Raw genomic sequence first — 144,179 nt, 5'->3', positions numbered from 1 at the left:
TCAATTTCCAAAACTTCAAGCTTGTAGAGCATTTATTAGCTTTCCAAAAAGTTCTAGATCATCCAAATCGAAGTTCGGAGCCAAGAGTTATAGGTGGATACATGCTTCTTCCCTACATGCTTCTTCCCTACATCACAAGAGTTAGTCACATGTTGCAATTGAATCACTTGACTCAAGCATTCATTCATCCAAGTGGTATCTAGCACATCAAATGGTGATTCCACAAATTGAAAGGTCCTTGTTTGGTTTTGGTAATTGAATGACAACCTTAGGTGAACTAATATGTGTTTGAGTGAGATACACATGTGATTAATCCACAAGTACATCATGTGTGAGAAACCTATGCCATGGAGGTGAAATGGTTTGGATATGTTGCAAGGCTCACACATATGATGAAGGAGCTCATTATTGCATATGGGAAATGACATGGAGTCATGTTACTAAGGTGGAAAAGATCAAGGACAAGACTTGGCTTGAAGGACTAGGTTGCAAGCGTGAAGGGCAAGTTGGAGGCTTTGGAGTGATGGACCACGTGGTGGTGAAGCTTGAGCAAGACTTGGCACCGATGGATGAAGGCAACGGTGAAAAGCAAGTGAGGTCAAGATTAATGAACCAGCAAGGTCACGTGATGAAATGAAGTGTATCATATTATTTGTGATATGATTAGTGCATGTGTTGCATCAACTTCGGAGGAGATGAAATTGAATGCGCAAGGCAAAGGTATAACCTATAGGGCATTTCATTTCACCAAGTCATAGGTGTGTAGAGAAGTTTATGACCGGGTTTAGGATAGATGGCCGTACTATCAAGAGGGACAAACTTGTTTGCATATCGGTCATCTAGTGCCACTCGAGTAATCTAACTTTGCATCATTGCTAGGATCGAGTGGTGTGGTGATTTGAGTGACTAATCCTTTAGAAAACATTTGTAAAAAGCTAACACACATGCACAAGATGGTGAACACATGGTGGTGTTCGCACATTTGCAAAGGAGAAGTTGTTGAAGTTGATTTGGATCAAGTTGGAGAGGAAAAGGAGAAGAAAAGACTAAGTTTGGGTTGTCTGAGGGTCAGAAAATGAAACCAAACTTGTACCCAACGTGCAACCCTTCCTGGGGGGTGGCACCACCCTTTTTGGTGTGCACCGGACAGCCTAGGGTGGTGGCACGCTACCCTAGGCAAGGTGTACCGCCACCGTCTGTAGCGTGCCCAAATCAGCACAACCACCCTTTCGTATTTTGGGCATAACTCTTAGCTTCGAACTCATATTTGGATGATCTAGGACTTTTTGGAAAGCTAATGAAATTCTCTACAAGTTTGAAGTGGTTAAAATTGATTTGGATAAAGTTTTGGTCACTGGACTGTCCGGTGACCATGGCAGTGTGGCACAACCACTTTTTTCCAGAGAGGGGGGGGGGGACTTCATCGGAGGGCACTGTCATCCCTAGGGCGGTGCACCGCCCCCCCTATGTCCGGTGCTAGGGTCCCAATGGCTAGTTTAAAATAGCCACTGCAATTCAACCATTGGGCACCACCACCCTATGTCTAGTGCCCGCACGTTGCTGTTCGGTGACCGCGTAGAATTGTGCTACTTGGCTCCAATGGCTCTATTTGGCTTGGGGGTTATAAGTAGAGGTGGAGCTCAGGCTTGGCTGAGGTTGAGCACCTTAGGGATGTGTTGCCCTTGTGTGTTCTTGGTTTGAGAAGCCTCTAACTCACTTGTGCTTGTGAGAAGTACGAATCCATTGCGAGTGAGTGATTCGAGTGCATTGCATTGTGAGATTGCATTGAGTGGCACTAGGTGATTGAGTTGCAAGCTAGTGGCATTTGTTACTCTTGGAGGTTACCACCTCCTAGATGGCTTGGTGGTGGTCTCCATCGAAGCACGCAAAGAAGATTGTGTGGTGCTCCGAGAAGTGATTGTGAGGGGGATTGTGCTCACCGCGCGGGAGCTACGAAGAGCAACTCTAGTAGAGCAAGACTGCGAAGGGCGACAAGTGGTCTGACCGGGTCAAGTGCTAGAGCCTGTGGTAAGCACTCCACTGTTGGAGAGTGTGACTTGTTGAAAGGTCCTAATGGCTAGAGGGGGGTGAATAGCCTATTAAAATTTCTACAACAACACTTAGCAAACCGGTTAGAGAAATATGAGGCGAAGCGAGTGTTGCGCTAGCCTACTAAAAATGCAAGCCACCTACCACAATTCTAGTTTTCTATAGTCTCTATCCACACAATGGCTATGTGACTAGACTATGTTAGTATGCTCTCAAATGCTAACTAAAGAGCCAAACTAACCAAACTAACAAGCTCTCACGACTAGCTACACTAAAGAGATTGACAACTAGTTTGCGGTATTGTAAAGAGAGAGAGCAAGATGGTTATACTGCTGAAGTCAAGGAACAAACCAATCAATCACAAGAATGAATACTAATGAAGACCAATCACCTCAGAATCAAATGATAACACAATGATTTTTTACCGAGGTTCACTTGCTTGCCGGCAAGCTAGTCCTCGTTGTGGCAATTCACTCACTTGGAAGTTCACGCGCTAATTGGCATCACACGCCAAACCCTCAATAGGGTGCCACACAATCAACACAAGATGAGGATCACACAAGCCATGAGCAATTTACTAGAGTACCTTTTGGCTCTCCATCGGAAAAAGGTCAAGAACCCCTCACAATCACCACGATCAGAGCCAGAGACAATCACCAACCTCCGCTCAATGATCCTCACTGCTCCAAGCCATTCTAGGTGGGGGCAACCACCAAGAGTAACAAGTGAATCCCACAGCGAAACACGAACACCAAGTGCCTCTAGATGCACACACTGAAGCAATGCACTTGGATTCACTCCTAATCTCACAAAGATGATGAATCAATAATGGAGATGAGTGGGAGGGCTTTGACTAAGCTCACAAGGTTGCTATGTCAATGCAAATGGCCAAGAGTATGAGCTAGAGCTGGCAATGGGGCTTAAATAGAGAGCCCCCACGAATAGAGCCATTGGCTCTATAGTCCATTGAAAAACAAGGTGACCTGGATGCACCAGTCAGATCGATCCGAACGCAGGACCCAAGCGTCCAGTCAGCGCGATGCACGCCACGTGTTCCCTTGCTTTAAATGTTGATCGCCCAATCTCAACGGTCATTAGTACATTTAAGTTGTGACCTAGACTGCACCATAGTGTAGGACCAGACATAGGACTCCAACGTCCGGTCATTTCTAGTAAGCTTCTATACGTGATCGGATGTGTCAGTTTGATCACTGATCGGACACCGGACCCTAGCGTCCGGTCACTTCCAGTAAGGTTCTAGAGGTGGAAATCTGTGACCGGACGCAGTCCCATCGGTCACGATCGGACGCAACACCAACTGTTCGGTCCTTTCTCTTCTTTCTCTGTGCTGCCACGTTAGTGGGACCGAGCACACCCATCACGCGTCGGGTCAAGAAGTGACCCAGCGTCCGGTTGAAGACCAACGCCAGCGTCTTCACGGCTTCCACTGACTGGACATGCCGATCCAATTGAGGCCAGCGTCTGGTCCACTCTGTGAAACCCTATCTTTTCTGTATAGGGCGTCGGTGGCACCAGCGGACTATCCACACTTTATGGGTGGACACTCTGCCGGTGAAGTTTCGAAACCCTTGCTCCCAAGTGCTAAACATAATGTGTATCACTTTTATGCATGTGTGTTAGCATATTTTCACAAACATTTCCAAGGGCGTTAGTACTCCACTAGATCCTAAATGCATATGCAATGAGTTAGAGCATCTAGTGGCACTTTGCTAACCGTATTTCGATATGAGTTTCACCCCTCTTAATAGTATAGCTATCGAACCTAAATGTGATCACACTCGCTAAGTGTCTTGATCACCGAAACGAAATGGCTCCTGCCACTTATACCTTTGCCTTGAGCCTTTTGTTTTTCTCTTTCTTCTTTTCAAGTTCAAGCACTTGATCATCACCATGGCATCACCATCATCATGTCATGATCTTCATTTGCTCCACCACTTGGAATGTGCCACCTATCTCATAATCATTTTGATAAACTAGGTAGCACTTAGGGTTTCATCAATTCACCAAAACCAAACTAGAGCTTTCACTTGTGGGTCACCACTAGCAAGAGGACCGGAAGCAACCTTAGAGCTTGTCTCAACTGAGGACTAGCAGTGTTGGCAAGCATGTGAATCTTGGGATAAAAATCACTATGTCATCCTTGTCTTTCTGTTGGTTTGCATCCTCATTACACAAGCTTGTATTTACTTCATTTACATTGTGCTTCTATTGTTGCTCTTGTAATTAGTTAGCTTGAGTAGCTTGCTAGTTACCTTCTTGTTTGTGTAGCATAGAAGTAACTCCCTTGCGTGACTAATTAGGTTTGAGTAACCTTGTTAGTCACATTGCTTAGTTTGTATAGCTAAGTAATTTGTGGTCTCTAATTTGAAATTAGTTGCCTTGTTATTGAGCATTGCTAGTGAGCTTAGGCTTTGTGCTTTTGCATACTAGTTGTGTAGGAGCTCCCCCGTGCTTGAAGTACTAGTTGCATAGGTTTGTGTGACCTTGCTCTAGAATTCATTAGGTGAGCTCTAGCTAGCCCAACACCTTTGTTGCCTAAACTAGGATCTTTATAAGGTGCTTGTGAACTTAAATAGAGGGGCGTAGTCTTTGCTAGATCGATAGTTATAATTCCACTTTTGTTTCGGTTAACCGGCACGATTAATTTTAGAAAGGACTATTCACCACCCTCTAGTCCGCCATCTTGACCCTACACAAATAGAATTTTGGGACTTTAAACAATTTCAAATAAAAAAGTCATCAACTACAAGGTTGTAGATCTCAACTTTGATATAAAGTTTGCTTTCATTCAACTTTGTTTGAAAAAGTTATGAATTTTATTGTGCTGCAGCATAAATCATCACCGCCGGTTCATATTATGAACCGTTAGTAAAAAGATTTTCACCACCAGTTGGTACCACAAACCAGCAGGTACAAATGGGTCCACCATCACTATCGCTTGGTAACACAAACCAGCTATAATGATAGGTTTATCACCGCCAGTTCGTAGTTACCAGCCGGCGGTGATAACCGCCCAAATTTTCACCAACGGTTCATAACACGAACCGGCGTTGATGAGTATCACCGCCGGTTTTTAGCAAACCGGCAATGAAAGTGGCGGCGGTGATTACCCATTATGTAGTAGTGTCCTCTCGTATCCAGAGCAAACAGGTGTAGCTCAAGCTTAGCCTACTGACATCCATGTGGACATGGTGAGCGACCATCGGAGGTCATGGCGAGGCTTCATGGCAGGGTTCTCATGACGGCCATTGCATGTGGAACAGGAGACCACACGTGTGACGAGCCTGCACGAGATCTCACAGCAAAACATTAGCTGATGCGGAGGCTTGCTGCATCTCCCGATGGATAGAACCCTACACTTTTTCTGATTCGACGATGATGGATGACCTTGCATGTTGCACAGGACACTACTATTTGTGACTGAGGGAGAGTGAAGGTGAATAGATGAGGCCGAAGGAGAATTTAAAGGGAGGTGATTGGAAGGAGAAGCGATGACGATTGGTTGGTTGCAAGCAGCAGTGGTGATTCAAACCAAGAGGCATATGCAATTAGAGCACGAGTAATCATCGGTTATAGGAGATATTGTAGAGGATTGAATAGGTGTGTGTGCGGAGGTCATGCTGGTTGTTTGTTTCCCTTTCTCTTTGGATGTGGGCTTGCTTGTTGGGGCATGGGTCTAGGCTAGATGAATGGATGGATTAACTAATTGTGCAAATCAGATGGCTTATATTAATTGATGATGTGGGTCACTATGGGATTAGATAGAATTGCTAGTGGTGTTTATCTTTGTAAGAGTGATTCAGACAAGAGGCATATGCAATTTGAGCATGAGTAATCATCGGTTACATGAGATATTGGAGAGGATTGAAATGGCATGTGTGCAGAGGTCATGCGGCTTTTTGTTTCTCTTTCTATTCGGATGTGGGCATGGGTCACATGGTGGTTTGGCTAGATGAATAGATGGACTAACTGATGATGCAAATCAGATGGCTTATATTAGTTGATGATGTGGATCGCTGTGGGATTAGATAGAATTACTAGAGGGGTTTATCTTTATAAGAGATGTAGATAGATACAAATGGCTAGTCTAGGTCGCAACATGTTAAAAAGAGGCCCAATGCCGTACGTAGGATAGGCCTAAGCCCAGTTTCTTTGTGATGGACCATGAATGCCAGAGACAACTAACACATGTGCATTTTGGGTGTTTTTAGGTTGCCTGATAGCCTGGATGGTGTTTGGATACATGGCATGACTTGATTGGTTGGCTTCTAAAATATGCCAAGCTAAAGATTTGGCAAGCCATTATTTTGCCACGCTTCCTACTCTGTAGACGCCTGAAGTCGCCGTCCACTTCAAGCGATGCCCACGACACTCGTAACACCCACACCTGCGCTCGACCAGTGCTTGCGCCCACAGCTAGGGTGCCTACGAGACCTCGTTGGAGTCGGAGACGACGACCTCACCGGTATCGGGTAAGTCTAGTTTGATACTAGCTGTCACAGAACCGACCAATTTATAAGAGCACAAGTACAAAAACAATTGCCGAAACGATCAAATTCTCGAACTTGAGCCCATATAAACCCGGTAGTCAACCGAAATCTCGAAGGATTTCAAACCAACTTGCATACAACCAAGATCACAGTAATTCAACATAACATATCAGTACGTTACACATTTCGCATACGTTCGCAAATAGGTTACATCATCACAGAGTCATTGTTATTACAAAACAAGTCTTGTAAACATGCAGAAGCAAATAGTTTACTCACACCCCGAGTTCAAATACACATACTGGTTTGCTGATTATGGCCTACAAAAGCATTCAGATAAGAGAACGGAGATCATGCCCATGATCTAGTCTTCATCACCCGCCTAGGTGGAGACAATACTTGTAGAATCCCTGATATAGAAGGTCATCTACAACAAGAGGGAATAAACCCTGAGTACGGGAATAGTACTCAGCTAGACTTACCCATCGAAAACCAAACAAATGACACCAAGGATTATGCATAGCTTAATGTAGTGGAGCTGGCTGACACTTTCTTTTTGCAGAAAAGCATAAGTAGTATGATCAACTCTTATCCTGACTAGCAGTGACTTTTTAACCATTAACCTGTTAACTACATTAGCACCTATACTAAGCAATCATTTTATTAGGGTGCAAACATTAATAACCATATTAGGTATTCATTGTGGCAACCTTATCATCATCATCCATTTAACCATATCGTTAAATTAATTGAATCTATGTTGCCGCTGCTCAGTCAAGTTCTCACTATTCGGGAGAGATGGCGATTCGAATCGATTCCTATCTAGCTGGAGGGGTGTTCCTAAACACAAACCCTGCTTCCCCCAGTCAGGGTCGCAACAAGTCACCTTTGGTACAATTCAGGAGTCATGGGTCCGAACTAGATCTGGCATTCTCAGAGAACCTACTCCTGCCAAGGTTGTTCGGGACTCTAACCCACCTTGGACTTATGCCAATGGCTCTCCTGCACATCCTTACTACCTCCAGAATGTCGCCACTGCTCACGTCCCCTGGCCTGAGTCGAGCTACTAGGCTTCATGGTTGGAACTGACTTATCCGGCCAGCTAAGTGTTAGGCTGCGTTCAACATGACATGAGGACGTACAGCGTATCGGTCCTTAAATGACTCAGACGGAGTCACTATGTTCAAACCTACACAAGACCCCACCCGGTCTTAATTCATTATTCACATGGTTCTTTTCCATGATAACAAATATAGCCAACTGTGATCCACCTCATCCTAAAGCTCGCAGGTGACAGGAAATCACCTGACTTCTACCACACTAAGCATGGCTAAGCATTTAAACCATTCCTGAACTTAAATAGGATTCTAGTGCAATATCTGGACAAGGAAGGATATATAATGCAGCAATTAGGTCCAACCAATTCCTATACTTAATGCATCATCAACAATAAAAGATACTCAATGTATTTGTAAAAACATGGGAGGCTTAATATGCTTCGGGGCTTGCCTTTCAGAAACGAGGAAGGCTGGTGGTTAGGGCACTCGGGCAATTCCTCTACGGCGACTGCTTCGTTGGCTTCCTGCACCTCGGGCTCCTCCTCCTGGTTGGCTCCCTCGAACTCCAGCAACGTCACTCCCTCCGGCACACCTATTGCATGAATGCGCAAGATAAATATCATGGATGCACATGAATAAATGTCAGGGATGCTCGGGGAATGCGCATATTCGCTGTAGTTGGCATATTCCAATTTAAGCCCTATTCAAATCACTTTTCTTACCAAGTTTATACAACCTAATGTATAATTGCTCATCTTTAGTTAATGACCTAGCACCTGCACCTAAGCATATTCTCAAGTTAGGCTAACCCCTAAACAATCAACGAGAACCTTGCAACCACATACACTCAAGCATTTGTATTTCAGCAAAATGAATACTATGTAGTGGTGTAGTAAACTAGCCATAACTGGAGATTTATAATTCCAAATGACATGCAACAAGACAATCTGGAAAGCTTATGAAATTGTCTACAATTCATTTTCAGATCTCAAAGCATGATTCAACACTTTACCAAGTCGAATTCATAAATCAACAGAACTCTATCCTTACAAGGCAGAGAGTAAGCAAAACTGGAACCTAACTTTAAACAGCTGTAGTTTCTAAACTACTGGGCCAAATGCCCTCAAATTTTTACAGGAGCTAGATACATAAATTATCTACAACTCTTGTATTCATTACAATCACAGAAAACCAAAATATCATGGGGAGCTTTCTAAAGTCCCCAGATCTGTCCAGAGTGACATAATGCAAACGAAATAATTAGTAACTCATGATGTAAACATATAATTGGACAAAAATAAATCTACTCACATGTAACACATATTACAAGAACACCAGAAAGTAGGGTGTTCATTCCCAAAACATTTCCTCTAATACCTTTCTTAATTTATTTAATTAATTAGAGGAAATAGTAAACATATATGAAAACTACACCATTAAATCTACAAACATTACAGTAGCCACTACATGCCCTAGGTAGACTACCATAAAAATTTCACACCATTTTAGTAAGTACAACAGCCTACACAAAAATGGTAAGGCTGAATGGCTCAAAATGGCATAATTAGGAAACCTTAGTGAAAAGTGTCAAGCAATAGATTTCATATTTTTCCTAGCATCCTTAAGGTACTAAGATACTATCTACCAAGTTTCATGGCCATAGGATTCATAGATAATTTACAAAAATTCACACAAGTATCTACCCATGATAAAAGGAAAATCTATAGCTCAAAAACTACACATGCAATGTCTCTCAAATTTTAACCAGAGCTCCTACTAAGCAATACTAGCTTACCCACAAAATTTCACAATTTTTGGATCACAAAAACTCTAGATATGATTTAAACAAGTTTGCATGCATTCAAAAACACTTTTCAAGTTCCTATTTAATTCATCCAAAATTTCTACATAAAGTGCTCAAGACATATTTTTCTTAAATACTAGACCTAACTGTGAGTCTAACAAAATTATAAGTACTCAATTTGGATCTACCAATTTGGAGTTACAAAAATCACAAATCAGCATTCAAAATTGCATTTTTGAACTAGCCCTAGGAATGCACAGCCACTGCCGTGTGGGTCCCGGTGTCAGCCGACCCCACCCGTCAGCGAGACAAAAACAGAGGACACGGCTGTGACGGCGCGGAAGACGGCGTAGCTCACCGGCGGCGGCTCTACAGGCGACGCGGAGGGTACCTCCATGCTCGCCATGACCTACCGCGTCCAATGACCTACTAACCCTAAGCTCTAGCGGACTCTAGGTACCCCGGCCTCAGAGCGCGGCAGCTCGGCCATGGCGCACGGCGACGCGTGGCGAAGTCCAGCCATGTAGGGCGTGGCCAAGCACGGTATGAGCTTCAAGGGGTCGCGAGGAAGCTAAGGGGAGGAAGGAAGGAACATGAGAAGGCTCCGGGGATGGTCGGCCACGTAGAGCTCCACTCCGACGAGCCTCGGTCATGGTGGGCGACGGCGGAGGGGATGCGATAGGTCCTCACCTAAGCTCAATTGACGCCATGAATGGGTGGAGATGGTGAAGCTAAGCAGGGTGGAGCTTCAGGTGAGCTGGCTCAGAAACTAGTGGGGCTGTACGGTGGCGCACGAGCTCAGCGACTGGCAGGTGCGCTCGGCAGCAAGGCTGGAGGCGCTTGCGCTCGGCTTCAGACGAAATGGCGAGGTGCACAGAGGCATGGATGGAGTAAATAAGCGAGCAACCGGGTGCATAGGCGTCTTCGTGGCAGCAACAGCCTGTACCCACGGGGGGCAACGCCGGCTGTACGGCCACCACTTGGCCAGTCGTGGCCTGACTGATGTCGGCCAGCTGGCTCGCCGGAACATTACGTTTCAGAGCCCAACTGAAAGCCGACTGACAGAGCAAAAACATCGATCCATATCATCTAAACTGTGCTGATTTAGTTCATGTCATAGTTGACAAAGTTGGAGTACTAAGTGAGATCTTTAACTTTGTCAATTGGAGCTCGAGCTACTATGGCTTTGTTTGGGATCTACAAGGTGAACAAGTTGGGTACACGAAACTGAAATCCAGCCCTTATACTTAGAAAATTTCTAAGTGTCAAATACAACCCCAAAACTGACTTGTGGGTCCTTTTTGAACATGTTGTGCACATTTTCATGACTCGGCTTCTAAACAAAGTTTGTTCCTTATAAAATTTTCCACAACTTTGTTTTAGGTTGCTCAGACATGCAAACATCCTAAGCCACACTTTTTAAATAGTCAAACAAAAGGGTTCAGGGGTCAAATTTGGTCAAACCATGACTTGGGAACCTAATTAGTCAAAGTGACCAACATGAACAATATTCCAAATGACATTCTATGTGTAACTAAGTCCCTTACAAGAGTTTTTAGCCACACCATACATTGGTCATACAAGAGTCAAGCAAGGTATGTACTGAAACAATGAAAAAACACATGAAATGTTACAACTGTTTCATAGTCATGTTTCACTTGTTTCCTAATCTTGTTGCATAGTAATAACTAACTTTGTTTCACTAAGTGAGTGGCACATGTTGCACTTAAGTGTTGCACACTTTACATTTCATAAAAGAAACAACACACATGAAATATACATGTTGCAATGTTTCGAAATCATGTTTCATGTGATATAAGTTCGCGAATGGATGCATAATGCTCATGTTCATGAAATGCAGTGCAAATGTGGAAGCTAAACACCTGGGGTGTTACAGCGCTCCCCCCTTATAAAAATCTCGTCCTGAGATTTGAAAAGCGTACCATTGTTGATAGAATTCCTTATAACCATCCCTCAAATAATCTTCCCTTTCCCACGTTGCATCGCGTTCACTACCCTAATTGCTCCACATGACTTTGTAGAACTTGACTACCTGACTCCGAGTCACTCGCTCCCGAGTGTCAATCACTCGAACCGGCCTTTCTTCAAAGGTCAAATCAGATTTTAACTCGATATCCCCCAATGGAACTCTCTCTTCAGGGTTGTATTTGACACTTAGAAATTTTCTAAGTATAAGGACTGGATTGCAGTTTCATGTACCCAATTATTCACCTTGTAGCTCCCAAATCAAGCCGATTTAGCTCGTACTCCAATTGGCAAACTTGTAGTACTCACTTGGATCTCAAACTTTGTCAATTACACCTTGAGCTATATCACCACGGTTTAGGAGTAAATCAGTGTGAAACTTCGCCTGTCAGTCGGAATCGATGAACTCTGAAACTGCGAGCTTCAGACTGGTCATGGCCGACCGGAGATCAGGTGATGGCCGCCGCAGTGGCTGCCACGCGCCCGGCTCATCCTAACCGCGCCTGCGCGCTGGCCGGCTTGAAGTGGCGAACTGCCCTGCTGCCCTCCGCACGCGCTCTGCCTCATCCTTCACTTCTTCTGCTCGCCAGAAGCACCGAAAGCGGAGCCACCGCCCGCCATTGTCCCGCCGAGCAGCTCCGCCGATGTGGAGAGCGCTCGCCATCGCCTTCTACCTCGCTCCAGCTTGCCGGAAGCTTCGCATTGCTTCGCTCCATCATCTCCACCGACTTATAGCAGTCAAATCGACCTTAGGTGAGGTCCCTTGGACCTATTTCCGACACCGTAGCCATGGCCGGACCTCGCCGGTGTTGCGATTCATCGTGGCTAGAGCATCACCGCACCACTCCTTCTTCCCTCACCTTCGTTTCGTCTTCCCTAGCACTGCGTAGTTGCTCTAGCGTTGATGTTACCGGTGAAGCCAGTCCGGCCTGAGCCGAAACACGGCCGCGCACCGTCGCGCCATGGTCGTCGCCTGGTGACCTCCCAGTTGCCACGCTCGAGCACTTCACCTCAGCCTATAGCGGTAGCATATATAGGTCCACCGTGATCCCTGGAGGCCTACTGAGCATCTTAACCGGGCATTAGGCGTCCAGTACTTCGCCGGAGCTCCACCATGCACCATGGCCGAGCCACCGTGCGCCATGGCCGACATACCTAGGGTTCGGTAGGGGTTGCGTGTAGGACATGGCTAGATGCGGTTCATCGAGGCAAGCACACCGGTGCCATCGCTTTCACCGGAGGAGCCACCAGTCGACTGAGCAAGACCACCGTCGCTGCCATCAAACACCACCTCCTCTGTTTTGTCTCGCAGACCGGTGGGTTCGGCTGACAACCGGGTCCCCCACGTCAGTGACTGAGTTTGAGAAGATAGTTCAAAAATTCCAGTTTTTAGTGCTGTTTTAGTAAATTTTGTAACTCCAAATTGGTAGATCCAAATTGAGTACTTCCAATTTTGTTAGACTCACAGTTAGGTCTAGTATTTAAGAAAAATATGTCTTGAGCACTTTATGTAGAAATTTTGGATGAATTAAATAGGAACTTGAAAAGTGTTTTTGAATGCATGCAAACTTGTTTAAATCATATCTTGAGTTTCTGTGATCCAAAAATTGTGAAATTTTGTGGGCTAAGCTAGTATTGCTTAGTAGAAGCTCTGGTTAAAATTTGAGAGACATTGCATGTGTAGTTTTTGAGCTATAGATTTTCCTTTTATCATTAGGTAGATACTTGTGTGAATTTTTAGTAAATTATCTATGAATCCTATGGCCATGAAAACTTGGTAGGTAGTATCTTAGTACCTTAAGGATGCTAGGAAAAATATGAAATCTGTTGCTTGACACTTTTCACTAAGGTTTCCTAATTATGCCATTTCTGAGCCATTCTGCCTTACCATTTTTGTGTAGGCTGTTGTACTTACTAAAATGGTGTGAAATTTTTATGGATAGTCTACTTAGGGCATGTAGTGTCTACTGTAATTTTTGTAGATTTAATGGTGTAGTTTTCATATATGTTTACTATTTCCTCTAATTAATTAAATAAATTAAGAAAGGTATTAGAGGAAATGTTTTGGGAATGAACACCCTACTTTCTGGTGTTCTTGTAATATGTGTGACATGTGAGTAGATTTAGTTTTGTCCAATTATATGTTTACATCATGAGTTACTAATTATTTCGTTTGCATTATGTCCCTCTGGACAGATCTGGGGACTTTAGAAAGCTCCCCATGATATTTTGGTTTTCTGTGATTGTAATGAATACAAGAGTTGTAGATAATTTATGTATCTAGCTCCTAGTCAAAATTTTAGGGCATTTAGGCCTAGTAGTTTAGAAACTATAGCTGTTTAAAGTTAGGTTTCAGTTTTTGCTTATTCTCTGCCTTGTGAGGGTAGAACTCTGTTGATTGATGAATTCGATCTAGTAAAGGTTTGAATCATGCTCTAAGGTCTGAAAATGAATTGTAGACAATTTATAAGGCTTTCCAGATTGTCTTATTGCATGTCAATTGGATTTATAAATCTCCAGTTATGGCTAGTTTACTGTACCGCTACATAGTCTCCATTTTGTTGAAATACAAATGCTTGAGTGTATGCTTGTGCAATGTTCTCGTTGATTGTTTAGGGGTTAGCCTAACTTGAGAATATGCTTAGGTGCTAGGTGCTAGGTCATTAACTGAAGATGAGCAATTATACATTAGGTTGTATAAACTTGGTAAGTAAAGTGATTTGAATAGGGCTTAAGTTGGAATATGCAACTACAGCGAACATGTGTATTCCCTGAGCATCCCTGACATTCGTTCATGTGCATCCATGATATTTATCTTGCACAATCATGCAATAGGTGTGCCGGAGGGAGTGACGTTGCTGGAGTTCGAGGGAGCCAACCAGGAGGAGGAGCCCGAGGTGCAGGAAGCCGACGAAGCAGTCGCCGCGGAGGAATTGCCCGAGTGCCCTGACCACCAGCCTTCCTCGTTCCTGAAAGGCAAGCCCCGGAGCATATTAAGCCTCCTATGTTTTTACAAATACATTGAGTATCTTTTATTGTTGATGATGCATTAAGTATAGGAATTGGTTGGAACCAATTGCTGCATTATATATTCTTCCTTGTCCAGATATCTCACTGGAATCCTATTTAAGTGCAGGACGGGTTAAATGCTTAGCCATGCTTAGTACGGTAGAAGTCAGGTCATTTCCTATCACCTGCGAGTTTTAGGATGAGGTGGATCACGGTTGGCTATATTTGCTATCGTGGAAAAGAACCATGTGAATAATGAATTAAGACCGGACGGGGTCTTGTGTAGGTTTGAACATAGTGACTCCGTCTGAGTCGTTAAGGACCGATACGCTGTACGTCCTCATGTCATGTTGAACGCAGCCTAACACTTAGCTGGCCGGATAAGTCATTCTGACCGTGAAGCCTAGTAGCTTGACTCAGGCTAGGGGACGCGAGCAGTGGCGACATTCTGGAGGTAGTAAGGATGTGCGGAGAGCCATTGGCATAAGTCCAAGGCGGGTTAGAGTCCCGAACAACCTTGGCAGAGTGGTTCTCTGAGAATGTCGATCTATTCGGACTCGCGACTCTTGAATCATACCAAAGGTGACTTGTTTGTGACCCTGACGGGGGAAGTAGGGTTTGTGTTTAGGAATACCCCTCCAGCTGGATAGGAATCGATTCGAATCGCCGTCTCTCCCGGATAGTGAGAACTTGACTAAGCAGCGGCAACGTAGATTCAATTAATTTAATGATATGGTTAAATGGATGATGATGATAAGGTTGCCACAATGAATACCTAATATGGTTATTAATGTTTGCACCCTAATAAAATGATTGCTTAGTATAGGTGCTAATATAGATGACAGGATAATGGCTAAAAAGTCACTGCTAGTCAGAATAAGAGTTGATCATACTACTTATGCTTTTCTGCAAAAAGAAAGTGTCAGCCAGCTCCACTACATTAAGCTATGCATAATCCTTGGTGTCATTTGTTTGGTTTTCGATGGGTAAGTCTAGCTGAGTACATTCCCATACTCAGGGTTTATTCCCTCTTGTTGCAGATGACCTCCTATATCAGGGATTCTACAAGTATTGTCTCCACTCGGCGGGTGATGAGGACTAGATCATGGGCATGATCTCCTTTCTCTTATCTGAATGCTTTTGCGGGCCGTGATCAGCAAACCAGTATGTGTATTTGAACTCGGTGTGTGAGTTAAACTATTTGCTTCCGCATGTTTTACAAGACTTGTTTTGTAATAACGATGACTCTGTGATGATGTAATCTAATTGCGAACGTCTGCAAAATGTTGTAACGTACGATATGTTATGTTGAATTACTGTGATCTTGGTTGTATGCAAGTTGGTTTGAAATCCTTCGAGATTTCGGTTGACTACCGGGTTTATATGGGCTCAAGTTCGAGAATTTGATCAGTTTCGCTGATTGTTTTTATACTTGTGCTCTTATAAATTGGTCGGTTCTATGACAGCTGACATCAGAGCTAGATTCAACATTAAACATGTCTTACGGACTATTTAAAATAAAAGCTTTTGTTGTTAAAATGGTTTTCAAACTTATAGTTATATATAATTGTTCAAAAATCAAAATTTTTATGGTATACTGGTGATCACATCCCTTATAGCCCACTTAAGGACTTCTAGGTGGCTTATATATAATTAATTACTAACTTGGGGGAATTGATTGTTTCTATTTCATCGTCCATGCGGCGTGATATTGCATGGGTGCCATTCAGTTAGAATGGTAATGTATGGATCAATTGCCTCTACGCTAAGGTAAGTGTGAGTTGCGAGAGCATGACCGTCCAACCGTCGGTCTAGGGGAGAGCTAGTTGTGGTTACTGGAGTATTTTCATGTTGCATACATGTATATATGAAGGTACTTAATTGTGGGTACATTTGTCGGGTAGTTTGGATACCGAAGTATATATATCGGGGGATGTATATATGGAGAGTATCTTAGTACTACTTGTGTAATTAGCATTATATCTTGTTAGGTTGGGCTACAATGAAGTTTTTCTGCAGGTACGCTAACAACGCACCGTGTAGATCGACTAGTTACCGCTAATTGAGAGAACATATGTATGCCACCGTATATTTCGCTAAAGCTTAAATTTCTTAGGTTTGTGAGGACGTACGGAACGAGCATGCATCATATTCACTCATGACATTCATATTGCATTACTCCCTCCCTTATAATTGCTTATCCCAAGTATAAAGTGCAATCTCTCAGCATGAAGTTGAGGAGATTCGTGGTATTGCAAATTATCGTCTACAACAGTGGGGTCAAACCGCACGCGAGAGAGACGAGCTTCATAACCAACTGATGAACCTCACTATTGAGAGCGATGAGGCTGCACAAGAATTGGATCGTGTGACCCATCACAGAGATGCTTCTTTAGAGTTAGAAGAAGAGGAATACTCAGAAGAAGTCCTAGGTGTCTCCGATGTGGACAGTGATCACTTCGACGAGTAGTTCGTTAGCAAGTCTCACTAGTTAAGCTTTTGAAGTCATACTTGTAATGTACTTTAATTCGCTCCCTTCGGGATGCGTATCGTATTGGTGAAGTTTAAAACTTGTCATGTTGGAATGCACTGCGTATGGCGCTAGTAATCTACTTGATGATGTGGTGATTGGAGAATGAATTATTGCCTCTGTTTATTGTATGAAGTTTTCATTCTCGTTAGTAAATACAGTTTGGCACGATTATATTGTTCCTCTCCAATGTGCTGAACATCATCAATGATTACTGGTTGCGCATTGTGCAGATGCCTCGTACTCGTTCCACCGGTGTGAGTGATGATGATGATCTTCCGCCACCACCACCCACACCAATGGAACTAATAGTAATGCTTGCGGAAGGACAGCGCACTATGGCCGAGGCCCTCGTACTGATTGCGAATTGTGATGGCCGTGGTCCACGCCAAGGACCGGATCCAAATCAATACAGTGATTTCAAGGATTTCCTTGACACGAAACCCCCAATCTTCAAGGAGGCTGAGGAGCCTCTACAAGCTGATGAGTGGTTGAATACTCTTGAGCAGAAGTTCCGTCTGCTCCGCTTAGACTGAGGTGCTAAAAACTGGGTACGCATTGCACACCAACTACATGGGCCTGCTGGCATCTGGTGGAGTCATCATCAGGTCCACTATGCTTGCTAATGCCCAAATCACTTGGGATCAGTTCAAGTCTACTTTTAGGGGAAATTACATTCCTCCTGGTCTCATGGCGATCAAGCATACAGAGTTCATGAAGCTGACTCAGGGGAACAAGAGCCTGAATGAATACCTGCAAGCTTTCAACAACCTAGCAAGGTATGCTACCGAGTTTGTGGATACCGATGCCAAGAAGATTGCAAGCTTCAAGTGGGGACTTAGCCCCAAACTGATGAAGACCATGGGAAATTGCAAGTGCGCTCATTTTAATGAGTTTGTGAGTGATGCTTTATCGCAAGAGAACAACAATGCTGTGTATGCTGCTTCAAAAAGTCGTAAGAGGGCCTATGAGGCGAGCGCCTCACAATCTAAGGCTCCCATCGCACAAAGGGCTTCCATTCCGTCCTCCAGCGTCAGCCGCCAAGTTTCGCCCCCTGCTAGAAGAAGAATCCCGCCAAGACTAGGGTTTCACAAGGCATTTACAGTTGCTCTTCCCAAGGGCACTGACCAGTCAGGGCAGTTCCTAGGGCTCCACCAAGCAACATGCCATGCTGGAACTGCAATAAGACAGGCCACTGGGCAAGGGAGTGCCCTTACCCTAAGAAGAATAATTACCAAGGTGGCCGTCAGGGACAAGTGAACCACACTAATATTACTGAGATTCCTTCAGGAGAGGTAGTGACTGCCGGTAAGTTCCTGATTGACCAATACCCCGCATAGTTGTACTATTTGATTTCAGGTGCTTCGCATTCCTTCATTAGTCCATCATTTGCATCCAAGTTTATGCAGAAAACATATACTGTTGAGGGTGAGGGTTATTGTATTAGGGCTGCCTAGTGGTATTATCCCAACTAAGCTGGTAGTTGGGGATGTACAATTTGTGATAGAGGGGCGAAGTTATTAGGTTGATCTGGTAGTTTTACCGGGGCTAGGTATCGATGTGATATTGGGAATGAATTGGATGAGCCATCATGGAGTGCTTATTGATACATCGACTAGGGTAGTTATGCTCAGAGATCCTAGCAATTAGGAGGGTTTTCTAGTATAGTTACCCTAGGGACATTAATCTTTCTTGCACAACCAATGCGGTGCAAGCAAAGTCTCTGGCAGATATCCCCATCGTGTGTGACTTTCTGGATGTTTTCCCTGATGATTTACCTGGATTGCCCCCAGATCGAGAAGTAGAATTCAAGATAGAGTTGCTTCCTAGGTACAGCTTCCCATCTCTAGAAGGCCATATAGGATGCCTCCTAATGAACTAGCCGAACTTAAGACCCAGTTGAATGAACTGCTAAAGAAAGGCCTTATCCAGCCCTAGATCATCTTCGTGGGGGTACCCAGCCATCTTTGTGAAGAAGAAGGATCAATCTCTACGCATGTGTGTAGATTATAGACCCTTGAATGCAGTTACAATCAAGAATAAGTACCCTCTGCCATGCATCGATATCTTGTTTGATTAGTTGTCTAAAGCAAAAGTCTTTTCCAAGATTGATTTGAGATCTGGGTATCATCAAATCAAAATTCGGCCTGAGGATGTCCCAAAAACCACATTCTCAACAAGACATGGTCTATATGAGTACCTAGTTATGTCTTTTGGATTGACCAATGCCCCCGCACATTTTATATATCTGATGAATTCGGTGTTTATGCCCGAGTTGGACAAATTTGTGGTGGTATTTATAGATGATATCCTAGTCTATTCTGAGAATGAAGAAGATCATGTTGAACATTTATAGGGTGGTTCTCACTAGATTGTGGGAACACCAGCTGTATGCAAAGTTCAGCAAATGTAAATTCTGGCTTCATGAGGTACCTTTTCTTGGACACGTGTTGTCCGATGGTGGAATTATGGTTGATCCCACCAAGGTGCAAGAAGTATTGAACTAGAAGGCTCCTATCTCGGTGCATGAGGTTCGGAGTTTTCTGGGGTTGGCTAGCTATTATCGTCGCTTCATCTCGGATTTCTCTAAAATAGCCAAGCCTATGACTCGATTACTGCAAAAAGACATGAAGTTTGTCTGGACTCCTGAGTGTGATGCGGCTTTCCATACCCTGCGAACTCTTCTAACATCGGCTCCAGTTTTGGCACAACCGGATATCGAGAAACCTTTTGATGTGTTCTATGATGCATCAGGTATTGGGTTAGGAGGTGTTCTTATGCAAGAGGGTAGAGTCATTGCTTATACCTCTCACCAACTTTGGAAGCATGAGGTGAATTATCCCACGTATGACTTGGAACTCGCTGCAATTGTTCATGCTTTGAAGGCCTAGAGACATTATCTACTGGGCAATGTGTGCAACATCTACACTGATCATAAAAGTATCAAGTACATCTTCACTCAACCTGAGTTGAATATGCGTCAGAGGAGATGGCTCGAGTTGATCAAGGATTATAACCTCTAAGTGCACTATCACCCAGGAAAGGCAAATGTCGTAGCGGATGCCTTAAGCAGGAAGTCTCATTGCCACTCTTTGATTGAGAGTGATGTCCATTTATCGAAGCTCCTTCATCTTGCAGTCCTTCACAACATCACTGTCAGTTGTACTCTACAGAGTCGAATTATCGAGCTACAGAAGACAGATGCAGGTGTGTTTCACATCAAGCGCAAGATGAAAGAGCAAGAAACCAAACATTTTCGAGTAGATGAGGAATGCGTGTTATGGTTCAAGGATAGGTTGGTAGTTCCAAAGGATAGAGAGCTTAGAAATCAAATCATATCCGAAGCTCATTCCTCTAAATTATCTATTCATCCTGTTAGTAGTAAAATGTATCATGATTTGAAGCCTCGATTTTGGTGGACCAAAATGAAGAAAGAGATAGCCGCTTATGTGGCTAGGTGTGACACTTGTTGTCGGGTCAAGGCTGTACACATGAAAGCTGGATTTCTTCAGCCACTCTCTATTCCAGGTTGGAAATGGGAAGAGATCAGTATGGATTTTATAGTTGGACTCCCTACTACTCAGAGGAATTTTAACTCCATTTGGGTGATTGTGGACCGACTGACCAAGTCGGCACACTTCATTCCTATCCGCATAGACTTTCGTCCAACCGACTATGTGGAGTTGTACTTCAGCCAGATAGTCCGACTACATAGGATCCCTCGTACTATTGTCTCGGATAGAGGACCACAGTTCACTGCTCACTTTTGGGAGCACTTGCATGGATTATTAGGAACTAAGCTAGTAAGAAGTTCTGCCTATCATCCGCAAACCAATAGGCAAACTGAACGAGTGAATCAAATCTTAGAAGATATATTGAGAGCATGTGTCATCTCGGCTAAGGGCTCATGGGAAAAATGGTTACCCCTAGCTGAATTCTCGTACAATAATAGTTATCAAGAGAGCATAAAGATGGCACTGTTTGAAGCTTTGTATGGCCGGAAGTGTAGAACCCTGTTGAACTAGGTAGAAGCCGGTGAAAGGAGATATTATGGAATTGATTTTGTTCAAGAAGCCGAAGAACAAGTCCATACTATCCAAACCCACATGGCCGCAGCTCAAGCTAGGCAGAAAAGTTATGCTGATCGACATAGAAAACATATTGAGTTTGAAGTTGGAGACTTCGTTTATCTGAAAGTCTCACCTATGAAGAGTGTCCAACGCTTTGGTGTGAAGCGAAAGCTTGCGCCGAGATATGTTGGTCCATTTGAAATCATTGGACAAAGTGGTAAGGTGGCATACAAGATTCAATTATCTCCTGAGATGAGTGCTATCTTCAATGTCTTTCATGTATCCCAATTGAAGAAATGTCTCCGCGTCCCTGAAGAGAGAGTTCCATTGGGGGATATCGAGTTAAAATGTGATTTGACCTTTGAAGAAAAGCCGGTTCGAGTGATTGACACTCGGGAGCGAGTGACTCGGAGTCGGGTAGTCAAGTTCTACAAAGTCATGTGGAGCAATCAGGGTAGTGAACGCGATGCAACGTGGGAAAGGGAAGATTATTTAAGGGATGGTTATAAGGAATTCTATCAACAATGGTACGCTTTTCAAATCTCGGGATGAGATTTTTATAAGGGGAGAGGGCTGTAACACCCCAGGTGTTTAGCTTCCACATTTGCACTACATTTCATGAACATGAGCATCATGCATCCATTCGTGAACTTATATCACATGAAACATGATTTCGAAACATTGCAACATGTTGTATATTTCATGTGTGTTGTTTCTTTTATGAAATGTAAAGTGTGCAACACTTAAGTGTAACATGTGCCACTCACTTTAGTGAACCAAAGTTAGTTAATACTATGCAACAAGATCATGAAACGTGTGAAACATGACTATGAAACATTTGCACCATTTCTTGTGTTTTTCATTGTTTCAGTACATACCTTGCTTCATTCTTGTGTGACCAATGCATGGTGTGGCTAAAAATGCTTGTAAGTAACTTAGTTACACCTAAGATGTCATTTGGAACATTGTTCATGTTGATCATTTTGCCTAATTAGGTTTCCAAGTCATGGTTTGACCAATTTGGACCCCTAGAGCTCCTGTGTTTGACTATTTAAAAAGTGTAGCTTAGGATGTTTGCATGTCTGAGCAACCTAAAACAAAGTTGTAGCAAATTATATAAGGAACAAAAGTTGTTTTATGGCCATCTCATGAAAATGTGCACAACATGTTCAAAAAGGACCCACAAGTAAGTTTTGGGGTTGTATTTGACACTTAGAAATTTTCTAAGTATAAGGACTGGATTGCAGTTTCATGTACCCAACTTATTCACCTTGTAGCTCCCAAATCAAGCCGATTTAGCTTGTACTCCAATTGGCAAACTTGTAGTACTCACTTGGATCTCGAACTTTGTCAATTACACCTTGAGCTATATCACCACGGTTTAGGATTAAATCAGTGTTAAACTTCGCCTGTCAGTCAGAATCGATGAACTCTGAAACGCGAGCTTCAGACCGGTCATGGGCGACCGAGATCAGGTGATGGCCGCCGCGTGGCTGCCACACGCCCGGCTCATCCTGACCGCGCCGCACGTTGGCCGGCTTGAAGTGGCGAACGCCCTGCTGCCCTCCGCACGCGCTCTACCTCCTCCTTCACTTCTTCTGCTCGCTAGAAGTGCCGAAATGGAGCCACCACCCGCCATTGTCCCGCCGAGCAGCTCCACCGACGCGGAGAGCGCTCGCCATCGCCTTCTACCTCGCTCCAGCTTGCCAGAAGCTTCACATTGCTTCGCTCCATCATCTCCACTGACTTGTAGCGTCAAATCGACCTTAGGTGAGGTCCCTTGGCCTATTTCCGACACCGTAGCCATGGCCGGACCTCGCCGGTGTTGCGATTCATCGTGGCCAGAGCATCACCGCACCACTCCTTCTTCCCTCGCCTTCGTTCTGTCTTCCCTAGCATGCGTAGTTGCTCTAGCGTTGATGTTACCGATGAAGCCAGTCCGGACGAGCCGGAACACGGCCGCGCACCATCGCGCCATGGTCGCCGCCGGTGACCTCCCGTGGCCACGCTCGAGCACTTCACCTCAACCTATAGCGGTAGCATAGATAGGTCCACCGTGATCCCTGGAGGCCTACGAGCATCTTAACCGGGCATTGGGCGCCGTACTTCACCGGAGCTCCACCATGCGCCATGGCCGACATACCTAGGGTTCGGTAGGGGTTGCGTGTAGGACATGGCTAGATGCGGTTCGTCGAGGCAAGCACATCGGTGCCGTCACTTTCACCGGAGGAGCCGCCGTCGGTGAGCAAGACCACCGCCGCGCCATCAAACACCACCTCCTCTATTTCATCTCGCTGACCGGTGGGTCCGGCTGACAACCGGGTCCCCCACGTCAGTGACTGAGTTTGAGAAGATAGTTCAAAAATTCCAGTTTTTAGTGCTATTTTGTAAATTTTGTAACTCCAAATTGGTAGATCCAAATTGAGTACTTCCAATTTTGTTAGACTCACAGTTAGGTCTAACATTTAAGAAAAATATGTCTTGAGCACTTTATGTAGAAATTTTGGATGAATTAAATAGGAACTTGAAAAGTGTTTTTGAATGCATGCAAACTTGTTTAAATCATATCTTGAGTTTCTGTGATCCAAAAATTGTGAAATTTTGTGGGTAAGCTAGTATTGCTTAGTAGAAGCTCTAGTTAAAATTTGAGAGACATTGCATGTGTAGTTTTTGAGCTATAGATTTTCCTTTTATCATTAGTAGATACTTGTGTGAATTTTTGTAAATTATCTATGAATCCTATGGCCATGAAACTTGGTAGGTAGTATCTTAGTACCTTAAGGATGCTAGGAAAAAATATGAAATCTGTTTCTTGATATTTTTCACTAAGGTTTCCTAATTATGCCATTTTGAGCCATTCTGCCTTACCATTTTTGTGTAGGCTGTTGTACTTACTAAAATGGTGTGAAATTTTTATGGTAGTCTACTTAGGGCATGTAGTGTCTACTGTAATTTTTGTAGATTTAATGGTGTAGTTTTCATGTATGTTTACTATTTCCTCTAATTAATTAAATAAATTAAGAAAGGTATTAGAGGAAATGTTTTGGGAATGAACACCCTACTTTCTGGTGTTCTTGTAATATGTGTGACATGTGAGTAGATTTAGTTTTGTCCAATTATATGTTTACATCATGAGTTACTAATTATTTCGTTTGCATTATGTCCCTCTGGACAGATCTGGGGACTTTAGAAAGCTCCCCATGATATTTTGGTTTTCTATGATTGTAATGAATACAAGAGTTGTAGATAATTTATGTATCTAGCTCCTGTAAAAATTTGAGGGCATTTGGCCCAGTAGTTTAGGAACTACAGCTGTTTAAAGTTAGGTTTCAGTTTTGCTTACTCTCTGTCTTGTAAGGACAGAGTTCTGTTGATTTATGAATTCGACTTAGTAAAGTGTTGAATCATGCTTTGAGATCTAAAAATGAATTGTAGACAATTTTATAAGCTTTCTAGATTGTCTTATTGCATGTCAATTGGATTTATAAATCTCTAGTTATGGCTAGTTTACTGTACCGCTACATAGTCTCCATTTTATTGAAATACAAATGCTTGAGTGTATGCATGTGCAATGTTCTCGTTGATTGTTTAGGGGTTAGCCTAACTTGAGAATATGCTTAGGTGTAGGTGCTAGGTCATTAACTGAAGATGAGCAATTATACATTAGGTTGTATAAACTTGGTAAGTAAAGTGATTTGAATAGGGCTTAAGTTGGAATATGCAACTACAGCGAACATGTGCATTCCCCGAGCATCCCTAACATTCGTTCATGTGCATCCATGATATTTATCTTGCACAATCATGCAATAGGTGTGCCGGAGGGAGTGACGTTGCTGGAGTTCGAGGGAGCCAACCAGGAGGAGGAGCCCGAGGTGCAGGAAGCCGACGAAGCAGTCGTCGCGGAGGAATTGCCCGAGTGCCCTGACCACCAGCCTTCCTCGTTCCTGAAAGGCAAGCCCTGGAGCATATTAAGCCTCCCATGTTTTTACAAATACATTGAGTATCTTTTATTGTTGATGATGCATTAAGTATAGGAATTGGTTGGAACCAATTGCTGCATTATATATTCTTCCTTGTCCAGATATCGCACTGGAATCCTATTTAAGTGCAGGACGGGTTAAATGCTTAGCCATGCTTAGTGCGGTAGAAGTCAGGTGATTTCCTGTCATCTTCGAGTTTTAGGATGAGGTGGATCACGGTTGGCTATATTTGCTATCGTGGAAAAGAACCATGTGAATAATGAATTAAGACCGGACGGGGTCTTGTGTAGGTTTGAACATAGTGACTCTGTCTGAGTCGTTTAAGGACCGATACGTTGTACGTCCTCATGTCATGTTGAACACAGCCTAACACTTAGCTGGCCGAATAAGTCGTTCTGACCGCGAAGCCTAGTAGCTCGACTTAGGCCGGGGACGCGAGCAGTGGCGACATTCTGGAGGTAGTAAGGATGTGCGGAGAGCCATTGGTATAAGTCTAAGGCGGGTTAGAGTCCTGAACAACCTTGGCAGAGTGGTTCTCTGAGAATGTCGATCTATTTGGACTCACGACTCCTGAATCGTACCAAAGGTGACTTGTTTGCGACCCTGACGGGAGAAGCAGGGTTTGTGTTTAGGAATACCCCTCCAGCTGGATAGGAATCGATTCAAATCGCCGTCTCTCCCGGATAGTGAGAACTTGACTGAGCAACGACAACGTAGATTCAATTAATTTAACGATATGGTTAAATGGATGATGATGATAAGGTTGCCACAATGAATACCTAATATGGTTATTAATGTTTGCACCCTAATAAAATGATTGCTTAGTACAGGTGCTAATATAGATGACAGGATAATGGCTAAAAAGTCACTGCTAGTCAGAATAAGAGTTGATCATACTACTTATGCTTTTCTGCAAAAAGAAAGTGTCAGCCAGCTCCACTACATTAAGCTATGCATAATCCTTGGTGTCATTTGTTTGGTTTTTGACGAGTAAGTCTAGCTGAGTACATTCCCGTACTCAGGATTTATTCCCTGTTGTTGTAGATGACCTCCTATATCTGGGATTCTACAAGTATTGTCTCCACCCGGCGGGTGATGAGGACTAGATCATGGGCATAATCTCCTTTCTCTTATCTGAATGCTTTTGCGGGTCGTGATTAGCAAACCAGTATGTGTATTTGAACTCGGTGTGTGAGTTAAACTATTTGCTTCCGCATGTTTTACGAGACTTGTTTTGTAATAACGATGACTCTGTGATGATGTAATCTAATTGTGAACGTCTGCAAAATGTTGTAACGTACGATATGTTATGTTGAATTACTGTGATCTTGGTTGTATGCAAGTTGGTTTGAAATCCTTCGAGATTTTGGTTGACTACCGGGTTTATATGGGCTTAAGTTCGAGAATTTGATTGTTTCGGCGATTGTTTTTGTACTTGTGCTCTTATAAATTGGTCGGTTCTGTGACAGACCCTCCTCCTCCTCTACCACCTCCTCCTCCTTCTAGATCTATGCCCACCGGAGATGAAGACGACGGCAACGGTGGTTAGGGTTCCAACGAGCCTCTCCCCCTATTTCTTCTCCAACTCGGACGCTATAGAAGGGGCTGGCCTGAGGGAGATAGGGAGGCCAGGCAGTGGGATGGTGACCGGACGGTTTAGGGGCCTTGACGCTAGGAACAACGGCCGGGGCTAGATCGGAGCGGGGGGAGAGGGGGGGAGTCTCGTCGGAGTTAGAGAAGATGGCGGCGGTGGGGGAAAGGCGGGTGAGGGAAAGAGAGAGGGCGCCGCTGGGGCGTTAGGGTCTCGCCGGAGCTCTGCCCCGGTGAGATCTACCATGCCATGGCAGGGAGGTGGGCGACGACGGGGGCGAGTGCTACAGCCTCGAGCGCTGGAAGAAGCGAAAAGCTGAAGGTGGAAGATGAAAAGTGACTGCCTGAGATCCGTCGCATGCTAATCGAACGGTTGAAAATCGTCGTATGAAAGAAGGCTGATTCTCATGCGCCTGAAGATTAGCTGTTTTCTTATTTTGGACTATTATTTAATTTGTTATCAAAACTTAGCAACTTGATAAATTTTTTCACCTAACTTTGGGCCTTGTTTAGATTGTAAATTTTTGCAATCTGGACACTGTAGTACGTTTCGTTTGTATTTGACAAACTTTGTCCGATCATGGACTAACTAGGCTCAAAAGATTCGTCTCGTGATTTATAATCAAACTGTGCAATTAGTTATTTTTTTATTTATATTTAATGCTCCATGTATACGTCCAAAAATTGATGCGATGGAGAGAGAGTGAAAAGGTAATCTAAACAAGGCCTTGCCAAGCATGCTCCTGAAATATTGCGCCTGTTTGGTCCAAGTTGCCCAACTAAAACCACGGTAACCAAAGCCTGCCGGCTCGGTCTTCAGGGAGTAGGGACCGACCTTCCCCCGTGCGCGAGGAGGAGGCGGCGGCCGCCGTCAATCTTAGCGGAGCGCCGGTCACCGGCCGCCGGCCGTCCTTCTGCTGCTGACCTCGCGGGTTCGTTTCTAGTCCCTGTCTGCTTCTCCATCCACCAAACAATGAGACAATCAATTGCTTGCCATGTAGATTGCTCGCTGGATTTGCGCGTGGTTGCAGTAGAATATCGACTTGTCCCCAACTCCCTATCCTGAGCTAAATGACCATCCGGTGCTTTGCTTGTGCGCTCCGACTTAGGCTTCTTATATAACGCAGAGATCGGTAACTAACTGCAGCTGTGATTTCCAGTTCCAGTTTCAGCAGTCCACTACAGCGCCGGCAATATTCCTCTCCTGCAATCATGGATGCCAGGTCGCAGCATCTGCTTGGTGCTGCAGGCCCATGGATTCGTGGGTGGGTGGGGTGGGAGGGGGGGGGGGGGGGGGGGGGGGGGGGGGGTGTAAGAATCACTCGCCGCCTGCTGCTTCTCTCCTAACTTCCTGATTATTTATATTTTCCCTTTTTCTTTCATTTAACAGGCTGGGAGGTGGCGCGGGACTTCACAGTCGAGGACGCCAACACAGTCTGCGAGCTTGTGCATCGAAATGAATCCTTGGTCGTTGAGAAACGGAGGTTTGTTTTTTATAGCCCGTGATGCCGACTCTTAGAATTGTACTAGTATATTCTTTTTGCAGTCCTGATTTACAGCTGATCATTGAATTTGGCGTTGCAGATATCTGCTGTCAATGCTTCAAGGACAAGATGGACGCGTCAAGGTGTGAAGAGACCTGAGTTCATGGAACAATTGTGAGTCTACTCTCCTGCATGCGTGATGAAAATTGATATGGAACTAGCAATTATACACGGGGCTGGTCCTGATTCCTGAGACTTATGGGGCCTGGAGCAAAACTTAAACCGAGGCCCTTAAAATAAACATAATTATTTGGATATATATATAATGCTATCAACAAACACTTAAAATGCATCAAAAAGCAATACTTATATAAAATAATTTAATGATATTTTCTTGCTGCTTTCTGTCATTCCTATATGCAAAGTCACCGATATCAATACCAATCTCATCGATTAATTTATTCTCAATGAATAAGGTTACCCAAACAATTACAAATGGATTCTCCATGTGATTCAATAAACTCATTTTCTCCCATTTTTCCCCATTGTCACTGTTGGATGCATACCTTTTAGATGACATGACAATGTTGAAATTTAAAGAAACAATCAACAACAACAACAACAACAAAGCCTTTAAGTCCCAAACAAGTTGGGGTAGGCTAGAGTTGAAACCCATAAGAAGCAATCAAGGTTCAGGCACGTGAATAGTTGTCTTCCAAGCACTCCTATCTAAGGCTAAGTCTTTGGGTATATTCCATCCTTTCAAGTCTCCTTTTATTGCCTCTACCCAAGTCAACTTCGGTCTTCCTCTGCCTCTCTTCACGTTACTATCCTGACTTAGGATTCCGCTACGCACCGGTGCATCTGGAGGTCTCCGTTGCACATGTCCAAACTATCTCAACCGGTGTTGGACAAGCTTTTCTTCAATTGGCGCTACCCCTAATCTCTCACGTATATCATCGTTCCGAACTCGATCCCTTCTTGTATGACCGCAAATCCAACGCAACATACGCATTTCCACGACACTTAGCTGTTGAACATGTCGTCTTTTCGTAGGCCAACATTCTGCACCATACAACATAGCAGGTCTAATCGCCGTCCTATAAAACTTGCCTTTTAGCTTCTGTGGTACCTTTTTGTCACATAGGACACCAGACGCTTGCCGCCACTTCATCCACCCTGCTTTGATTCTATGGCTAACATCTTCATCAATATCCCCGTCCCTCTGTAGCATTGATCCTAAATATCGAAAGGTATCCTTCCTAGGCACTACTTGACCTTCCAAACTAACATCTTCCTCCTCCCGAGTAGCAGTGCCGAAGTCACATCTCATATACTCAGTTTTAGTTCTACTAAGTCTAAAACTTTTGGACTCCAAAGTCTCCCGCCATAACTCCAGTTTCTGGTTCACTCCTCTCCGGCTTTCATCAACTAGCACTACATCGTCCGTGAAAAGCATACACCAAGGGATGTCCCCTTGTATGTCCCTTGTGACCTCATCCATCACTAAAGCAAACAAATAAGGGATCAAAGCTGACCCTTGATGTAGTCCTATCCTAATCGGGAAGTCATCCGTGTCTTCATCACTTGTTCGAACTCTAGTCACAACATTGTTGTACATGTCCTTAATGAGCCCGACGTACTTCGTTGGGACTTTATGTTTGTCCAAAGCCCACCACATAACATTCCTTGGTATTTTATCATAAGCCTTCTCCAAGTTAATAAAAACCATGTGTAGGTCCTTCTTCTTCTCCCTATATCGCTCCATAACTTGTCTTACTAAGAAAATGGCTTCCATGGTTGACCTTCCGGGCATGAAACCAAATTGGTTCATAGAGACCCGCGTTATTGCTCTCAAGCGATGCTCGATAACTCTCTCCCATAGCTTCATAGTATGGCTCATCAACTTAATTCCCCGGTAATTCGTACAACTTTGAATATCCCCTTTATTCTTGTAGATCGGTACCAATATACTTCTCTTCCACTCATCAGGCATCTTGTTCGATCGAAAAATATGGTTGAACAGCTTGGTTAGCCATACTATAGCTATGTCCCCGAGGCATCTCCACACCTCGATTGGGATACCATCCGGTCCCATCGCCTTACCTCCTTTCATCCTTTTCAACGCCTCACTGACCTCAGATTCTTGGATTCTCCGTACAAAGCGCCTATTGGTGTCATCAAAAGAGTCATCCAACTGAAAGGTTGTGTCCATATTCTCACCATTGAATAATTTGTCAAAATACTCTTGCCATCGATGTCGGATCTCATCCTCCTTCACCAAGAGATGCTCCCTTTCATCCTTAATGCACTTAACTTGATTGAAGTCCCGTGTCTTTCTCTCACGAACCCTAGCCATCCTATAAATATCCTTCTCTTCTTCCTTCGTACTCAAATGTTGGTAAAGATCCTCGTACGCTCTACCCTTTGCCACACTTACAGCTTGCTTTGCAGTCTTCTTTGCCACCTTGTACTTCTCTATATTGTCCACACTCCTGTCATGGTACAAGCGTCTATAGCATTCTTTCTTCTCCTTAATAGCCCTTTGGACTTCCTCGTTCCACCACCAAGTATCTTTAGCCTCGCGTCCCCTTCCTTTGGTTACTCCACACACCTCTGAGGCTACCTTCCGAATATTGGTTGCCATCTTGTCCCACATGTTGTTTATGTCGTCTTCTTCCTTCCAAGAGCCCTCTTTGATAACCCTTTCCCTAAATACCTCTGACGTCTCCCCTTTCAGTTTCCACCACTTTGTTCTTTCAATCTTAGCTTGTTTATCCCTATGGGCACGCACCTGAAAACGAAAATCTGCCACCAAAAGCTTATGTTGAGAAACAACACACTCTCCTGGTATTACCTTGCAATCTAAGCATGCTCGTTTGTCCTTTCTTCTTGCGAGGACAAAGTCAATCTGGCTACAGTGTTGTCCGCTACTGAAGGTCACTAGATGAGATTCTCTCTTTCTAAAGAAAGTATTGGCTATCATCAGGTCAAAAGCTACCGCGAAGTCCAGAACTTCCTCCCCCTCCTGATTCCTACTACCATACCCAAAACCTCCATGAACTGCCTCGAAACCTGCGCTTGTAGTACCTACATGCCCATTAAGATCTCCTCCTATAAAAAGCTTCTCACTACTAGGTATAGCTCTAACCAGGCCATCTAAGTCATCCCAGAACTGTCTCTTAGCACTCTCGTCAAGGCCTACTTGGGGGGCATACGCACTAATTATGTTCAAGACCATATCACCAACAACAAGCTTGACTAAGATAATCCTATCTCCTTGCCTTCTCACTCCCACCACACCATTCCTGAGGCTCTTATCAATCAAAACTCCTACTCCATTTCTATTCGCGACTGTCCCTGTGTACCAAAGCTTGAAACCTGTATTGTCCACCTCCTTCGCCTTCTGACCCTTCCATTTAGTCTCTTGAACGCATAATATATTTACACGCCTCCTAGTCGCGGTATCAACTAATTCTCTTAACTTACCTGTAAGTGACCCTACATTCCAACTACCTAAACGGATCCTAGTTGGTTCGACTAGCTTCCTTACCCTTCGCACCCGTCGACTCAGATGCGAAGACCCTTGCTCATTTTTCACTACACCCGGGCGCCGATGTAGCGCGCCACTAAGGAAGCGACGACCCGATCTTTGGTCACTTGACACCATGCCCAGATCACGACACGGCGCGTCACGGGGGTGACGACCCGGCCCTTGCCCATTTAACACCATACCCGGGTTCCGATATGGCGCGTCGCTAAGAGGGCGTACCCAGTCCTTGCCCATTTAAAGAAACAATGAGGAATTCAAATTTGCTCAGATATACAAAGGTTCTAGATTAACTCATTAAAATCTTACCTATTACCACCTAGAGTCACAAATCCAATAATATATATAAAGGGCGTACCCAGTGCAGAGAGCTCCCGCTCTGTGCGGGGTCTGGGGAAGGGTGTTAATGGCAAGCCTTACCCTCGCCTGTGCAATGCGAGGAGACCGCGACTCGAACCCGGGACCTTCCGGTCACAGGCGGTAAGACTCTACCGCTTGCACCAGGCCCGCCCTTCAAATCCAATAATATATATCCCTAAACAATATTCAGTCAGCCTGATGACCTAACCCGAAGCCTGAAGGTCCAACGACCCAAACTAAAGCTTGATTTAGATTGTCAGTTTGTTTGTTCTTCAATCATCTGGATCCCCTTTGCTATTGCCAAAATCTCTGCTGCTCAGTTTCTTCCCTTGTAGAGGTAGCCTCCCCATCCATATATGTACGAGTGAGAGATGTCTTCCGTCCCGGAGAACCCTCTTCTCTCCCTCATTAGTAAAAGTGAGACTAGGTAGAGGAGGTAGAAAATAAGGCCTACCGTCTATATGGGACTAGTCATCAAAAAAGCACTGTAATAACAAAAATATAGTATTGGTCATCATTTATAGCTAATTGTTATGTACGTAGAGTTATGATAAAACCAGCCAAACGGCATGACCTATCTGTAGTCTATACACACATACCTTCTAATTATACATAGTCCTTCGCCAAATATCAATCATTCAATCGTGTTCTGCTGCATGTTCATCAATCACCAAATTCTGAAATTCATGGATTCACAAGTAATGAGTATGCAACTTCACGGGCCTACGGCTTCACCTGAATACCTGATTGCTGGATTTCATGGTCTTCTGGTCTATCACTTCGGTAATAAGAATTAGCTAGGGGTAGACCGCCAGACTGGCAAGCGTCCGATGCAGCAGCAGCGCAGTGTCGCTGACTTAGACGTCTGAACCATAGGCGTTACCGTGTGGCGGCGTGGGTGTCTTGGTGTGATGGGGATTGGATTTTGGGGCGTTGCCGTGTGTTGCCACATCTGCTCTCTCAGCGTGTGGGGCCAAGTAAGATGAGATGATGGAAGCATCGAAGAATGATATCCCGGATTTGTGATGCCCGTCTGAAAACTCCGTGACTAGTCAATCTACTATTGGACCAGGCCCTGATACTAGAATGTGCATGCCTGGGGAGGGCCCCTTGGTTTTGGGGGCCCAGAGCAACTGCACCGCTCAACCCCCGTCGGAGCTGGGCTTGACTATACATATATTTAGTGTGAAACTTTTTGTGCTCTAGTACTGATTAGCTTCTTCACTAGGTGAAAAAAAGGGACGATTGGGGTGTTTTCTCAATTCGTTTGGGTGCTATATTTTGTGAGAAAAAAATATCCCTGCCATATTGTGGCTAGTGTTCCTCTCCATGTCAAACAGGGGCCTAACCTGCCTTTCTTTGCTAAAGAAAAATCTCCATGCCATAATCTATGTGCTCTCAGTTTTCTCACTTCAACTTTCTCTCTAGTCATCAGTATTTTGGTAACAAAAAAAAGACTACATTTCTCTGCTTTACAGATTTTTGGCTGAATCAGATGTCAGGGGGGATGAGGTAAGTCTGCAATGCCCAAATAACATAGACTGTAATTCGTGTAAGGTATATATTTGCATTTCCCTATCCTGTTACTTGCTGTAGCAAATAGAAACTGGTATGAGCTTTTGTATCCATTTAAGTGTCAGCTGGGGATCTATTTCGCGTGCTTTGTGAAGTACATCATGCCACCCTTTGCCTGGCATTTTGAAATACCTGCCATTGCTACTATTCCTTTCTGTTCTATTCTCTCTCTCTCTCTCTGTCTCTTATTATCCACACAGCATCATAGGGTAGTCTGATGGCGAACTATTTCTGTTTGGGACACAACATATTTGTTATGATGAAATCTCTTACTTTCATTTGTAATTTACTTGAGTTGTGTTGTTTTGTGTACATCCATGTATGTAAATGAGCTTAGCTATGCATCTTATTTAAGAAATATCTTTTTTCAGCTGTCCTGTGAGAGAGTTAGAATCCATGTCGACAGATGTTTTGGTTTGGAACAAAATGGCTGGAATCACCATGTAGTTCAGGATGGTGTGCAACTTTTTAAATTGCAAAAGGAGAAGGATGGCTCTCTGAGTCCGGAGAGTTTGAAGTTTGTGCACAATACAATCAACAAACTTAGCCTTGAAGCTCTTCATTCAGTGGCTTGTATTGTTAACCAGAATTGGAATAGTTTTGAGAAGACTAGGCCAAGAATGAAAAAACTTGTAAAGAATAACCTCCCAGCTTACTTAGCTGATTTGGGTAATGAAAATAACAGCTATCATCAGCTATCGCAGATCTTAACTAATCCGTCAAGTTATCTATCTGACAGCATGAGCCTTGCAACACCAGTTAAGCCAAGACTGCTTTCATCATTGGTCCAAGCTTTAGGTGAACTGGATGCATTGCCATTGCAAGCTCTTGTTGCAATGAAGAGGAAGCTCAAAGGAAAATCACGTTCCCCAAGGTTTGAGCTAGAATGTCAAGCTTCCACAAGGCAAGAAATTTTTGAAAAGGTACATAGAAGGTGCAATAAGATCATATCAAAGCTTGAGAAGGCTGTGAACTGCCAACGAATTTAGCAAAAGCCATGTCCGTGGTGAACCTATAACGGAAGAAAGAACTGAGATGCATGGATATTTCACTGTCGGAGTTCTTTCCATTTTCCAGGCATGTTATCTCCTTGAAGAATGATGTAATGAATGCTCTATGGTCGCTAGAAAAGATGAGACATGATACACTGAAACTGCTGCGTCCCATGTTATGTTATGGCTCTAAGGAAAAGAGAGAGCACACGAAGTTCATGATAACTGTGAGAAAGTATCTGTTAGAATGTTTGTTTGAATGCGATGAAGGTAAATTACCAGAGAAAGCACTGCAAGTCATTGCTTTTTTTTATTGGATGTCTCGACATCAACATATGCTCACAGAAGAGAGAAAGGAAGTAGAGGCAGAGTCTGTCTTGAATTTGAGCAGCAATCTCAGAGCTATAGGATGTTATGATGTAGCTGGAGACCCAATCAATGATCAGTTAATGAACTCAGGGAGTGCATGCATAAGTGATGATCAACTTATAAACTTAGACCACGATGACCGCAGAGAGGACAATGACTTTGTACTCACAGAGACCAATTACTTCAATTTTTGTCCTCAGCAAAATATTGATGAACCATGCAGTTCCAATAGCTTGCACAACACTACTGTTGTGAGTTCTAGGCATTCTAGAGACACAGAAGCGGCTGTTAGCATGATGGATTCTCATTTGAATAAGGCTGTTGCTAGTGTGGAAACAGCAAGTTGTTCTAAAGATCTCCATGAGCTTTGTGATGAGACTGCAGTGATGGCCCACAAGCTTATTGGACAGATTATAGAAAGTTCGTTGCGTGCAGATACCAAGGAGGTTGATGAATGCACCAGAGGTTATCTTCGAGGGGGTTCTGTTTCTCAAGGTCCTCAAGGTACATCATGAAGACATGAACCATTGTTAACATTTTCTTTTCGTATAGCCTTTGTTCATTCATCACAGTTCATCACACTTGTATGTTGATGTATTCTTTGTTACCATAGCTCCTGCAGTGGAGGATACGTAAAGTGCTGACATTATGATTAATGCTGTCAAGACTTTGTTTCCTAAATTATCAGAAAGGTCTTTCTTGTTCCTCCCTTCTTGTCCTCCCTTGTGTTCTGCACATGAATGCTCTAATACTTTGCATTTCAACAGCTGCTTTGAAAAGGTCCGGAGGATCCTCAATGGTGGTGAGCAATGGGGAGTCTTAGAGTACATTGTGCTGGCTTTGCAACTTTTTTTTTATTTGTACTCTATACTGTGACAGTGTGACTTGATATTTACCTTGTGGTATGTACAGCTAATCTCTTTGGAGTGAGCATAACATTAAAGTAAAAATAATAATTAAAAAGGGATTGAATTCATTCTTTTAACTGACAAAAAGCTAATCATGTGATGCCCATCGAGCTGTTTTGAACCATATAAAGCCAAGCAGAAATATCATGAAAGCAGGGACAATGGCATCTAATGAAAAATATTGTTTAGATGTTCAATGCAGGATTTTGGTCAATTTTCTCTTATTCTTGTCCATTTCATGGAGGGAGCCAAATATCTTTGTTTCAGGAAAAAGAGACATAAAGCCTTACATGCTTCTATGTCACTTTCAATTTCCTTTTCTTCCTTATTAGAATAAAAGAAATTTCGTAGTGCTGTTTTAATGCTCTCATCTTGCAGAATTCTGAGACATTTAAAATAATTTGTTTTTTGTGATATGGCAATTAGAATATCGGCAGACACTGTGTAGGTGAAAGCCTAATGATTGGACTTCACAATTAGCACTTGTTTAACTTCTTTTCTCTGTGCGTGTAAAGCCTAGGAATGACATTTTACTGCCAGACATTTTCTCTTTCTGGACCCAAGTTTTCATCCAAGTTGATTTAATTATAGTAGCAGATGGCTCAGTTTAAGTAGTACCTATAACTCCAATTTAGTATAGTAATGCATTTTTATCCTGAATTGTTCACTACATTAGTCTATCTTTTGTGAACAGGTATGGTACTTTCATCCGAATATAGTTTGTGGAATGACCAGTGAGTAGTTATTGATTCAATCTGTGAATGATTCCTCAGTGAATGCATTTTGTGGGTGAGAGTGGAATGTGTTTGCCACTATTGTGAAGATTCACTAACATCATCTGCCACTGGCTTGTGAATGTGTGGTTCAATATGTACAACAGTACAAGTGTTGCATGCAATGACATATGAGCACCAGTATGATACTACTCTTGAAATTATGTAATAACTGTTACAATTTCATGCATGATATGATGATACTAAGAGGTTTGGAATGTAACAGTTTGATGGCAGTCAGACCACCTACATTCAGAATCTTCTGGTGTAAATAAGCACTTTGTAAATGGGAATTAGGAAAATATTTTCAGTAATGATGGGAACATATGGTGACAAAATTAACATTTTGCTTCGTGGTCAGAATGGCCAACTTATTTCTGATCCCAGGACCATGCATGTTACATAGCTGTTTACCTTCTCTCTTTAGAAGTCTAATAATGTATGTAAACTGCAAATAAATAGTCACGTGTTGTGATGGTTACATCTGGTTTTGGTATGCGAAACAATAATGGTTTCATATTAATGCTTTCTTTGTATTTACACTGGCCAAATCTTCTTGAGTCTTTTACCTGTGAGTCATTATAAAAAATCATAATTTCTTCTGTTCAACTAAAAAAGTTTGGGAGACTTTTGTGGCACTGTACCAAACATTCTTTCATTCCATGCCACTACCTGTGTTTGGGCTCAAACGGCGTTAAACAACTGGCTAAAATGACCAATTTGCCCTCAACTCAGCTAGCCTTCAATTTTCTTATTACGTTTACTCCCATGCTACTGAAATCAGTTGTAGTTTGATTTTTTTCTGTTTCCTCTGGTGTCACTCTGAGCTGCTATTGATACCAAAATTTAATAACTATTTTTATTAACATTCTGAATGGTTGAGGGGCTCTATAATTGTAACAAAATATTCTATTTTTTTTAATCCAAAACGAACATGTAGTCCTTTTCTGTCTAATACCAGTGAATGTCCTGTGAGTAGATATAGGACAAGTTGCTGCTCACTAGGTGTCCACATCAGAACAAAACCAACCCAAATAGCAGTGCAAGCTAATTCTGTAATGCAAACGACTAAGGGTCCGTTCGGTTAGCCTGGAACGGAGCTAGAAACTATTCCGTCTTATTAATATTATACAAATTAGCGAACAATTCCAACCGGGAATCGTTCCAGGACTCGATCCTAAGCTACCGAACAAGCCTTAATAGTGTTGAATGCTGCTATTAAAAGAAATAAAAAATCTAGGAAAGACAAAAAAATCTAGGAAAGACGTATAAATGATTAAATATACAATACATCATCTGAGATGAACAGGAACAATTAGCTTCTTTCAGCTGAGTTAACACCTCACAGGGATAGCCCTCAACAACAATACAATGAAGTACATAAAAAAAGCGAAGCCTCTTATTTCTTCAAATCTGCAAAGTTCAAACACAGAAGCTTTGATCATCAGAATTGCAGGCCTATAATATGAAGCCCCAGCCCAGCTTGGTTGCCCTCTCATGGAATTTCATTAGGCTCCCTGCAATTTCAAAATTGAGATGTGACCATTCGACTACTGATCTTTTTCACTGAACCTAGACTACATACTACTGATCATTTTGTGCTGATGCTTTGACTGACAGGATTTTTGACAGTTCTAAACCCACTCGACTCTTTTAACCTAACTAGAAAAGAAAGCGCACTTCGCGGCGCCCTACCAGCGTACAGTGTCCAACAGTCCAAATTGTGAAGCAATACACACGGTCATATATAGATAGATAGTGTCTATATAGTCCAGATTATAAGAAAAGAATTCATTACTACAAACCGTTTTTGCCAATAGTTTAGACTACCAGTAAAATTTTTCATCCAATGCACTAAAACAGTTCAAAATGCTCATATGAAAAAGACAATGCACGTTTTGCAGCCATGCTCATATTCGCCCTCCTTCATGGTTTGTAGCCACCGCAGAAGGTTCCCTTTAGGAAGTTCAGAATAAGTTCATTGGATGAATCTTGAATTCATCATCCTTCTGTGGCACACCTTCCAGCATAGCCTGATGAAAGAAAGAAAGCACGTGTTTATTCAGGTCTTACATCAGGAACGGACTTACACACTCAAATGCTTGGATCATAGCGTGTTGATATTACCAATGCACCCCACAATGGGGTCATGGGAACGAAAGATCCGAGGCAACCTCCATCTACGAGATGAGGTTTTGTCAACATTGCTTTGACCTAAGTGAGTAAGTAGAGTGGAAAGCATGCGCAGTGGCCAGTGGGTCGATGGCATGCCTTCAAACAAATCCTGAACGTTGTTTAGCACATCCTAGAACCTAACCTAAACGAAGATCTGCATGTGAAGCTGTACGGACTCTCACGAAATTAAAGTAAGCTGCTAGCATGTGGCAATCCCTTGGGATATCAATACCGTGAAATATGTTACGTGTGTAATGGCCTTTGGATACATTATAGAATGATATCCCTCTGGATTGGGTAGCCTTCTTTATGCACGATTAGCTAGCTGCTCACGAGCCAGAAGTAGTATAGCGTCATAGGTCACGCATAAAAGGTTAGCAGCTAATCTCATCAGTAAGTAACATAATACAGTGGTCACAATGCACGTTTAGTTAATACACCAGTTGTAGTATATTCAAATTGGGTTTATAGTAGAATTGTTCTTCCCTAACGGTCGATGCCCAGTTAATTGCTGTGGTACCTATGTTCACATAGGAATCCTCGCTGTATCTGGATGGGACCACCAGTGAAACAAATATCTGCAATTTTTTCTCATATAGGTTTCGTAGACATACTGAAAATGAAAATTGTTGATTAGCTAGCATTTAGTTTAATGATAGATCTCAAAAAATCTTATATAGGGATGGAATCATAGAATAAGCCATGCCATCGTATGATATATATATATAGTTTCATTCGTACACTATAGACAGCATCCCTGCAATCATAGTGTGACCAATGAGGATGTTCATAAATCATATTAGGCCCCGTTTGGATCCTTGGAATTGAATTAATTTTAATAATCATAATTTAGACACATATTAATTAAGCTAATATGGTTGTATATGGATTATATTTGTATATTATTGTTGGCTATACGAGAGAGATACTTATGTGTTGCATTTCTACCGTAGGCGAGCGAGTTGAAGAACGTGTTATAAGTTGCAAAGTAGAAACATAACATGGTGATCTATAGAATCTATTTTCATCTCCCACTCTATGAATTTGAGATAGGCTTATAAATGAATTTTGGAAAGTGGTGGAATGTCAAATTCTAAGCTCAATAGCCTAATTTATTATGTAGATTTCAATTCCTCCAAATTAAAAGATCCAAACATGGCCTTAAAGCAAATAAGTAGTTTAGAGGAGATCACTCGGTCATGTGAGGAGGTGGAGTCTAGATGATAAAAGTGATCATCCTCTTAGTGCTTGTTAGTGAGTAATTACTGCAAGAATAGGCATAAAGAAAATGATGCATGGTCCTATGCTTCCTTGTTGCTGCTTCAAGGAGTGCACCAAATGCCTTGGAGCCTTATTAGGACCTTACCTACAGCAAGCTTGTCAACCCTCCGACTTGTTGAAGAGGTAGCAAGAAGTTATAAACGGATGCAAATCAAGTGACAGGAACAGAGATGTTCTGGTGAGACTTGCCTTTTTATGGCTAGTGGTTTGTCTATCTTGGTGCCTGCCATTGTGGTGGTAATCCAAGTCCTTGTATAGAAAAGGCTTGGTGACAAAGGAAAAATAATACTTGGTGTAGCTCCAACATGGATTATGGGTAGAAGATTGCTCACTGATACCACAGGATAAATCGTTATGTCTAGTTAGTTTGCTCCCTCTTTATATTATGCCTAGTTAGTTTGCTCCCTCTTTATAATTTCCGCATTTATGTTTGCACTTTATTATTAACTTGTTGCTACTTGTGTGTATTTACTTTCTTAAAGTAGCTTGACATGTTAGCTTAGTATGATTGGCTCTAAATTGCAGAATTATTTGTGTGGTCAGTGCACTAGGTAATTCATAGAACACATCTTAATAGACATGTGTGTGACCTTGCATTGGATAGATGATGCGTGGCAAATTCAGAAGAGGATTGTGGGTTTGTTTCATCTAGAAGGACGACATACTGGCCATAGGTTGGCAGATCGAGGCCTTTACTGAAGTATTGTTAAAATGGTTTGTTGAGAAGAAAATATTTGCCTTGACTTTGAACAATGCATCAAATAATTTAGTAGCAGTCATTGATATTATTGATGATCTTAAATTGAATGGAAATGGTTCTTTGGTTTGTGATGGCATATTTTTTCACATTAGATGTGCATGCCACATACATACTTAACTTGGTTGCTAGAGATGGGATGGTTGTTATTTCAAAAACACTAGACAAGGTTAAAGCATTGGTTGGGAGGAGCTTATGAAATGTGCTACCGAGTGTGAATCAGATACATCAAAGGGCATTCAACTTGATGTTTCAACTGGGTGGAACTCAAGTTATTGGATGCTTAGGGATGCCAAAGACGTGTGTGATTGTGATTGTGAGTATAAAGATGTGCGGTATTCCGGCTTTCGACCATTTCCGTTGAATTTCCGGCCGTATTGGTTTGTTTCCGTGCACCTGCATATATATCCCGATTCCGTTTTCAAACCTGCATTTTCCGAACCCGATCCTCCTGTTTTCGCCAAAAAAAAAATAGAAACAAAAGTAGAAATGAGGTTTTTCTGTCTATTTTCATCCCTACCCAGATTACGCTTTAAGTGTTCCAATCCCCCCCCCCCTCCATAGTTAATTAGGACACATTGCCATTCAGTTGGGAGTGTCAATTGTGTAACTAGGCTTGTTTTATTTTATTTCGGCCACACTGTCAAGGGTGTTTTGATTTGGTTGGTAGGATGGGATGGGCAAGCCCAATTCTGTGGGTGTTTGGTTCAAAGAGAAGTAGAACAAATTCATCCCTAGAGGAGAAGTACTTTTCCTCTAGATAGGGACGAGTTGGTCCCCAAAAATCAAGTACTCATCCCACCTAGGACATGATTAGTACCTGCGAGAGCATGGGTTTACCGCCGGGGGGGCAAGCATGTCCGGAGAAAAAGAGCAATAAGTAACTCAGCATCTAGAAGTATGAAGAAGATCATGATGAGTGAAGGGAATATGAGGTCCCTGCAAGGGTCCAAACTGTGACCCAAGAAGGGGGGGGGGCTTCACTAAGAACTTTATTAACTGCTCTAACTTACCCACCCACAAAGAGTGTTGCAACCTATAGAAAATCCAATCAACTAGCCTGTAAAGGAACACAAGCAGAAGCACAAATGTGGAGCTGAAGTGATGAAGGGCACACTCCCATACATGGCATCCCAATGTCGATTGCCAAAATACAACCCATATTCCAAGTTGGAACTCCTCAAAGGATATGTTGGGTCACTGAGCCTTCCCCAAGTCACGTTGTTGGGATAGTAACTAAGTCTCCGTAGTGGATTGCACCTTGGTGTCTAGGAGAGTAGAACGACAAATAGTGAACCTAAGTGGCTTGCAGCACTTGTCTTTGTTGGCAAGAGCCTTGGTGGCGAGCACAACACCATGACCGGGAGCATATATCGTCTTTTGTGAAGCACCAATGTGGACTACGGATTGAGTTTCAACAACTAACACCATGAGATACATCGCCTTATGTCACAAGTTTGCTCTTCCTAACATTACTAACCACATTTTTGCCACTATGTGCATTTACCTTTTCTAGAGTAGCTTAGACTAACCACATTTTTGCGACTATGTTGCGAAACTGTTTGTGGGCGGAACATTAGAGACACTAGATAAACTTGTAGTTTCCAACCTTTTACTAGATAGTTGTTTCGTTTATGTAATGTAGTTCAAGCTAGAGAAATAGTAGGTTAGAAAAGTTTATAATGACCCAATTCACCTCTTGTCACCTCTTGGTTCACAGTTTAGACCCTTTGAAAGGTCCTAATGGCTAGAGGGGGGTGAATAGCCTATTAAAAATTTCTACAACAACACTAAAACAAATGATTAGTCAATAAGATGACGAAGCGAATTTTACGCTATCACTATACTTGGGGTTGCAAGCCACCTACCCAATTCTATTTTCTATGATCTCTAGTATATCACAACAAAGCTATGTCACTAATATACACCTAGGTGATCAACCTAGTGAGAGTAATACAATTAAATGATACACTATCTAGTCTTAACTACCATTAGCTCTATCCAAGTGAATGTATAATGAAATATAAGAGAGTGGTAGAGAGGTATACCACCGTGGCAAGTGACCAATGAGTGAATACCAATGAATACCAAGGAGACAATCAAGACACAATAATTTTTCCTCCGAGGTTCACTTGCTTGCCGGCAAGCTAGTCCCCGTTGTGGCGATTCACTCACTTGGAGGTTCACGCGCTAATTGGCATCACACGCCAAACCCTCAATAGGGTACTGCACAACCAACACAAAATAAGGATCACACAAGCCATGAGCAATTTACTAGAGTATATTTTGGCTCTCCGCCAGGGAAAGGTCAAGAACCCCTCACAATCACCATGATTGGAGCCGAAGACAATCACCAACCTCCGCTCGACGATCCTCGCTGCTCCAAGCCGTCTAGGTGGCGGTAACCACCAAGAGTAACAAGCCAAACCCACAGCGAAACACGAATACCAAGTGCCTCTAGATGTAAACACTCAAGCAATGCACTTGGATTCTCTTCCAACCTCACAAAGATGATAAATCAAAGATGGAGATGAGTGGGAGGGCTTTGGCTAAGCTCACAAGGTTGCTATATCAATGCAAATGGCCAAGAGAGTGAGCTAGAGCCGGCCACACGCCATAAATAGAGCCCCTAATGAAATAGAGTTGTTGGCTCCTCAGTTCTCTGAAATTCGGGCTGACCGGACGCGCCAGTCAGATTGACCGGACGCTGGACCCCTGCGTCCGGTCGCCTGATGATCGCCACGTGTCATTAGCTTCAAATGTTGAACGCCTGATCTCAACGGCTAGTCTGCTTCATGCCACGTGTTAAATTGCGACTGGACACACTGCTCAAAGTGACCGGACGCTTCACCACTAGAGTCCGGTCGTTTCCAGTAAGGCACCAGAGCCCGTTTTTCTTGATCGGACGCGCCGGTGCGTCCGCTCCTCCTCTTCTCTACGTGCCGCCACGTTAACAGGACCGGACGCTGAACAGTGTTCAGCCAGAGTCCGGTCACCTGCGTCCAGTCTCAGGCCGAGAGTAGCCCGAGCACACCATTGATTTTATAAATGACCGGACGCTGCTTCCCTGAGTCCGGTCACTGTTTTTCAGTGACTATTACCTCCTTCACTTCACCAACTTCTCCACCCTTGCTCAAATATGCTAAACACCAAGTGTATCGCCTTGTGCACGTGTGTTAGCATATTTTTATAAATATTTTCAAGGGTGTTGGCTCTTCACTAGATTCTAAATGCATATGCAATGAGTTAGACCATCTAGTGACACTTTGATAACTGTATTTCAATACGAGTTTCACCTCTCTTAATAGTACGGCTATCGATCCTAAATGTGATCACACTCACTAAGTGTCTCGATTACCAAAACAAAAAAACTCCTATCAAATTTCACCTTTGCCTTGAGCTTTTTGTTTTTCTCTTTCTTCTTTTTCAAGTCTAAGCATTTGATCATCATCATGTCATCACCATCATCATGATCTTCACTATCGCTTCATCACTTGGAGTAGTGCTACCTATCTCATAATCACTTTGATAAGCTAGGTTAGCACATAGGGTTTCATCAATTCATCAAAATCAAACTAGAGCCTTCACCGTTGCAAGGACTACGGATCCCCTTCACAAGGTAGCTTTGGTCTTTTGGATAAAGTGATATAAGACAATGCATTGCGAGTGGTCTAGCAATTCAGCTTGACAAAGGTGTGTTGATGGGCGTCTGGATGTCCGCATAGAACTTAGAAGATAGGTATCTGTAACACTGTTGGCCATTCACAGCTCTGTTAGCAGCGCTGGCTGCTCACAGGCCTAAACTAGTAGTGTCAACACAGTGAGAACTTCTATAGGTATCTAATACATTACAATGGCTACAAACTCAAAATGGCACATAAATTATTCTTTAACAATCAGTGGCTCTATTGTTGTTCTAACTATGTTGACTGGTGTTGTTTTATAATAGAAAATTTTTGGCTCTACCGTGGGTGCATCAGATCACAATTGTTACAAAAGGTAGCGAATGCTAGACAAATGTAGCAGCCCCCATTGTTGTGCAAACAATGTTCACCTGTGTTTCTCTTTATGATGAATTATTTTTGGCTCTACCCAGGGTGTGCATCGGATCACAATTATTACAAAGGTAGTCAGTGCCAGGTGTCTAAAATTAAAGGACAAAGCCAATACACCACATAAATATGGTGTAACTAAAAAAGAAACAAAATGAAGAAAAAACAAATTTCCAACAGGAACTTGAGTAGTCGTTTGTGGCATTCCGGCTTTCTACGTGATGCGAGCTCAACTTCACCATAGTTCTGGTGAAATTAGAAACAGAAATAGAGCATGTGCCAAATTCAGGATAGGTGAAATAACACAACAATCCGCCTATTGAAAGAACTCTAACCATCAAATCGAGAATTCATCGCTAAGCAGATCACTACTGGAGACTGATCGCTGTTGCATCGCATGGATCCAGGTACTGGAACCTAGCAACTGCACCAAGGCCCTGGTAAGCAGCCAAAGCAGGGCAACCACCGTCAAGCGACGCCAGTGGTTCGCTGGTGTATTTTTTTTTCTCAAACACGTGGTTCACTGGTGTATATTGACGAAAATTTCAGTTGACTTATAAATTATAAGATCTTGCTATAAAATTCCTTAAAAGCCTATAGGTTGAGAAAAAGGTTGGAGAACTGATGACGCGTAAAGTTATTTCTTGTTATATTCATCGTTTTGACGTGCGAATAACAATGGAGACCATGAATGCGAAGAAGACATCAATTTTCCAAAGACCCTGTTGAAGAAAGCTACTCCCTCCATAAAAAAAAAATGCAATTATGGGATTCATGTCAGTCAAACAAGCTTAAGTTTGACCAAGTTTATAATAAATAGTATTAACATTTATGTCTCCAAATAAGTTTATTATAAAAGTATATTCCTTAATTAATCTAATGGTACTTATTTTGTATTATAAATATTAGTACTTTTAGTATAAATTTGGTCAAAGTTTAAATCATTTGACTCCTCAAGAATTTCTTTCTTTTGGAGACGGAGGGAGTATTCAGGAACAGCTTGAATGGTTTTCCTTTCAAGAATAAACTTAACTATAGCACAACAACTTTGTGTCATTAGAAGAGTAATCTCTGAGAGATTTTTCAGCACTTAGTCACCTTTGAACGGATTTTTTTAGTCATGCGCAAGTGCCTAAGGCCAAAGCACCCTATGATATTTCCGGATTAAGTAACACGTAAGGTGAAAGGCTTTGTTGTTGTTGTTGTTGTGAAGTAACACGTAAGGTGAAGTTGTGGTCAGGCAGAACCATAGCAGCCTCCCATAAAAAGTAGGCTAGTTGAGGTCAGTGTAAGTTTAACAATGGTCGGTTTGCTTTGGGCATGCAATCGAGCTATTCTAAGTTATGCCGACCGATTCACAAGGGGACAACACACGGCCGGCCTGAAAAAATAGTCACTGACCCTGTCAAAAGCAACGAAACGGGAGCCTAGACAATGCCCAACTTTTGTTGCTTTCTCTCCAGCAAGAACTGGACTCTGAAGGATATATCCAAGCCCGTCACTGGCCTTTATTTGGAGTCAACAGTCTAATAATTTGATAAAAATAGTTTTGATAAAAAAATCGGTTGAAGGTTTTCGATTTTTTTTTGGGGGGTGGGGGTGGGGGGGGGGGGGGGGGGGGTTTAAAAAAATCGGTTGAATATGAACGCTTTTTTGTCGTACCGGATCACGGTCAGAATTTCCAGCTATTTGATCTGATTTCATTCCAGCACCAGGCACGACAGCTGTAATCTTAAAAAACTATACACGGCTGCTCTATAAAGGCGACCCAAGTGCAGTGAAGGAGCATTCAGACGAAGAGAGCCAAGAGCATAGAACGAGACGACATGGCATGGTATTGACTTGGCTCATCTCTCATCGACAGCAAACTTCACAAGTGCCAGAGGTGAGCCGAGCTAATATCACTTCATGTCATCTAGCGTTCTGCAACTGAAGAACTACTGTGAGTTCATCGTCGAAACCCTTGTTTGCCTGTGTTCGAGCTCCTTGGTTTCCATTGACATGACGGTGCAATTCACCCTTACAAGCAAAGAGAATTAATTGGGGGTAATGATGCTCTACCGGCTTAGCTGTTTTGTGATGTTTTTCTTGGCACAATCTTTTGTTACCTGTGTTGCCTTCTTGCTTGGCTTGATTTCAGAAATTCAGTTTATGGCACCCATTTTTCTCCCTTCGTTGATTCTAGTGTGTGCATTATATACATAGTATATATCCTTTGACTTTCATAGATTGTTTTCCCCGGGGTTTACACAAGAAAAGACAAATAGGTATGAAACTATCATTTGGGCAGAAGTTTATATAGTAGATAAACAACATCAGAATAGACAGGAGATATTGGCACTGAGACTTTTGAAGGAGCACAGGTTTGCTTTCTAGCATACATCAGTTCTCATTTTCTGGCTCTAGATACAGCAAATCTGCCATTTAATAAAAGTGTAACAAGTAAATATTGATTCAGTTTCTCATAGCTAATAGCCATAAATACCCAAGTCCATCCCCACTTTTCACTTAAGTAATGGATAACTTGATTATTATGACCACATTGTGTGAAGCACTGTGGGGACTAAAAAGATAACCACAAAGAGCACAGTAAAATTTTAGTACAGAGTTTGTATTCCCTCCGTTTATTTCTGTAAGGCCTATTAGTTTCAATCTTGTTACCAATTTTGAGGCCTACATGCTCAAACTAATCTCTTTTCACATTTCCTTCCCTAATTATTCATGGTTGTTAACCACAAAAACTGATCTCTCACACTCCCAAAGAGCTTAAAGGAAGGTCAAGCATTATGTTAGATGATTTCCTAGATCTTAGTCACATATCCAGTAACATGAGTAATAACTAATTTGTTCAGATATTGTACAGAAAAGGAAGACTTGAAGGTTCTGGTTGTGGGCTTGTGGCTAGCAACTACAGGGCAAGGCATGGCGTGCTAGGCCCCCATTTTTGAAACACTGGAGCATGATTTCTTGTGCTATCACTTCAGTGGATGGCAATGTAAACCTAGTGCATGGCCCACAGGTTATACATGAATGTTTTGAAAGAGATAGCGCAAGTTTGAACCTTAATCAATGGCCAAATGAGATAGATGCTGCAACTCTCATTTTTCTTGTACTACATATTTATCGTACCTGAACGTACATTCCTGACAAGAGATCACTTGAGTTCTAAAATAATAGCAAACATATATTTTAAAAATGAGTGCTTCTTCCTCAATCTGAAACACAAGAATTACAGCAAGTAGCCATGCATTTTTAGAAAAGTATAGAAGTATATTGTAGAAGAAAAGTTAATCAAACAGTTGCAGGAAGCACACATTTTAATGTATCAGTTTATAAATATTGGGCTAGTAAAAGGAGCATCTAGGTAAAATAAACTACAATAGAATATCCCCAGGTTGCAAGAAACCAATAAAACAACTTGAGTAAATAAAATGTTATCTCATTGGATTAGTTAGCATGGTCCATGTGTAATCAAGCTGAAGCACACTGCTATGAATCTTGCTCAGTGAATTAACAACAATACCGATGTCCAGCTCCAGCCTTATCGTGCCAAGACTATTTATTTATTTCACAGTATTGACCACTTCCTTTTTTTTAACGCAAACGACCACTAAAACTTAATTGGGTGGAAGTGATTTTACAAAATGTTGGCTCTTGATGGCCAGTTTGCTTACAGTAGGCAGTGCCCCTCATCCTTGACAATAGAGCAAGTAACTTGTAATTCATCAGCTGGGAACTTTATAGCGCCTTTGGCAAGGATGTCAGCTATTTTGTTTTCCTCTCTTGATCAGTTTTAAATTTTAAGTAAAATTAAAATATTACGGATGTATCAACCAACTTTTGTTTTGTGCCCCATTGGTTTCTCAAACAGCTTGGTATTGTTTTATTACTCAGTTGGTAATGAGATCTACACTTCAAGCATTGCCTGAAGATTGGCTTCCAAAACAGAGTACTGACTGGATTTGACCATCTTCCTTACAAACTGGCAACTTAACTACTACACTTCACCTTTTAACCATATCAACAGTGGAAGTTCAGAATGAAGCATATACATTATATTACCTTCATACAAAATATAACATTTTATTGCATCGTCAAACTTCCTTAATTTTGATTTTTGATTGCTAAAACACACTCTCTACTTTTTTTTGTTTAACACATAGTCCATGCCATCAAACTAGTTTAACCACTAGTGTCTCTAAAACTATCAATTTCAGCTATACGAAAATTATATTTACTGATTATTTTTTCTTTCAAAATGCTTTCCTAATTTTTTTTTCACATATACTTATGTGAAGTTACAAAAAGGACAGGTCAAAGTTGTATATCGTAGACTGCAAAGAAGTAAAAAACATCACATTTAAAAAGAACGAAGAGAGTACAAAATTACTTATACTGTTCGTGTGAATATAGTATATTATATTATTATACAATATACATACAAAATAAAATATTTCGTACTTTACTCCCTCCATTTCAAATTATTGTTCACTTTAGTTTTGCCCTCAGTCAAACCTCACTAACTTTGATGAAGTTTATTAAAAAAAATTACATCAACACTTATAATATTATTAATATAAATTAGTTTCGTGAAAATCACCATAAATATGTCTTAATAGTGCATTTATTTTATCTTATTAATATTTTTTAAAAAAAACTTGGTCAAAATTAGAGAGCTTTGAGTTAGGACAAAGCCAAAGTGAATTACAGGTTGGAATGGAGGGAATACCATACTAGTATATTAGTACATGAATTACAGGTTGGAATGGAGGGAATACCATACTAGTATATTAGTACATGAACTAATTAACTATCAAACTTTATTCATTCGCGATCACATCCTGTACAATGGTTTATACACTTTTTTTTGCAGAGGGGTCAGCAGCCAAGGTCCTTCCAGCTTTCTATGTTAACTGTGAGATCTTAGCACAGTGCCTGACTAAGATATGCACCAGCAGTTCTTCTTGCTTTCTCCTCAATCGGTGGGTGTTGTAACTGCCGATATTGTCAGATTTTTATTGCCACCACTGAAGCTGTCTGGCTACATTCTCTCCCTTATTTAGCATTATCTGATTATGAAATAGCCTATAATATTTGCAGCACTTAACACAAGCTCGATAGAACTTGTCTTGTATTATTTTCCATATAACCTATTTGAATACATATCTTTTGCTGTTAAATGAACATATGGTTGCAAAGCTAAGGCTCAGTAATCACTACAAGTTCCAGATGTAATTTTATTTTTGAAAGATTCCAGATGGAACTTAAGATAAGCTGAATTCATATGCATATTTGTTTCCAAACAGAAGCACGGCTCCTGGTAGCGTTCTGTTGACCAAAACACGGAAATCCACCTACCTTCAGAAGATTTACTTGCATTAATATGGAACTTCTAAAAGTGCCATCACTGCACCTCATTGTAGACTCATAACATTAACACAGAGGAATACTATGCACATTTCAGGAGCACAATGGCAGCCTGGTAAACTGAGTCCGAACAATGAAGCATGTAAAAACACTTCAAAACTCACCTAGCTTGCTCGCTGGCCGCTACTACACGGAAAATCCACACCCGGGACGCAAACCGGACCTCGCCTTTCTCCTCCATCTGGGCAACCTGCGTCGCCAACGCAGGTGAGCCGCCAACTCTGCCCAATGGGGCGGACCGGAGTCTTCCTTGTCCTTTTGTCCCGGCCGCAACTCCAGAAGGTTACTGCGACCGTTGGAGACGTTGACGCCCCGACGATGGCTTTGTCAGACTGGGAGTAGCCCCGCGGACGGGACTTTGCCGGCGGCGGGGATGGACGGAGCCGCGACTCCGGTAGTACGGGGACTACGGGAAGGTCCTGAGAGGAAAAAATCAGCTCCAAGTCTTGGGCCATAAAAGCCAAGAAGTTGGGCCTGGGCTGTGCGATCCGGCCTCTCTTTTTTAGATGGGCCTCCCATGTTACTAGTAGTTGACTGGATGACATGGTTCCTTTGTGTGGCGGCTGTGCTCCAGCTCCAAGTCTTTCCGGCGAGGGGAGGGTTTTCTCGAAGCGCGGACAGAGATGGCGGCGGCGACGGCAGGGTCGACACCGGCGAAGGAGGTGGTGGAGAAGAAGGTGGAGCTCATGAAGGAGGTATTCTCGACCTCCCCATACTTTCACACCTCTGTCGGTGTTTCGTATAGTTCTCTTCGCGAGGTTCCTGTTAGTGTTCTCCGAATTCGGCTGGTGACAGCAGAAATAACATAATCTGATTTGGTTTGGTGTTCCGCAGATACGGTCGCACGAGGTGGCGATCGCGGAGCTAGGCAACCTGAATCCCTCCCGGGTCAGCCTCTTCCCCTGTGTCTCCCTCCCTTGCTTGCGATTTCTGTCATGGTACCAAATTACCAATAGCACTCTTTCAAAAAGTCTAAATTACCAATGGCAACCACTAGGGTTGTTGTCCAGTGATAAACTGATGCTACACTTTTACATAACCTTATTTCAGTACATTGGTAATCAGATGACAATTGCAAAGCACTTGCAGAAGCTTTGATTATCCGGTTTGAGAGCAAGAGCATGGATATGCTTACTGGATCAAACTTTCAGTAGCTTGCTTTGTCACCAACTCACAACTTGTCCATCTTACTCACAGAGTCATAGTTTATTGGTTTGCAACAGGCGGTGTACCAGAAAGCTGGCAACATCTTCTTTCGCAAGAGCGTCAAATCAGCGGTCACAACGGAGCAGAGTATGCTGAACTGCCCAGCACCGCAATTGCGTTGCATCTTTCTCCAGTAACTTTCTCTCCTTAGCCTGCCTTGTCTAACATTACTCTGGTTTTACGATTTGCTATGGGTTACAGAGCAACTTGACCAAGCCAAGGCTCGGCTGAGCAAGCTGAACCAAGCCTGATGGGGGCAGCGACTCTGCAAATGTTGGCCCTCAACACAATCGAGCATGCTGATTCCAATGGTAACGCTTCATCGTTGCCTCGTTGCTCATTAGTTCTGCAATTGGGCGTTGTGGACCTAATCCATGTGTAATGCTACGTTTTTTTCTTCTTGAGATGCAGTGCTGGTGTGCTCGTGAAACTAATTAGAGGCTAGATTTTACTTCCACAGTTCCACTAGCTTTGTATTGTCTGTGAGGCATTACAAGTTTGGTTCCTGAAATAGTGACAGGAAACAAATCCTGATTCGTACATCAATACATGATAGTTCGTTCGCAGGGTTTTAGCCTGCTTTGACACGAAGCTTTCTTCGTGTCGAGGGTCTACTAAAATTCTAGCGTCACTGGTTTTTATCTTACTATTTTGGTTCGTTGCTTGCTACTGCTGCAGATGTAACCGGAAAACATGTCTGATTCAGATTCTACTTAAGTCAGCTTCAGCTATTTCAAGTGCATGTTCAGCTTCTTCTGGATCAATGTCACAGTTTGTATATGTCAATACTGAAACCACAAAAAAAAAAGGGGGCAAGGAGCATCGGCAGCATGCAAAATGAACCGAAGTGAAATGGGGTCTGAGTTTTGGACGATCATAGAAAAGTTCATCTTCAATCTTTAGGGAAAATAACTCTAGAGTAATAGGTAGCATATTACATTACGCTGGTGTGACTGTCAGATTAAGATCTCTCAGACGGAACAACAGTTTAGCATCCGATGGCCTGCTTTGCTACTGACTGAAGTCATGAAAAAAAGGGTTACTGATACCGATAAACTCTCCTGATATTACATGCTTTCCTATGCTCATGAACTATCATTCGATGTTTCTATGTGTCTGTACTCTACTGATTATCTATGGATGTCGAAACAACGACCACACCATCACGACATGAGGATTCAACTGTCCGCTTGATGTGAAGAAGGCTATCTGCAAAGGCAAGGAAACACATCTTGGTATCAAAGGAACGTTGCCTTCACAGCCAAATGGAAATGTGGCTATATCATACAGGGGGAAAAAATATATCAATATGTTACACACAAGCTTTAACAAAGTCAATTAGGTAAATGTTGAACATAGGAAAATGGAATACTACATCAATATGCACCAGTGAGGTGAGAGCGAATTGCCTTAGTATAAATAAAGCTTTTCATTTCTTGTCCAATATAACTTTTATTGAAAATATTTCACAGCCAACCAAGTTAAAATTGCACTCTATTTTCCAACACTACTTACAGCAACAGAAGTGAGTTCGAAAGTTTAACTACAAATGTGTAGTCATCAGAAGTTATTGCAAAGTTTTTGCATTCCTGACTTGCTTATTAAGCACATAGGAAATGATAACAAAGCATAAAAAGTTTACAAAAAGGGAAGATACTAGACTAATTTAGCAAAAAGGTTACACTAAACTAGAGATAGGGATAAATCCATCATCAGTTCATCAAAGGATAAGTGGTACTTACTCAAAAGTGTAGTGAACAGAACTTGTACTTGGTAACTAAACTGGCATTGAGATATTATAACGGGTACACAGACCATCAATAGCTTTCTCCACAGATTTTGTCATCACAGGGATAGTCACCTTGCACACTAATTGTTAGAGACAAATGAGAATGGAGAAGACCAACATAATGTAAGAGTTGAGATATGATAGTAACATGCAGAGATTAGTATCAGTTTATAAAAACCACATTTATGCAACAATTTACGATCAACCAAATCATGAATGTTAAAACCAGAGGAACAGAACATGGCCATAGATATGTCCTGCTTTCCACCTATCATTATTTAGCTATGACCATATTCTGCAATCTGATGTGGTCGTATCAGTCAACTCTAGAAGCAAGATAGTGGTGTTAAGTCGAAGAGAGAGAACAGGAACTTGAAGTATAGTATGTGCGTAGTACCACGAGTTGTGGATGCCTGTGCCTCTGCGATGATCTGCTTGTGCTTTGCCTGAAAATGACAAAGAAAAAATTAAAATAGAAAAAAAAGAATAGAAAATTTCCGGATGCTGACAGGCCTACAAATTTTGTACCCTGGCAATCTCAGAACTTTCTTTTATATCATCAGACAACTTCTTGTGCTCCTTGTCAACTTCATCTGCTAGTTGCTGACAGGCTTTGTTTTGGGTCTGAAAAGAGAATTAAGATCTTACATAAGTGTACGCTCGCGTATGTGAGCGTCTGCGTTTGTAACTGGGTCTCCCAAAAAAAATGTTAGAGCATATAGAACACCAGAAGCAAACAAAATGCATTAGCTGTGGATTAACTAGATTGTGCACGCATCAGAGCGTGGGTTGACATTTTGGTGTGGAAAATGCACTGTTATACAAAATTTGCATGGAAAAGCTCACCATGCCATTTAAGCAAATTTTTACCTACATAAATGAACTACAAGCAAGGAGAGTGAATGAAATCTATTTGACCATGTTATTGCACCAATTGCAATTATAATTCCATAGATCTCCAAAGGCAGCATGGGTTAAATGCTCCTGGGAAACTAATCGCATTTTCTACTGATATCAAAATTTGTCCTCTACAATGAATTAGCAAAACAAATAAGCGCCTCATTCAGTGCCGTTTCATGATACATTGATACAACACTTAAAACATAAACTCTTGCCAACAAAACCCATGTATCACTATGTACAGTAATGCCACAAGCTTCTAAAGGGAGGTTATCCAGATACACTACTCATTTAATGGATTTATATCTTATCCACAAATGTTAACATCTATGATACAAAACATCTTATATATCAACTATCTCCACCAGCAGATTACGCACATTGCGCATGTTTTAATTGTATAAACTCAGACATAGCAATCTCGTGTACCAATTTTTGAAACTCAGATATAGTGTCAATGGTAGAAATCGGATATAGTAACCTCATAGATCAGATGTTCAGCACAACTGAGAAAATTTCATTTATGTTAACAAACAACGTCTTGCTTAATCTACAAATCGACAGAGACCATAACATCTGAAAATGACACGTAAGCCATTCATGCAACAATGGTTATCTCCAGTTCCTCACACGCTAGCACTCTACAACATCAACCAATATGGAGCACTTCGTGTTGGCAGGGCCCGGACAAGCAAACCACGAAGCTCGAAACCAAACCCCAATGCGACTCGGAGGGGAGCGGAGTGCGGGAGAGGCTCGCGGCGGGCTCACCTTGATTCGCTTGGAGACGCGGGAGAAGGACGCATCGAGGTCGGCGTGAGCGCGGGAATGGAACGCGTCGAGTCGGCGCTTGAGGTTCTCCATCTGTGAGGCGACGGCGGTCCTGAGGTCTCCGACGCTGGATACCCCCGTCGCCGCCACCGACGCAGGCTGGGGAGACGCGGCGGGGAAAGGTGTGGCGGCGCGGGGGCTGGCGACGAGGGGCGCGCGCGCCGCGTGCTTGGCCCTGCCACTGGGCTTCGGCGGGGAGGCGGGGGAGCCCGGCGAGGAGAGGAAGCTGATGCTGAGGTCGGCGGGGGAGGACCCCGGCGACGACGACGCGGGTGAGGAGACGACGCCGCGGACGGCGCGCTTGCGAGTACGCGGTGCGGGCGACGGCGATGGCGACGCGAGCGGGGAGAGGAAGGAGGGGTCCGGCTTGGACTTGGGCTTGGCCCTGGACCTTAGCTTCGGCTTGGGCTTCGGCGGGGAGGCGGAGCCCGGCGAGGAGAGGAAGCTGATGTTGAGGTCGGCGGGGGAAGAACCCGGCGACGACGACACGGGGGAGGGGCCGCCGCCGCGGATGGCGCCCTTGCGTGTGCGGGTGCGGGTGCGCGGTGTGGCAGACGGCGACGCGAGCGGGGAGAGGAAGGAGGAGTCCGGCTTTGGCTTGGGGTTGCGCCTGGGCCTGGAGGTGGCGGCGGCGGCGGTCGCTCGTGGTCTCCCCATGGCTCCGCTGCCGCCGGTGGGGGCTTGGCCTCTCCGCTTCGCTTCGGCTCTCGAGGTTTGAACCGGCGGGCAGCACGGAACGGGAAGCCGGGGCGGGCACGGGGTGTGGCCGTAGGGGGTCCCCGCACGCTTTTCTCAGGGGGGCACATGTCATCGATACAGGCTCCAAAGTATATATTTAAATGCTCTTAAATTAAATACAGATACAAAACAAATAGAGTTTTTTTTTTTTTTTTGTCTCTAGGACACCACGAAAGCTAGATTTTGTGCCAAACACACTACACTGTTTATTTTAGGCTGCTGAACACTGCAAACATGAGGCTTTTGTACGCTGCACATTATCACAGTTAAAAAATGCTTTTCTGGTCTGGGTACATACATAGTGCCACATGAAAGACCAAAATGACCTCACTTATAATGGAGATAGATTCTGGGCGCCAGCCCCATTCCAAGAACATTTCACATGTTGGGTACAATATCAAATGACAGTATTTATGCACAGCATCAAATAGACAATATGAAACAAAGTTTAATTAAACCGGCATGGCTTAACAAGTGCATGGCCTCAAACGTCAGAGCACAACTTAATAACTTGTCACAAAAAGTCTTCTCTATGTGAGCAGCATCTCACAGAGGTGCAAAAAACATTAACATGTCCCAAATTTACATCAATTTGGCATGTCAAAATGCTCCTTCCAGTTTTCTTGTACACGCATACACAAATATCATATCTGCATGAGATGGTCTAGTGCCATTATACCATGCACCTCGGCTTCCTCTATTGCAATTTTCCTAGCACGGCTGCAAAAAATGGCATGGATTAGGAAAAATATTAGTTTGAATCTCATCAAGTTTGGTTGAATCTCATCAAGTTAAATGAAAAAATACTTACTGCCTAGTCAGTGCTCCAGGACTGCAGTTAATCTCATCAAGTTTCCTAGCTCGGCTATGAAAGATGGCAATAAGTAAGGAGAATTTTATTTTCAAATTCATCAACTTTGCTTGCTGATATTAGTTAAATGAAAAATAATTACCTCCTAGTCAGTGCGCCAGGACTACAGTTAAGGTCAAATGGGCTTGATGATCCCTGCAGCAGCCTAAGTGGTGTACTGGGGCTAGCTGTTGCTGCTACTTCTGTGATGACTTCCCTCCTAGTCCTCTTTCCCTTAGGTGTACTTGTATTGGCGGCTACCTCCTCTGTTATGACTTCCTTCTGCTTCTTGGCTCTCTTTCTCTTAGGTTTTGGTGGTGCTGGTGGTGGAGCATCTGAGTCGTACACAGTCTCATTGCAAGTTTTCTGAGTGTGCCCAAATTGACCACATCTCTTGCATTTCTTCCTATTCTTGCTGCCTCCTTCCTCGGCTCCTTTCACTCTCTTTGTCCTTGGTCTACCTGCTGCTCTCTTGAGTATTGGAGGCCATAGCTTGAATCCTATGTTCACTTGAGGCCATAGTGTCTTGTCTGGTATAGATTCAATCCAACCTTCATATGCAGCTTTGAACCTAGATATAGAGTAACAATTGTCAACATAATCCTCCAACTCTAGACCCCTGTAAGAGCATATCAAATTGATTGCATGGGTGCATGGTAGTCCAGTGATTTGCCATTTATTGCAAGTACATGTTCTTTTTTCTAGGTTCACAGCATGTCTCCAAGGAGTCAAGTCCTTGTAAACACCACTTATCTCTGCTGTGTGTCCGACACCTTTGTGGATTGAATACCCAACTAATCCTCTACTTTTTGCATTGAGGTCCTTCACAATGTGTGGAAACACTTTACTGTTGAGCTTCATGGCAAGTCTTCTCCTTTGAAATAACTTATCCATGATTTTTTGTCTAATTCTATCCATTAGATCTATCACAGGAAGCGACTTCTCATGTTTAATCCAATTGTTGAAGACTTCAGCAATGTTATTGGTCACATAATCACACTTGCTGGCTGTAGAGAAGTAACATCTTGCCCACAAATGCTTGTGATTATCCTCAATCCACTTCAATGCTTTTGGCGATGAATTCTTCATGATATTGTAGTGCATGTCAAACAAATCTTTCCTGTAAACTCTTGCTGCTGGCCATAGATTCTTCTCAAAGACTTTACCATGAAATCTCTTTTTGAAGTTTTTGTATAAATGTCTCATGCATTCCCTGTGCTCTACTCCATTGGTGAAGACATTGGTCACCGCTATGTCAATGCCTTTCCCAGCATCAGTTGAGATAACAAGTCCAGGTGGGGATCCAACTGCCATTGCTAGGTTACCCATGAACCATCCCCAATTTTCCTTGGTCTTTGATCCAAATACTCCATATGCCACAGGGAACATCCAGTTATGTCCATCAATACCTATGGCAGAAGCTAGTTGCCCCTTCCACCTTCCAGTAAGAGCCGTGGAGTCAATGCCCAGGTATGGTCTGCATCCATTTTTGAATCCGTCTATACATGGCTTCAAAGCAACAAATATCTTGCTAAATCTGATCTTGGACCCAACCTTTTCATAATCTATCTTAACTATACTTCCAGGAGACTTCCTTTCTATCTCTTCCTTGAATGCAAAAGCGTGTTCAAAACTATCCTCCCACTTGCCCAAAATCTCATCAATAGCTAGCTCCTTGCCATTGTAGACAATCCAGTATGATAATTGGATCAAGTACTTCTCTTCCAGCTTCTTCTTTAAAGCAGCAGGGCCAATTGTTGGGTCTTCCCTGAGCCATTGAACTACCCTGTCCCTAACCCAAAACTGGTCAGCCATACAATTGCTCTCCAGTTTGCTTGTGCTTTTATAGTAGTGCTTGTTAGGTATCTTCTTAATCTACAAAAAACAATGACATAATTTAAAGGAGTTGGCTATAAATTAAGAAACAGAAAATTAAGGAACAAAATTAAGAAACATAAATAAAGGAACATAAATAAAGGAGGTACCATCCATGTCCTTCCATCTTGCAGTTGTGATGCATGTATTCTCCACTTGCACTTTTTGGCCTTACAATATCCTCTATACCTCTTGGCTTCACTATAAGGAGCTGCAATTTCAATCTCATTTAGAATAGCATATTGTTGACACAAAATGTGACGCACTGTGCCTCACACACAGCAAGCCGGAAAGCGTGGCTTCAATCGGGTGCCCGGGTGCTTCGTGATCCGGAAATGTGCCAGTCAGTTTGACCTGAAAAAACTAACAAGGGATAAAACAGTTAAATACCAAACCGGAACATGTCGGGTGAGACCGGATAGTTCCATATATACGGCCCTGAAGCCACTTACAACGACATACAGCTATAGGAAGCTATCTGCCAGCAAGTTTATAAATCATTCGGCTAATCGTAAGATGAACACACGTAAAGATCCGATTGCCGAATGCGTGTGCATGGGAAGGCATGTTTGAACAAGTGAAATTAATCATGAGTTAATGCATAACCAAGCTCAGCAATCCAGCCGAGTTGGGGTCCATGAAGAAGGAACGTGCAAATAAACACGATTAAACTAATCTAAAACCTGCATCTGCCGCACGACACCTAGTTTCATCAAAGCTTAAACGTAATTAACATGCATGAACCCACGACATGTAACAATCTAGATTAAAATAATTCAGCCATTACGAGCATGTTATATATTCGCAAAGGTAATACAAAAGTAATGATCATTGAAGCACGAATAAAACCATAAGAGAGGGCCGAACAATATCAATCTAGATTGGGCAGAAGTGTGTTACAAATATATAAAATATTTAAAACATGCAACACAGGATAACTTAATGAATCTATTAGATTTTGCCGTATCTAATAGAGTCGATAACTGCCTTGCCTTTACTAAGCATATTGAGCAAATGCCTGCCGCATGGTATTTACTCATAAACAAAGCATAAGCAAAGACTTCTTGATTGTCAAGCAAAGATCCGCCGCACGATCATTGAAAACAAACAAGACTACTTACATCACGTCTAAATCCACCGCATGATACTAAACATGATAACAAGGTTGTCGGAACTTACGGAGGTCGACGGAACGATGACTCCTCTCGAAGAACTCGACAACACGACAAAAGGACTCGAAAGTTGGCACGGGGCCGGTTGTATTGATTTGGTTGTGAACGTCTATTACAATGGTCGAGGGTCAATATTTATACCCTAGACACAACACGAGTCCTAAAAGACTACGATTCACAAAGAAACTCTTAAACAAACTTGAAAACCACGATTCCTTGCTCTAAACTCTCAGAGTCCTTTATTATTACAACTTTCATCTTTTCGATCGGCTTTGCTTGCCATCTTCTGCTTTCCCGAATGGAGTCACCACCTTCTGAAGTAACCGACCGCACAAGCATTTAGCCGACCGCTCGTTTTGTTTACCGAATGTCCTTCTTCCCACATGTGGGCCCACCTGTCATCTTCCAAAGTCGACCAAAATCCAGTGTTAACACATATTGCCTAATTGCTCTTTTAAAGGTTTGTCCATCCTCAAATGTCACACCAACTTCAATCTTTGGATTTTCTAAGTCAGTTACATGGTCAACAATCTCACAGCCTTGTTCACCATCAACAGCACAATCATCATTGTCTTCATCAGAATCAGGAATGCAATCAAATTCATTTTCATCATCAGAAATCAAGTCAACATGAAAGACCTTCTCATCATCTACACCAACATACTCAGTTTCATCGTTTTTGCCCCAAGGATCATCATCTGTAGGGTTTTCCTCAGTCCTATATTTAATAACAGGATCAGAGAGATCTGCTAGAGTGGTACATGCGCTCTGTTGTGTGGGTTGTGCATGCGGATCTGCTACTACACAAGAAACAGAATGTATGCTCTGTTCTATGGGCGGCTGATGAATGCTGAGCCCGAGCCTACAAGCACAGATGAAATCAACTCCTATAAGGATACTGCTAAAGCCCAAATATATATATATCTAACGAACTCTAGGCCCCCAAATCTCATGAACCCATGTCATGTTCTGAACCCTAGATCCTCAAATCATTTGGGGGAAATTTGAATCTTACCCGTCAGGAACCCAGGACAGGTCTGACACCTTCTTTGGAGAGTCATCGCTGCATAGTCGCTCCACTCCAAGACCGGGGAGTGGGGACCGAGTCGCAACCATCGGGCCTGGTCTCTTAGTGCAGCTCGCGGATGGAGAGAACTTACTGGAGCTAAGTTGCATCAGTGGCAGGAGGCATGGCGTGTGTGATTGGTGGCGGTCGGTGAAGAGTCGCCGGAGATTATGGCAAGCCGAGAAAAATTGCGGAGGCGGCGGCAAGATGCGTTGCGACTACAGGAGGGTGCCGTGAATAATCTAGATAGGATGTGGCTGCCAGCCTGTGTGCAGGTGGTGTATCTGAAGGGGGTATTTTGGTCTTCCTCGGCTACGCCATCCACCCTTCCGGCCAGGAAATCATTTTTTAATGGATCCGATGTGTAATAGACAAATCGATGCCTTTTGCAGTGTCCAGAGCCTAAAACGGCAAATTGAGTGTGCTTGGCACAAAACCACGTTTTAATGGTGTCCACCAGACAAAAAACTCAAACAAATAACTCGGATTGGAATTATTGATAGTTTTGAAACAACAATATCACTATCTAAGTTACTGAAGTGGATGAGGACACCTTTATCTTTTTTATTGATACTAAGATGTCAAATAATTTGGATTCAAAACATTTTATGGAGAGTTTTGAAAAACAATATACTATATAGTATAGGTAGATAAGACGAATTCTATATACATATACTCTCCCTCCATCCAGGAAAGAATGCAATTATGGGATCCGTGCTAGTCAAAGTAATTCAAATTTGACCGAGTGTATAGTTAATAATATTAACATTTATGTTTTCAAACGAAATTTATTATGAAAATATATTTTATAATTAATCTAGCTGTACTTATTTTATATCATTAACAATAATGATTTTTTATATAAATTTAGTCAAAGTTCAAACCATTTGACTTCTCGAAAAGCGATAATTGCGTTCTTTCCCGGAGAGAGGGAGTATCAATCTTCATCGATATTTCGGTGGAGTCATGATGTATACCATATTTGTATCAGTATATATCCTAATTAGTAATTTAGTAAACAAATGGTGTAAACGAAGATTGAGATGATTTACCTCTCACATCAAAAGAAACGTAGGAAGATTTTTGTTCCATAATCAAATGATCAACAAATTATTTTTTATTGACCTTTATTATATAGTGTCTTCGTAACCAATGAAACGGCATGTGTCAATGCTTGCCCGTGTCAGTGCCAAAGATGAGGTTGTCATGCGCTTCTATCCTCCCCTCCCCTTCCCCTTCCCCTTCCCCTTCCATACTTGGCTCCTCAACACACCCACGCGTCCTACGATCGTCGCCACGGCCACACCCAGACCCAACGACGCCAACACCTCCCATCATGCCTCTCTGATGCCCTTTCTTTGCTCTCCCCAAGACTGCGACCTGAGCTCTGGCCAATGATCAAACTGATGAGGCAGCAACGACAAACAACGCTAAGAATTGTTTGTCTGCGCCCTGCCTTGCAGGGTGCAAGAAGCGGATGCGGATGCGGATGCCAGATTGTGGCCTTTCGACTGTTTACTCTGTTCTATGGCCTTGTTCGCTTGTCCTATGAGCCGTACTTTTTTAGCGAATAAACAGTATTTTTATCTCACAGCAAATCAGCGAATAATACTTTCAGCCATGACTTTTCAGCGAAACGAACGGAGCCATATCCACCTCCGACCATATCTTACTTCGTCTTGGGTGAGGGTTGTCGGTGAAGTTCTTGCTCTTGATGACTTGGATTTGCGGGTGGTTGATCTCTCGAGGGCGGTTAAGGTTCCTACATTCAGAGCTTAAGCATAGACCCAAAAAGATTGTGTATAAACACTAGTGTACCTGTTTTGGGACATGGGATGGGTAAATAAAAAGGTTTCTAGAGATCAACTAGGGAGTCACCCCTTCTAGCTTGAGACAAATAGAGGATTTGTTTCGACGGTCGGCGAGCCGGATCCGGCCACCCGGGGTCTAGATCTAACATTTCCACCACCAGATCCGCGCCCCCTCCCCGCCCTGGCGCAAACTTGTTCGGCGGCGCTGAGATCTGTAGACATGGTTGCGACCCCCCCCCCTCCCCCGGCGCCGCTTGGATCCTGACGATCGGCACTCGCTCCGCCTCTATTGCGGTGCACCCGACCTAACGCGGTCGTGTCCACAATCTGGTGAAGCTGCTCTGTGGTACGGTGTTCTTCTTGCGTGTGTAGGAGCCCGGGCGCGCAGTTTGGCTGCGGGCATGCCGGCGGTGGGGCTGTGTGCTCATGGGCTTCCACTTTGTTGGATCCCATGACCGCGCGTCTGCATCTGGTGTAGCCGCTATTGTTTGCTTGGACACGGGGCATAGGTAGTGCCCTGGCAGCGGTGTGTCTTCTACACGTGCATGCGTGGTGCGCTCAGTTTGGCCGTGAGCAAGCCGGTGGTGGGGCTGTGTGTCCGTGCACACCCTCCCCCTACGCCTCTTGTTGGGGAGGGCAGAGCATCGTTCTCCAGAGTGACGACGTCACCCATGCTTGTGCCTGCAGTGGCGGTGACAGCGTGGCGGTGTCGAGGCATCAGCAGCAAGAATGCTTGCGAGGCTTCTGGGTGAAAGCTCAACTGGGTCAGCGACGATGATTTCCTTGTTGAAGGCGTTGCTGAAGAACCTCGTGCTGCATCCTCTCATCGGTCGTCCCGGTCAATGCGGTTCTCCTCGGCACAAGACTCGGGCGAAAGCCTTGCTAAGCTCCATGTTTGGCTGACGATGATTATGCTCTGACATCATTCACCTCCTTGTAGGCATCGTCGAAGAGCTCATGTGCCATGATGTTCTTGTTTTTATCCTTGTTTGTTGTATTTGTGATTGTGTCACCTTTCGCCCTTACCCTAGGGCTTGGTGTTATTTTTTCTTACTCGTGGATATGCCACAAATTTGCCTCTGTCCTGGGGCCATTGTATTGGTTTTAGCCCGGTTTTTCAAAATTCACCGGACAAAAGGGTTTTGCCTCGTTTTCCCCAAAAACGAGGCTGTTGATGCATATATCAATATATATTCAGGTCAGGATTTAATCCCCCATGATAGTTAAAAAATAAATAGAGGATTTTTCCTCGCTTGCACCTGATTTCAAGGCTTAGGTCCCCTTTGGATTACATGATTTTTAAAGGAATTTTAGAGGAATACTGTTGATAAAGGAAAGTTTCCTATCCTATGGTTTGGCTGACAAGAACCACCACTACCATTCCATAGGATTTCATTCCTTCATGTGTTGATTCCATAGGATTTGTAACATCCACCTAGAGTTCTTGAAAAAATTCCTACGCACGAAGTACGAGAAGTTGAATGCTGATGCTAGCAAATAATGATCTATTATGGCTTGTTCTACCCAATCAAAGAGAGGAAACACATGCAAAGTATGCACTTGGTGTTATCTTTTATTCAACCTTGGCATTCCTACAAAATGAATCCTTTGGTTTTCCGGTGGTGCTACCAAAGAGCTTCTCATCTATTTTCCTGTACTTTTGAATCCTATAGGATTAGAGGAACATAACATATCTATTCCTATGTTTTTCCTATTCCTACATTTTCCTATCATGTGTTCCAAAGGAGGCCTTAAGGTGTTAAGTAAAAAGCTCACTCTTGCTTAACAAGAGGGTTTTTGTAAAGTTTTAATTGGGGTTGTTTTCAAGTCCATAATCCAACCACCTGTGTGGGGATCAGATGACGGTTGGTATTTCTTATGCTCATGTAGAATATTCCGCAAGCGCACAGAATACCGCTGTAGCATTTCATCTAGGAGTATTCTAGGGTATCGTATTTATCCACAGGGAAGCAATGGTTAAAGAAGGTGATAGTTAACCATCATGTATCTACTAACTTAGTATACCGACTAAACTAAAGTGGGGGTAAGTGATATACGATAAAATAGGGTGACACACAAGAAGTTCTAGTCCAGAAAGGATAAAGTGAAAGCATAGCTAAATGGGAGGACAATGAGTGAGGGAGTTTCCTAAGTTCTTCTCTATCACAAAGGACACTTCTCTATTATTATAGTTCCATTCGAGAGCAGACCATATGGGATAACTAGGAATGGGTAAGACATAGCCACTACTACACTCAGACCTTTCACAACTGCGTCGTAACCCCCATCGCAGTCCAATTTTGGCCTCGGCAGTAAGCTATCGACATTGATAGTCATAGCCATCACCGTCGTCATCTGAGATCGACTGCAGTGTACACTACACCGCCGTATTGGCTTATCATCCGTTCATAATAAGGTTCTTGCTTCTGTCGCATTGGAGCATGACCAGGCTATGGGTATACACTAACACCGCCGCATTGGCAAATTATCCGCCTATGTCAAGGCTATCAAAACCATCGTGTGGGCACATCAACCGCCTGTGTAGTGGTCACCAGCACTGTCGCCTTGTACTTCGACTCGACTGTCTGCGGTGTGGGTTCGCTGTCCCTTCGACGGCCGAGACGTCTATGTAGAGGTTAACACCACCGTCGCTTCAGCGTATGAACCACTAGTACAAAGGTCATGGTCACCGTCGCCTTGCACCATGATTCGCCTTTGATGATCATTTAGTCGGTGTCGGGTTACTAAACGATTCGGCGGTGATATACTTTTGATCCCTGCCGCATCATACGTATAACGATGGTGTTGGACATTTGCACCACCATCGGCGGTGGTGATAAGAAAACAATGAACGGCGCTTACATCCGACGGTGACTGAATTTCACCCGATTTCACAATAGTTACTAATTCAGCTGGGCCCTTAATAGCTTCATGAACACAAAGCATACAGATATATAATCATTGCATCCAGAAATCATATTCATAGACAAGAGTACTTTTTACAATAACAATGGATGCTACCATAACATCTTCCTCAACTAATGTCCTAACACAAACGGTACATAGAGCATACTAAAGGTACTAATCTATATAGACTTACATAACGAAATGACGTAGCTGTGCTCCTTCTATGTGGCACTCCTGCTTGCAAGGCAAAATGAATATAATTAGTGCATCCTTTGGATTGGTAGCCAATGCACCATGGAACCCCTCTTCTTCATCTTTGATCCACAACCTGAACAAAGCAGCATAATTAATAATATTGAACATACCATTCCTTTAGTTAGCAAGCCAAAATTGACCTATACATATATAGAATGAAAACAACTCCCTACCTGAACAAAGACTGTCGTGACAACGAAATACATCAAATGCACCTTTACTGCTCTGCTAATGACTCCATGAATAAGGGAACATAAGGAAGATAGTAAGGCATGTTCATATGGAAACACCCTCTTGATCTACAAAAGCAGATGACACGGGCATGGATGACATGAACCTTTCTGCGGTCCATGTCATATGCAATCAGTGTTCTATCCTTCCCAACAAGGAAAATGAAATTCTATTCTGGGTGAATTGTAATCACTCTGTACTCTGTACTACGCTGCAATTTTAGATGAGTAGATCTCCACACCTACGCACGCACCCTCCACCACAACAAATTTAATCACATGGAATTGCAAGGATGTTGGGTAGAAACCTAAGCGAGCTTGACCAACGGAACATATGTTATGCGGCAGTACATGCCATTTGTGGGTCGCCGGATTGCAGACAACATAGCATCGTAATCCATCAGGCCCAGCACACCAGCAAAAGGACAAGACCGCTGCAACAATCTGAGACTAGGACTTTTTGAAGGGAAAAAGGTAAGAGGGACAAGGAGGGCTATTCACAGGTGATGCTGGTGAAGTGGCAACTGCCCTTCCACCAGCTGCCACAGAAGAAGCCGACGATAGTCTATGAAAGTTTCTTATGGTGATAGGAGTCGAAGATGACGCGCTTCCAGGAGTGACAGACACACTTGCAACAGCACATCGTCTGAGAGCCTATCCACTACGTTCCTCATGTTGGGGGCCTCCTTCATCTGGAAGGACACCGCCAGCCGAAGAGATGAGGTCGCCCTGCCATGGAATTGCATCAATAAACATTAGTAAGGAGACGAGTTTCAAGGAGAAGGGACGGTGATGCAAGTAAGGCCTTATTACACTTGCCTTTGGATCCAGCGGCGATTAGCACAAGTGGCAACTCCGGTGATAGCAGCAGTTGGTTCATCGGTGTATCTATGCGGGCAAGCCGGCGATGTGCACCAGCACAGAGCAAGAGCTGAGCAGTGCTAATGAGCAGGAGCGGCGATGACGAACATCAGCAATAAGGACAAGAAAAGCTATGTGTGTGGGGGGAAGGGAGGGGCGGCGGGGGTTGGGGGATGTTGGGGTAGGGGTTGCTTGCTCTCTGCGTAACTTTTACGACACGTGGGAATCGAACTTTCATCAGTTCCACGTGGGAGGGTTCAAACGCGGGATTGGAAATTTTGCAACTAAGCGGCGATGAATGCATAGTAGCATCACCGATGGCTGGTTCCTAGTACCACCCGGAGACCTCCGTATGATACGGTGATGAACAATAAGGGCACACAATTTTAACATTTGGCATTGAAACAAAGCGAAACTGCGCACTTATAAAACTAAGAAAAGCACAATTTCAGTACTCAGATTGAAAGGAAGCCAACTTGAGTTCGATGGTGAATAATAAGGCACATAGATTTACATTGAAAGAAAGCCAAACTGCGCACTTAGGAAACATAAGGAAAGCACGATGCTAGTACTCTCGAATTGAAAGGAATCCAACTTGAGTTCCATACATTCATACCAAATAAGTAGGTTGACACTACCAAGCTAACAAGCATGCCGAAAAGCTAAAATGCAGATACTAATTAGGCCGACACTATGCAAAAGTTAAAAGGCCTTCATATGTACATCATTGGTTGCATCATTAATCATTCTCCATGCAGATCCTAATCGACCTCCATGGGATCATTCTGAATCTCCATAAGATCTTACAGATCATTGTCGACCCCCACAGGATTGTTGTCAATCTCCATGTCATCCCGAGCCTTGATCACTACAACCCTATCCACATCCATTGGTACACTTTCATTTAGTTCATCGACTTTGTTCACAAAGCACTGATTCGATGAACCAATACTGAGGACAATAAGGCTAACAAGCTACACTCCATGGAGATAAAAGGTCACAAACTGTAGAACAAGAAGATGCATTTTCATCTATAGATCCAAGGAAATTACTATAGCTAGGTTGGAGGTGAAGGAGCAGAGAGCATGAGAGAGCAATACAAAAGAATATAGAATTCAGTGAAAGAGCAAATCCAGTACAGTTACCTTGGATCTGGATGGAGCAGAGAAGCAGAGATGACGCGCTAAAGATTTGTGCACCACCGAGGTTGGAGGTGAAGGAGCAGTGAGCATGAGAGAGACTGCCTTTCATCCGACGCTAGCAGGGTGAAGCAGAGCAAGGGAGCAGAGTAGGAAATGGATGGGAGGAAGGTGTGGTAGGACCATAGGAGAGTGTATATACAGTTTAATAAATTGGTTGCCCCTATACCAGAGCTTAGTGTCTAGGGAAGTAGGATGCCTCCAACACATCAATTGATACTTGGATGTACTAGCATTTATAGTTCAATAAATTGAACACCTGGTTAATCACCTTGCATTTAGTTCAACAATAGTTCTACAAAAGTGATAGATTTCAGTCCAATACATAAATTGATACTTGAATCTACTACGGTGATGAACTAAGCAACTTGCCAATGAACATGCCAACAACTAAGGTAAGTACAAAATAGGTGAAAGAAGAACAGGAAGCACATTTCTTTCTCAAAGATACAAAATCTTCCATCATCTTCATTGGAACCCTGACCATTTGTTTAATCTATGGTATAATCTCTTCCACCTCCTGCAGTTGGTCTTCATTTGTTCTAACATTAGCCTCCACCTTCAGCTCCCAAATCTTGTTACATAAATCCAAAATCAAAGTCTTCATATATTTTCCAAATGGGGGATCATACCACTCATAAAACCCACAATCTAAGTCAGACTACGAAAAAACCAAATTACCATAAGTACAGCGGGATTTTAGCATTTCCATTGTGAAAATAGAATGAACAAGAAAGAAATCGAGTTCTGGGTTTCCATCACTCCACGAAATCCACCGAGGCGTCTTCAAGCCGCAGTGACACAAAAGTGATGGCTGGTATGCGTAGGGGTGGTTCTTGACACGGCACAGGATGGGTGGCCCCCTCCCATTGTAGCTCCTCTGCTGGAAGCCAGTGTTCTTCTCACGATGGCACTTAGGATGGTGCCGACCACTAGGAGTTGGAGCTAGATGCAGGCATGGAGCAGTCAGGGATCAAAGTGTTGCACACTCTGAGTGAAGAGGCCGGCCTGGGTCTTTTGTCTATGCTTTTGCCACCCGCCAAGGCACCAAAACGTCCTTAAAAACCCTCACACTCCTGCCAAGATGAAATGTTGTGTCACTAGCGGTTCATGGTACTATCCGCCTATAGAAGAAGGCCTATTTTGGATCCTCTATGCTTACATAGAGGTGTACACATGGATCACAATCAAGACCAACTGATCCAATTAACATTTCAACCGAAGTAATAGTTCAACGATTACGTAGTACACATACATACTAATCCAGAGGCTTCATCAGTACATATAAACTTCATTAACATAAAAGTTTCACAAATTCTAAGACTTAATGTTGGATGGGTAGGCAATTGCTAAGGTACTCAATTGGTTGATGCGGTCCCGAAAGCCAGAGGTAGTGAACCATAGTGATGATGACAGCATCTCTGTCCATGGACACATTGTATCTATAAAGTATGTCTACTTCCTATCCAGTTCTACAAAGCACAAAAATCTCTCCACAAACAGGGTCTTGAATGATTCTTGTCAAATTTTGTGGTCCGAGAAGGTGACGAACAACGGCTTCAACAATCAATAGTCTGTCCGGGTGAATGCTCCATCCCCAAGTAGCAAACAACATCATCTGGGGTCCTGGTGCCACCCCTAGCCACCAAAACGCAAGGTTGCTCGCTCGAAATGGCTTCTTTCGAAGTAAGACATTTGTTGCAATGAAGAAATTCCTAATATGAACAAAACTAATACCGAACCTAAAACCAATTGGAACCAAATGCAAACAAGGGGGTGACCGAATCCATCTAACCTTCATGGGGCATTGTCCTCGACGACAATGCAAGGTGCTCAAGGCAGGGCAAGTACAGGCGACGGGTCAAAATGAAGATGAAGCAATGGGCGGGGAGAATGAAGATGAAGCAACAACGGGTGGGAGAACTAATGGATTCGTATTGGGGTTTTTTAGCTGGTCAAACTACCGCCGAGGCGCCAATAGGTCCCGAGGGGAGTTGGGAACGGGCCGGGCGCTTCTAGGTTTGTTGCCAAACGGACGGTCCAGACCGATCGGCAGCGAGAACGGATGACGCGAGATAGTTAAACAATGTGCGTATTTAGCCAACCATTGCCACGCTAATCCAACGCTATAATACGGCGATTGTCAGCGGTTAAACTGCTTTTAGATTCTACTAGAAACAACCACAACCGTACATGATAGTTTTTTCCTTTTTATTCATTCATATATATATAGAAAAACAAAAAACATTCGTCGATAGATCAAATCCGTGCACTGGCATTTTGGAAGTAGTATTGGAAAGAACTTGCTTTGCATTTCATATAAAAAGGTGGCATTGAAGAGATCAAATATGTGCGAATAGAATTTTTTTATTGATTCATTTTATATATCTAACATATAGATACAATTTGGACGAGTATATGATTGTACTCGTTCGGAAGCATATTAACTAATCTAAACTATTAAAACTACTTATACTAACTATAAACTACTTAATTTAAATATGATCCTCTCAGCTCGCCTCGCTCGCTTGGGAGGAGGCGAGTCAAAGTCAGAGTTGGAGTCATCAGAGTTGGAGTCATCGGCATCGGCATTGGCATCAGCGTCAGTGTCGTCCTCGTCCTCATCCTCCTTCTCAGAACTCCATGGATGACTATAATTAGATGATGTCTAGTCATCAGAGGAGACATTCTCCTCAGAGGAGTGGTGGGAAGGCAATTCATCCTCGTTGGATGATGGGCTGCTCGGAAACTTGATGGCGTTGTACGACAAAGGAATAGTGACACTCAGACTAGGCAAGATAAGTGGATAAAGAAGATACTAATATATTACATAGAAAGTAATATATTGAAATAAGGAAAGTATTACAAGAGAGATAAAAAGTTATACCAGACTCCTGAAGACTGCTCTAGACTCAAGGAAGAGCTCCTCTTCACTCTAACTCCCACTAAAGGTCACACTAAGACTATATCTTGAGAGTAGAGAGAGTTTCTCTTGTGGTGAGTGTTACAAGTGAGGGAGAGGGTCCTATTTATAGTGAGAGATGGAGTAGGGGTTACTCCAATGCCATGACATTGATCTAGGTGACGCCCTCTCCTTGCCCTTGGATCAAACCGACCTTGAACCGCATTAAATCAATGCATAGGATTGCTCCCAAGTGTGTTTCCTTGCATGTGTCCGAAGGAAACGCGGTGGAGTGAAAGTGGGGCTCCTTGCGATGTGTGGAGGGCATCGGCCGGACCCCCATTGATGAGTGGGCCCTCCTCCTTTGGTGTGGTGGTCCTAGGGATCTAGTAGAGTGTGGGTATGAGCATGTTTTGTCCATTTGAGCACCGACATATGGATGATGAGTTCAACAATCCATGTGATGCCTCTTTTTGGCCCTTCATCTTGAACCAACTTGAAATCAATGATGGAGAAGGCTTGGAGAGTGTGTTTCTTGGCCACTCCCATGGATTGGTGAGGTGGCACTAGATGTGCCATGGCTGCCGACGCATGGTGGGGTCGGTCAGCCCCACAAAGTGGCCCATTGTAGGGTCAAGATGGCGGACTAGAGGGTGAGTGAATAGTCCTTTCTAAAAATTAAAGATGTCGGCTAACCGAAATAAATATGGAATTAAAACTATCAGTCTAGCCAAGACTACACCCCTCTATCTAAGTTTTCAAGCACCTTAAGAAGATCCTCATTAGGCAACAAAGGTGCCGGGCTAGCTAGATCTCACCTAACCAATTCTAAGAGCAAGGCCACACAAACCTAAGCAGCTAGTACTTCACACAACCGAGGGAGCTCCTACACAATCAAGTAAGCAAAGGCACAAAGCCACCTAAGCTCACTAGCAATGCTCAATAACAAGGCTACACAAGCCAAATTAGAGAGCTCAAATTACTTAGCTACACAAACTAAGCAAAGTGACTAACAAGGTTACTCAAACCAAATTAGTCATGCAAGGGAGCTACTTCTATGCTACACAAGCAAGAAGGTAACTAGCAAGCTACACAAGATTACTAATTACTAGAGCAACTACACAAGCACAAGTATATGAAAGTAAATACAAGCTTATTTTGGCGAATAGCAAACCAACGGGATGAATGTTGACGGTTATTAACACCAATTATAAACCATCAACAGTACCTGCATATATATTTAATTCCATCACCAAATATAGAAATAGAGGTTTAAACTAATGAATTCCATGAGCTTTGGTGAATATGTGATTATAGGAGGATTTATCTAGAAAATAGCTCCTGGGACCACTGTCATACACTCCAAACAAGCAAACCGATGATAACAAGTGATTCAACCCGCAAAAACTACGAAAGACAACTCTAGAAGGTTCTAGAGGACACCACGCCGAAGCTTGGGCCAAATGGCCACAATAGTGGGTCGGCTGGCCCACTAGGGAGGCCGCCTAGCCTGCTCTAGAGCACGCTCATCCTTCGCTACCTTGTATGTGTTTCCAAGATCTACTCCATTGATTTTAAGGCGGTTATAGGTCGGTTCATCCAACGGTGATCGAGGGAGTTGACGCGGATCGATGATGTGGCGATTCCTTGCCCCCTACTGCACCTCGATTCATTGCCCCCTACTCCACCTTAGGCCTATTTATAGTATCCCCTACCCCCTTCCCTAGATCCATCCCTAAAACCCTAATTCATATCTCTCATTCAGAGATCAAGATACACCAGGAGGATGAGGTCTAGAGCTCTCCAATGTAGTAGATTAGTAGCACGAGAGTGAGGGTCGAGTTGGGCTCATGCTCAAGTTCCAGATCTAGTCTTGGAGGCTTGGCAAAGCCTTGAATCTTCACTTCTACATCTTGTAAGACTTATTATCAGTTTATCATATTCCTATCTATATGGCTATGCTTACTTTGAATATGTATCTTGCTTAGATGAGGTTATCATTACTTTTGTGTGTGGGTTCATAGAGTGCTTAGCCTGCTAGTTTACCATGGTTGGACTAAGTAGCCGAGCCTCGTGTAAGCATGGTGCTTATACGATGCTCTGCCTATGAGTACACCCTGTTCTCTAGTTGTGTGGTAGCAGCGGGTGGTGACAGTCCCGTCTATCATTTGTAGTCCACACTGAATTGAGCAGGTTCTTCAATTGTAGGACCATAGTCGTGTCAGTAGAGTTATCTATTGTGGATGCTCTACCATCTAAGCGGCATCCCAAAGTGCACAAGAGTAGAGTGAGTCTTAACTATAGTCGGGTATATATATACTTTGATCCTGTAATAAGAATATCATAGGAATCTACCTCACCCTTTGTTCTCCTGAGTTAACTAGTTTACATTATCTTAATGATCTATCCCCTGAGTGTCATTATCCTTAATTCCTATCATTATCTCTACCCCTTGCTCTAGCTATGTTGGTATGTTGATTAGTAGGCATTCCTTTGTTATCCAATAAATATTTACTCCATTGTTTTCCTATGGTAAAATATAAATAACAATACATGGAATACTCCCGGTAAAATGCTACAATGGTATTCTGTGCGTTTATGAAATCCTTCATATTCTATTTGCACTTATAAATACCAAGCATTTTTGGCGATGTTGCCAGAGAAACAATTGGTGTAAAGATTTAGATCATTAACATACCGCTAGCTTTAGTAGGATTACCCCTATTCTGTTGAATTGTGGAATAAGACAGGACAACAGACGCCGTTTCTACCTTCTGGCAAGCTTCCACAAGAGAAGAAGAAGCACCCTAGGATGCCTAAACATTCAAGATCCATCAATGTGGGAACCCTGCTATCTCACAGGTTTGTATATATATATATATATATATATATATATATATATATTATTCTAACCATGTGTAGATTGGAGAAAAAGGTCGACATCATAAGAATTCAAATCACATCTCAAGTGACGAATAAAGACGCTGCACTACTCACAAGTTTCATCATGTGAGTCATGGCAAGTATGATCAAGAAAGGTGAGATAGTCATGCTCATGGACTTTAAACTTAATGAGTCATTATCTTTTTAACATTTTGTTTTCCACTACATGTTTACTTGGAATAATCCATGCATCCATTCCGTTTAGTTTGAATTCTCTCATATCAAATCCACAACATGTTTAGTTCCATGCATATATCGAAGCCACCTGCATCCTTTATCTTAAAAAATCACGCACCATGATCATGCACTTTCATCTCTATTTGAGTAAATCTCTAAAATGCTTTCATGCTACTTTTGTCTTCTATATTATGCTTTGGTTTGGAAGTACTATACATACTTCCATTAGCTTTTAAATTAAGCACAGTGCTTAGGTTATTTTTGGGGTTATTTTTGTTGGACTAACCCCTACAGGAAACTCTCAAAACCAATCTGGGTAAGTCAAGAGATGAATTCACATCGGAGATGAATTAAGGCATGCGATGAACGACAACTTTGCGCAAAAGAAGGCACAATTCATACTTCATGAAGGAAGAACTGTAAGTATCAAAGTTTATTCACTTCATCTTTTGCTACAAGTAACTTTTTTCCTTGAACCATGCTAGAATACAGCAAACACATAAAATTTGCTAATAAACAAAACCTATGCTAAAGTAATCCTAAAACCATCTTTTCATAGCATAGATGAAAATCACACAAATTATGGATAACAACCCATTTTTCAAATTTGTTGTATTCCCTCGGGTATGTGTCCATTAATATTTTGTAGAAAAGAATGAATCTACGTTGTGCCTGTCCATGGTTTGGTAAGAACCTGCCAAACCACCACTTTGGCTATGGAACAAAGAGAAATGAGACGAGTGCCACAAAAAGGATCTACAATAGAAGCAGTCACTCATAGAAAGTGGACGAACAAATCAACAGGGCACAAGTAATGTCGAAGGCAACCTAGCATTTCTAGGACTCAAGCTAGGAGGCTGATGAGAAGCAGGGTGCAACTCACCTCATATCAGCTAATCTGATGCCTGCTTTCATCATCTTCAAAAAGACCAACTCGCATGTCGATAGCAAGGACTAGGATGACAAGAGCCACAACATCATGGCATGCATCCTTGGATCATCATACGTCAGAAATCAATGGAGGTTTGTCGATGGTGTCTCATAAGGCTACAACCACGGTCACGAGACAACATCCCAAAGTTGTTGAAGATGAAGCTTCTATGCAAGTACCAATGAGGTTCTTTCCTTGACAATCAAGATGGATGGCGTATCGCTTATAAACGAAGAACAACTCTCCGCCACGCCGCTAGACAATCAAGGAGGAACTTGAGTTTGCATCTCCATTGAACCCTAACTCATCAACCAAGAATCAACAAAAATCAAGAAAGGTTGATGGAAGGAGAATATGCAATTGTCTGTATCCTCATCTCTAAGATCGGATGGTGCAAAGAAAAGCTAAAAGCAAGGGAGTGGTCCTGATCAATGGACCTAAAACCATGAGTTTTCGCCGATAGTGTCAAGTGACGTAAAGGTCCAAGTGTGGGGGAGGAAGGCCGACTTTTCTATAGTAGATACAAAGCAAGGGAGTGGGCCTGCTCAATGGACCTAAAACCATGAGTTTTTGCCGATAGTGTCAAGTGACGTAAAGGTCCAAGTGCGGGGGAGGAAAGCCGACTTTTCTATAGTAGATACAACCCTGCTCTTCTTCCTCCTAGGCTCCCATTGCTCTGACATGCTGGTTTGAAATCCCTCTGCTCAATATTGCTTTGTTTCTACAAGTTTGAATATGTTTACAAATTTCATACATGAAAATCAAACTTAAGATGTAAAGTAAAATCAATCCTTGCGAGAAGAAGTTTTTGCAACAATTGAGGCATATTATTTAAAACATGGGATAAAGTACTATGCTAATTAAAATGTTAAAACCAACTTTGTTATAGCATAGAGGTTGACCTTTAGCTCTACGATAACACTACCCTTGCTTCGAATCACTTTTGTATACTCCTTCATGTATGTGTTGTCCACTAATCTTTCATAGGAATGAGAGGAGCAAAAGCTCCAACACAATGCCAAGATCCACAAAAGAAAAAGAACAATAACATGGCATGACGAAAGGATGAGAAAAGGAGCGCGACATAGAAGACAAGATGCTCATGAACAGCTCAAGCAAGGAAAGCTTCAAGCAGGAAAACAAGACCACCATAAGTCATCTACCCTCCATCACATGGTGTCATTACACCACACTGCTGAAGGTAGCATCTTAAGGTAAGTGGTCATTATTTAAAAAGCTTTCCCTTGATCCTGCTATTCACATAAATGAAGAAACAAAACATGTTTGGGTTATAACTTTGCTTGATCTAACCTGACTAACTCAACATGTTTTGTTCCTTAAGTTTGTTCATAGCACCACTTTCTTGATCTCGTAGTCTTAACCAAATGATCTAAAATTTTGCATATCTTATCTTTGGAAGATGATAGTCATAATTATGTAAAGATTGATACATTTTGTAAAGATAGACAGTCCTTCCATAGGTTAAGCAACTCCACTCTTTTTGACAAATGTATTCAAATGCCATATTAATACTCATCCTTCTGATCTTATCACCCATGTTATAAGAATGAATGCACATAACGTCAACTGTAAATGATTCAATGTGCCTAAGGCTAGAGAAGAGTAAATAAAGTTTTGGTTCTGATGGTGTTTTTCCACCAATAGAGCCCATGATATCTACCTTGTCTTTATGAGCAGAACACACTTTGAGCAAAATGTGGGGGGAATCAATCTCCCAAATTCTATGAGTGAAAGTTTTGAATCGGTAATAATGATGCACACAAGAGGTCGCCAGTTTCTATTACTAATGGTTGGTTTCAAAATGCTAAACAAGGAGGAGGAACAAGTCAAGAAAGGATCAACCTATCAAACCTAAATCAAACTCAAAACCAAGACAAATTTGGCAAAATAAAGTGGCACAACTAGTGGAAGTGCCACTACTGGAGGCATCACCTCAAGAATCCTCATCATCAAGAGCGAACCGAAGTACTCGATCAATGAACTTCCACAACTACCAAGGGCAAGATTATGAAGCAACCTCAAGTGGGCATCAGGGAGGACGCATGTCTTTCTCTGGCCAAAGGTAGGCATGGGACATGAGATGGCCACCCTCCAGCAACATGTTATTTAGGCTAGGAAAACTTCTATATATATGCTACTTGCTTTTGCATTGAGTTTTGTTAAGCTTTGTTGACCCTTGTGAGAGGTTTGTCATACTCTTAAAATCAAGATCACGTACACACCACCCACATATGCACTACTCCTACATTGGGAGTTTGTGCAAAAACATGCCATTCCATTTAAATCCACCCAAAATGTTTTACTCCTACACTGGGAGTGAACACCAAAAATATTCTTGATAGGTTTTCCATCCCTCAAATAAATGCTCCAAGTTCTTGTTGCTATCTCACAAAAGTTTTATTGCAGAAAAGAGACAGGGGCTATGCAAAAGTTATTCATAAAAAAATGAAAAAAAGTTGAGAAAAATAGACAAGTGTCCAAGATATTTAAAACAATGGGTACTTAGATGCCCGCCTAAAAAGAAAGAAAGAAGAGATGAATAAGATAGCCCCTGCTCTCTAGCAAGTTTTTCGAGTTCCAAGAGAGAGATATGTTTTCAAGGAGCAAAGTAGAATTAGGTTAACCACCATATACATCCACCATAGTTCCACACACATGCACATCTTGATTTGATTGTATGACTTGACTCTCTTTGGATCCGAGGTTTGGCTTTACAACATATGCATTGCAAGTATGCCCTTTTGAGCTTTCTCCATACCTATAAACTTCACATAAGCCTTAGTGGTAGGAAGAGAAAAGGCATAACATCTTTATTGCCTTGGTGAGAATCCACGAATACCATAGATATTGAGAGACTTGAGAGTGTCATACAATGGAACCTCTGAGTTTTATTTTGAAAACTTATAAAAACTCTAGAACAATGGTTGAACAAAGAACTTGAGACATAGTACTTGACTTGATCGTTTTATCTTTCAATTACTCAAGACCCAAGTGAAGGCTAAGAAGCCCAATGGTTAAAGGTAATATGGGTAAGTTTGAAAGTAAGATCAGTTTATTCTAATCCGGAGGAGAATTCTTGATTGAACGCATGTTACTTTTGAGGCATGAAAGCATTGTAGCAACTCCTGATCCAATGCTGGGTTTAATTTTGCTCAGGGACTAGCAAAGGTTAAGCTTGGGGGGAGCTTGTTGATGGTCATTAACACCAATTATAAACCATCAACATAACTTGCATATATATTTAATTCCATCACCAAATATAGGAATAGGGGTTTAAACTAATGAATTCCAAGAGCTTTGTTGAATATGTGACTGCAGGAGGATATATCCAGAAAATAGCTCCTGGGACCACTGTCATACACTCCAAACAAGCAAACCGATGACAACAAGTGATTCAACCTACAAAAACTACAAAAGACAACTCTAGAAGGTTCTTAAGGACACCATGCTGAAGCTTGGGCCAAATGGCCACAATAGTAGGCCAGCTGGCCCACTAGGGAGGCCGCTCAGCCTACTCTAGAGCCTGCTCGCCCTCCGCTACCTCGTATGCATTTCCAAGATCTACACCATTGATTTTAAGGCGGTTATAGGTCAGTTCATCCAACGGTGATCGAGGGAGTTGACGCGGATCGATGATGTGGCGATTCCTTGCCCCCTACTCCACCTCGATTCATTGCCCCCTACTCCACCTTAGGCCTATTAATAGTATCCCCTACCCCCTTCCCTAGAGCCATCCCTAAAACTCTAATTCATATCTCTCATTCAGAGATCAAGATACACCAGGTGGATTAGGTCTAGAGCTCTCCAATGTAGTAGATTAGTAGCACGAGAGTGAGGGTCGAGTTGGGCTCATGCTCAAGTTCCAGATCTAGTCTTGGAGGCTCGGCAAAGCCTTGAATCTTCACTTCTACATCTTGTAAGACTTATTATCAATTTATCATATTCCTATCTAGTATCTACATGGCTATGCTTACTTTGAATATGTATCTTGCTTAGATGAGGTTATCATTACTTTTGTGTGCGGGTTCATAGAGCGCTTAGCCTGCTAGTTTACCATGGTTGGACTAAGTAGCCGAGCCTCGTGTAAGCATGGTGCTTATATGATGCTCTGCCTATGAGTACAGCCTATTCTCTGGTTGTGTGATAGCAGCGGGTGGTGATAGTTCCGTATATCCTTTGTAGTCCACACCGAATTGAGAATGTTCTTAAATTGTAGGACCGTAGTCGCGTCAGTAGAGTTATCTATTGTGGATGCTCTACCGTCTAAGCGGCGTCCTGAAGTGTAGAAGAGTAGAGTCTTAACTATAGTCAGGTATATATATACTTTGATCCTATAATAACAATATCATAGGAATCTACCTCACCCTTTGTTCTCCTGAGTTAACTAGTTTACATTATCTTAATGATCTATCCCCTAAGTGTCATTATCCTTAATTCCTATCATTATCTCTACCCCTTGCTCTAGCTATGTTGGTATATTGATTAGTAGACATTCCTTTGTTATCCAATAAATCTTTACTCCATTGTTTCACTGTGGTAAAATATAAATAACGATACTTGGAATACTTTCGGTAAAATGCTACAATGGTATTCTATGTGCTTGCGGAATCCTTCATATTCTATTTGCACTTATAAATATCAACAATGAACAAGGTTGACATGATGATTTTTATCCCGAGGTTCACTTGGTTGCCACCAAGCTAGTCCCTGTTGTGTCGACCGCTCACCTGATGGTTCGGCGGCTAACTGACATCACTCGCCAAGCCCGCATGTCAAGCACCACAAGAACTTACCCCAAAAGTGAGGGTAGCTCAATGACACGTTCAACTAGAGTTGCTCTTCATGATCCCTACGGGGTGAGCACAATCCCCATCACAAATTCTCCTCTGGAGCACCGCACAATCTTCTCGCGTGCTTCAATGGAGTCACAATCCACCAAACTGTCTAGGAGGTGGCAACCTCCAAGAATAACAAGCACCACTGGCCTGCAACTCGATCACCTAGTGCCACTCGATGCAACCTCATGATGTAATCGCACTAGAATCACACTCACACTCAATCGTATGATCACTATCAAACGTATGTGAGTTAGAGGGCTCCCAAGCACACATACACAAGCCACCAAGGCTTAAGGGTGCTCAGCAACCAGCCTAAGGCCGAGCTCCACCTCTATTTATAGCCCCCAAGCTAAATAGTGTTGTTGGAGCATAGCTACAGGTTTCTATGAGGGCACCAGACACGGCGGTGCCCTCCCCAATGATTAAATTCCAACAGCTAGAAACTAGCCATTGGTCACCGGATAGGGTGGCGGTGGCATAGCCCTAGGGGTGGCGGTGACCACCCAGCCAGCTCCCCAATAATCCACCTCTCTAGAAAAAAGGGGCGGTGCACCGCCCTATGGGTGGCGGTGCCCGCGGTGGTGCACCGCCCTCACCATGGCGGTGAGCACCAGTTGCGGTGGTGCCCGCACCCACTGCTGCTGCTCTTGGCCTTGGCTAGGTTGGCACCGCCATAGGGGCAGCGGTGCCACCAGACTAGGGGTGGTGGTGCTAGCCCCAAACTACCCGCTCTTGACCACCTGAGGTGGGCACCGCCCTAGGGGTGGCGATGCCACCGGACACCTGCCCGGTGCCCCTAGGGGCAGCCTAGTGAGTCTATTTTCGCCTCCTTCTTTTCCAAATTGATCCACACCAACTCAAAACACTTCTCCCTTATAAATGTGCTAACACCACCAAGTGAACACCACCTTGTGCATGTGTGTTAGCTTTTCACAAACATTTTCCAAAGGATTAGCACTCTTTTCTCATCGCCACTCGATCCTAACATGTATGCAATGTTAGATCGCTCAAGTGGCACTAGATGACCGATATGCAAACAAGTTTGCTCCTCTTAATAGTACGGCCATCTATCCTAAACCTGGTCATAAACTTTTCTACACACCTATGACCGATGAAATGAAATGCCCTACAAATATACCTTTGCCCTTTGCGTTCCATTTCATCTCCTTCAATGTTGATGCAACACATGCAACAACCAATCACCAAATGATATGATCCACTTCATATCATCACATGACCTTATTGGTTCATCGATCTTGACTTCACTTGCTCTTCACTGTTGCTTCGGTCCATCAGCGCCAAGTCATCACTCAACTTGCCCTTCACACTTGCAACCGGTCCATCGAGCCAAGTCTTGTCTTGATCTTCTCCACCTTGATCACATTACTCAATGCCATGTCTCATATGCAGTGAGCTCCATCATCACATGTGTGAGCTATGCAACATATCCAAGCCATCTTCATTGTCATGGCATGAGTTGCTCACATAAGTGTACCTGTGGACTAATCACTTGTGTATCTCACATTTAAACACATTTGTCCACCTATGTAATTACTACCAATGATGCTAAGGTGTATAGAATAAACCTTTGATGCGTGATACCAATTAGAGTTGCACTTTTAACACCATCCTTAGCACCATGAGTAGCTAGACATCAAATATACTAGAAACCCCATGAGATCAACATTATAAGCAAGGTTCTAATACCACGTGTAGAAATACAAGTCTAGCTACCATCCTATGCATACTAGTTATCAAATCATCACTCAAATTATATCACTAGCATACACCACACAAGCATGTATAAAATTTAAAAACTTATGCAATGCAAGCAAGCACATGAATATGCACATCAAATGCAACCAATCAAGGTTCATGGGCTTGCTCCCCCTACTTGTGTGCTTCTCTTGTCCAAGAATTTGGATCCTTCTCCATTCTTCAATGTTGCTCCCTCTTTGTCCATCTTCCATGTCCAAATCCCCAATTGTAATATCTTTGTCTCAATCTCTCACCTTTGTCATCAATTTCCATAAAAGGTGTGCATCTCTTGATACAAAGGGTTGCATTTGGGTAGATGGTTGACACTTGAATCTTGCATTTTTTTATGGACACCACTACATATGTTGAAATGACAACACTTGTATAGCTCTTGAGATACCACACATATGATCTTTGATCTTGATACCAATTGGTGGGACACCTCCCCCTATGTCATAGCATGGGTCATCCACTTGATAAGTTTGAGCTCTTGTACCACTTGTTGATGAGGGATGCATCGATGATCACTTAAAGTTGAGAATCACTTATGGAACCACCATCTTGTATGATTGATACCATGTGTAGGAATGTGATACCACGTGGAAGAACAATCATGGAACCGCTTGTTGGATTTGTCAACGAAGCACTTGATGTGAGCATACACCTTTTCCTCTTCTTGATTCTTGCTCATCATCTTGGCATCTTGTACAAGCATTGGATGCCTTGCATTTGCTCTTCCACCTCTTCTTGTCTTGTTCTTCTTCATCATTAAGTCACCACCATCTTCATGGTTGATCTTGATTTTAACTTGGGGCTTCTCTTCTTGCTCAACTTGGGGCTTTGGTTGAGGCATCACTTGTTGCTTCACCAATTCTTTGGTTGGGCACATAGAGGTGAGATGACCCCATGTGCGGCATTTGAAGCATTTGGCATGCTTTAGCCTCTCTTCTTCTTTCTTCAACTTGAGCTTCTCTTCATTGGGGCAACCATTTGCAAGATGTCCCACTTCATGGCATTTGAAGCACATGTAGTGAGATAGCTTCTCCTTTTCTTGCTTCTTTATCTTTCTTGCCCTTTCTCTTTTTCCCTTAGTCATCTTCTTGATGAAGCCAACTCCACCCTTGTCACCATAGCTTCTTTGATTCTTCAACATGTGCTTGAAGGTGACCTTTGAGTTGTAGCACCTCTCTAACTTGTTGATCCAATTCTTCACTTCATTTTTGAGCTCATTGTTCTCCTTCGAAAGGTTAGTCCCACAAGACAAGGAAATAGAACAAGCATCTATAATTGAAGAATATGGTATAGCTAACAAATCATCACAAGAGGTGGATACATTCTTCTTGCCTACACCACAAGGGTTAGCAACAACATGTGATTGATCAATTGACCCATGTGATGAGCTCTCACTAGTTTTAGATTTTTCATTTGAAAGCTCTTTAGTGAGAAAAGCATGGTCTTGTACCAAGTAGCATGAGCAACAACAAGTTCCTCATGAGCCAATTTTAGCTCCTCATGTGAACAAGTAGTAACATAAATTAGATGCTTTTGTTCTTCACATGTGTTCTTTAGAAATGAGTTTTCATTTTCCAATTTCAAGGTTTTACCTATTTCATTTTCTAAAGACATGGTCATGCTAGCAAGTCTACTCACAAGCTCATCATATGAATCAACATGATCAACCACATTATCATTTTGTACCTTTGTGTCACCTTGTGACATGAAGCAATGTGGTGTAGTGGATGGGCTTGTAGTAGCATCACAATCATGGCTCAAGCACGAACCAACATCATCAAGATCATCACCAAGTGTGCTAGGGGTAGAATCATCATGTGCATCACTTGTGGCATCATCAATCTTGTCAAGTGATCTTATGGTAGTATCATCATCATCACTTGACCATGAGGTGGAGCAATCTTCCATAATCACCAAATTGTGGTCATGCTTGACACACTCATGCACCTCCTCCTTGGGATCCTCCTTCTTGAACTTGCCATCATCCCATGTGGAGGAATCACCAAAGGTGTGCTTGATTGATTCCCATATCTCATGAGCGGTTCCCACATAGTTTATCCTTTTCATCAATTCAAAGCTCAAAGCATCCATTAGATAACAACAAGCATGTGCATCAAGTTCAAAGAGAACTCTTTGAGCTTTGGTGAGATTTTGATGGTCCAAGACATGAGTGAGACCACTAGTGACAATCCACCAAAACTTAGGTCCCTTTGCATGAAAATGATCAAGCATGTGATTTTCCCATGTGCAAAGTTTGTGCCATAAAAAATATGTGTCTCACAATCATCTAGCCCACTAGACGCCATCCTCTCGGGTCGGTGAAGACCACAAATGAGAGACCTAGCTCTGATACCACGTGTAGGGTCGAGATGGCAAACTAGAGGGGGATGAATAGTCCTTTTTAAAATTAAACGTGTCGGCTAACCGAAACAAATGCGGAATTAAAAGTATCGGTCTAGCCAAGACTACACCCCTCTATCTAAGTTCTCAAGCACCTTAAAAAGAATCTAATTAGGCAACAAAGGTGCCAGGCAAGCTAGAGCTCACCTAACCAATTCTAGGAGCAAGGTCACACAAACATATGCCGCTAGTACTTCACACAACTGAGGGAGTTCCTACACAATGTAGTAAGCAAAAGCACAAATCCACCTAAGCTCACTAGCAATGCTCAATAACAAGGCTACACAAGCCAAATTAGAGAGCTCAAATTACTTAGCTACACAAACTAAGCAAAGTGACTAACAAGGTTACTCAAACCAAATTAGTCACACAAGGGAGCTACTTCTATGCTACACAAGCAAGAAGGTAACCAGCAAGCTACACAAGCTAACTAATTACTAGAGCAACTACACAAAGCACAAGTATATGAAAGTAAATACAAGCTTATGTTGGGGAATTGCAAACCAATGGGATGAACAAGGTTGGCACGATGATTTTTATCCCAAGGTTCACTTAGTTGCCACCAAGCTAGTCCTCGTTGTATTGATCACTCACTTGGTCGTTCGGTAGCTAATTGGCATCACCCGCCAAGCCCGCACGTCGGGCACCACAAGAACCTACCCCAAAAGTGAGGGTAGCTCAATGACATGCTCAACTAGAGTTGCTCTTCGCGATCCCTACGGGGTGAGCACAATCCCCCTCACAAATCCTCCTCCACCTCTATTTATAGCCCTCGAGCCAAATAGAGCCATTAGAGCAAAGCTACTGGTTTCTATGAGGGCACTAGACACAGCGGTGCCTGGCACTGCACACAGCGCTGCCCTCCCTAATGGTCAAATTCCAATGGCTAGAAACTAGCCATTGGTCACCGAACAAGGTGGCGGTGGCACCGCCCTAGGGCTAGTGGTGACCACCTAGCCAGCTCCCTGACAAACCACCTCTCTAGAAAAAAGGGGCGGTGCACCGCCCTCACCACGGCAGTGAGCACCAGTTGTGGTGGTGCCAGCGCCCACTACTGCTGCTCTCGTTTTTGGCTAGGTTGGCACCACTATAGGGGTGGCAGTGCCACTGGACTAGGGGTGGCAGTGCTAGCCCCAAACTGCCCACTCTCGACCACCTAAGGTGGGCACCGCCCTAGGGGTGGTGGTGCCACCGTACACTTGTCTGGTGCCCCCAGGGGCAGCCTAGTGAGCCTATTTTCGCCTCCTTTTCCAAATTGATCCACACCAACTCAAAACACTTCTCCTTTGTAAATGTGCTAACACCACCAAGTGAACACCAGCTTATGCACGTGTGTTAGCTTTTCACAAACATTTTCCAAAGGATTAGCACTCTTTTCTCATCGCCACTCGACCCTAACATGTATGCAAAGTTAGATCGCTCAAGTGGCACTAGATGACCTATATGCAAACAAATTTGCTCCACTTGATAGTACGACCATCTATCATAAACCCGGTCATAAACTTCTCTACACACCTACCTACAAATATACCTTTGCCTTGCGCATTCCATTTCATCTCCTTCGATGTTAATGCAACACATGCACCAACCAATCACCAAAGGATATGATCCACTTCATATCATCACGTGACCGTATTGGTTCATTGATCTTGACTTCACTTGCTATTCACCGTTGCTTTGGTCCATCGGTGCCAAGCCATCACTCAACTTGCCCTTCACACTTGCAACTGGTCCATCGAGCCAAGTCTTGTCTTGATCTTCTCCACCTTGATCACATGACACAATGTCATGTCTCATACGCAGTGAGCTCCATCATCACATGTGTGAGCTATGCAACTTATCTAAGCTATCTTCACCGTCATGGCATGACTTGCTCACACAAGTGTACCTGTGGACTAATTACATGTGTATCTCACATTTAAACACATTAGTCCACCTAGGTTGTCACTCAATTACCAAAACCAAACAAGGACCTTTCACTCATGGTGGCCCTCCTTGCTCCAATTGCTTCTAGTTGCTTGATTTTTAATATTTTTGTATCATTTTCCTGCATGACCAAAGATCTCCAAGTACAAGTGAAAATAGGTGAATTATAAACATAAATCACTACTTATGGTGTTGTATAGACCCATTTTTGGTGCAATGTTGATGGTCAAAATAGGCATTTAGTGACTGTCAACAAGCTCCCCCCCACTAAACCTTTGCTCGTCCCGAGCAAAGTAGGAAAACCAAGATTCAGGTGTAACTAGATATGTAACAAGACTTCAAAAGATATGATGCTAACATAAAAGATATACCAAATCATACTTCATACCTTGTGGATTTTGAAGTGTCTACTGTGTCGCCATGAGCGGTTGAAAAGTGGAACAACTTTGACACCAAGTCATCACTATCCCCTATGAAGCATACTTGGAGTTTTTATAACTTTTGCAATTGAAAACTTAGCTCATAATTCTCCTCAAATGGTACACTCAAGTCAGTCAATGGTGTTTATATCCTCACCAAGGCATTGATGTTTTGCCTTCCTACTTCTAATAGGCTTATGTGGAGTTCAAGGTAGGAGAAGAATAAACTACACTTGCAATGCATATATTGCTAAGTCAAACTAAGGATCCATGGCAAAAATTGTGATACCCCTAGATCAAGATGTGCATGTGTGTGAAAATATGATGATCATGATTACTCCATAGCATGATATATGATTCTCTCTCCACCTTTTATTTAAGAGCATGGCTATGTTTCTCTCTTTTTTCTCTTTTTTCTATGGACCTTCTTGTGTCCACATTTTTTCTTTCTTTTTTTCCAACCATGGACTTCCATGTGTGCACAATCTTTTTTGCATAGCCCATGCCTCTTTTGTAAGAATAATGGAGAAAGATCATGCTTGAAATCATGGAGTATTTATTTGGTGGAAATGGAATGGCATGTTTTTGCTTACTTCTAGTGTAGAAGTATAGCATATATTTGGTGGAGTGTATGTGATCTTGATCTTAGGAGCATGATAAAATTCTCAACATGGGTCAACAATGTGTGACAAAGCTCAATACAAAAACAAGTAGCATATGTGGAAGGTTTTCAACATATAACATGATATTTGGCCTTGGTAGGAAATCTCACCATTGACGAGAAGTGAGGCTATTGGTTTTGATGTTTTATGAAAACAATAAATCTCCAAGATCTTACTTAGAAAAGATAGGATTTCTTTAGTCTTTACCATATCTCACTTCACAACAACTTAGTTGACATGTTTTCTTAATAAATATATATCCACAAGTAACAAGTATATGAAGTAGGAATAAAGTTTATGTTGGCCACCCTTTATAAAGTCAAGTTCATAGTTTGGCATGGTTTTATTTCACATTTTAAGTTTGATTAACATGTATGGCATTTTAAACACAATCAAACCTGTAGAAACAAAGCAAAGGTGAGCTTAGGGAGTGCAAACCAGCATGCCAAAGCGACGAGGGCTTGAGAGGAGGCAGAGCAAAGTCGGGTGACTTGTAGGTGGGTTGACCACCCACACCCACACTTGGACTTTTATGTCATTCAACACTAAAAGCCAAGTGTGTGTGTTGGAGCATCCCCTCAGAGTATATTGCAACACCCATGTTCACAGACATTGTACAACCTTTGTTCTTTTAAAATGTTTACCTATAACAGTTAGTGACCAAGAATACCCGAAGGGAAATTGTCCTAGCAACACATTTTTGCTCACTTGCTTTTTATTGTGGAGGACTTTATTAGAATAGGAGGTGAAAGATTAGCTTGGTCTTGGAACAACGATAACCTAGAATGAGTTTATTATTCAAAGAAATAATATGAGAAAATTTTATATTACTTATTTTTTGTAACTTAAGACAAGGTTGTTTTAAGTTATTATGCATGAAGGAAAAGAGTATGGACCAAAAACTAAACAAGCAAAAATTCAAAATTTAAATGATATGCAAGAATTAAATATGGGATACATACCGATTTACCTGTCGGTGAGGGCTCATTATTTCAAGTCAATTGAGCATGATTCTCCATTGAATTCAACTTTAATTTGCATCTTGCAATCCTAGAGATGGATTCCGCCACACCATCTTGATCTTCATTTGGTTTTGGCCTGGTGGATTGTTTTGGACTTGGAGGTGTATGTCTCACCTCCCTCTCTATCAAGGTTCTATTTCTCTTCCCTGCCAAGGTTAGTAGACAACACATACCCAAAGGAATTCACAAAAGAAACAGGGGTGATTGTTGCCATTGGGTCTAAAGGTTTTCTTCTATGCTAACAACAAGTTGGCGCTTCTGTTTAGTTAGCAAAGATCCTTTTCCCATGTTTTTTAACTCTTGTTTAATGTTAACTCAATTCTCACATTGACAATTTCTTGCAAAGGTTATTCCATACAACCAGTGTCTATACAAGTAGTTTTAGTTCAATAACCAAACTAGACACCAAGTCTAATATGATTAAGGTAGGCTATTTAACCTAAGCAACACGCTTAATTTAAAAGCCTATGAAAATATGATCGGCACATCCATATCTTAAACTAGGCACCATGCTTAATTTAAAGGCTATAGATGGATTATCAATACTTCCAAACTAGAACATACTAGCATAGAGTAAAGGAAACATGAAAGCATATAAAGATTAATTCAGGTGGAGATGAGAACATAAATGGTGAACTAGAGAACCATGTCTTTTTTAGTCCATTTTTATGCAAAGCAATGTAAACTAGGTAGATGAATGTGATTAACATGATTTGGTTTTGAAAAGGAAGGATAACTTGGGGTTGGTTCTCACATACGTTGATCGATTCCAGCATCACCCATACTTTGAGATGGAGTTGTGAGTGATGCAACTTCTTTGCTCCGTCACATATGATGATTTTGTCTCCATTTGATGGTGACCTTCTCTCCATCTGCACATGATTAGAATGTATAGACATACATACCTATAAGATGGCAGGGTGGAGGTGTTGATGGGTCATGAATGACCGGGCACCCTGGGCTCTTGATGATTATTGTGGAAATATGCCAGAAGGTTGAATGGTTGGTGTTGTCCCGTTTATTCAACACTCAACTGGACAACGGTAGTCCCACAAAAGCTAGTGGAACACTAGATTAGCAGACATCAAGGACAATATCAAAATCTTTACACCAATTGTTTACCTGGCAATGGCGCTAGAAATGCTTGTTGGTATTTCTTATGCTCATGTAGAATATTCCACAAACGCACAGAATACCGCTGTAGCATTTCACCCAGGAGTATTCCAGGGTATGATATTTATCCACATGGAAGCAATGGTTAAAGAAGTTGATAGTTAACCATCATGTATCTACTAACTTAGTATACCAACTAAACTAAAGTGGGAGTAAGTGATATACGATAAAATAGGGTGACACATGAGAAGTTCTACTCTAGAAAGGATAAAGTGAAAGCATAGCTAAATGGGAGGACAACGAGTGAGGGAGTTTCCTAAGTTCTTCTCTATCACAAAGGACACTTCTCTATTACTACAGTTCCATTCTAGAGCAGACCATACAGGATAACTAGGAATGGGTAAGACATAGCGATCACACATAATAACACTTTGGAGCAACAGTACCTTTCTGACCCTTGAAGGAGGTTAGAAAGAGTGGTCAGGGGAAGGCTGCCAAAAAGCTCTATGAAAACATCAATCCAAATGTGGTGGATTGCAAAGGCCTTACAGAGTTGTCACCTCTAGGGCTACCACAACTATCCATGGGATTGGGTGCAAACTCAGTTAAACACTAGCCTAGACATCACGTCTAAGCTAACGATTACTACTCTAGTCATGTACGATAACTAAAGCACTCGATGCAAGCGGATATCCCATGCTAAGGTGTGATACAACTATACTAACTATACTTAGCTAAACAAACAAAGGCATGAACTAGATAAACAAGAAAGGCATACAAGTAAGTAGGGAAAGTAACTATATCCAAAAGTACTACTACAACAAAGGAATAGTGACACTCAGACTAGGCAAGATAAGTGAATAAAGAAGATACTAATATATTGCATAGAAAGTAATATATTGAAATAAGGAAAGTACTACAAGAGAGACATAAAGTTGTACCAGATTCTTGAAGACCGCTCCAGACTCAAGGAAGAGCTCCTCTTCAGTCTAACTCCCACTAAAGCTAACACTAAGAATACATCTTGAGAGTAGAGAGAGTTTCTCTTGTGGTGAGTGTTACAAGTGAGGGAGAGGGGTCCTATTTATAGTGAGAGGTGGAGTAGGGGCTACTCCATGCCATGTCATTGATCCAAGTGACACCCTCTCCTTTCCCTTGGATCAAACCAACCTTGAACCACCTTAAATCAATGCATAGGATTGTTCCCATGTGTGTTTCCTTGCATGTGTCCGAAGGAGAGGCGGCGGAGTGAAAGTGGGGCTCTGGGCGACGTGTGGAGGGCGTTGGTTGGACCCCCACTGATGAGTGGGCCCTCTGCCTTTGGTGTGGTGGCCCCAGGGATGTAGTAGAGTGTGGGTATGAGCATGTTTTGTCCATTTGAGCACCGACATAAGGATGATGAGTTTAGTAGTCCATGTGATGCCTCTTTTTGGCCCTTCATCTTGAACCGACTTGAAATCAACGATGGAGAAGGCTTGGAGAATGTGTTTCTTGGTCACTCCCATGGATTGGTGAGGTGGCACTAGACCAAGTGGCCCATGGTGGCCCTCCATACTCCAATTGCTTCTAGTTGCTTGATTTTGATATTTTTGTATAGTTTTCCTTCATGACCAAAGATCTCCAAGTACAAGTGGAAATAGGTTAATTATAAACATAAATCACTACTTATGGTGTTGTATAGACCCATTTTTGGTGCAATGTTGATGGTCAAAATAGGCATTTAGTGACTGTCAACAATGATCAATCATGCTTTGCTTGACAATGTAGTTGGATGAAATCAGCACAACACAAACTAATAGTGATCTCAATCCCAGCCTATAAGGGGACATGCCTGAACTGATGAGGTGATGTAGCCAGAGATGACATATAGCATAAGAGCATGCCAAATGACATCGACATGCGCATAGTCAGGTGTGTTGATCCTGCCACATGTGACAGGTCCTAAATGGCTAGAGGAAGGGTGAATACCCTATTAAAATTCTCTACAAAGTCACTAGAGAAAAGGGTTAGTAACCTAAATGGTGAAAAGCAATTTTGCTCTAGCTCTACAAGGTTTGCAAGACATCTATGCCCACAATTCTAGTTGCACTACTACAGATTGACCTATCACCAATGCCACTATCACCGACGGTATCATTAAAAATGATGGTGATAGCTATCACTAATGGTTCGTAATATAAACCGTTGGTGATGAGAGTATCACCATCGGTTCATAAGAACGTCCGGGTCGATAACTATCACCGCCACTTTGTCTTACCAACCGACGGTGATAGTCCATCATTATAGCCAGTTTGCACCACCAGCCGGCGGTGATGATGTGCTCCTCATCACTGCCGCCTCATCATATGAACCAACGGGAAGACATTTTCACCATCAGCTCGTTGTATGATACGACGGTGATAACCATGTTGCAGTATATATAAATTCATAACTTTTTCAAAGAAAGTCAAATGAAAACAAACTTTATATAAAAGTTGAAGATCTCAACGCAATCAACAACTTTGTAGTTGATGACTTTTCATTTGAAACCATTTACAGTCCCAGAATTTTGTTTGAAGGCTCAAATTTTGAAATTCATTTTTTGAATTGTACAAACGACCCTAGATGGAAAACAACCAAAACCAAAGTTGTATATCTTGATGAGATATACAACTTTGTAGTTGACAACTATTTCATTATAAATAATTTATAGTCTCAAATTTGTATCTGAAGTTTTAAGATTTAAAAAAACCAAAATTTTCAAACAGCCTCGGATGGAAAATTGACCAAAACCAAAGTTGTAGATCTCAATGAGAACAACAACTTTGTAGTTGTTGAGTTTTTCATTTGAAATCATTTGAGGTCCCAAAAGTCTAGCGGAAGTTTTGATGTTTTGAAATTCAAATTTGTCAAACGATCTCGGATGGCAAAACAACCAAAATCAAAGTTGTAGATCTCGATTAGAACAACAAATTTGTAGTTTATGATTTTTTCATCTGAAGCCAGTTAGGGTCCTACATATTCATTTTAAATCCTAAAAAGTGAATACTAGGGGAATGGATATGCTATATAGACACAAGTGACTTAGGGGTGGAGTGGTTAGAGGAGAGTGGTTAGAGGAGCTAAGGACAAAAGTCTCAGGTTCGAATCCCAGCACCATCGCTTACCATAAAAAATAGCATGGAGATGGAGCTGGAGCAGCTTCCTAGTACCATGAAGTTGGAGCTGGTAGGGGGGCTTCCCAGGATTGAAACAGAATTTTTTGCTATTTTTTGGTCCATTTTTGGGATTTTTGAAAATTCAAATCACCATCAGCTGGTAATATGAACCGACTATGACAAGCTAGTATCACCGCCGATTGCAAACCGCCTATGATGAGAATGTCATCACTGTCGACAACTTACTGCTGAGACCGAAAAGCGTTTGTGATGGGCTTTATGAACCGCTTGTGATAGGTCTAAATGTAGTAGTGTTGCTATGATCACTATGCACACAATTTGCTAAGTCACTACTTACTTACACTAGTGAGCTAGCTAAACAACTAGATTACCAACTAAGCTAAGCTACACTAGCTACTCAACTACCTCTACACAAGATATCTCTAGGAATGTAAATACAAGATTTAGAGAGAGGTATACCTCACATGGCAAGAGATGATCAATCACAATATGAATCCTAAGGGAGAAATTCAATGCACAAGAGAAACAATTTTTCTCCTGAGGTTCATGTGCTTGCCAGCATACTAGTCCCCGTTGTGTCGACCAACACTTGGTGGTTCGGTGGCTAATAGGTGTTTCACAAACTTAGCCCAACACTTGGGCGCCGCAAGAACCTACCCATAAGTGAGGTAACTCAATGACACAAGAAATTTACTAGAGTTACCTTTCGGCTCTTCGCCAGGGAAGGTACAAGACCCCTCACAAATCATCGAGAGATGGCCACGAACAATCACCGACTCATGCCAATGCTCCTCCGCTGCTCCAAGCCATCTAGATGGCGACAACCACCAAGAGTGACATTAGATGCTCAAACACTAAGAAAATGCACTAAGATCTCTCCCAATCTCAACTTGGATGAACAAATCAAGAGCTAGATGAGTGGGAGGTGTTGGAGTATGCTCACAATGTGTATCAATGAGTTAGAGAGCCAAGAGAGTGAGCAAAAGCTGGACACCCCATATTTATAGAGCCCCTACTGCTCAAATAGCCATTGGCCACTGTTGACAGTTACTAACACCAATTATAAATCATCAACATAACCTGCATATATACTAACTCCATCACCAAACATAGGTCTAGGGGGTTTAAACTAATAAATTCCACAAGTTTTGGTGAATCTGTGTTTTCAATAGGGTTTATCCAAAAAACCGCCTAGGGGGACCTATTCGTCAAAGGAAATCACATAATTCATGCTCAATCTTTTGATCTTATCACCCATGACATAATTGAACAAAACACACAACATCAACTTCATCTTGTTCAATGTGTCTAAGGGTTAGAGAAGAATAAATAAAGTTTTAGTTCTGTTGATGTTTTTCCACCAACAGAGCCCATGCACTTGATCTCTACCTTGTCTTTATGAGCAGGACACACTTTAAGAAAAGTGTGGGGAAAGTCGATTCCCCAATTTTTACAAGTGAAGGTTTTGAGCCTGCAAACCAAAATCCAAACTCAAAATCAAGACAGGTTTGGCAGAAGAAGGTGACATCACCATTAGAGGTATCATCACAAGGATCCTCATCTTTAGAGCAAACCGAGGTACTTGATCAATGAACTTCACAAGGCGAAGCCCGGTTCGAAAGACTTACAACACCGAACCCTCACCGAACGAGCTAGCTTGGGGGAGAAGCACTCCCGTGTATCTAGGTAAGTATTCTTTCCCCTTTTGTTTTAATTTTAGTTTCTTTTAAATAGTTAAAAAAAGTAATGAATGGAAACAAAATAAAAAGGGGTGTCTACTTTTCTTTAATTTGTTTTTAAGAGTTGTTAGCAAATAAAGAGGACTCAGAATAATCTCTTAAATGGAAATAATGAATAGTTGCTCTATTGTAATTCCTTTCAAGTACCTAGTTTTCAGCCTTAAATTCTCCCAAGTTTTGGATAAGATTGTTTTGATATAAGGATTTACTCTGAACTTGAAACTCATGGGTAGCATATGCTTGATATAAGTCTAGGTAATTGATGGATATGATATGAGATGGCTTGAGCTACTATTTATCTTGTTCCAAGTGAGACTAAAGTTCTGGAGATTTATCTTTTGAAAAACATAAAAATGCTACATGATGAGTTCCTATATGACAAAGCTTGAATTCCCACCAGAGCTATATATGTTATTTAGGCTAGGAAAACTTTCACATATATGTTGCTTGCTTTTGCATTGAGTTTTGTCAAGCTTTATTGACCCCTATGAGAGGTTTGTCATGCTCTTAAAATCAAGATCATGTACACACCACCCACATATGCCCTACTCCTACACTGGGGGTAGGCGCAAAAACATGCCTTCCATCTAGATCCACCTAGATATGTTTTACTCCTACACTGGGAGTGAACACAAAAACATGCTTGTTAGGTTTTCCATCCACCAAATAAATGCTCCAAGTTCTTGATGATATCTCTCTCAAAGTTTTGTTGTAGAAATGAGGCATGCGGCTATGCAAAAGTTATTCATGAAAAAAAGAGAAAAAAGTTGAGAAAAATGGACACAAAAGTGTCTGAGATATTTAAAACAATGGGTACTTAGATGCCTGCCTAAAAAAGAGAGGAGATGAATAAGATAGCCCCTGCTCTCTAGCAAATGTTTTCAAGTTTCAAAAAGAGAGATAAGTTTTCAAGGTGCAAAGTAGAATTAGGTTAGCCACCAAATATATACACTATATATCCACACACATGCACATCTTGATTTGATTGTACGACTCAACTCTCTTTGGATCCGTTATTTGACTTTTACAATATATGCATTGCAAGTATGCTCTAGCTTTCTCCCTACCTATGAACTCCACATAAGTCTTAATGGTAGGAAGAGAAAAAGGCATAACATCTTTATTGCCTTGGTGAGAATCCACAAATACCACATATATTGAGAGACTTGAGAGTGTCATACAATGGAATCTCTGAGTTTTATTTTCAAAACTTATAAAAACTCTGGAACAATGGTTGAACAAAGAACTTGAGACATAGTGCTTGACTTGATCGTTCGATCTTTCAATTGCTTAAGACCCAAGTGAACGCTAAGATGCCCATGGTTGAAGGTAATATAGGTAAATTTGAAAGTCAAATCGGTTTATTTTAATCCAGAGGAGAATTCTTGATTGAACGCATGTGTACTTTTGAGGCGTGAAAGCATAGTAGCAACTCCTGATCCACCGCTGAGTTTAGCTTTGCTCAGGGACTGGCAAAGGTTAAGCTTTGGGGAGCTTGTTGACGGTCACTAACACCAATTATAAACCGTCAACATCACTTGCATATATACTTAATTCCATCACCAAACATAGGTCTAGGGGTTTAAACTAATAAATTCCATAAAATTTGGTGAATCTGTGTTTTCAGTAGGGTTTATCCAGAAAACCGCCTCGGGGTACCTATTCGTCAAAGGAAATCACGTAATTCCATAACATAACCGACATGGGAAGGTTCTAGAGGACTCTTGGAGGCTCTCCACTGAAGCAGACCCCGAGGGGCTACCATGTGGGGCTAGCTGGCCCTACCTACAGGCCAGCCAGCTTATGGGTCCCACCAATCAGTCTCCGCTTCGAATGTCGGTTCCCCACCGCCTCCTAGATTGCATCTATGCTATTTATTCAAGTCAATTTGATCCGAGGGCTCAGGATTGATGCTTCGGCCCATATATACCAGCCCCTACCCCCTCCCTCAGTAGATCCCTAAAACCCTAATTCATATCATGAGGATCAGAGCCAGCTATTAAGAGAAGATTAGTCATCCATAGGATTTAGTCTTATGATTAGAAATAGTGAGATAGAGAGTGAGGAAAGAGTTTGGAGGAGGTGCCGGCCTATCGGTGCTCTCTCTATGGCTTGTACCTTGGCAGATCCAAGTTCTACTTGAGATTGCCTTCTAGATTTCTCTGGTAATCAACTTCTAATTCGAGTAAGCATTGTGTTTATATTGTTCATTAGGATCACCACTCTTTTGAGTGCTTTATTCCAGTTCTAGAGGGAGTAGAGTATTAATCGTAAGTGTAAGCGTGGTGCTTAGACTTGGGTTAATCGTGGATGCATCCTACATTCCAGAAGGTGGTAGATCATGTGTGTGACATCAATTCAATATAGCATGTACTATATAGCTTCATTGATCCTTTGTAGTCCACCTCCCGTCTGTAGGCACAAGTAGGACACGGTTGCGAAGGATAGCATCCTCTACTGGTGTCTTTACCTAGTAATGTCCCTAGTTGAATAGTAGAAGACATAACTTACCCAAGTCAGAACAAGAGAACCTTAGTTATCCTCTCTATGCTCCTATTTATCCTAACCTTGTTGCTACCCTTTGTTAAGTTAGACCGTAGTTAGTTTCACACATTTCCCTATGGATACGATACTTGGAATACTTCTGGGTGAAAACTACAGCGGTATCCGTGCCCTTGCGGATTTATCTATGTGTGTTAATTTATACCAACAACCACTCACTCCAACTTTCTACGGGATGATTGGACGTGCTACTCGAGCCGACCGGATGCATCCAGTCCCTACGTCTGGTCATGCACAAGCTGCCACATGTAGTTACCATTTGAAAATGACTGTTGCTGCCCAACGTCTCTCAAGCGCACGCACAGTTAGTGAAGCACCGGACGCACCGATGCAAGATTGGACGCTCCCATGCCATGAGTCCGGTGATGTCCAGAGAGCTCCCAAAGCGCCTCTGTGATGACCAGACACGTTTGGTCTTAGGCAACCGGACGCTCACTATGTCTGATGAATTAATTCAACCAAACAGAGAGCACCCGAAATGCGAATGGAGTGAGTGGTTGTTGGCAACTGGATGCTCACTATGTCTCTCTACTAAGCGTGTTTTCAGTCGATGAACAGTGAACTGCCAGGGTCTGGTCCTTACCTTCAACCGGGTCCGGTCATCTCGACCAAATGTAGCCGAGTCTAGGGCCGAACACCGGATGCGTCCGGTCACCCCAGTGACCAGCCTTTCAACTTCCAACTTCATCCCTTGTGCAAATGTGTTAACTCCACCAAGTTCCATCACTTGTGCATGTGAGTTAGCATTTCATAAACAAGTTTTCCAAGGGATATTAGCACTCACTAGGTCCTAATGCACATGCAAGTGTTAATTCACCTAGTGGCACTTAGATAACTGTATTTGCGTCAAGATCACCCATCTTAATAGTACAACTATCTATCCTAAATACACACGCACCCTCTATGGTGTCTTGAGTGCCAAAACAAAAACCTATTTGATACCTTTGCCTTGATCAACACTTGGTTTTTGTTTTTGTTTTTCTTCTTTTCCAAGTCAGAGCACCTGGTCATCTCTTTTGGTCACCACCATCACCATGACCATCATCTAGCTCCACCACTTGGTGTGTACCACCCTATCTCATACACAACACTTAATGACAAGGGTTAGTACACTAGGTTTTATCAATTATCCAAAAACCAAACTAGGGCTTTCAACGTGACCAACACTTAATGACACCAAGATTTATCCCGAGGTTCACTTGCTTGTCGACAAGCTACGTCCTTGTTGTGACGACCAATTTACTCGGTGGTTCGTGAGCTAATAGGCATACACAAGCCTAGCCCTACACAAGGGTGCTGCAAGAACCTACACAAGATGAGGGCGCTCAATGTCACGAGCAATCCACTAATGTGGCTTTTGGCGCTCCACCGGGGACCATGTCTGGACTATCATATAGTAGAGTTCAGACCTATCCAGAGAGGTCCCCGAGCGTCAAACTACCTTGAGACCGAGTCTGGCCCTCAGCTCTGGACTATGTCATAGTAGGGTCCAGAGGTGTCGAAATTCATGCAGAGAGCTCCAGTTTGGTGAAGATAGGTCTGGACTGAGTCCGGTCCCACCGTCCGGACTATCCCTCAGAGGTCTGGAAACCATAGGATTCCTGGTGAGTATCACACTAGAGTAGAAATCCATGTGAAAGGCTGTCTAAAATCAATGATCAAACTGAATCCTAGACAAGCTCCTTGGATCAATTCTCCTCTCATCTCTAGCTCTTCTGGTCATGCCTTTCCCTTGATAGTCAACTCTAGAAACATAAGAGGGTACATTAGGTGGATGTGTCTCAAGTAAGCCATAGTGCATACCCTAACCTGGTTGGTGCTAAACTAGAGGTACTGTCTGCTCCTCCTCAATCTCTTGCTCATCATCTGAGCTGCCACCATCAGAACCTCTGTCAGTGCTCTTCCTCTTTCTATCTTTGGGCTCCACTTTATACTCCTCTATATCTGTGTCAGAGGAAGAACTGCTATCTCCCTCTCTGTACTATGGAGCAGTGCTGGCAGTTGCTCTAGCAGACCTCTTGTTGGTCTGCTCACTTAGTCTGGGGTGCATGTCCTACCTTGCTTTCTTGTATTTGTCCAAAGCTGGATCATGCCTATGCTTGGATCTAGGCTCCTTTCTTCCACTCATGTCTGTTGCCCTGTATCCAAATGAATTTGCAAAGAATTTTAGATACATGCCCAATAGATAGCTTATTTTGGTTGAAATATAGAAATAAGATTAATTATCCTATGCTTTGCAATCACCTCAACCAAACTAGGTCACAAGGTTCATAAAACATAATAGACAATTAACTTAGTCCTAAGAATCAACCACTGAGAAGATTGAAACAAGGGAGCAAAACCTGCTCTGCTGCCTCATACCGGACATGTCTAGTAGTCATACCAGACACATTCGGTATGAGTAGACAGCAATCCTAACCAGGGCCCTTGGCTCAATCTTCAACCAATCCAATCCAAAATCTAGGCATTGCTTCTAGACAGGTAATATACCATCTCTACCAAAGGAATTTGACTTTGAAGCATTAACCACTTAGATCGGATGAGGTCCGGGATTAGGGTACCTTGAGAGAGAGGATGAAGATGAGATTCAAAATCCAAGTCCTAGAGCCTTCAATCTTGATGCAAACCTCCTCCGATCCAATCTCCCTCTCTTCTTTTTCTTGGTGGAAGCACTTGGTCGCCAAAATGATGGAACAAAGGTGGCAGCGCTGGCTTGGAGGAGAGAAAAGAGAGATAGAGGACCAGGGTCAAAGGGGTACGGGCCTTTTATTAACACGTTCGGTATATATGGGTTGGTTGTTTTTGTTCCAAAAATTATTCTCTTGATTCCAAAACCCCTTATCTGTCATTACTTAGTCCAAAAAGATATACAATCTTGCTCCAAACTAAGTATAGTTATTTCTCTTATCCAACGCCATGATTTGATGTTCTCTTTTCCAAATATTTGGCATATTTATGATTTTGAATATTTGAAAGAGACTTAGTGAGACATAGGAGATATAATAAAGAGATACATATGAGTTTATGGACTTGAGAGAGTCATTTCACTTATGATTAGTCAAGCAAGCAATCAATGGGAGCAATAATCACAAATGGCATGACTTAGGTCACAAAGACCAAGAACCAAATAGGTTTTCCAAAATCACACAACCTATGCATTCTAGTAAGGGATTTTGAAAAACATCTATCCTATGTCACACAAATGCGCACTCTAGCATATAAAGGGCCTTAGATGCACTTACAATGCATGTATGTAAATACATACCTTTGCCTTGAGCCCACAAGAATTCCACTAAGAAGATACATAGCATGATAATCTTTATGTTGACCTTAACTGCCAAATAATCATGCTAGATATGAAATCAATTTTCATCCAAAGGACTACAAGGAATGCTAGATAAATTTGTTAGTCCACAAAGGTGCAAAATAGAAACTGAGCTCCCCCTAAATAAGTGCTTTAAGTAATTTGAATGACTTTCAACTAGCACTTTATTCTATTAAGAATTTGGGAGTCAATTTTCTATTTAAACCACAACCAAATAATTTGCCATATTTAAATTTGAGTCCAAGAGATGCTCACAATCCACTTAGATTTGGTAAATCACAAGCTTCTGAGTAAATTAAGGATATATAAAAATATATGGTCAAAGACTCAGTTGCAATCCAATTAGTGTTCTGGTTCCTGAAATACCGGACACGTCCGGTAGGTATACCGGACATGTCCGACATACGTAGAACAGAAATATTTTCTTTCTATTCCTGGCCATACCGGACACGTCCGGTAGGAATAACGGACACGTCTGGTAGGTGCAGGACAGAGACAATTAATACGCTGCTTGTGATTCTTCGTTTAGCTCTAGTATTTCTTGTATACCTGCATCTCAACAAATGAATTGCTCTACTAGAGAGCCATTAAAAGCACCATATGACAAAATAAAATACTTTTCAATTGAATCTAATTAGCCACTTTCAATATTTCACAAATAGACCTATTTGTGGGCCATTGATCACAAAATATTCAAAGTGCTATCCTATAAGGTTTAGGTACTTGTTACCAATGGTGAGGATGAAGTAGATATATTCATTAAATTATCTTTGGGTCAACCATATAGGAGATTATGATAAGAATTGGTTGATAGATTGAGTGAATATTTTCAATTTGCTTGCTCAACCACCCCGAAGCCTTCATCTCATCACCAAGTACCTACATCATTACCCTAAGCACACTTTGGTACCCAACTCTTGTTGAGTCCTTTTGGGTTAGTTAATAAGTGCTTAGGTACCCAAATGGCTTTAGTACTAGTTTGTGGTGAACACATCACCTTGCTAGTGCTAACTCCATTTGTGGTCTTCCTAAGCATATCATTATAAACAAATGTGTTCGGCTTAGGAGTGTTACCATTTGGGCATTCATAGCTTAGATGCCCCTTTCTTCTATAAGCATAGCATATGCGGCCTTTGTTTGCTCTATGTTTGTTTTGCTTGTATGGACATCTATCAACCTTGTGGCCCATCTCATTGCATTCATAGCATCTTCTTGTTGTAACTTGGGCTTCTTTTCTTGCCTCTTTGTACATTGGGTATTTCTTGGTATTATGCCCCAATTTCTTGCACATGAGACAAGCGCTTTGTCCATCACTTTTCTTTTGGTTGGCCAACTTGTTTGAGGCCTTTTGTTCGGCCACTTCACACTTGTCGGCCCAACTCTTATGTGGACACATAGCCCACTCATGTCCACATAATCGACAACCATAGCATAACATTTTTCCATGTTTCTTGCTCTTGGTTGTGTTGGCCTTGCTTGAAATGAAATTCTTTTGTTGGGCTTTGGAGGAAGCAAGGTTTGAACCCTTCTCAAGCTTCTTCACCATGTTATCATGGTTATCTTGAGAAGGTTGTGCTTTCTCCTTACCCTTCAACCGAATCACATCTTTCTTTAATCTTTCCACCTCTTCTTTGAGCTCTATGTTTTCTATGAGATTTAGCTCAATCGAAGATTGGCTTGCTTCAGGAGCACACTCATTAGGACAAGAAATATTTAATTGAGATGGTGTACTAGCGATGAATGTGTGAGAGGTTGAGAAAATTTTACCGATGTGATCACAACCTCATGAGCCACCTCAAGCATGATGCTTGATTCTACTATTTCCTCATGAGAGCACTTTAGATGAACATAGTTTGCTTGTAGCACATTATACTTGCTTGATAGTTCATCTAGCCTTGACTTGAGCTCAAAGTTTTCCTTCTCTAGTTGCGAAACACTAGAAGAGGAGTTAGTAACTAAATCATGCTCAGTTGATAATTTTTCATACCTCTCATTGATTTCCTTTAGTTCTTCTAACTTGGAGATGATAAACATTTCTTGCCGTTGAAGTGATTGCTCTTGCTTCTCGTTCTCTTCCTCTAGCTCATCATTCTTCTCAACTAGCTTCATGAGGATGAGCTTGTCTTTGCTACTTAGATGATCAAGAGTGTAACTATCTTTAATTTTAATATCACTCTCCACTTTATCATCTATTTGTGATATCTCCTTGGCTTGTTCTTTCTTGTTAGTCTTTTTCTTGCTTTTCATGGCCATGAGACACAATCACACAAGTGATGAGAATCATGAGATACTGAGGTTGACTCATCACTTGGTCGCCATCGGTCTTGAGCATCCTTGCAAATAGCTGCTTGCTGCTCTGCTGCCTTGGCCATATTGGACATGTCCGGTAGGCATACCGGACACATCTGGTATAGGCAGACAACAGGCCATGCGCTGCTTGCACTTCTTGCTCTGGCTCGACGCTCATGAGGTCTTGTGAGGCTTCTTCGCTGCATGAAGACACAATGGACATACTTTCCATTGAATTGCACTCAATAGCATCATCACATTTGGATTTTCCATATAATTCAACAAGTCTAGTCCAAATGAGATGAGCACTCTTTGGAGGTGGTTGTCCATTAAAGATTGCCTCATCTTCAACCTCTGCAGTCAATGTACTCAAAATGACATTAATAGCTTGAGCATTGAGTTGCACGCATATCTCTTCCTCTTTTGACAAATTTTTGTTGTTGCTCCAATCAACTATAGGAAGAGGTATGCTTGCATCCACAATATGCTCAACAAGAGGACTAATATCCCTAAAAGCATTGAGTACATGAATTGACCAAGGTAGAAAGTTTGAACCATCATTTTGGAGAAGCACTTGCTCCAACTCGATAGGCGTCGACATCCTTTCCCATGGTGGTGAAGCTTTAGGTGAGTTCTAGCTCTGATACCACATGAAAGGATCTAGGGGCCACCTAGAGGGGGGTGAATAGGTGTTTCTAAAAATTAACACCTTTAAAAGCGGAAATGATTTAGTAATGAGAGTTTCCAAAATGGAAACTCCAAATCAGAGTAATACCACCCCTCATAAGTTAGCCACAGAGTATATAAAAGATACTAAACAAGTTTAGGGAGCCAAACACCTGCAACCAAAGAGTTAAATCAAAATGCAATTAAGTTTGGCACAGGAATCAATACCGAACGTGTCCGGAAGGTATACCGTCCGGTATACACGGTTTCAGTGGAACAGCCCCAAACTTGCTCCTTTCGATTTCTATCTTCAAACCAAACTACAGGTACCTACTAGAGATGACAACATACACAGAGAACCTACACAAGAGCTGGAGCAACACAAATATTGAAAGAAATGTGAATTGAGACATGATATTTGTTTTACTGAAGTTTGGACTCATTCGAGTCCTACTCTCCGTTGAGGGGGCTGTGGGCGACCCAGCGAAGGTCAGCCCTAGAGGGTACCACGAAGGTCACTCTAGCCGGAGTCTTTTTCAACTCCTTTTTCTCCTTCCACTAGTTGATTCCGAGGCAGCGGAATCGACCATTCTAGACTTTCCGAGGCACACCACAATCTCTCGGGTGCTCTCCGGTGAGGCCTAGCTATCTAGGACCGAAGAGTCCAAGAGTAACAAATGCAAATCATGAAATAGACATTTTTCACAAGTGCTCAAGTTGTGGCTTGCTCTCAATTTTGAATTTCTCTCAACCCACTAATGGATTTGGCAATTTGGATCACACACTCACTAAGAGAGGGTTTGGGAGAGTTGGCAAAGCTCAAAAACATGTGGGTTCACCAGCAGAATAAGCAGCCTCCAAACATGGAGGCTTGGGGGTATTTATAGCCCCCTTAGAAAAACTAGCCGTTTTCTAGCCGTTGCCATACCGGACACATCCGGTATTCATACCGGACCTGTCCGGTATGACTTGCACTACGCCAATGGTAACTAAGTTAAAGTATGCTAGGTGTCGGAACTCCCAACGCATACCGGGACTTCTAACTGCTAGAACTCCTGACCAACTCAAGTCAGAACTCCCAACCCTCGGCTTGTTTGAAAACTAGCCGTTGGGCTCTGGCCTACTATACCGGACATGTCCGGTAGCATATCGGACACGTCCAGTATGACTAGGCAGTCAACTCTCTAAGTCAGTTAGTTGTCGGGACACCTGACACTTTCTAGGACTTCCGACCCTCGGAACTCCCGACACATGTCAGGACTTCCGACACACAACTCTTCCAAAACTACAAAGATAGAAAAGTGCACACCCCAAATACCGGACATGTCCGGTATGCACGGGTACTGTGCAAAGAGTTAGAATCTCTTGTCTCTCTCACTCAAACCTCACATAGGTTGGCTTGAGCACTTATGAATAATCATCTATCAACATGATGCATCCCTCTTAATAGTACGGCATTCCTATAGACTCAAGATTAAAAGAAAAAACAAGATTATACCGCTTGAGTTGATTTCTTTCTAATTGATGACGTCTCTTTCAATCTTCATCAAGTGAGGGTGCCAACATGTCAATATTAATCTTTTTACTTGAGCATAGCCATCTTGAGCACATGACTTGATTCCATTCATCAAATATGAATAACTCCAAATGCATCAAGTCACTTCCATCAACTTGTCTAATATAGATTTGATCCTCCACATCAATATGACCTTCATAGCTTTGATTAGTACCTCAACTAAATGCAAGTACTTCCTTCTTCACCCTAACTAGGTTCTTTAGCTGCCAAGTCATCGTTTGCCCTTCACCCTTGCTTAGTACCTCAAAGCCTTTTCTTGCTATTTTTACCATCTCAAACCATCAAGGCACGTCTTGTGTTGAATCATACAATGAATTCCATAGAACGCCATCTTCATCAATCATTGAAATCCCACAATAAATAAGCCTTTACATGAATTCTATTTGTATTGTTGTCTTATGCTTGAACTAAATTGTTTATACAACAACACATCATTTTAGCTTTATATTTGAACTCATGTGAGACTTTTAATTTCCTGTTTCACACTTAGCAAACATGTTAGACCTTTAATCATGTTGTCATTCAATCATCCAAAATCCACTAAAGGGCTAGATGCACTTTCAGCTACACTCTGAGGGTGTGTCCCTCTTCTTCTCGCTCCACCACTAGGGCGGCGCTGACCACTTGCGTGGTGGCCGCAATGTAGAGCAGAAGCGGTTCCCCGTCGGTCGGAGGGACCAGGATCGGGCCCTTCGTTAGAAGCTGCTTGACCATGTCAAGTGCCTCCTGGGCCTTGGGCATCCATTCAAAACGGTCAGCCTTCTTCAGGAGCCAATAGAGGGGGAGACCTCGTTCGCTGAGGCGTGAGATAAAGCAGCTGAGTGTGGCGAGGCACCCTATAACTCGCTGTACCCCCTTTATGTTCTGAATTGGTCCCATCCTCATGATGGCTGAGATCTTCTCTAGGTTGGCTTCGATGCCACGCTCGGAGACGATAAAACCCAGCAGCATATCCCTTGGGACCCCAAAAACACACTTCTCGAGGTTGAGCTTAATGCTGTTTGCTCGGAGTTTCGCAAAGGTCTGCTCTAGGTCAGCTATGACCTGGTCAGCCCATTTGGACTTGACCACGATGTCATCCACATAGGCCTCAACGGTTCGCCCGATGAGGTCCCCGAAACATTTGAGCATACAACGCTGGTACGTAGCCCCCGCATTTTTCAGACCGAACAGCATCATGACGTAGCAGAATGATCCAAATGGGGTAATGAAAGATGTCACGAGCTAGTTGGACTCTTTCATCATGATTTGATGGTACCCAGGGTATGCATCAAGGAAGCAAAGGGTTTCGCACCCTGAGGTTGAGTCGACTACTTGGTCTATGCGTGGCAAAGGAAACAGATCCTTTGGATACGCTTTGTTGAGACCCATGTAGTCGACACACATTCTTCATTTTCCACTCTTTTTTGGTAACAGAACAGGATTGGCTAACCACTCAGGGTGGTATACTTCCTTGATGAACCCAGCTGCCAAAAGCTTCGTAATCTCCTCGCCGATGGCCCTGCGCTTCTCGCCAAAGCAACACAGGCGCTGCTTCACCGGCGTGGAGCCTGGTCTGATCTTCAAGGCATGCTTAGCGACTTCTCTTAGAATGCCTAGCATGTCCAAGGGTTTCCACGCAAAGATGTCTCTGTTGGTGAGGAGGAAGTCGATGAGCACGCTTTCCTATTCAGAGGAAAGCGTGGTGCAAATGCGCACCACTTTGCCCTTGGAGCCACTGGGGTCTATGAGGACCTCCTTGGTGCCCTCTATAGGCTCAAAAGACCCAGGCGACCGCTTGGGGTCAGGTGCTTCTTCGACGACCTTGTACCTGATGGCCGCAAGCTCCTTGGAGGCAGCGATTGGCACAACATGTTCACAGCACTCGACATCGCACTCGTAGGTGCGCTGGAAGGAGGTACCAATGGTGATGACCCCGCACGGTCCCGACATCTTTAGCTTTAGATAGGTGTAGTTGGGGATGGCCATGAACTTTGCGTAGCATGGACGTCCCAAGATGGCGTGGTAGGTTCTGTGGAACCCGACCACATCAAAGGTAAGGGTCTCCATCTAGTAATTGGTCGGTCCCCAAAGGTGATGGGTAGATCGATCTACCCAAGTGGCACGGCCTGCTTTTCTAGGCACAATGTCGTGGAAAGGCACTTCGGTCGGTAGGATGCGTGATCGATCGATGCCCATGGCGTCGAGCGTCTCATTGTACATGATGTTGAGGCCGCTGCCTCCATCCATCAGTACCTTGGTGTGCCGCTTCGTGCCAATGATCAGGTCAACCATGAGCGGATATCTCCCTAGTCGTGGAACGCTCTTCGGGTGGTCAGTTCGATCAAAGGTTATGGCAGACTCCGACCATCAAAAGAAGGTAGGTGCGGCCGGCTCGACCGTATAGACGTGGTGTGCGAGCTTCTAATGATGCTTGGAGTCATAGGCCACCGATCCTCCAAAGATCATGAGGCAGCCATCCAGCATCGTAAAGCCACCGTCCTTCCCCTTGGCGTCGTCCGCGGATGGCTTGGGGTCCTTCCTATGCTCCCCCTTGTTGGAGCCTTTGGACAAGAACCACTTCATGAGACCGTAGTCCTTGTATAGATGCTTGACGGGGAAAGCATGGTTCAGACATGGTCCTTCGAGCAGCTTCTCGAAGTAGTCTGGGGTGCCCTCGGTGGGCTTCCGACTCCCTTGCGATCGGCGGCGGCCACAAGCGAGCCCTTGCGCCACTGCTTGTTCTTCTTCTTGCTAGGATGGCTAGAGGCGCCTTCGCCGGCGTCCTCGTCCCGCTTTGCCTTGCCCTTGAGGCGGTCGAAGATCGCTCTGACCGCCTCCTCGTCCGAGGCATGGCTGGTGGTGATGTCGAGGAGCTCCTTAGTGGTTCACGGGCCCTTACGTCCTAGCTTGTGAACCAGGGACTCATAGGTGGTCCTAGATAGGAAGGCTCCTATGATGTCGGCGTCGGCGACGTTAGGCAGCTCGTTGCATTGTCAGGAGAAGCACCGGATATACCCACGAAGAGTTTCCTGGCCTTTTGTCAGTAGTTTTTGAGATCCCATGGGTTCCCAGGATGCGCATATGTGCCCTGAAAGTTTCCCATGAAGATCTCTTTCAGGTCTGCCCAACTTTGGATTTTGTTGGCGAAAGGTGTTCCAACCACGTTCACGCCGAATCGGCCAGGAACAATGGAAGGTTGTGGATAATGAAATCATCATTATCCGTGCCACCGGCTTGGCAAGCAAGCCGATAATCCTAGAGCCACAGTCCGAGGTTCATTTCCCCAGAGTATTTTGGGATGTTGGTCAGCGGTTGGTACCATGGTGGAAAGGTGGTGTTGAGGATGTGTCGGCCAAAGGCATGAAGTAGCGGCAAGTCGGGGTTTGGGCTTCGGTCCTCACCGCTGTTGTAGCGTCCGCCATGACGAGGGTGGTGGCCGTGGCTAGCCCTCTCCCTTGCGTCACCACGGGCATGCCTACGGGCATCGAGGGTGTCGTGCACGTCACGGTTGCGACCGAGACGCTCGTGCACCAGGACCGCAGTGTGTGGCCTACCACCTCGTTGCGCCTGGTGGACTAACACATCCATGTTGGGTCGCTCTGAGGGTGTGCGCTGGCTGGCGTTGAGGTCGTGTCGTTGGGACAGCGAGGTCTCACCCTGTTATGCCGCCGCACGCTTGAGCAGCGTGTGAATCTCGCGATGGGCCCGACGATCCTCAGGCGTCGCGGGCCCTGGAAGCCCCCGAAGCAAGGCCGCCATAGCAGCAATGTTCTGGCTTGCCCGAGTGAAGTGTGGGAGGGCTTCATCATCCTTGATGATCCTCCGGTTCATGTCGTGGGCCACGGCGCATGCACACCGCCATCTCTGTGGCACTCGATCTCTTGCTTGAGCTCCGCGTGTTCCTGCTTGAGCTGGAGTCGTGCTTCCTCGAGCTCTTGGTGCTGGGCATTCAGCTGCTCCACCCGCAGGCGAGGTGAGCCCCCTGCATACCTCTTGACCTTGTCGTCGAGGTCGTTCATTGGGGTAGCCTCTCCCTCGTGGATGCTTTTGACGTGTCCCTCGGGGGTACCTGCCATGAAACATTCACGAGAAGGGTGATGGCTCCCCCTGCTGGAGTCAGAGTCATAGGGCGACCCCGATTCTCCCGCTACGAGGTCATGGAAAGATTCCGCGACATATTCGGTCATCCCACAAACTCGTCGTTCATGGGGGATGGAGGCGTGCGTTGCGCCACAAGGTGGCCAATGGTCTCTGCGGTGTTGCGGAGACCGAACGGGAGCACTGTCGGGGCGCTCCGGATGAGGTATTCCGGGGAGAGTGGCTCTCCTTCAGCAAGCTATGTCATGACGTTGGCGAACGAGAAGGTGAGGTGGTGTAAGTCCTGTCAAGACGGTCGGGGTCCTAGGAAGGTGTCGAGCTGGCGCTCTAACCTCCCATAGTCAAAGCCGAGGAGCTGGTCGCTCCTAGGGACACGGGCCTCCAGTGCGCGCAGCTGCAGCTCCTCAAGTGTCTCGACGATCGCATCGAGGCCGGTGGGGTGGAGAGGTTGGATGGCGGCGGGAGCCTATGCCAACCCTCCCTCTGTCGTAACGATGAAGTCCAGGTTCCCAAAGCGCACGTGCGCGCCCGGGATCCAGCTAACGCCGTGATTGGCCATCCAAGACCTGAAGTGGACGTTGAGACGCTGGCCCCTACCTGGCGTGTCAACTGTCGGTGTTTCTAGTTACCACCGACGAGTAAATTTGTATTATTGCGCGTCTGGCTCGGATGGTGTGCTTAGAGGACACGAGGTTTATACTACTTCGGGCAAAAAGTCTCTATGTCCAGTTCGTTGCTGCTGCTCGTGTTACTAGCACTGAAAGTTTGTAGTAGGGGGTACAAACGGGCGAGCAAGGGAAAGGATCCCAAGTCTCTGGTGAAAGGAGTGAACGGGTGCTGAGAGCTCGATTGCTGCTCAACCGAGTGCTCGTGTCGTGCTTTTTGTGTCGATCTCAATTGATTGGTTTTAATCGGATTGGCTCCCTTCATGGGACGCCCTGCTTTCCCTTTTATAGGTCAAGGGAAAGCACTGGTTACAGCGGAGGAAAAGAGAAGAACGAGAGAAAGAGAAGAAGTCCTTTAGGATCACCGGGTCCTTCTTATCCTTCATGCGGGTCCCGCTGACCCTGTAGATGTCAACAGGGACAGCTCCGTGTCGTGGCCCTGTCCGTTACTGGTGCCATGCGCAGGCGTCGTCTGCCGGTCATGGCGTTCCATTCCGTCGCAGCGGACGTCGTGGTGAGCTGACACGCCTGTCAGCGTTCGTACGGGGGTTAGGCAGAACAGCACCAGTACGCCCGACTTTGTTCTTGATGTGAATCGTCAGGTATGGCCTGTCATGGCCACGGGTTACATCGGGACGTGCCGGTCTCTTTCTTGATGTCAGAGTTTTGACCCAGACCTATACGTTTGGACCTGGAGTGGTTGGCGGTGGTATGGGTCCCCGTCGGGCGAGGCGGAGCACAAACCCAAGGGTCGGGCGAGGCAGAGCCCGCGGCCTCAGGGTCGGGCGAGGCAGAGCCCGCGGCCTCGGGGTCGGGCGAGGCAGAGCCCGCAACCTCGGGGTCGGGCGGCGCGGAGCCCGCCCCCAGAGGTCAAGCGAGGCGGAGCACAAACCCAAGGGTCGGGTGAGGCAGAGCCCGTGGCCTCGGGGTCGGGCGAGGCGGAGCCCGCCCCCAGAGGTCGGGCGAGGCGGAGCACAAACCCAAGGGTCGGGTGCGGAGCCTGCGGCCTTGGGGTCGGGTGGAGCTGTAGTCGCGCTCTTGACTGCTCGGATGAATCAATGTTGATGGTCATTAGCTCCTCCTCTTCAGGTATCCTAGTATTGGTCTCCGACACATACATTCACCCAATCTCTCTCTATCCCTCCCTCCCTCATGTTCCTTGCCTGTTCAATTTCAGTTGACACACTTGAAATGTTCTATTTTCAGATCACTTACCACTCTTCCATTGGAAGAAAGGAACCCCTTTTGCTGCTGATGACCAAGGCATCTACAGCAGATTGACATGGTGGGAGCAAATTGGCAATGGTCAGCAGCTTACTCGGAACAGAAAGTTTTTTACTGTTGTTCCTGTGGTGCTGTAAGTTGCATCTCATCCTCGTGGTTCGCACTTCAACAAATTACTCTTTAGATTCTGGAAAGGAAACTTATACTAATCAGTACGGGCAGTGGTTGCTTGTGCAATCATATTCTACTTCGTTCCTAAACAACAATTTTGGTTGTATCGTTTGCGACAGGATGTACTTGCACTTGCTCATCAGACTACCTTTCTGAACTTGTGTTGTCATAAGTCTCTTGCCTATTATAGAAAGCACAAAACATGCTAGAGCATAGTTATAAACTTGTACTGATGCCATGCTTTTTGGATAGACAAAATTATGTTAATGATGCATTATAAAAGGAGTTTATAGACAAGAACAACAATAAAAAGGTTTGTAAAATTGTTCAGCTAAGTTATCTAGCCAACCCTAAATATTAGGAAATTTCTCTTCCAGCTATTATCCAACTACAGCTTTTGTGTGTGTGTGTGTGTGAATAACTACACTTTGTTGCTGTTGTGCTTTTAGGGACTAATTTGTTGCTTGTGATCGAAAATTTAAAACTAGAAGAACTAGGGTTTTCATGAGCAGTGCAAAATTCGGCTGATAATTAATCTCAAACATTTTATTACACTTCCTTTCATAAGTGCAGCATCTTAGCATTTTTGAACAAAGTTAAAACTATGAGGCTTGAAGCTAGTCATTGTTAAAATTTTGTATGCAATTAACAACAATGTCATTGTACTACCTCTGTCCCTAAAAGAATGCAACTATGGGTTGCGTGCCACTTTAAGTGCTTCACGTTTGATCAAATTTCTAGTAAGCTCCAAATTAATTTATTATGAAAATACATTTCGTAATTAATCTAATAATATTTATTTTATATTATAAATATTTATATTTTTTATCTATAATTGGTCAAAGGTGATATACTAAAACACCATTCCAGAATTGCATTCTTTCGGAGACGGAGGGAGTATTTTTGAAACCAAGTTGATGTTGTCATATTGAGTGGCATATATTCTAAGGTGTGTTCTTCCAGGTATCTGATTGCATCGCACTTGACCGACTACAAGCAGCCGATGTTTTTCCTCAATACGATAGCAGTTTTTGTGCTGGTTGTGGCAAAATTGCCGAACATGCACAAGGTCCGCATATTTGGAATCAATGCAGACATCTGAGGACCACTGCAAGAAGTGCATGGGTGATGCCATGATGTTATGAAGAGCTACACAGAACAAGCAGTGTGTTTATCAAACTCGGCACAACTCCCTGTAATATATGTACAGGTTTAGAAAGAACTGTAAATGTTACTCTAGCATACAAGGTTTGCCTGCAGACTGCTCTGTGTGTTGCCGTTGCTGCTTTCTTTTTAGTTTCACTGGAAGTGGAAACGGTAACTTAGGTAAACAACCACCAGCATGTGGATAAGTGTGTAGCAGTTGGTAAGATGACTGTAGCAGATGCTGTTTGGTATTTGGTAAGATGGGACCCAGAAATCAGTAAATTTCGTCTTTGTCTTAGCCCCTTTGCTTATTATCTGCTCCCTCAATTCCAAATTATTTAGGCCACTTTACCGTTCCAAATTATTTAGGTCACTTTACCTTTATGTAAGTCAAACTTCTCCAACTTAACTAAGTTTATACCTGTCTTAGTGGGGGTTTCATGTCACTGTTTCTAAGATGTGTTGGAAACAATGTAGGCAAGCTTCATCTCCACAAACTCATTTCATCCTATGAAACTTTTATTATATCTTTCTTCATCAATGTCACGTCAACTTATTTAACATCTATGAAATTCTCATAAAGAAATCCTCATTGGGACAATATCGATAATATTAAATTAGCTTCATTAAATTATATGAGGACCAAGGGACTGTTGGAGATGCTCTTTTATCTCCAAGAATCCAACAACGTGTGGGACTCTGTCCGAAAGAGTACGCCTCCAATTTTAAATAAGCAAGATAACAAAATATGGCCACCGTGATCATATCCCTGCCCTTGTAAAACCATATATAATATAAAATCCTGTATCGAACTCAATGTGAATGCGAACCCCTGTTCCTTACAAAATTCTTGCACATCTGAATTTCAAACATGCCACAACTACTCACAAGTGAAAGTGTTATGCTCGGTCAGAAGTACCAGCGCAGGAGCCATGCCGGTGGCTAGGAAGCCGCGCGTGACATGCACTAGCAGGGCCATGCACGCGCGGTCACCACAGTTAGGCGTCCATAGAGTCAGGAGGAGTAGCTAGCTAGTTTGTTAGATGAGTCTTATCGGTTAAGTTGAGTCAGTCAATTCAGTAAGTTGTTGGGATTTGCCTATAAGGCCAAAAACATTTGTTAATCAAAGTTTAGCCGGAGATTGAGTTCAATCTCTCCTGCTCTCTGGCTCTTGCCCCACGTATTCTCTCTGTTCTTCACGGCGCCGATCACGGCGCCGCTAGTTCGTCGCCGGACGTTCAAGCCCCGACCAGCCACCTTCCATTCCTACTCTCTACGCAGCACTGCACGTCACAACAATCTGGTATCAGCTATGCCCGCTCCTGGCTCGTCCCTCGCCGTTGTGCCTTCCACCGCCTCCACCACCACCGCCGCGCCACTCGTCGTCGCCACTGCGCCCATCACCACCTCGGCTGTCGTCGCCACCGAGGCCTCTACGCCTCTTCCACAGCCGCATCTGCCGTCGTCTCCAGCCGAGGCGTTCAACACCTTGACGTCGGCCATCTACGCCATGCAGCAACAGATCAGGGACCTCTCCCGGCGCATGTCGGCGGTCGAAGGCCGGGCGTCGTTCGTCGTGCCACAGTTCCCGCAATACGGTCTGCCTGGCTACGGCGGTCTGCCACCGCTGCCGGTGTCTAGGCCGGTCATATCAGAGGTCTCCTCCACGCCACTATTGCAGCCGCAACAGCAGGTGTCCGCCGCCTTGATGGCCACTGCTACCGCTGCGTTCCCACCACCGCCACAGCAGCCACCATCCCAAGGGGTCCCCATCACCCAAATCCCCTTTCCGCATTCGCCATCACAGGTGCCATCCCTATCCTCCATCATGCAGGGAGCTCCCTTTGCACCGCCGCTGCCACACATTCCACCCGAGCCTGAAGGCTTGGCCGTCCCACGCTACCATAAACTCTCGTTCCCCACATACGACAGCAAGGACGACCCGCTCGGGTGGTTGAACAAGTGCGAACAGTTTTTCCGCGCCCAGCAGACGCACCCGGGAGACCGTGTCTGGCTGACCTCCTACCATCTCACGGGCACAGCCCAACAGTGGTATTTCGTCCTCGAGAGAGACATGGGGCGGCCATCCTAGGACGAGTTCCGCTTGCTCTGCCACCAACGCTTTGGCCCGCTGCTCAACACCAATCACCTGGCGGATTTGGCACGCCTGCCCTTCTCTTCGATAGTGGATGCCTACATGGAGGCGTCCCAGGCCCGTGCCGCCCAAGCTGGCCACCTGTCTCCGTACCAGAAGGCCCAGCTCTTCACTGGGGGATTGCCAGATTACATCCGCGTCGATGTTGAGCTCCATGATCCGCATGACCTTCAGCGAGACATGAGGCTGGCTCGTGCGTATGAGCGTCGGAATGCGATGGCCCTCCCTGCCCTGCCAGCGCCACCGTCCAGGCCGCCTCGACGCTCGGCGGCCACCCCACCTGATCTGCTGGCGCCTGTAGGGTCCCAGGGCGCCCCATCCGCGGCGTTCCCGCCATCGACACTCGCGCCGCGTCAGTTCAAGCGTCTCACTCCCGTCGAAATGGCGGAGCACCGCAAGCAGGGGCTCTGCTATAACTGTGATGAGCCTTATGTGCGTGGCCACAAATGTGCTCGCCTCTTCTTCCTCGAGGTGGCTGACTACATTGTTGAGGAGCCGGAAGATCCTGAGGAGACACCGGCTGCACCAACATTAGCGACGCTGGCGTTCGACCCGGATGCCCCGATGATCTCTCTGTCCGCGATCACGGGCATTCGGACGGAGGACATGATGCAGCTCCACGTCCAGGTCGGCGCTCACGAGTTCACTGCACTGCTGGACTCCGGCTCGACGCACAACTTTGTTAGTGCTGTAGCAGCGCGCCGAGCCGGGCTGCAGTTCCAGGACAGCCGCGGCGCACATGTCGTGGTGGCGAACGGCGCCGCGTGGCTTGCCGTGGCCTCGCACGCGACGTCGCCATCCGGATCGGTGAGGAGTATTTTCAAGTGGACTGCTATTCGATCCCCCTCGACTGCTACGACATGGTCCTTGGGGTCGCGTGGCTGCGCACCCTGGGGCCCATATTATGGGATTTCGACGACCTGTGCATGGCCTTTACGCACCAGGGCCACCGCGTGCTCTGGAAGGGCATCGGTTCTACACGCACAGACATCCCACCCACTGGTCATCTGCACGCCGGCCGCCTGTACACCGCCAAGGGGACCGAACCAGCGCTACTCGAGCGTCTCCTGGACACCTACGCCAACGTCTTCGCCACGCCCACGGGCCTGCCCCCGGCGCGCCCGTGCGATCACCGCATCCACCTCAGGCCCAACACTAAACCTGTGGCTGTGCGGCCGTATAGGTACCATCAGCTTCAGAAGGATGAGTTGGAGAAGTAGTGTGCCGACATGCTGCAACAGGGCATTATCCGCCCCAGTACATCACCTTTCTCTGCACCAGTGTTGCTCGTCAAGAAGCAAGATGAGACTTGGCGTTTTTGTGTGGACTACCGTGCGCCGAACACTGCCACGGTGAAAGATAAATTTCCTATTCCTATCGTGGAGGAGCTCCTGAATGAACTCCATGGGGCACGGTTCTTCTCTAAGCTGGATCTTCGTTCCGGCTATCACCAAGTCCGTGTCCACCCCGACGACGTGGCCAAGACGACGTTTCGCACTCATCATGGCCACTTCGAATTTTTGGTCATGCCGTTCGGGCTGTCCAATGCACCGGCAACATTCCAAGCTCTAATGAACTTCGTCTTGCAGCCGTTCCTGCGTCGGTGCGTGCTTGTCTTCTTTGATGATATTTTGATCTACAGCACGTCGTGGACGGAACACCTACAGCATCTCCGAGCAGTCCTCGACGTCCTACGCGCCCACCACCTGCGCATCAAGCGTTCAAAGTGCGCCTTCGTGGCGTCTTCGGTCCAATACCTGGGACACGTGATATCAGCTGCCGGTGTGGCCATGGACAGCGCCAAGGTGGACGCCGTGGCTTCCTGGCCGCAGCCGCATTCTGCCAGGGGGCTGCGCGGATTCCTAGGACTCGTCGGATACTACCGGCGTTTCATCAGGGACTTTGGGTCTATTGCAGCACCGCTGACCCAATTGCTCAAGAAGGATGCCTTCGAGTGGACAGAGGCAGCTACAGCAGCGTTCATAGCCCTCAAAGCCGCCCTATCAGCAGCACCGGTCCTGCACCTTCCCAATTTTGAAAAGGAATTCTTCATGGATTGTGATGCATCTAGCTCTAGGTTTGGCGCTGTCTTACACCAGGGCGAGGGACCCATGGCATTCTTCATCAGGCCATTTGCGGCGCGGCACATGAAGGTCGCCGCATATGAGCGTGAGCTCATTGGCTTGGTGCAAGCCGTTCGCCACTGGCGCCCATACCTTTGGGGGCGTTCCTTCATCATGCGCACGGATCATTATGCGCTCAAATATATGCTCGATCAGCGCCTCTCGACGATCCCGCAGCACCAGTGGATTAGCAAATTATTTGGCTTTGATTTCAGGGTTGAGTACCACCTAGGCCGGTTGAACACGGTCGCCGACGCACTCTCGCGTAGGGACGGGGACGTCCTGGGCCTCGACGGCTCAGACGCAGCGCTCACGGTGATCTTCGGGCCCTCGTTCCGCCTCTTCTCCGACCTACGACAGGAGCTCGCAGCCGCCCAGGAGCTGGCTGCGCTGCGGGACGCCATCGCTGTTGGTGACCGGGGCGAGGCCTGGCGCGTCCAAGACGGGCTCATTATTCATGATGGGTGGGTGTTCGTGCCCAGCTCGTCCATGCTGCTCCCTGAGATCCTGCAGCTCGCGCACACCGTTGGCCACGAAGGCATGCAGAAAGACACTCCAGCGTCTCCGCGCCGACTTCTCCATCGAGCACGACCGGTGCCTCGTCCACGACTACGTGCGCGCCTGCTCCACATGCCAGCGCAACAAGACTGAGGCCCTGCACCCAGCCGGCCTCCTCCAACCCCTGCCAGTGCCATCCAGGGTGTGGGCTGACATATCGATGGATTTCGTCGAGGCGCTTCCGAAGGTACATGGCAAAAGTATCTTGCTCACGGTGGTTGACAGGTTCTCGAAGTATGCTCACTTCATTCCGCTGGGGCATCCGTACACGGTGGCCTCTGTCACACGCGCGTTCTTCAACGACATTGTCCGCCTGCACGGGTTCCCGGAATCGATCGTCAGCGACCGCGACCCCGTGTTCATCAGCCACATATGGCGCGACCTCTTCTGGCTGGCTGGTGTTCAGCTCCGCATGAGTACGGCCTTTCATCGCAAACTGACGGCCAGTCGGAAGCGATGAACAAGATCATCACGATGTACCTACGCTGCATCACTGGTGACCGACCACGCAACTGGCTCGACTGGTTACCATGGGCGGAGTACTGCTACAACTCTTCGTTTCACTCCGCCCTCCGCACGACTCCGTTCCAGGTCGTCTACGGCCGGCCGCCCCCATCGATACTGCCCTATGAGCTGGGCAGCGCCGACAACGCCACAGTCGATGCCATGCTCGCTCGCCGCGACGAGTTCCTCACCGAGGTTCGCGCTCGGCTGCTCCAGGCGCAGCAGTACGCGCGCAAGCAGTATGATGCTCACCACCGTCCTCTGGAGTTCAGCGTCGGGGACTGGGTTTGGCTCCTCTTGCTTCACCGACCTACCCAGTCCCTGGTGCCCGGTTCCGGCAAGAAGCTCGGCCCCAAGTACGCAGGGTCGTATCAAGTCATCGAGCGCATGGGCTCGGTGGCCTATCGTCTGCAGCTTCCCGAGAATGCCCGCATTCATGATGTATTCCATGTGGGCGTGCTCAAGCCGTTCATCGGTTCCCCTCCAGCAACCACACCGGCGCTGCCTCCACTCCAGCACGGGCAATCACTGCAGCAGCCGGAGCGTGTCCTTCGTGCCAGCCTGCGCCGTGGTGCCTGGCATGTCCTGGTGCAGTGGGCTGGCATGCCAGCGTCTGAAGCAACATGGGAACCCGTCGAAGCGTTTCATGCTGCTCACCCTTCGTTCCAGCTCGAGGACAAGCTGTTTCCCAAGGAGGGGAGAGATATTATGCTCGGTCAGAAGTACCAGTGCAGGAGCCGTGCCAGTGGCTAGGAAGCCGGGCGTGACATGCACTAGCAGGGCCATGCACGCGCGGTCACCACAGTTCGGCGTCCACAAAGTCTGGAGGAGTAGCTAGCTAGTTTGTTAGATGAGTCTTATCGGTTAAGTTGAGTCAGTCAATTCAGGAAGTTGTTGGGATTTGCCTATAAGGCCAAAAACATTTGTTAATCCTTGCCCCACGTATTCTCTCTGTTCTTCAAGGCGCCGATCACGGCGCCGCCAATTCGTCGCCGGACGTTCGAGCCCCGACCAGCCACCTTCCATTCCTACTCTCTACGCAGCACTGCATGTCACAACAGAAAGTCGCTTTGTTTGACATCTTCACAAGTCCTTCAAGAGACCATTGAGAAGTACGTCTACATGCCCAACAATCACGAAATCTGTTTCTAAGAAGTCCCACATCTGTTTATCACAAGTCAACTGAGTTGTATTGTTGTAAAGTTGAAAGGTGGCAATGAGTCAAAACTTCAACATCTTTGTCTTGTCTCAGTCATTGTAGCTCTGTTTGTTTATCTCAGCCAGAGTAACTTTTTCAATGCCTCTTTGCAACAGCTCAAGGCTTGCCATTTCGTTCAAGACATCTTTAGGAGCATTATGTGATAGTTATTCTATAATCAGTGGCCAATCATGGTAACAACTGACAAATCAGACTGAATACATATTCTGAAGGTGGTTTGTACATCGCACAGGATTATAGTGCAGCATTTCAAGGTTAAAAAGGCCTCACCACGACGCAGCAGACCTGAGACCTGTTTTAACCAAATTCAGAGTACATGCAAATTCTGCACATGAATCAAAGGATGTTGATGTACCGGTCTTTATGGCTGATGATAAAAAACAATCACCTCTAAGCTAGTAACTTTGCTAGTTCATCTACTCTTAAGGTACCTTGAGGAACAACATCAGATAGAAACTCTTGTGCATGGTCATTTGTCTGCATTGCAGATCCTCCATTAGCGATACATTTCTTTTCAACATGACTGCTGGACAGTTTATTTTCTACAAGATGTTTTTTAACACTTGCATGATTGTCTGGCCCATTTCTCCTGGCACTGGACTTCCTTTGAGTATGCTCGAAAACCAGGCTTCGTGGAATTGATTTTGTAAAAGCAACAGACTTTTCATAGACCAGATCTGAATCAACAAGCTCATCTTCACTCAGAACAAGTGCCCTGCCACTGTCAATGGCCTGTTCCAAAAGACATAACAGTCCCTCTATATAGGATGGAACTTTAGAACCACTATTTAGAACTGTACCTTTTATACCATCGTTTCTTTTCCTCTTCGTCTCCAAATTATAACCATCCGGAGAATGTTCTGACTTCTCTGTCAGGCCTCTATTTTCAGTATTGTTTGTCGGGATACTTTGGCACTTCAGGGATGGATCCATAATATCACATACTGGCTTTAATGGTGAATATTCCAATGGAGTGTCTGCTGAGGGTTCAGTTCTAGATATACCTGTAGAATGGAACAATGCAGGAACTTCCTTTGCAGAATTCAGTACCGTATCACTGGCAATGGAATCTTTAAATTTTTCTTGACCTTCACCCAAGTTGCAGTTCTTGTGAGATGTTGCAACACTGACCAACTCAATCTGGGTAAGAACATTTCCTGAATGTGTAACCTCTTCATTAGATTCTTTGCCACTAAAACTTTCTTGCACCTTTGTCACTTCAAAACTATTTTCTTCTAATGGAGGAAGAGATGATTTCCAATCACTTCCTCTCCACATCAGTATATGCTCAAACTCAAAAGACAGTAAGATACAGGGCACTAGATCCTGTGAAGGTAGAGTTCATCAACTTCTGAACAAAATAATCCATGACTAAATAACATTCTTCAAGATTTATCGAACCTTTAGTTTAGCTCCAATTTTTCTGCAATCACTTTTGTTAAGACCTGAGCAATCAACACGGACAAGATCACATGCTTCAAATGCTTCTCTGACTTGCTTCACAAGGTTGGCATAAACACCATTTTTCCCTATATAAAATTGGATAAGTTAATGAGTGTACAAAGAGTAGGTAAAAGTACAATTACTGAACGATACACTGCATACAAATGTGCTATGTTGCTGTTGGATATAAATATAATATGCACAGCATGAAAGAACTTCAGACAACCAGGAGGAACCAAGAGTACAGGACAGCTATCAAATGTTCTCCGCTCTCTCTCAACATGACAGGGAGCCATTCGGGGCCACCTAGTTGGCAAATAGGCCAGTGCCAGGCACCCAGGTCCCCAAAAAATCTTGCCAGATCCCCATGTGTGCACAATTCACTTATACGTCAACACTCCCCCTCACGTGCAGGCCCCCTTAGGCTTCAAATATGGAAAGAGGAGTCAGCTGCAATTATTTTTATTTAATTGCAGCACGCCAAGATTTGAACTCAAGACATCTCGCTCAATTATCATATTGAATTGTATGCACCAACCAACTCAACCCAAAAACTTAAGCTGATAGGAAAAGATGGGCAATTCACGTAAATTTCAACAGCTATCCTCGCCAATCCCTGCCACAACATGCCTCTCGGCCATCACAAAACCAATGCCAAATCTCTCCACCGCCACTGGACCCTTAAGAGTTGAATCACAAGCTCAGTGCATGCTGATCTGATTGGCCAGTGCTTCTTTTGGTTGAGTAGTGAGCACTTTGCTGCAAACTGCAAGAATGCATCTAGCTACTTCTGTTTAAGCATAAGGTCACATAGCTTGCAGTTACATGCAGCCTCAGCCATACACGTGCTAAGTTGAATGGCAAATCGTGTCAGCAGGTGCTCCTCCCAGAGCACCCCAATCAGTCAGGCTGTAGACCTGTAGTAGGTGTCATCGCTTGATTCCTCTCCATCTACAGTTCTGTCAGATGGTGTGCCTTCATCTCCATCCATCTATGAGGCATCTGCTTGATTGCGAGAACTGGAAATTGCCATCCGCGCTCCAGGGAGATGGAATGAAGGGATACTCTCTCGCAGGATTCAGTCACCATCACCAATTGCCCCTGTCCTTCGGTATTGTTGGCATAGGTGCAACGAATTGTTGTTCAGTTTGAAGAAATCCCATCACTTGTGACCTCCTTGGTGCGAAGGATTTGTGGTCTCACCTTGAAGCCATCAATGATAGATAGTCAGGGAATGAATTTCCTAGTCAAGGTTGCCGTGGCAGATGGATGGGATCTGAAGATCCTTGAAGCATCTATCTGTCCACCTCGGTTGGCAATCAAGGATCCTGGTTGCCAGGCCACTTCCAATGGGATCTATCTCATATTGTGGTCAGTTGGAGTCATTGGTTTCCATCTAGGCATTGTGTTGGTCGAAGAGTCATGTAAGGTGGTGTTCGGTCTTTATTTTGGTCAGGTAACATGTTGTCTGATCATTGCTTAGGTTGTGTAAGGTGTTGTCAAAGCCTCAAAGGCATGCTTCAGTCATGTAAGGTCATTGTTTTGGTCGTGTAAGGTCATTGTACTTGACTATTTTGGTCTTTCTTTCTCTCAACACAAGATCTCCTGCGTGTTTAGAAAAAAAAAACTTCACATATCTGTATAGTCCATTTTTTGATCAGCACACATTGTGTATGATCATATAGTACTTTTAGGCTTTTAAGAAATGGTGCATCTGAACAAAAACATGTTTTAAATTTAGCAAAAATACTTGTCAATGAGTTAAGCATCAGTATAAGCCAAAATTTAGGCAGTGATTTCCCTGAAACAAGGGAGCACATGAAATATGCTGTATATCCAAAATTCAGAACAGTTCAAAGGAACCGATACTCCGAAAAAAGGAAACTAGCCTTACCAAGTTTGCAAATTGGTGGTAACTGACGTCCTCTCATGCGCATTTCTGTGGCCTCATCTGGAGTTAAGCCACCTGGGACCTTCGTGACAAGGTGCGGGTACACAGGTGCAACGGGTTTCCAGAGCATAAGCGGAAAACACGGGCGGGTCCTGTAATTGTAGTTTCTACCACGAAAGAGAAATATGACACCCCCTTGGCGGTGTATTACTTTTCCTCCAACTTTTTCCTGTTGAAGTATATGACAAAGTTGTCAAAAGAGAGAAAACATGCAACCACAGAAATAAGTTCAGTAGTTACTATATCTATAAGTAGCAGTGTTTTAAAGGCGACTAGGCGTCCAGGTGAGTGCAAACACGAGCCTATCAAAGTCTCAAGAATGAGAGAATATTAGGTAGGTGTATGAGTTTTGCATGCCACTCCGGGAATTTACTTGTATCTTATTTACTTGTTTTCACACCTTGATTGGATTACATTTTATTTGTGTACTGATATCATTATTGATGCAGCTCAACTAATAATAATCTTAGATGATTAAAAAAATACAATCTAAGAAGTAGATCTGATAGGATTGCGGATCCTACCGGGCTTGCTATGGAGGTAGTAGGGATGGGAGATCGGTGGTCGGGCTCTGGGAAGACGAGGGCGACAGGTTGGCGCCGTGGTCACGGCGCGAGGAGGAGAAAGAGGCACCGGCTAGGGCTCCCTGAGGGAAGCCGGCAACAAATATGTTGCTTCTTGCTTAATTCCAATAACCAATGTTTACAAAGTATTTATCCTCTCCTCAAGATCCTATAATTAAGGAATAAAAATTCTCTCTAAGAAAATACCAAATAAATAATAAAATTGGGCTATTATGCCTCCCCTGACTGCCGATGTCCTAGCCACTAATGGGCTTGCACCTGGTATAATGGACGCCGGTCATAACAAGATCATGTTCAATTGTGTGATCAATTTTGGTGGCCAAAGATGCGAATGGCATCATGAAAAAGGATTCGGATGGCACCACATAATTTCTGTATTGGCTGTATCCATCAACTCCAAATCCTATATCTTCCAGAGAAAAGGTATGGCATGTGTTAAGCTTCTTGTAAAGAGCAATGCCAATATGCTAGTATAGTTAACTTTGGAGAGTTGGATGTGCTGGTAACCTTGTTAATCATGGAAAACTACTTGTTCTACTTTCATAACTCCAAAGTAATCATGTTTATGGGGTAAGTCAGATGTTTTGAAGTAAGTGCAATATCATTTAGTTGTTGACCCTTCAGCTTTAAGTGCACCATATATTTCAGCATCATCAATTTCTTGGGCTCATATGTGCTTGATTGTCATGCAAAATTCTGATCTGGATGCCTCACTACCACTTACGCAATATTTGCGTTAATCCCCTCACACACCACTTATGCAATATTTGTGTTAATCCCCTCAAACACAGCTCCTAGGAAGTTACTACTATTCCTTGTGTTGTAGACGCTTTCATTGGGAAGCAATACAGCAGGAAGAAGAAGAAGGCGCCAGCCTCTAGTGGCTAATTTTAGGCCACAGTTATCTTTTCCTGTAAGTTAGGATCTGGAGAGCCAGTTTGTTAGTGAGTTTGTTAGTGCTCAGCCGGCCATTGGGAGATATAACAAAGGGCCGGCTGATTAGAGGAGTTAAGCAAATAGAGTCATCACGTTCAAGGCCTCCCAGGGAGGGTGAACCTGCTCTATCGCTGCTGCTATCTCTAGGTTTAGCCATTGTAATCATTCCCAGTTCATCAATAAAGATCAAGCAGATTACTAGCTCTATCACCTTGAGTCCTCGCCGGTGACTCGCCAGTAATAAAAGCAAGTAAAACAAAACTTAAGGCTGATTTAGGTACTAAAACATCAAAGAACTTTGGAAATTCAGAGAAAAGGGGTGGGGGCTATTGGTCTTGACTAACCTACGCCCCTGTCCCTACTAAATCATGAAATTTTGTCAACGCATGGCCATAAATGCACTACTCTGCTGAATCGCCATAGACCTCCACTTTTTACTGTGTGCTTAAATGTGGATCGTTAGCACCTGTACAAGAGCCCTATTCACATCCCTGCTCTTCAGCATTGGCCTAGCAGCTTGTAACCAAAATGCCTAGCATGTAGCAACTAGCTAACTAGGATCACCACTGTTGACCAAGACCAAGTAAACAGCAAGATAAGCTTCCTATGTAACCATCTGATCGGATTACATTTGATTTGTGTATTGATAATCATTATTCAACTCCGCCTATGTTGTCTCAACGTAGCAGGTCCCAAGCTCTGGTAAAGGAGGAGGGTTGTGATAGGCGTGGCGAGCCAACGTTAAATCTAGCCATTCTAATGGAGATGAAACCCGAAAGAAAATCGTTGGGGCATAACCCTCTTAGCGACGCACCATATTGGAACCCGGGTATGGTGTTAAATGGACAAGGGCCGGGTCGGCACCCCCTTGGTGACGCGCCGTGTCGTGATCTGGGCATTGTGTCAAGTGAACAAGGATCGGGTTGTCGCTTCCTTAGTGGCGCGCTACATCGGCGCCCGCGTGTAGTGAAAAATGAGCAAGGGTCTTCACATCTGAATCGACAAGTGCGAAGGATAAGGAAGCTAGTCGAATCAACTAGGATCCGTTTAGGTAGTTGGAATGTAGGGTCGCTTACAGGTAAGTTATGAGAATTAGTTGATACCATGACTAGGAGGCGTGTAAATATATTATGCGTTCAAGAGACTAAATGGAAGGGTCAGAAGGCGAAGAAGGTGGACAATACAAGTTTCAAGCTTTGGTACACAGGGACAGTCGCGAATAGAAATGGAGTAGGAGTTTTGATTGATAAGAGCCTCAAGAATGGTGTGGTGGGAGTGAGAAGGCAAGGAGATAGGATTATCTTAGTCAAGCTTGTCGTTGGTGATATGGTCTTGAACGTAATTAGTGCGTATGCCCCCCAAGTAGGTCTCGATGAGAGTGCTAAGAGAGTTCTGGGAAGACTTAGATGGCCTGATTAGAGCTGTACCTATTAGTGAGAAGCTTTTTATAGGAGGAGATCTTAATGGGCATGTAGGTACTACAAGCGCAGGTTTCAAGGCAGTTCATGGTGATTTTGGGTATGGTAGTAGGAATCAGGAGGGGGAGGAAGTTCTGGACTTCGCGGTAGCTTTTGATCTGATGATAGCCAACACTTTCTTTAGAAAGAGAGAATCTCATCTAGTGACCTTCAGTAGCGGACAACACTTTAGTCAGATTGACTTTGTCCTCGCAAGAAGAAAGGACAAACGAGCATGCTTAGGTTGCAAGGTGATACTAGGGGAGTGTGTTGTTTCTCAACATAAGCTTTTGGTGGCAGACTTTCGTTATCAGGTGCGTGCCCGTAGGGATAAACAAGCTAAGATTGAAAGAACAAAGTGGTGGAAACTGAAAGGGGAGACGTCAAAGGTATTCAGGGAAAGGGTTATCAAAGAGAGCTCTTGAAAGAAAAAAGATGACATAAACAACATGTGGGAGAAAATGGCAACCAACATTCGAAAGGTGGCCTCAGAGGTGTGTGGAGTAACCAAAGGAAGTGGAGGCGAGGCTAAAGATACTTGGTAGTGGAACGAGGAAGTCCAAATGGCTATTAAGGAGAAGAAAGAATGCTACAGACGCTTGTACCATGACAGGAGTGTGGACAACATAGAGAAGTACAAGGTGGCAAAGAAGACTGCAAAGCGAGCTATAAGTGTGGCAAAGGGTAGAGCGTTCGAGGATCTTTACCAACATTTGAGTACGAAGAAATGAGAGAATGACATTTATAGGATGGCTAGTGTTTGTGAGAGAAAGACAAGGGACTTCAACCAAGTTAAGTGCATTAAGGATGAAATTGAGCATCTCTTGGTGAAGGAGAATGAGATCCGACATCAATGGCAAGAGTATTTTGATAAATTGTTCAATGGTGAGAATATGGACACAACTTTTCAGTTGGATGACTCTTTTGATGACATCAATAGGCGCTTTGTGCGGAGAATCCAAGAATATGAGGTCAGAGATGTGTTGAAAAGGATGAAAGGAGGTAAGGCGATGGGACCGGATGGTATCCCAATCGAGGTGTGGAGATGCCTCGGGGACATAGCTATAGTATGGCTAACCAAGCTGTTCAACCATATTTTTCGATCGAATAAGATGCCTGATGAGTGGAGGAGAAGTATATTGATACCGATCTACAAGAATAAAGGGGATATTCAAAGTTGTACTAATTATCGAGGAATTAAGTTGATGAGCCATACTATGAAGCTATGAGAGAGAGTTATCGAGCATCGCTTGAGAGCAATAACGTGGGTCTCTATGAACTAATTTGGTTTCATGCCCAGAAGGTCAACCATGGAAACCATTTTCTTAATAAGACAAGTTATGGAGCGGTATAAGGAGAAGAAGGACCTACATATGGTTTTTATTGACTTGGAGAAGGCTTATGATAAAATACCAATAAATATTATGTGGTGGACTTTGGACAAACATAAAGTCCCAACGAAGTACGTCGGGCTCATTAAGGACATGTACAACAATGTTGTGACTAGAGTTCGAACAAGTGATGCAGACACGAATGACTTCCCGATTAGGATAGGACTACATCAAGGGTCCGCTTTGAGCCCTTATTTGTTTACCTTAGTGATGGATGAGGTCACAAGAGGCATACAAGGGGACATCTCTTGGTGTATGCTTTTCGCGGATGATGTAGTGCTAGTTGATGAAAGCCAGACAGGAGTGAATCAGAAACTGGAGTTATAGCAGGAGACTTTGGAGTCCAAATGTTTTAGACTCAGTAGAACTAAAACAGAGTATATGAGATGTGACTTCGGCACTACTACTCGGGAGGAGGAAGATATTAGTTTGGAAGGTCAAGTAGTGCCTAGGAAGGATATATTTCGATATTTATGATCAATGCTACAGAGAGACGGGGATATTGATGAAGATGTTAGCCATAGAATCAAAGCAGGGTGGATGAAGTGGCGGCAAGCATCGGGTGTCCTATGTGACAAAAGGGTACCACAGAAGCTAAAATGCAAGTTTCATAGGACGGCGATTAGACCTGCTATGTTGTATGGTGCAGAATGTTGACCTACGAAAAGACGACATGTTCAACAGATAAGTGTCGCGGAAATACGTATGTTGCGTTGGATTTGCAGTCATATAAGAAGAGATCGAGTTCGGAACGATGATATACATGATAGATTAGGGGTAGCACCAATTGAAGAAAAGCTTATCCAACACCGGTTAAGATGGTTTGGATATGTCTAACGGAGACCTCCAGAGGCACCGGTGCGTAGTGGAATCCTAAGCTAGGATAGTAACGTGAAGAGAGACAGAGAAAAACCGAAGTTGACTTGGGTAGAGGCAATAAAAGGAGACTTGAAAGGATGAAATATACCCAAAGACTTAGCCTTAGATAAGAGTGCTTGGAAGACAGCTATTCACGTGCCTGAACCTTTGTTTCTGCTGGGTTTCAACTCTAGCCTACCCTAACTTATTTGGGACTTACGCTTTGTTGCTGTTGTTGTATTGATAATCATTATTCCTGCAGCTGGACTAACACAAACCACTGAACCAAAAGGAAGGAGAAAGGAGCTAACTACCTCTAGTTGCTGGCAGATATTATCCATATCCACTGTGCAGACACCTTTGCACTTTATCTTGCAAACTCTTTTCCTCTTCCAATGTGAATGAATGTTCTCCAACATATTATGTGTCAAACCATCCCTACCTGCAGAAATCAAAAGGAGACTATAAATTACAGCAGGCAGAACTCCAAGTGTCACCAATTAATGATTCATCAACAGCCCGCTGCAAGCCAACATGTACCAACAATCCACATTTTAATCCGGCGACACAGTTGAATCCACAGCAAGAGAGGGAACCCACCCATATTGAGTTGCCGTTTGGACTTGAGGCTCCCTTTCACGAGTTCGGAGACCTCTTCCTTGGTGAGGGGCTCTCCGAGTATGTCCTCCCTGGACACCGATTGGCACCTCGGCTCCATACCGGAGAGGAACGGCCCCGGTGACTGCACGGGCTTCACCCCCTTCTTGCCCGGTGGTGGCAGCACGAACGAGTCAAACTCCGGAAGCTCCTTGCGGCTCTTTGGCAGTGGCTTCCTTCCCGTCCACGGGCGTGGCGTGGCCTCGGGCCCGAACGGCAGGAACGGTGCCTCACGGAGCGCTACGGGCCGTGCGCGTGGGGCCTCAGTGTAGCTATACTGAAACTCGAATGGCGCGCCATCGAGGCGGTAAGAGAGGCCACGATCGGTGACGCGGACTCCGGCGGCGGGCTCATCGGTGTCCGCGATGGGAATCTTCTTGGCACGACCCCGCGCGGCTGCAGAGAAGGCCGGATGCGAAATGACGGCGCGTCGGTGGCGCTTGGGGCCGGTGGGAGGTTGCTTGTGGTGGGAGAGGCAGATGCGGAGGGAGGCCGGAAGCCGTGGATGGGATTGCTGAGCTGGGGCCAGGAGGGAGCGAGAGGGCAAGGGGGCAGTCGCCATGGATGTTTGGAGTGCAAGGGGACGGCAGACAGAGGTTATCAGCTTGAGCTCTATCAGCTTCCGTTTCGACGCAGGGATAAGGGCACGTACAACGCGTCTTCTGGTGCCGTCTCCGGCGCGTGAATTTTGCGAAAACAACCCCGGTCTCACGAGTCGACGCTCTCCTCGTCGCCTCAGAGTCGACGGCGAGGGCGCGTGCTCCAAGACGCTCAACCGCTGGAGACGCGTTGTACGGGAGGGGCTCCTCGAGTCGACGAGCCCACGGATCCAGTGCGGGCGCGTCCGCAGAGGAAGTTGAGGGCGCGTGCAAGAAGGATTCTACGCGCCAAATCTACCCTTCTCTTCACCAGCTTTTGGGGCGGAAGAGCCCAGGTATGGCATTGGGGCAGCGTCGGTCTTGGAGCGGAAGAGCCCGGGCACGCTGGCGGCGGGGGAAGGGTGCGTTGGGTGCGGTGGGAGCAACATGACATGCACGCGATCGACTTCACTGGGGAGGTGCAGGTATGGGGCGTATGGCTTATGCACCTTGTTGTTTAATTATTGTATTAGAATGCTTAGATGCAGTACGGCGAAGATGCAAATTGCATCATATCTGCATTATTATTAATTATTTCTATTTGGTTGTTCAGCGAGATTATGTGCAGTGCTACTTGGATACCTTGTTCAGCAGGGTGCTATCAGTTCTGAAATCGGAAGAGCTACCTGCTCAAATTACAAAGTAGAGAGTTGTATAAGAAGCTGGATGTTCAGACTACAATCAGATTTAAAGTGGTTGCATATGGTATCTGTTGATGTGCTATTTGCCTTGGCTTTCTTTACCATTCATATTTATTGTGAGAGAATTGTTTTGATGACTGAATGTTGCAATGTAGACATGAAGCACGAATGCTGCTAGTGAATAGACTCTCAAGGGCTCAGATCAAGTCTTCTTAACCGTCGGCAATGTTTTCCTTTTTTCAGTTATCATGTTTTCAGTTCTGAATTTTAGACTCTCGAAAGCAGCCCTGTTCTTTGGTTTGGAATTGGAAGGTGTCTTCATATTTTTCAGATATATATCTTCCTGTTATCTACTAGTTATCTGAATCTTATCTACTAGTTACATGAATGCTTCCCGGTTAAATTTCTGCCCAGTTAAAGAAAATTAGACAAAAGGCGTCGCAACTATATATATAACATAATTATTATATTGATAGTTGTAAAAATATTGTAATTATGTTGCTCTTATTTATCATTGATACATTTTCTATCAAATAGCCACACAATGATGTACAAAAAAATATTTATAGTTGATCATAAGTACGTGCAAAGCATTAAACAGATTAGAAACGGACTCTCGTTTATGGGTTGTATGGCATATCTTTATACCTGTGTGTATGATAGATTCGAGGCGCTTAGAGACGGATCCCGTTTGTGGGTTGTACATGCCCTAAGGTGGTTGGCAGCTCGACGGGATGGACTATTTACTGCTGCTCCATTATACAAATTATAAATTACTTCCTCCATTCTAATTTATATATCATTTACCATTTCAAATTATAAGTCATTCTAACCCTTTTTTAGAAAAAAAAAACTTCTCAAATTTGACTAAAATTATTTAAAAATCACAAAGATTTGTGATCAAATATATTATGCTATAAAAATATAGTTAATGAAAAATCTAATGATACTTATTTAGTATCATAAATATTATTGTTTATTATATAAATTTAGTTAAACTTGACATGTCTTGACTCTCAAAAAAGTTAAAATGACTTATAATTTAAGGACGAAGTGAGTAACTTTTTTTTAAGAACGAAGGGAGTAACTTTTATTAACTTCTATTACGTATCTATATATATTGTATATCTAGATGCATAGCAAAACTATGTATCTAAAAAAATCAATAATTTAGAATAAACAGTGGTATAGATATTTTGTCTTTTCCAAATATATAAATATAATATATATTTAAATATATATATAGTAAACTTCTTATAATTTAAAATAGAGAGAGTATATTTCTTAAGTTCAAATTAAAAGAATTATCTATTGGATACACAAATACAAAAAAATGAATAATTCAAATACGTATTTGATTTTAAAGATAACAAATATCTATTTGCTTTATTGATTGTTTTATTAGAAACAAAATCATTATTTATATGTAGGAATTTGAAATATGAGTATATAACACATGTATGTACCTCAGTTGATTGAACAACCTATTAAAAATTTTATAAGGTATAGCACTACAGAAACTTGTTAGATAATTAGGTGGGCTTAGTAAGCATTAAGTCTAGTATAATAAGAGCACCTCTACGCAATTTTAATAGCAGAGCTAGCAATTAGCAAGCCAAACAAGCAAGCTTCTACCCAGGGGCAAAGCCAGGATAAATGGCCGCTGGGGTCGGTACTCAAAGTATTAAGTGCTAATTTATAGGATCCGATAATATAATACCATGCATAACATCAAATTATTAAAATAACAATACATATTGTGACAAAATAAGGTTTCACAAGAGTAGTTACCTCTTACAGTTTCCCTCTACGACTACGATCCTCCATCTTATGAAAGCGAACTATCACATCTTCGATTGGAATTGCATATAGAAATTCTGGTTCCACGAAGCATATGATACAATCATTCATAAATCCATCTCCAATACGATTTCTCAGTATTGTCTTCACAATTTTCATTGCTGAAAAGCACCTCTCCACCGATGCAGTGGCGATAGGAAGAACTAGTACTAGCTTGAGAAGCCGATAAACCAAAGGAAAAGCCAAATGTTTTTTTGTACCCACCATCAACCTAGCAAGCTCAGAAATAGTGTTCAAGTCGGCAAATCTTTCATCAGCTCGCATATTGTCAATGTAAATATTAAGCTCTCGATCAAGATCCTTAAGTTGTGTTGAGTTGAAATCATCAGGATATGACTTAGCCAACTCCATTAGACTCTCAGATTTGAATGCCTCAAAAGAATTCTTGGGATTAAAAGCAGCGATATGAGTAAGTAACTGAGAGTTTACCTCATTGAAACGATCACTAAACTCTATAAGCTGCAAGTCAATAATTGGGTTCAAACAATCATATCTATAATGTTGATAGTTAGTGCGATTGGTCTTTTTTCTTGGCCTATGGCGATCAATATATTCCTCATCCATATCCAACTTAGGAATGCCATGCTCTTCACAAAAGGAGTATACAATCTGCAGCAAACAATCCCAACCATCATCGCTAATTTGCTGAAATTTCTGCTTGGTTAACTTCACCTCTAACATGGCCTCTAGGATGTCTTTATCTTTCCTCTGCAAGGACAGTGACAGAGAATTTGCATGGCCTAAAATAAGCAACATTAAGTGCAAGTGAAACACAAAGTCAAAATCCTTGAGATAGTCTAGGAGACCACGGGCTTGGCGTCTCTTTGCATCATTTGGACCTTCTTTTTCCACATATTGGAGAACTTCAATAACTTCAGGGAATAGATTGCTTAGGCTCTTAAGGGTTCTATAATGAGAACCCCAACGTGTGTCTCCAGCTTTTTGAAGGGATTGTTCTTGATTTAATCCAGTTCCACTAGTTAGTTGTCCAGTGCCTATGGCTTTTCTAACTCTCTCCTGTTGACTTTCTCGAATGATATCTTTACGTTTACAAGAAGCTCCTGCCACACTAAGCAATAGAGATATCATGTCAAAAAAGTCACTAGCATCATCATTCTTTTTAGCCACTGCGACAATTACTAATTGTAGCTGATGAGCAAAGCGGTGGATATAATATGCTGAGCTATTCTCTCTCTCGATTAAAGCCCGTAGTCCATTGAATTCACCTCTCATGTTGCTTGCTCCATCGTAACCTTGTCCTCTGATTTGCTTTATGCTCAAGCCATACTTAGCAAACAAATTGTCAATGTTAGATTTCAGACATGAAGCCGATGTTTCTTGCACATGAACAACAGCAATAAGTCTCTCCTTTATTACCCCAAGCTTATCAACGTACCGTAAGACAACTGCCATCTGTTCCTTCCCAGACACATCAGCTGACTCATCCACTAAAAGGCAAAACACATCACCATCAATTTCTTCAATAATAGATTTCACGATAATCTGCAAAAAACAAGTAAAAATCATTATAGACTATGAGAGATGACATAGTTTGTAAAACAAAAATAACATGACAGCCTTTTCTTACCTCAGCAAAACAATTCGCAATATCCCTTTGAATTTCTGGAGCAATCATCTTATTATTTTTAGGAGCATTACTTCCAACAACTTTCTTTACTTTGTCATTTTCATCGGCCAAAAGTTGTACTAACTCTCGAAAATTCCCCTTATTGGTGGAATCCACTGATTCATCATGGCCACGAAAAGCTAAACCTTGATGCAATAAATATCGGACGGCTTTAATAGATGTCTTCAATCGAAGTAGATGCTGCTCTTTAGTGATATCACTCTGCTTGTTTAAAGCATCACCAATCGATTGGCCGGGCTTCAACAAATTGTCGCATCTCTTCACAGCCGTGTTATGAAAACTATTACATTTGCTGCCTACATGATCTCGAAGCCTATCAGATTTGTTCCAGCCATCCCAACCATCTATTACAAATGCATCATTTCCACCTTGGCCCTTGTTGCAATCTCTGAACAAGTAACAATATAAACAAAAACACCTATACATCTTTTCACTGTACTCTAGCCAACCATATTTAGTGAACCATTCATGTTGACACCGTCGTGGAAAACCCGCTATCATTGTCGTTGGAAACATAAAACTAGGTGGTGGCTTACTGGGACCTCTGGTAAAATATTTTCGCCTTATGTCATTTTGCAATTTGTCGCCTATGTAATCTGATATTCTCCTTCTATCTGCGGGATCATATGGAAGCTCATCAAAATTTACCTCCTCTCGTGAGATCCGTGAAGTGCGCTGAATAGTACAATTAATGTTTGATGCAGTGCCATCTCCATCTCTTCTTATTCTTGAAGTGTCTCCATGATTATTCTCATTATCACCGGCTGGAGGTAATTTTCTTTTAAGAAATCCTTCCAAAGTCCTCTGATTGCCTATCAAGTTACTAAATTAGTCACATAATAAAAAACTAAAGCAAACAGCAGGTATGTGTACATTATAAATACTAGATAGATACCTGGCATCTTGCTGGAATGAAAGAGAATGGTCTTGACTTCTTTGCTGGGACGCAAGTTACACAATGCTTTCTGAGAATCTGAGTTCGGAATTTCGGATTGTATACCTGGAAAAAATAAAAACCCTAAGACCTCAAAATTCAGACTTGATCGTTAATTGCAAACTGCATAAATAGGTATTTGTTGTTTGGGGTACCTTGTCTAGATGCTTGAGAGTAGATAGGAGTATAGGACAGCACAGGAGAACATGAGATCGAGAATGAACTGAGCTACTGATGAGCGGCGGCTGAGCGCAGGCCGCTGGGAAGGGGCGACGCCTGCAGGAGGATTTGCGAAGCTGAAAGGGTGCGTGACCTGCCCCCGGCTTCTAGCAGGCTGTTAGCAGACGCTGGATCGGAGGCAAGGCAACGTTTGGCCTTCTCCAATTCACCTATGTGGCCTGCGTATGTATAGATTGATTGATCGGATGGGCTGAGCCTGAGCAGATGACTGTGGACTGCTGTAGTGCTGTTGCTTTGCTGGGCTGGGCTGCGGACTGCTGGGCTAAGGCCACTGGGGTCTTACGTGATTTTTACTGGGGTCTTAGCCGGTCAAAAATTGCTCGGTATAAGAGGCTAGGACAAAATCGTCGGTGTCGCTAGACCCCGATGCTTGAACGTGGCTTCGCCACTGCTTCTACCCAATTCTAGAGAAAGCAAATAACAGTTACACACTAGAACAAGCAATCTATCTCAATTAAGCTACACAACTAATCGAGCTACACAAGGCAAGCAAACAAGCTAGAGAGCTACACAACTACATAAGCTTGGATTGCACAAAGTAAAGGGAGAATTCCTCGTGTGCCATTAAAAAAGATCGTAATGCCCCGTGAGTCCCTAGAAAAGTTCAGCGGTCTTCTAGATAGTTAACACTGTTAGAGCCTAAACTGACGGCAGTGGCATGCATGGAGGGCACAAAAAAGTTGGAGCAATGACGCTGAAGACCGCTGAACTTTTCCAGAGGCTCACAGGGCATTGCGATCTTTTTTAATGGCACACGAGCAATTATTCCCAAAGTAAAAGGCGCAAGTGTAGTGATGCAAAACAAGGGAGACAAATTGACATAAGGTGATATTTGTCCTAATGTTTAATTGCTTGTCGACAACCTACTCCTCGTTAAGATGAGTCCAATGATTGATGCTCCTTCACAAGTTAAACAAGCCTCAAGCTTAGCCTCAACGTGGGGCTCGTGTATGAGTCGGTCGATTAACTTGACATTCAACAAGCTTCGGTTCCAATAGAGTTCCTCTTCACGAACTCCCACAGGGACGAGCACAGCACAAGTGCCCATTATAAATATTCTCGATCTAAGCTTCCACAATTAGAACGGTCCCAACGGGAAACCACACACGATGTTAAAAAAAACACGTCAGCAAAAAATCATCAATAAAAACTACCTTAGAGTCTTCGTGTTCTCTACTCTCCCAACCGCACAGATGCACAGGGTCTGCAGAACGCACGCAGGTGGGCTAGCGACATGCGAGAGAGCGCACTGCAGCACGCGAGCGCGCGGCCAGCGGTGGCGGCGGCCGGCGAGCGCAGGACCAGCAGCGCGAGCGCGAGCGCGCGCGGCCAGCAGAGCGAGCACATGCAGCGACGGCGCCTCTGGCGACCACGCGCGGCGGCAGGCGGGCTAGCGCACGCGGCGCGCGAGCGAGCGCACTGCAGCACGCGAGAGGTCTTCTGCACGGCGGTGCGGCCTGGCCTGCGCATCCTGCTCGACGGCGGGGCGTCACGGTCTGCACGGTGGCGCGGCGCGGCCTGCGCGACGGAGGCAGACGGAGGCGGGCCTGCGCGTCCTGCTCGCGGCGGCGCGGCGCGGCTTGCGCGTCCTGCTTGCGGCGGCGCGGCCTGCTCCCGCCCGCCGTCATCGTGGAGCCCAACCTCGGCAGGAGTGCGGCGCGGAGAGCGTGGCCTGGGCGGACGCAAGCGGTCTGGACGGCGGCGACTGCGATCTGCGCGGACGGCGAGAGCGGAGTTGCCTCGGCCGGCCTCCACCTCGCCCTGGAGGGCCACACGAGCGCAGAGCGCGGCGGCTCGAGAGCAGCGGCGCGGGCGAGCTCCCCCGACAGCGCGTGCCAGCGGGGAGGCGCGCGAGCAGCAGACCTCCAACGCAAGCGATCTCCCGCGGCCGCGCGAGCCAGCGCGCGAGCGGCGCCGCGCGAGGACGGCGGCGCAGACGAGCCCCGCGGCGGCGCGCGATGGCGGGCGGGGCGGGCACGGCCGGCGCAGCCGAGCGGGACGGGCACGGCCGGCGGGCGAGCGTGGCGCCGCTAGAAACAGGTGCCCAGTGGCGTTTTCATCGTTTTTTCGTGCGTTGGGTGAAGAGAAGTCGCCGTTTCTCTAGGAAACTATTTCTACACATTTTCTTCTCTCTCCTCGTTAATTAGGATACCATGTCAACATTTTACTTACGTGACATTTCATTTAATATGGATAGAAACCACCATCAATGTTTCATTAGGACTGCCCTTACTAAAGTGGTGCCGAATGGTGCTGTTACCTTCAAGCCATCTAGGTGATGATAACCACCAAGAACAATAAGAAATCTGCAACTAAAACGATGAACCAATGCCACTGGATATAAACTTTTAATGCAAATACAATAGATACTCTCCATCTCACCAAATTGCAATCTCAACTAAACAAACATGAATGAAGGCTTAAGTTGAACTCTAATATGTGCAAATATTAGCCAACGGGTCCAAGAGAGATTAAATGCGTGAGCACACCACCTATTTATTGCGCCCCCCCCCCCCCCCCCCCCCCCCCCCCCCCCCCCACACCCCCCACACCCCACACACACACACAAAACTAACCACTACCAACTTTCTGCTCTGAAAACGTAACCACAGGATAGCTCTAGTGAGCATCCAAGTGCTCACACCAGAGTTCTCTAACGATGGAGTTATCATCTTGTTCTGTTGCATGTGTATCTATTTACTTTGAGCTGAGCTTAGGAGTGCGATAATCTCCACTTGAGTTGAGTTGAGTGCACGCTTTTTTGTTTCATTGCTTGTATGTATTTAGCTCAACTAAGAATATATATTGTTTGGGGGTTTTTTTTACAACAAACATATTTATTATTAGCAGCAAGGATGGTTACATCATTCAAGTCTACGTATTGTAGAGCTTGTAGAAGAGTGCACTGGTGTACATGATGCTCATAAGAGAAGGAGGACTCTAAATTTGTGTTTAGGGTGGTTGAGTCTTCGGCAGCCTGGCTTGCCAGTGCATCTGTTGTGGTGTTTAATCGCCTGTTGATCTTGAAGATGTTGGATTCCCTGCTTCTTGTGTTGTTGGAGAACATTTGTGTGAAATGTTTGATTCTCCAGTTAGGTGGATTGGAATGATCAGCCTCATTAAGAAAGTGAACCAACTGTTCACAGTCCGACAAATAGTTGACGTTATTGAGATTCAGACTGTCGGTGACAGTGGAGGTAAAGGCAAGGCTTGCCGCCTCAGCCATGAGCACTGATGTGCAGCCAGCTAGTTTTGCCTTGATGTAGAGCGCCTGTGTTGGTTGCACCTGCATGTTAAGAATGAAGACTCAAAGACCATCCTGCCTGGGTGTCTGAGTTGGTTGGTCCGGCGCAGTGGATGCATCCACATAGCATCTGGTGCCGTGGAGTAGGGCCGGTGTGGTGACGGTGTACCTGTTCGTCATTTGCACCTGTGGCAGTGAAAGTCTCATACCTGACGGTGCAGTTGGTAGATCTTGCTGAGTATGGTGTGCATGATCCGGTAGCTGTGGCATCTCATTGGCTTGGCTAGCTTCAACAGTTGTGCCTAGTACCTGTGTTTGCATATGTGTGTTGATGTGCGCAGCAACTGCGTTGTGTACCTGCATAGGAGTCCATGTTTTTCATTGGAAGCGATTATCATTTCTAGCCTTCCAAATATACCACATTGTGATTAGTATTTTTTTGGAAAAGGGAGTCAGACATAGAGTTGGTGATGAAGCTTTGTAGTATTAATTGGACTCCATCACTTTCTTGAGAAAGATTATCAGTCCTCATAGATGGGGTAAAAGAGAACCAGACCACTCGGGGAAGGTTGCAGTGGAAGAAGAGATGAGCATCATTTTCGACAGCACCTAAGGAGGAGCAATGTTTATCTATGTGAGTAGAGTACCTGGCTGCTCGGCCTGCTGTGGCGATAGCTCTTCTTATGAGCCTCCATGTGAAGGTTTTTGATGAGAGGTGGAGGATCCCTGCTTTTCCACGCTCGCTGCAGAATTTGATTTGCTTGGGGAAGAATGCTCCTTGAACCTTGTTGGGGGAGGTGGATCGAGTTCTGGGATGACAAATGCCAGTAAATATTTTTTGTGGTGCATAGACCATTCTTGGAGTGCTTCCATCGGAGAATATCTTGCTGATTGTTAGGGACCGGGCGCACAGTGGTGATAGCTTGGACTACCTGGCTGTCAAAAGTGTTAGACAAGAGCCTGTGTGTGTGTGTGTGTGGGGTGGGGGGGGGGGGGGGGTGTTTATGACCCCCGGTACCAGAGGCGGCTCAGCCCATAAGATCAAGACGTGCAGCGCACGGCATTGGTCGGCGTGCACCATAAGGCTACAAGAAAATATTATAATACCAAATATGATATTTTCCTTATAACTCTACCCCTCCAGAATATATAAAGAGGGACAGGGGTCCCCTAGTCAACACCGAATCTGACACACAATCAATACAAAATAACAGAACACAAGACGTAGTGTTTTACGTCACACTGACGGCCTAAACCTGTATAAATCTTGTGTCTTGTGTCTCTATTACCATCCGGTTCCTGATCACGCGCGCCTCTACCAATCAATCTACCATTGCGGGTAGCCCCTCCAGTGGATTGCCGAGCATCTTTAGTCGACAGTTGGCGCTTCAGATAGGGGTGTGCACTTGATCCTGTAGCGAACTGTGGGCAGAACCGCCCGAAATAACACACCTTCAGAGGCGTTCGTCTTCTACCAGACACTAAGCACTCCGAAAGCGAGATACTTCGAGCAGTTCCGTCGAGCACACCCCAAGAGAGAACTCGAATAATCCACGTTTTTCCTCCAGGATCCAATAATGAGAACGAGTTTACAATACTTAGTCCATTTCAGACAACCAGAGTTCTTAGAAATACATTATTACAGTACAAGTTCAGAGTGCAAAATTTAAACAGTAGAATTAAAATAAAAGTCTATCGGTAATATACAAGGATTCGTCTGTGCCCACCAGAAGAATCCTTCACACAACAGCTACTCCTCAAGCTGCACCTGCAACAAGGGTAAATAAACCCCGAGTACACAATATACTCGCAAGACTTACTCGAATAGTAGGAATAATTTCCCGACTCCAAAGGATATGATAAACTTTATGGTTTGCTGGGTTTCCTTTTTGCGAAAAGCAGTACTAGTAGTGAATCCTTATATATGTTTCTTATTAGCAGTACTGATTAGTTCATTATCTAACCATTTTAGGTAAGCACTTATTCTACTTTCAATCAAGAGTTGAGCAAACAGATTCATTTCACCATCTATCATCTTCCAGTTCTTACTACGGTGCTAGATTGTAGACAAGTCGCACCGGATTACCCCGCGATTCGCGAATCAATATGCCCAGCTAGGTACCCCGAAACACACGCCCCGCTTGTACCCTAGGCACAAACAGGACCAACCTACCATTCTCCTATCAAGGGGTCTAGGTCCCCGTCCAAACTTGGACTCCAAGCCCTCACACCTGAGTCCCAGACTTAGTATGGTGCTTAGACATCCACCATCTCCGCCTCCAATCAGTCGGTCCAGAAAGAGCCGGAACCCACAACATGAGAGCAATGAGCCTTCCCTGTTCCCATAAATAAGTATGTGCTCAGGATAATAAGTCTGTGACCTGACTAGAATCCAATGCAACGGTCGGTCCTTAACCGACACGGACAGGAAAAATAGTGTAACCAAGCTATGCCCCGTTGGCCGTGGGACACAACCCCTTACACCCATCAATACCCGTACCATATCCCTACCCGGTCTTCATTTTTCTTTCACTATTTTATCATAAGAGTGATAATAATAATCACCTATTGTGAGTAACAGTAGGTTACTCACGCTACCAGAAATCATAAGCATAGCAGCTACTCGACCTATGCTAGTAGGACTCATAGGTAGGTATATCTATGCATGTGGTTTCCATAAAATGGCTGTAACGTAAATGCACATCACATATATATATCCAGTGATCATTTAAAATAAGGGTTATGCACCGGGGCTTGCCTTGGGGCAGGCGTGGTGTCAGCAAGGTCAGCAACTGATGGCTCCGGGGGCTCCCTCATGGAGGAGGATCTCCTCCTCGTACTCCTCGATTATCTCCTCGTACTTCGGCTTGCCCGTGGTCACAAACTCTACCAACTCGTTATCTATATGTATGAAATAATGATGCAACACTTAGTAATACGGCAACAACAACTCTTAAAATAAGAATACATCTATCAAGCTACTAAGCTAGCTCTAATGACTAAGATGCTAAGTTACCCATTATTCCAACTAAACAGGTATGAAACGTTTCACGTATTATCTTAGCAACTAAAGGCATCCTTATTCTTATTACCGATTTAATATATATACTAAAACAAGAAGTACTTAACTACCCCATTTCTTAACATGTTCTAAGGAAACAAAAATTACAGTGAGCACTTAATAATCTAATGAACCTACTGTAAAAATTTCATGGCCAAAGCTATTACCAAATTGCCACAAAAATTCCTACAATTATTAATCTAAATGACATTAAACACTTTCAAATGATTTAATAGACCTTAGCATCAACATAGACATGTATAAACTAACCATACTATCAGATAGACAATATTTTAGGAACTCAGCAGAATTTATTTCATAATTTTTGGACACGTACATGATTTTATATAATTTACTAAATATTAGCTCAAAACTAAATTGGAAAAGCATGTCCCTGGAAAAAAAGAAAACCCAATCCTTCGCGCGGCCCGCAATGCGTGGCCCACGTGGCACAACGCACGTGTGAGCGCGTCCTACTGGCGCGGCCCGAGCGGACGCGGCTCACGCGAGGCGGCCCACAACGGGGAAGCCCACGTGCGCTGCCAACTTCACAAAAACGCCTCCCGCGCTAAGACCAAATCAACCCGCAGTCCATGACACTATTCCTTGAGATAGCAACTATGCAATAAAACCCTCAGAAATACCCTCCTTTACCACAGCGTGGTCCTCAGCCACCCACGCGCGTGCCAGCGCAGCAGCGATGGCATTGGATGGCCACACCAGCCAGCTGAGACCCACGCTGGCTCCACTAACGGGCCGACCCTCGTCTACAAACCTAGAGCCTACCCTAGCCTAGGTTACAGGAGCGACGGAGCTCGCATAAGTGGAGACCACGGCGTGCGGCCACGCGCGACAGCGGCGCGGCCATGCCGGCCACCCTAAGCCACCGCGGGGTGAACTAGCTAGCGCTACAACATCACTATCTTACCCTAGTTGCGGCTGTGGTGGTGGTTAGGCCAGAGGTTCCCTGAACAGGGATGGCCACATGCAGATGGGTGGGCTACGGCGGCGCTCCGAGATGACACGGCCACGTCAGTGACAACGACAAGGCTGTAGAGGTGCAAGTGAGGTGCACAAGGTGAAGTGGAGGTGGAGGCGGAGCTCGTGGTGAAGATGGATTGATGAGGGGTGGTGCGATGGTGGCTGCCCTCGGCCACGGTCAGTTCCGGCCTTAATGGCACGTCGGAGAGGGAAACTCCAAATTGAAGTTTGTCGCGGCTCAATTCAAAGCGGGGTGGGTACGGTTGGCACGTGGACGTCTAGGCGCATACTCAAGCACATGGAATTGAAGGCAAGCGCCTGCGCCCTGGCACACCGTGGCCACGACGCGATGGAGGAAACAAAGGTGGTCACGCGCACAGAGGCGGGCAGGGGAGAAACAAAGGCAGGGGAGAAACAATGGTCCGCCTAGGCGCTGTGCGCGCGGGGCCGGACCGCCGTCACCATGCCATTTATGGCATTGTGATGCGCGGGCCATGCTGACCTCATGCATGTGCCATCGGCTAGTGTCAGTCGGGGGCCGCATTGGTTACGCCAGCCGCATCACGCCAAGGTGTACTCGCTAGCTACCCCCAGGACCTCACCGCCTCCCATCATTTGTTTCTCTCCTGCCCGCCTCTGTCCGTCAACCGCCTCTGTTTCCACCGTCGCGTCGCGGCCACGGTGTGCTAGGGCGCAGGCGCTCACCTTCAATTCCGCTTGCCCGTGTATGCGCCTAGACGTCCACGTGCCAACCGTACCCACCCCGCATTGAATTGAGCCGCGATGAACTCCAATTTGGAGTTTCCCTCTCCACCGTGCCATTAAGGCCGGAACCGGCCATGGCCATGGACAGTCATCGCCGCACCACCCCTCATCAATCCATGTTCACCACGAGCTCTGCCTCCACGTCCACTTCACCATGCGCACCTCACTAGCACCTCTACCGCCTTGCCATTGCCACTGACGTGGCCACGCCATCTCGGAGCGCCGCCGTAGCCCACCACCCGCACGTGGTCGGCCCTGTTCAGGGAACCTCCGGCCTAACCACCATCGCAGCTGCAACTAGGGTAAGACAGTGATGCTGTAGCGCTAGCTAGTTCACCCTGTGGTGGCTTAGGGTGGTTGGCATGGCCGCGCACCGTGGTCACCACTTCCGTGAGCTCTGCCGCTCCTGTAACCTAGGCTAGGGTAGGTGCGAGGGTTGCAGACAGGGGTCAGCCTATTAGTGAAGCCAGCGCAGGTCTCAGCTGGACCACACCGTGGTAAAGGAGGGTATTTCTGAGGGTTTTATTGCATAGTTGCTCTCTCTAGGAATAGTGACATGGACTGCGGGTTGATTCGGTCTTAGCGCGGGAGGCGTTTTTGCGAAGTTGGCACCGCACGCGGGCTTCCCCGTTGTGGGCTGCCTCCCGTGGGCTGCGTCCGCTCGGGCCACGCCAGCAGGCCTCGCTCACGCATGCACTGTGCCGCATGGGCCGCGCGTTGCGGGCCACGCGGAGGATTTGGTTTTCTTTTTTTTCTAGGGAATTAGTAAATACTTTTTCAATTTAGTTTTGAGCTGATCTTTAGTAAATTATATAAAATCATGTAGGTGTCCAAAAATTGTAAAATAAATTATGTTGAGTTCCTAAAAATGCTGTCTATCTGATAGTATGGTATGTTTATATATGTCTGTGTTGATGCTAGGGTCTATTAAATCATTTAAAAGTGTTTAATGTCATTTAGATTAATAATTGTAGGTATTTTTGTGGCAATTTGGTAATAGCTTTGGCCATGAAATTTTTATAGTAGGTTCGTTAGATTATTAGGTGCTCAGTGTAATTTTTGTAGCCTTAGAATATGTTAAGAAATGGGGTAGCTAAGTACTCCATGTTTTAGTATATATATGAAATCGGTAATAAGAATAAGGATGCCTTTAGTTGCTAAGATAATACGTGAAACGTTTCATACCTATTTAGTTGGAATAATGGGTAACTTAGCGTCTTAGTCATTAGAGCTAGTTTAGTAGCTTGATAGATGTATTCTTATTTTAAGAGTTGTTGTTGTCGTATTACTAAGTGTTGCATTATCATTTTATGCATGTAGATAACGAGTTGGTAGAGTTTGTTACCGCGGGCAAGCCAGAGTTCGAGGAGATAATTGAGGAGTATGAGGAGGAGATCCTCCTCCATGAGGGAGCCCCAGAGCCATCCGCTGCTGACCTTGCTAACACCACGTCTGTCCAAGGTAAGCCCCGGTGCATAACCCTTATTTTAAATGATCACTGGATATATATATATATATATATATATATATATATATATATATATATATATATATATATATATATATATATATATATATATATATATATATATGTGTGTGTGTGTGTGTGTGTGTGTGTGTGTGTGTGTGATGTGCATTTACATTACAGGCATTTTATGAAAACCACATGCATAGATATACATACCTATGAGTCCTACTAGCATAGGTTGAGTAGCTGCTATGCTTAGGATTTCTGGTAGAGTGAGTAACCTGCTATTACTCACAATAAGTGATTATTATTATCACTCTTATGATAAAATGGTGAAAGGAAAATGGAGACCGGACAGGGATATGGTACGGGTATTGATGGGTGTAAGGGGTTGTGTCCCGCGGCCAACGAGGCATAGCTTGGTTAAACTATTTTCCCTGTCCATGTCGGTTAAGGACCGGCCGCTGCATTGGATTCTAGTCAGGTCACAGACTTATTATCCTGAGCACATACTTGTTTGTGGGAACAGAGAAGGCTCGTTGCTCTCTTATCGTGGGTTTCAACTCTTTTCGGACCGACTGATTGTAGGCGGGGATGGTGGAGGTCTAAGCACCATACTGAGTTCGGGACTCAGGTGTGGAGGCTTGGAGTCCAAGTTTGGACTGAGACCTAGACCCCTTGATATGAGAGTGGTGGGTTGGTCCGGCTTGTGTCTGGGGTACCAGCGGGGCGTGTGTCTCGGGGTACCCAGCTAGGCACATTGATTCGCGAATCGCTAGGTAATCTAGTATGACTTGTCTATAATCTAGCACCGTAGTAAGAACTGAAAGATGATAGATGATGAAATAGATCTGTTTGCTCAACTCTTGATTGAAAGTAGAACATGTGCTTACCTAGAATGGTTAGATAATGAATTAATCGGAACCGCTAATAAGAAACATACATAATGATTCACTACTAGTACTGCTTTTCGCAAAAAGGAAACCCAGCAAACCATAAAACTTATCATATTCTTTGGAGTCAGGAAATTATTCCTACTATTCGGGTAAGTCTTGCGAGTATATTTTGTACTTAGGGTTTATTTACCCATGTTGCAGGTGCAGCTTGAGGAGTAGCTGTTGTGTGAAGGATTCTTCTGGTGGACACAAACGGATCCTT

General features: G+C 43.9%; 6 protein-coding genes and 1 pseudogene across 8 annotated transcripts; 2 read left to right on the top strand and 5 right to left on the bottom strand.

Moving 5' to 3' along the window:
* The first annotated feature begins 26,837 nt into the window (after positions 1 to 26,837).
* Positions 26,838 to 36,972, top strand: LOC136543791 (uncharacterized; annotated as a pseudogene).
* Positions 36,973 to 50,846: 13,874 nt separating this feature from the next.
* Positions 50,847 to 52,321, top strand: LOC136545828 (uncharacterized). Of its 3 annotated transcripts, none has more exons than XR_010781165.1 (5): positions 50,847 to 50,985; positions 51,125 to 51,178; positions 51,514 to 51,583; positions 51,698 to 51,807; positions 52,175 to 52,321. XR_010781165.1 is itself a non-coding variant. In XM_066537804.1 (4 exons), exons 1-4 carry the CDS (start codon positions 50,914 to 50,916, stop codon positions 51,745 to 51,747), a joined length of 246 nt encoding a protein of 81 aa, XP_066393901.1. In that variant the 5' UTR covers positions 50,847 to 50,913; the 3' UTR covers positions 51,748 to 52,062. The 3 variants fall into 3 exon arrangements, 1 of the variants encoding a protein (XP_066393901.1); XR_010781166.1 differs by lacking the exon at positions 52,175 to 52,321 and adding an exon at positions 51,908 to 52,062; XM_066537804.1 differs by lacking the exon at positions 52,175 to 52,321 and having other exon boundaries at positions 51,698 to 52,062.
* Positions 52,322 to 52,523: 202 nt separating this feature from the next.
* LOC136545827 (uncharacterized) lies at positions 52,524 to 55,792 on the bottom strand. Its single transcript, XM_066537803.1, has 5 exons — positions 54,957 to 55,792; positions 53,814 to 53,909; positions 53,683 to 53,731; positions 53,239 to 53,365; positions 52,524 to 52,705 (listed from the first exon to the last, which is right to left on the bottom strand). The coding sequence occupies exons 1-4, from the start codon at positions 55,671 to 55,673 to the stop codon at positions 53,274 to 53,276; spliced, it is 954 nt and encodes a 317-aa protein (XP_066393900.1). The 5' UTR covers positions 55,674 to 55,792; the 3' UTR covers positions 52,524 to 52,705; positions 53,239 to 53,273.
* Positions 55,793 to 56,740: 948 nt separating this feature from the next.
* LOC136543790 (uncharacterized) lies at positions 56,741 to 102,141 on the bottom strand. The gene is made up of 5 exons (XM_066536146.1): positions 101,876 to 102,141; positions 60,094 to 60,369; positions 58,590 to 58,725; positions 56,850 to 58,479; positions 56,741 to 56,760 (listed from the first exon to the last, which is right to left on the bottom strand). Exons 1-5 carry the CDS (start codon positions 102,139 to 102,141, stop codon positions 56,741 to 56,743), a joined length of 2,328 nt encoding a protein of 775 aa, XP_066392243.1.
* Positions 102,142 to 118,043: 15,902 nt separating this feature from the next.
* Positions 118,044 to 128,159, bottom strand: LOC136545826 (CRS2-associated factor 1, chloroplastic-like). Its single transcript, XM_066537802.1, has 5 exons — positions 127,485 to 128,159; positions 127,199 to 127,326; positions 121,602 to 121,827; positions 119,666 to 119,793; positions 118,044 to 119,590 (listed from the first exon to the last, which is right to left on the bottom strand). The coding sequence occupies exons 1-5, from the start codon at positions 128,101 to 128,103 to the stop codon at positions 118,655 to 118,657; spliced, it is 2,037 nt and encodes a 678-aa protein (XP_066393899.1). The 5' UTR covers positions 128,104 to 128,159; the 3' UTR covers positions 118,044 to 118,654.
* A 2,455-nt stretch (positions 128,160 to 130,614) lies between these two features.
* On the bottom strand, positions 130,615 to 132,316 carry LOC136543789 (uncharacterized). Its single transcript, XM_066536144.1, has 2 exons — positions 132,269 to 132,316; positions 130,615 to 132,183 (listed from the first exon to the last, which is right to left on the bottom strand). Exons 1-2 carry the CDS (start codon positions 132,314 to 132,316, stop codon positions 130,615 to 130,617), a joined length of 1,617 nt encoding a protein of 538 aa, XP_066392241.1.
* Positions 132,317 to 134,675: 2,359 nt separating this feature from the next.
* On the bottom strand, positions 134,676 to 136,997 carry LOC136543788 (uncharacterized). Its single transcript, XM_066536143.1, has 3 exons — positions 136,956 to 136,997; positions 136,647 to 136,788; positions 134,676 to 135,532 (listed from the first exon to the last, which is right to left on the bottom strand). The coding sequence occupies exons 1-3, from the start codon at positions 136,995 to 136,997 to the stop codon at positions 134,676 to 134,678; spliced, it is 1,041 nt and encodes a 346-aa protein (XP_066392240.1).
* Between the last annotated feature and the right edge of the window lie 7,182 nt (positions 136,998 to 144,179).

Source organism: Miscanthus floridulus, chromosome 3 (assembly GCF_019320115.1).
Source record: "Miscanthus floridulus cultivar M001 chromosome 3, ASM1932011v1, whole genome shotgun sequence".
Taxonomy (NCBI): Eukaryota; Viridiplantae; Streptophyta; class Magnoliopsida; order Poales; family Poaceae; genus Miscanthus; species Miscanthus floridulus.
Note: the sequence above shows the minus strand (reverse complement) of the source record. Positions and strands in the feature narration are given on the sequence as shown.

Bases quoted from the DNA above. Each gene is read 5' to 3' on its own strand.
- LOC136545828 (XM_066537804.1), top strand. From the start codon at position 50,914: ATGGCGGCGGCGACGGCAGGGTCGACACCGGCGAAGGAGGTGGTGGAG. The intron at 50,986-51,124 runs GTATTCTCGACC...GGTGTTCCGCAG, and splicing joins AGGTGGAGCTCATGAAGGAG to ATACGGTCGCACGAGGTGGC. The intron at 51,584-51,697 runs GTATGCTGAACT...TATGGGTTACAG, and splicing joins AGCGGTCACAACGGAGCAGA to AGCAACTTGACCAAGCCAAG.
- LOC136543789 (XM_066536144.1), bottom strand. From the start codon at position 132,316: ATGATTGCTCCAGAAATTCAAAGGGATATTGCGAATTGTTTTGCTGAG. The intron at 132,184-132,268 runs GTAAGAAAAGGC...TGTTTTTTGCAG, and splicing joins TTGCGAATTGTTTTGCTGAG to ATTATCGTGAAATCTATTAT.
- LOC136545826 (XM_066537802.1), bottom strand. From the start codon at position 128,103: ATGGCGACTGCCCCCTTGCCCTCTCGCTCCCTCCTGGCCCCAGCTCAG. The intron at 121,828-127,198 runs GTAGTTAGCTCC...ATACTTCAACAG, and splicing joins ATATCTGCCAGCAACTAGAG to GAAAAAGTTGGAGGAAAAGT. The intron at 119,591-119,665 runs GTTCGATAAATC...CTACCTTCACAG, and splicing joins AAATTGGAGCTAAACTAAAG to GATCTAGTGCCCTGTATCTT.
- LOC136543788 (XM_066536143.1), bottom strand. From the start codon at position 136,997: ATGCACACCATACTCAGCAAGATCTACCAACTGCACCGTCAG. The intron at 136,789-136,955 runs GTATGAGACTTT...CTTAACATGCAG, and splicing joins TCTACCAACTGCACCGTCAG to GTGCAACCAACACAGGCGCT. The intron at 135,533-136,646 runs GTGAACAGTTGG...ACCTGTTTCTAG, and splicing joins CGTCAACTATTTGTCGGACT to CGGCGCCACGCTCGCCCGCC.
- LOC136545827 (XM_066537803.1), bottom strand. From the start codon at position 55,673: ATGGGGAGACCACGAGCGACCGCCGCCGCCGCCACCTCCAGGCCCAGG. The intron at 53,910-54,956 runs GTGAGCCCGCCG...TTCTCTTTTCAG, and splicing joins GCGTCTCCAAGCGAATCAAG to ACCCAAAACAAAGCCTGTCA. The intron at 53,366-53,682 runs GTACTACGCACA...TCTAACAATTAG, and splicing joins ACAGGCATCCACAACTCGTG to TGTGCAAGGTGACTATCCCT.
- LOC136543790 (XM_066536146.1), bottom strand. From the start codon at position 102,141: ATGGCCATGAAAAGCAAGAAAAAGACTAACAAGAAAGAACAAGCCAAG. The intron at 58,726-60,093 runs GCAATATGTGTT...CATTTTGTGTCA, and splicing joins ACCTTTAAAAGAGCAATTAG to ACAATATGCTATTCTAAATG. The intron at 58,480-58,589 runs GTACCTCCTTTA...TGTTTTTTGTAG, and splicing joins AAGATGGAAGGACATGGATG to ATTAAGAAGATACCTAACAA.